Consider the following 144,179-nt stretch of genomic DNA (forward strand, 5'->3'; position numbering starts at 1 on the left):
TTCTTGGACAACCTCCAATATGAATGAACGCCTAAAGCTGGTACGAGTACAAAATAGTCCACATGAAGTGGCATACAAACGGAATGCAATGGTTCTCAGTTTTCTACGAGTTATCGTATTGGACCCACTTACAGATCGACCACTTATTGGATCCCATGCATATTTTCAAGAATGTGGGCAGCTTACTATGGGACCACATCACAAGAAAGAGAGATACTGCAGGGGCACGAATTGATTTAGACTCCAATCGTTGTTCATAATGCTTCCTCATTTATGGCAGTTTATACTACCGATCGTGATCGCAGGATGCCTTACTCTAGAAATACACGGGGCAATTTAAAGGTTGAAAAATTTAGTGCAATGGATCTCTCAAAAGGAGATCAAGGCATCCTCTATTGAATCCGCAAGGCAGGGTGCAATGGGGAGACGGTCTATCTCTTTGAGAAGTATCCACCTACCAACATGCTGACGATACAAATCCACCTCCTGGTGCATCTTGTAGATGAATTGGAGATTGCTAGACCTATCCATATGCGATGGATGTTCTTCTTAGAGTGCTTCATGAAAACCCTGAAAGGCTTTATGCGACAATGAGCTCAGTCAAAAGGTAGCATGGCTAAAGGTTGGTTGGTGTCTGAGGCATTAGTGCATATTTCATAGTGGCTACCAATGGTGGATTCAGACAACAGTATACTATGGTCACTGAAGGACGATGATAGACTGGCCGAAGATGTAATGGTTGAAAATGGGGTAGGAAAAAGGATGGATACTGCAATGGAGAAGAAAGTAAATCAGTTTTATATGTTGGACCATGCATCCATGGAGACATGGCTCACTAGGTACAAGCAAGCCAAGAAAATTTAGAAAGAAGCGCAATACGAATTTTGACATAGTACACGCTATCGACTATTTCGATATCCCAAGGTCATGGAGGAGATGTCGTGGTTTATGTCTATCCAATGGTTACATGGAGCTTTGATCACAGCCTCTCCCGAAGGGGTGGAGGTCTCTACTAGGGAGTAGGAATTCTCGAGGGGATGTAGTCCAAAGGTGACCACATGTTTTATAAGTTGTTGTATCTAGATTTTTATGTGACAACTAATCTAACCATTTCAATGTACACTACAAAATATGCAGTGTGGTCTAGTCGCGTGGGCAACATTTTTGCGTGGAGCGTATCGACAAAATACGCTCCACAACGGATTGTTGTGTCATAGCAAAGTTCAAGCAAGAGAGGCAACGGCAAGCCAAGGATCCAAACACCGTTATAGATGAGATTGAGTATTTTGGAAACTTCTAAAGTATTATCGCGGTGGATTACCATAGCTTCTCCATGATCATATTCGATGTGCAGTGGTTCAAAGTGGTACTGAAATGAGTCGAGGCAACCATTCAAGGTCCATCTGGATTTCTCGAAATAGATTCCGAAAAAAGATGGATGGATTTACGCGACATGTTTGTCTTGCCGGCCCATTGTGAACCAGTGCATGAATTTTTTAAAAAAAATGTATAATGACATGGTATATGTCACAAATGTTAAATCTCTCTTGTATGTGATTTTGAACATGTAATTTTCTATCCAAACTCTCAACAACCTCGATGGTGGTATGTTGTGTCTTCAGTTCCCCGAAGTGCGAGAGTATATGATGAAAGCAATGTTTCCAATATAGATGACAATAGTATGCAGATGGAGGGGTTGATATTGCAAGGGATGGAGATTGAAGATGGCTTGGAGCATGTAGAGGAGGCAAAATCAGGTAACAATGATGGAAAGAAAGGAGGAGGCCAAGAATTCTTTGAGAACGAGGTAGACTCATCCTTTTGTGGTGAGCTTTCTATCAACCTTCTAGTGTATGCAGAGTTGTGTTAGGAGATTGGCATGGGACAATAGGCTACGTCATACTTGCAGCATACGCATACTCAATTCATTGATGACTCGCTTATAAGGATACTCTAGAATATGCATTTTAAGTAATATCATTTTTCTCAGAGTTATATTAGCGTGCTTTGCTTGAATCTTTTTATTTATTATGCTTACATCAATTTTTGTATGTGCAGGTGACCTTTGGCGATATTTGGAGAGCGCGATGAGTTGAGGGATGAGTGACGAGGAGCTGCAGGAGATATTCACACGTATGTCTCCAAATCAGATGGCTCAATTCAGAGATATGGAGGACCAGCAGCTGTCTCAGACACCATCAGTCCGTTCCGTTAGATCTACTTCGGCACACTCTGATGCTTTAGTTTCCAGGAGACGAGGTCAACACTCCAAAGGCCAGATGGAGAGAGTGGTTCTGAGGGATGCTACGAAGACGTGGATGCGGTGAGTCTGCAGTCAGCTCGAGATACATGTGCTACTCCTCGCTCTCATACAAGTTTGAGAGAGAATGGCTCAGGTGGTTGTTGTGGAGGTACCGACATATTGTCTCTGTCTCGTCATTCTGGTGGAGTTGTGTCACCTATAGGATTTCTAACACCTATGGGGATGTCTACTCTAATGACTTGTAGCCATCCGCAGGTGTCAAGGTGCTACTCCGAGAGATACCACCCCCGTGGGTACACCAGATGTACAGAGCTCTCCTCGATATGCCTAGGAGTGTTAGAAGAGGAGAGAGAGACAGGGTTGAGCACTAACTGAACCATTCAGGTTCCACACATCTTCTTCTCATTATTCCATAATAGAGTAAAACACACATACAAGAGTAACATAGAGTAAGTGACCCGCTGACTAGACAGACTAACCATAGTCAGGTCACCGACTAGCTAACCAACTTATTTAATGTAGTCGCAAGCAGGAGACAGCTATACACTAGCTGTCATGTCGGTAGTACATAAAGACAGTCACACACTACACGGGGAGCTTGACTTCTAACACGCCCCCTCAAGCTCAAGACAGCATCTGCACACCAAGTAGCTGTCTAAAACTACAAAACTTATCTTTACCCAGAGACTTGGTAAAGATATCTGCTACCTGCTCATCAGTCCTCACATGCATAAGATCAACCTTTCCTGCAAGGACCATCTCACGAATAAAGTGGTAGTGTACCTCTATGTGTTTTGTCCTGGCATGGTAAACTGGATTCATGGCCAGGAGTACACTACTCAGATTATCACATAACAATTTCACTGGAGCATCAACCTGGATATCCAAGTCAGCCATAAGCTTGAGCAACCAAGCAATCTCACATGCTGCCAATGCAGCCCCCCTGTACTCTGCCTCAGTACTAGATAAAGCAACCGTAGGCTGCTTCTTACTGCTCCAACTGATCATGCCGCTACCAAAGCCAAAGGCATAGCCACTCGTAGATCGTCTGTCAGTTGAGCATCCTGCCCAATCTGCATCTGTGTACCCAATCAGTGTCAAGGGCTTATCTCTGACATAGAACAGCCCATAGTCTACAGTGGACTTAACATACCTCATGATGCGTCTAACTGCATCCAAGTGTGGCTTTCTCGGCTTCTGCATAAACTGACTTATCAGCCCTACTGCATAGCTCAAGTCAGGCCTAGTGATGGTCAAGTAAATCAAACTGCCGACCATCTGCCTGTACATAGTCACATCTTCTACTTCAGCCCCAGTGTTCATGTCTAGCTTTACATTCTGGTCTAGAGGTGTATCCAGTGGTTTGCATTCAGCCATACCATACTTCTTAAGCATTTCCATGGCATAGTGCTTCTGCATCAGCCATAAACCATTTTCAGCTGGTACAACCTCAATACCCAAGAAATACTTCAGATCTCCCAGATCTTTCATGTCAAATTCAGATTTCAGCATCTTCATAGCATGCTGAATTCCCATGTCATCATCTCCAGTGATTATCAGGTCATCAACATATATGACCAGCACTACCAAGCCACTGTCAGTCTTCTTTGTAAACAGGCTGTGATCAGCCCTGCCAACAACAAATCCAAGACTCTGCAAGTAACTGCTGATCCTAGCATGCCAGGCTCTCGGAGCCTGTTTCAGCCCGTATAATGCCTTTTTCAGCCTGCATACATAATGCTGAAAATCAGGGTGCACATACCCTTCCGGCTGAACCATATAGACATCCTCTGCTAGGTCACCGTTAAGAAATGCATTCTTAACATCCATCTGCTGTAATTTCCAGCCTTTAGCAGCAGCTAAGGCAATAACAGTTCGTATGGTTGCCATTTTTGCAACCGGACTGAATGTTTCATCATAATCCAAGCCATACTGCTGAGCATATCCTTTAGCGACCAGCCTTGCTTTGTACCTTTCCACACTGCCATCAGACTTACATTTGATTTTATAAACCCATTTGCAGCCAACAGGCTTTTTCCCTTCAGGCAGTGGTACCAAATCCCAAGTCTGATTTTCAGCCAAGGCTTTCATTTCTTCGTCCATAGCCATGCACCAATTTTCATCCTTTGATGCTTCAGCATAAGTACCTGGTTCTTTGATCTCCATCACTTTTGTCATGTATGCATAATGCTTTGCAGAATAACCAGAGTACGTCAACCTGTCAACAGGGTATCTTACCCTCTGCGATCGTCTAGGCTGTGGTGCACTACTCGATTCACCTCTCTCATGAGGCGGAATGTACATGTTCTGCCTCGTGCCAGGCGTATAGATAGTCGGAATACCAAGTTCGCTGTCTAAAGTATCACTAGACTCATAGCCCGAAGTCATTCTGCCAGGTGTCATCATACCATCCTCACTAACTTTCTCTTTTCCTTTGCTGTCCAAGACATCATGTCTCCCCCTCACTGACATACCCGTGTCAGTGGACGGTGAGCTCCTCAATCTCCCTGTCCATGGGGATACTGTCTGACTGATAGGTCCTATCATAGCAGTGCTCTGCTGCATATCAACTGTAGAGACATGAGTGGAAGGCAAATCGGATGGCACTGCAACTGGTGAGACATACCAAGAGCCCAGCTCATCAAAGATGACATCCCTGCTTACCAAAGTCTCCCTGGTAGAGGGATCATAACATTTGTATGCCTTCTTCTCCTGCGAGTATCCAATGAACACACTCTTATGCGCTTTGGGATCCAACTTTTTCCTTTTCTCATCTGGAATGTGCACATAAGCAAGGCAGCCAAAGACCTTCATGTGTCTTACATCCGGCTTATAGCCATAGAGCCTCTCAAACGGTGTCATGTCATGAATGCCTGCAGTGGGAGTCCTGTTCAGAATATATGCGGCTGTCACAACAGCCTCTGCCCAATAGTAAAGCGGCATATGCTTCTCATTCATCATGGCCCTAGCAGCTTCCATCAGAACCCTGTTCTTCCTTTCAGCTACTCCGTTTTGCTGCGGAGTGTAGCTGCAGGTTAGCTGCCTACGAATGCCATTTTCAGCCAAAAAATCAGCAAATTCATTGGAGACATACTCCCCACCGCTATCAGATCTCAAGCAAGAGATGTAACACTCAAATTCCTTCTCAACCTGTGCCTTAAATTTCTGAAAAACAGCAAAGACCTCATCTTTTGTTTTCAATATGTAAAGCCAGGTATATCGACTGTAGTCATCAATGAAGGATACATAGTATCTGGAACCCCCCATAGATGCATTATGAGCTGGTCCCCAAACATCAGAGTGCACTAACTGCAGTGGTCGTGTACTCTGTCTTACATGCCTGACAAACGGCAATCGTGACTGCTTACCAAACTGGCAAGCCTCGCAGACATGACCAATATCTGAATATTGGAATCTAGGTAGCCCTGTTACCAGCTGCTTCTTCTGCATGGTCTGCAGCCTCTGCAAATTGACATGCCCCACTCTCTTGTGCCAAATCTCTAAGTCCCTGATAGTGCCAGAACCCTGAGCAAGCATAGCGGAATTCAGCTCTGGCAGTGTAGCATCAAGAGTGAACATTCTTCCATTTATGTGGCCTTTCGCGATCAACTTGCATCCATTGCCAAACTCTTCAATAAAGCAGCCATGCTTATTGAAGCGAACCTGCAAGTTCTGCTCTGTCATTTGGCCCACAGACAATAGGTTCTTCGTAATCGAAGGAACATGCAAAACATCATGAAGATTCTTCTTCCTGCCATCATGTACAACCAGAGGCACTTTGCCTTTATGCTCAATGCTATGTTGCGTGTCATCACCTGTGCATACATAGCCATGCTTTTCAGCCACCATGTCCGTGAACCAATCACCATGAGGGGTCATGTGATTCGACGCCCCCGAGTCAATGTACCACACTACATCATCAGATGATTTTTCAGCAGCCTTATCTTTGACATATTGCATGGCAAACAGTCTATCACCAGAGTCATCTGCTTGACTGGGCGTAGCATAATGTCCATGCTGCTTGCCCTTCTGATTTCCCTGCTTCTTCCAACAATCCTTTGCAATATGCCCATACTTTCCGCAGTAGTGACAATCCTTGTCCTTATTTGGATTGTCTGACTGACGCTGCTGCTGCCATGAGCCTCTGCCACGGGAGTTCGCTCTCCCCCTGCCTCGAAAGTTGCCACTACCTCTTGCATTTGATGACTGCTGATTGCTATTACTATAGGATGCATTCTGCTGGCCTCCTCTGCCAGATCCATAGCCTCTACCATGGCTACCACGACCACGCTGATTCGAATAAAAAATTGCATCCTTATTCTTAGAGCTGCTTGACCCTGTAGCTAAGCCAAGCTTCACCTCTTCATGAATCAATAATGCAACCAGCTCATTAAAATCAGGCATCTCAGCCCGCACAGATACTGAAGTGTCAAAAGACTTATACTCCGGACCCAAGCCATTTAAGGTCACTGCAACCATATCCTCATCTTCTACCTGTGAGCCAACAGATGCGAGCTGATCTGCTAAGGTTTTAATCTCCGTGACATAGTCCTGTATGGATCTGTTCCTCCTCTCTATGTTGTTGAATTTTTGCTTCAGTTGTATCTTCCTGGCACTCGTAGTTGTGCCATAGTACCTGACCAATATGTTCCATGCATCTGCTGGGGATTTACATTTCATGATCTGCATCACCATAGCATCCGAGATACATAATGACAGCCAATGTAAAACTCTGCGAGCTCTTTCCGTCCAAGCTCGATGCGCTCGTCTTTGATCAGCTGTAGGATTCCTATCTGGAACTTCAGGTTCAGCCTCAACACCTATCACTAAGTCCCAGTATCCTTTGCCTATCAGAAAGTTCTCCATGCGGAACTTCCATATTGCATAATTGTTGCTATCAAGCTTTTCTCCCACAATCTGGGTTACATTATCAGTTCTATCAGCATTTGCCATGTTGCAGACCTTGCCTGACTACCTGCAAACCAAGATTTTCTTAACAGTTCAACTTCAGCCCGGAACTGTTTATGACAGTTTTCTGCAATTAATTGCAGGAAAAAAACCAGTAAATTTCAGTCAAATATCAGCCCAAACAACGTCCCAATTGGTTGATCCAACTCATAAGGACAATTGCCAATACATATGCCTGATGTTCGGTTCAGATTTAACTCCTGCAGATCCACTGCCAGGTTCCAAAAGCATGCAGTCCAAACCTGTAAACTGCAATTACAGCAGCCTTTCCAAAGTCAAACTCCACTTGGATACATGTAATGCATGTTCCAAAGCTGCTAAATTGACTCCTGGTACATATGCCACTTCAGACATAAGCATAGAGACATCAGCTAGTGTATTCTTAACAAGTGCCAATGCTAACAGTTTATGTAAAGATTGCAGTCAATAAACCAGCATAACCCGCTTCAACTAGCTCAAAAAAGTCCTTAAATCAGACCATACATTTGTTTCAGTATGTCACCGTCAGTACATGACTATGTAGTGACAATACCCTGTCTATATCTGACAAGCAAGTCAACCAAAAATGTCTGCAATTTATATTCATCCCAAGAAGACAAGATTTCTTTTATTTCAGCTGCAAACTTCCAGTATTCAATGGCTTTTGATGCTCCTCTCAACCCAAGACAATTCTAACATGCATATGACAGTATATATGTCTTTCATATGTCTGCATCTGTCACTCTGTGCTTCAGTAGAAAGCAAAATGCTTACTGCCCACAATCCAAGACAGTTTCCAGCCACAAAAGAAGCTTCAGATCTGTGTATTTCAGCCACCAAACTCAGCTTGCAATTGATCAAGACAAGTACATGTAGCCTCCAGCATGTACCTATACTTCACAGGTGCTTCTAGGCATACTCAAGAGCTTCCAATGCTCTTCAAAGTGTTGTAGACTCCATGTATGCTGTGTATACAGCAGTGCAGACAATTTACACAGTTCTGCCCACTCTGTTTCAGCTCATATTAGAGCTCAACCACAAGTAGTTACTCCATGTACTTCACAAGGACCTTTTTCAATAGCCATACATGCTTCTCATGACCCTTTATGGTCACCAGTGATTGCAGTAGACAGTGCAGGCCTTCAGCCCAAACAGGCGCAATCACGCTGATTGCAGACCTCTGTTTCCAGTTCCTGCTGATGAAGATGATGATGGTGATGTTGATGCCACACCCAAATGCACTCTAACCAGCCTCCTCAGGGCTCTCAAGAAGCCACAAGCTCTGATCTTGACCCTGGAGTGTGTAATGAACAAATGCCTACCTGCAGTCCACAATGGCAGCCTGTCTGCACAAAGGAAAAAATGAGTCTTCACTTCCTGGAAGTAGATCTTCACTCTCTCCAGCTCTCAGAGATCCACCAAGTCCTGCTCTGATACCATGTTAGAAGAGGAGAGAGAGACAGGGTTGAGCACTAACTGAACCATTCAGGTTCCACACATCTTCTTCTCATTATTCCATAATAGAGTAAAACACACATACAAGAGTAACATAGAGTAAGTGACCCGCTGACTAGACAGACTAACCATAGTCAGGTCACCGACTAGCTAACCAACTTATTTAATGTAGTCACAAGCAGGAGACAGCTATACACTAGCTGTCATGTCGGTAGTACATAAAGACAGTCACACACTACACGGGGAGCTTGACTTCTAACAAGGAGTACGGTCGCAAGTGGGAGAGGACACATCTTAAACATACCCCAAAGGGGTATGGATACCTTGTGGATGATAGGACAAGAGCCATGATCATGAATGATGAGGGGAGGAGGGTGATGGCTTGTATGAGAGAGTTGTGTGAACAAGTTTTTCGGCACAACATCTTGCACCATTGGAAGAACATACCCCAAGGGGAACAAGGACTACATAGTAGCATCCTTACATGAAGAGTTTCTGGTATCCACTGCGGCAGATAGGTTTTCCACAAGCTCGATGATGGAGTGCATGCATACGTACATATCACATAGACGATTGGATGCACACAAGGCACTTAAGAGTGGTGCCTCAAAGCCCAAGTGGCTAGATGCAGATGACTGGCACAAACTTAGGGAGGAGGCTACATATTCTCCAAGACATTGGAGACAGTAGCGCGAGGCAGTGAGGGCATGACTGGAGGCAGGGGTGGTCCATCATCTTGGGAGTGGTGGCTACAAGACTTATCTAGAGGAATTTGTAAGTTTTTCTTTTGTTCTTGTCACTTTTTTTTTTTGCAATATTGCTTCTAACACAATATTAGTGAGTTTGGGAACCTCCCAATTCCCATTTTTTGAATACTAAAAAGGTGGCACATGGATAATATGCCCATAAGTTTCTCAAAACCATATGATATAATCTATCATTGGAAAGCGCTTGAAAAATGGAATCTATTGAGCTATAAAGTGCTCGATTTAAAGATATAGTGTTCAAGTTATGACAAATCCAAAGATTTGACCAGGTGTCCCAAACTTATAGGTATGAGACCTCTATCTTGTAGTGGTAAGTCCAGTACGCATTGCATTTGTTGTCTTAGTACATAGAGCTCTCCCTTCCACTTGATTAGTCAATTCTTCATGGGCAAGTACAAGATATCTCATTTGCCAAAGACATGTAGGCATCATGACTAAATCCACCACCCACTTAAAATGAAGAGACGAGGGATATGTGGGCTACAATCCATCCTAATGTCTCACTGATGAATAGATTTGACATGTCGTACATGTTTCCACAAAGTGAGCAACATCCTTATACATGCACTGCCATGTCGTACATGTTTCCACAAAGTGAGCAACATCCTTATACATGCACTGCCACCAATATCTTTCTTTGATCTTTGAAAAAGTACCCCAACCACCTCTATGGCCATGAAATTCTTGCATGACGTTTACTTATGAAGCTCTATCACCAAGAACTTGCAATGGCATACCATGTTTCTTCTTAGCATGTTTTCACAAGTATCCATCTTTTAAGAAAAACCCATACACTTTCCTCTTGATTTTCTTAAACTCCTCATCCAACCACTCATCTCTCTTTGTTAATGTATTGAGGTATTGACCAATTCTTAGCCACTCTCCTGCATATGTTTCTTTGAGAAACACTTCTACACAAGATACATAACATCTAAAGTATCTTCTCTTAGTTATCCGATCTTCTATTAGTGCTATAGTAACTCCTTACATTGCTGAATTCACTCTTACAACATCATTTTAAATTGTAAGAAAGCCATCTTCTTCCTCCTTATCCATCATCCCATCTTCATTCTCATAGCGTGCCCAAGATAACATGTTTGCCATTGGATTATCTCTTCCTGCAATATGTTGAAATTCAAGGTTCAAAGATTTGATGTATGCAATCCACAGAAGCATAGCAATGTCTAGGGTAGCACAACTAGTAATCATACCCAATACCGGTAAACAATCAATCTACACACTTCTGATACATTCGTGTATACATCTTGCATTCTATCAATCCCATCTATTTTTGCTCGTAATGGTCTTCGCTCATAGGGCCCATACATATGCCCAACAATCAAAACCTCTTCAACTCCAAAGACTAACTTTTGTCCAAAAAAGAGTTAAATGCACCTCTTCTAGATGCCTCAAAATCCTTTCACAATCAACAATATGATCTGCAACAAACTATCTACACCCATGAGTATCCATCTCTTCATTCTTTTCATCCACTACACACCCTTTGATTGGAACATCATTCAAGAAGGGCATTGTCAATCGTGGTATAAGATCCATGAGTACCCTATTCATAGCATTTGTCATGTGTGCCATTGAGTTTGTTGCACCTTGTGGGAGAGTACACATCCGTACTAATCCCAAGGGAGTCTTCACGGTTGTATATCCGTGCACTCAATTGCAAGCTAAAACTAATCATACCTTGAGTAAACATCACCCAAAGAATAAATCACTCTACTTGTAAAAGCCTCTGCAAATTCATCAACCACAGGACTTGCACCCACATTTCTTATGGTCACTTTATTGAATGGTTGCATGTCTTAAATAAATCTCAAAGCCCCATTCTTTTTGGATATAGTAAACCAACGATTTGAGTATGGGGCTGAAGAGGGCTCCAAGCTCTTCATGCGAATCGTTTCATTTAACAAATCTATTACCTTTGGCAAGTAAGCTTTAGGCATTGGAATAGGCCTCAATTTCCATTGTACATGTGGCATAGTAAATAATTACCATAGGAGAGACAACATTCGGATCCATACACCCTATTTCAGTTGGTTGAAATGCAAATATTTTTCAATGTCTAGCCAACATTTGCATAAAGCAATCTCTTTCAATACGCAAGAGAAACCCTTCTACACCAACTTTCAATTCTTGTAATATTTCAGATGTAAACTGATGACCTATATCTTTAGAATCTCGTAAGCTTGGCTGCCTTGATAGTTTTTCATATAGCCCCTAACTTTCTGGTGGAAGTGGCAAAGCAACTGATTTCACCTTTTTGTCAATAGTCTTATACTTTGTCTCCACAACTGCTTCAACCCATTGTAATCCTTCCTCTTGAGCAAACAATGTTATAACATCATACATGTCCAAAGAACATACTAACAATACGCTATTTTCAATCTCATTTTCTGCATGTATAGTTCCTGAAATTTCAGCCATAGTATCATTGATATTCAGCCCATAAAAGATGCATGAAATGCCTTCATTTTCAAACAACAACCCCAGTGCTCTCACTTCTTTAGTAGCTTATTTCATAGATATGCATCCATCCTTGCACATAGCTTCAATAGGCTTAAACCAACATGAACTATTTGTTGTAAACTAAAAATAACCAGTAGTAAATACATGCTTCATTCCATCAAGAGGCGAGTACATCCTCTAAGCATCACTACTATAGCCCCACATTACAACAGTGCTCAATTAAAATCCGGATTTTTGAATTCCCTTACATTTCGAGGCAAAGGAGATTCTAAAAGCGTATCCCAATTCCTAGGATGATTAATACAAAAGGTAAGAAAATGGACTACTTTTCTCCCATCCTTGCTTCTGACTCTTGCATAAGCAGAACCATCATCAAGCACTTTTGTTTCCATATGCACTCTTGTAATATAGGACTATCCCAAAATCATTGCATATGAGGAATTATCTTGTACAAATAAGTATTGCTCTTCTTGTACATCATCAATTGTCACTTTTACATTAGGACATGTAGCATAGAGCTCCCCGAAATATTTATTTGCAGCCCTCATACGCCAACCATGATCAATGTCCATAGATCATGCACCATTCTCAAATAATCCATGCTCAATGACATTAATCTCAGACCCGTGGTCAAGCAAAGCAACACAAGGAGTTTCATGCTCCCTATTTTCACTACCGTTTTAGTGGTAGCCTTGGCCCATTGATTTCTTATGTAATGACTTTGAGGAATAAATTCTAGAATCTCTTCTCCATATTGTTGCATCTGCCTTACTCCACCATGTATATTACTACAAGACGATGCGTTTTCAACCACTTTCTTCTTTTTTCCACATGTTGTCCACTAATTAATAGCATCCTGCATAGATAAACCAATACTTACATCGTGCTCATATTGAGCCTAAATACCCAACAAACTAGTTTTCTCTTCAAATCGCAACAATGCACTAGTGGTATCACCAAGAAATCAATGCTTCCTCTTAATTATGTCAATGATTTCATCATGAAATTCCCTCTTGGCAATGCCAAGTATCTCTCCCAGGGTGAATTTCACTCGACTATTTAAAATCATTTCTTCAAGAACCTTCTTAAAATCCATGGCTATCTCAATATCAGACTGCAACTTATATCCTAGCTGCTTGCCCTTCTTTTTGCCCTCTTGTTTGCTATCCTGTTTTTCTTATCACCAACCTCTTCCATAACATGCTCAAGAGGTGGTTGATTTATAGCTTTAGGTTGATCCCCACTTCTTCTTATCACTCTTTTAGATATCCATGCACTATCTTCATCTCTCTTTTGTTTCTCTTCCACAAGTACATCCGTGTTTTGTACCTTTGCTAAATATGCATCTACCGATAATTCCCAACTAGTTATGTCAGGAATGTCTTGCCCTACATGAGACATTTCACTATTAGTAACTTTTCTCTTTTCAACTGCATGTAAAGCATGTGTCCATATTCCAGCCTTTGGACCAACCATCACTTGGTCGGGTATTCTATCCAACTGCTGACCAAAAGTAGAAGCATGTACAACCGCATAAGCATTTTGAATAGCCAAGTCTTCCAACAACTTTTTCATACCTCCCTTTCCAAAATTCAAAGAGGAAATCCCATTTCTTGTGCATGGATCTTGCCATCTTTCCAAAAGATGAGTTGTCGTGCCAAGGCCTCCTGATAAGTAGCATAGTCCTTCCTTTCATCCTGCAAACTATCACATCACATACATCTTTTTCCTGGTTTAGCAGCTATTGCCCATCCCCTTTACTCTTGTCCTTTCTCATCCAATTTTGCAACTTGCAATTGAAGATTCTGCATGCCTTTGACCAATTCATCTAATATATCTTCCTTGATAGTGGAAACAACAAAATGTGTAGCCATAGGGTTAGGCATAGAAGTGGATAGCTTACTAGATACATCAATTACGTGCTATCTTTCTCTTCTTCTATGTTTTTTCACCAGTGCAGTAGCAGCTTCCTTAACATGCCTCCACTCTATTTTAAGACATGTCTCTGTAGTCTGATCCTCTAGCAAATCATCAAGCTTCTCTTGAAGCTCAGGATCTGCTTGTAGAAACAATTCAATTTTATAACTTGCAAGAGCTTGTTATTCGGCAAGATCTAACTGCTCATATTGACTTTCAAATTCTCTTAAAAACTCTATAATCACAAGACCCTTACTGGGTTGTAGAACCCACTCTTGGAAAGTCTTGTGGGTAATCAAATTGGTGTCCTTAATGTAAAATTCTTCCCTGAGTGTCTTGAAAGCTACCCAGTCAACATCGTGCATGTATAATTTGGTAACTCGAGCTTTTAATTCATGTATAGTGATCCGTACAAAATATTGGCTCCATGCAAGTTGAGCCACTCCAAAGAATTCCATCTTTTGAGCATAAATATGCACGTATGCAGATACATTCCTGCCATTGAACAACTTCATCACACGCTCTACTACTTGCAGAACATTCATCACAACAATTTCTATTTAAGCAAAAGCCTACATCACCTATTGTTGGTGTTGTACCTACATAAGTATGTTCATATTCTACACTAACTGCTGCAAAACATCACTAGAAGTTGTGCTTGAATATTCTCCCATCTTGTCTTTCCTTTTGACGACCTTTCACGTCACATTTACCAATGTTGGAGGGGCTTTAGTCGAAAGGTCATATCCACCAGGGATTAGAGATAGAAGAAAGTAGAGAATAGGAGATAGAAGAGAAGAAAAAGAATAGACAAGAGGTACACAAGATAAAGACAAAGCTCAATGAGTCAAAGCACTATGTATTGATAGAACTTGAAATTCCTTGTCTAGCACTATTTAGAAACAATCTCCAAGCATTAAATCTCCTTGAGCTCCCTTGTAGACAAAAAATGTGCATCAAATAGTAGCTTCTTCTCTTCTACTCAGACCGCAAATCTGATGGTTCTGTTAGCACCGAAAGGGACATAATACCTATAGAACACCTACTCAAAAATCTCCCAAATCACTCCTTCTTCTTCCTCTATTTCAATGTGTTATTTTCTGCTTGTAAACTGCAATCGTTATATGCACAATTTTTCCAATTCTTCTTTTTGCATGAAATCTCCAAAACTGGTTTAAAAAGCCACTTGATTTTTGCATGTCACCCTATTTTGAAAGTTTTCATAGCTTTTTAAGATACTTATAAGAAATAATATCCAAAGTATCAAAAATAGGCTAAACTTATCCAAAAATTTAGTATTTTTGAACCATCCATACTATGGGCACTGACACTAATGAATAATATGGCATTGACTCTCTAGATCAATAAGAAAGTCGAATGATAATGCACTCTAGAGTTTTTCACACTGTGTCCGTGAAGTGGCACAACAATGTGGAAAGCATTCCGTAAGAAGGTTCTCACTAATTTTATTCCTGTCCAATTCGAGCTTCGTGTGCAATAACAATGGGATGTATTTATGCAGTGAGAGGAAGAGACCATTCCTTAGTACACCGAAAGATTTTGAAGTACTTTGCTACTACTTCAAATGGTTAAGCTTGTAGTAGTCAAATCAACTTTTAAAAATAATTATATATCAAATCTTCTTCGATTTTTCCAAACTGAAGTCAACATGTTTAAACCCAACACATGGCAAGACTATCTCTTTAGTGCGTAACACTAAAAAGAAACAAACTAAAGATTGGTAATAACTTCCAACCTCCACGAAAATAATATGGATAACAACAAATCTTGTTTTAATTCTTTTCGTGCCTCCAACTTTCAATTTGGAAAAAATCATCCTAATCGCCATCCTTGGATGAGAAATTTTTATAATAAATGTAAGCCTATGTGCTTCAAATTCTAATCTTAAGATTTCTCATCTGCCTTCTAATCTACCTAATTCGACTGAACTTAAAAATGTTGATCAAAGTGTCTCAAATTTCAATTCCAAGAATATAATTTATTATAAATGCAATCGCTCTAGTCATATTGCAAGTCATTGTCCTATGGGCAACACTCATGATTGGAAAAAGCCTACAACACATTTAAATTATCTTCGAGCTAATGAAGCATTTGAAGACCTTGAAGCGATGCCTGATTTTGATAAAGCCACACTTGTGGGAGAAAACTCTAGCGACACTAATAAAATTGCTAGTATATTTTCTATTCATGCTTTTTTGAAAATAAGATGTAAATTCCATAATAATGTAATGACTGCTTGCATGATGATGGCAACATGCATGACTTTGTTTCAAAAAATGTAGTCAAAAAATTACAACTTAAAATTATTCCATCCACTTATAAAATTAAGGCTACATTTCTAGGGTAATGATATGATGAAACTAAAAAAGTACAGAGATTAGAAATTTGCATCTAACCTTATAGAGAAAAATGAAAATTTTTAGTAGCATCGTTACAATCTACCAATGTAATTTTACGTATACCTTGGCGGCATCAATTTATTCCTAATATTAATTATGACACACATTCAATGTATATTTATGAAGGTAAAATTCTTTTTCTTGAAGAATTAGCAGACACTGAGCTATACCCATTAATTAGTCACACTTAGGCGAAGCATGCCATTTGAAAACAATCCAGAGCTTTTCTCATATTAATTAAGGAAGTCTAAGCTACTAAATCTAAGTTAACCATAAGATAGGAAAATTTATTAATAAACTTTTTGCTTGTTTATCTTCTAACTTGCCTCTTTAACTTTCTCCATCATGACCCAAGGATCATGAAATTGACCTTCCACCTAGCAATTAACCTCCCTGTAAAGCTTCTTGTCACCATAATCAAGTAAAACAAAAAGAAATCCTAAAACACGTTGAAGAACTATTAGATAGAAAATTAATCCAACCTAGGAGTTCACCTTTTGGAGCTCTCATTCTTTTAGTTAAGAAAAAGAAACAAACCCATCGTGATTGATATCATTAATCCTCAAGAAATGAACTGATTATGCAACTTAAATGGATCAAATTAGGGCTAGAAAATAGTACCCTAGTGTAAGAGAGTGGGTAGGGGCATATAAAAAGGGTAAAGAACATATGTACATGATATCATTTTTTACACAATAATACAATTTTGTCCTTCATCTCTCTAGCTCCACCTACCCTTTCGTGGCTACTAGTCATCTCTCTTCTTCTTTCTTGTCTTTCTCTATATGTTTCTAGTCTTTCTCTCTCCTCCTCTAGAATTTCTCTATCCTCTCACATCCCTTCATGACAAGTGGTATCAAAGCTATGTCTTTGATCCATTTTTAATTCCTTTTGAAGTCTATTTTCTCCATTTCTCAAATAGAAATCCCATGGAACCTCAAGTATACCAAGTACATGCATGTAATGAAACATTTGACATATTAGTGGTCTCACAAGTCAGGAGGACATCAGACCTGGAAGCATTAATGGAGCCTTGGACAAAATTTGGAGGCTATCCACTAAAAATAGTAGCATGTCTTTCAATTCCAAGCCAATTTTGAGGGTATTTTTACAAAAGAGAGGTAAGAGGAGTTAGGGGGAACTTAAGCCAAGGTTAATTTTGAAGGCAAACTTTTCCTTTACTCTTTCCAAGTTCTCTTTCAAGATTTCATGGTAGGGCTTTGCCTCTAACTTTGTTTTTTTTCTCAAGATGCTTTTCTTCTTGGGCAATGGCTTGTGTAGAGAGGTTTTAAACATCATACATAGAGCACCATTGTTGTTGGCTCTGAAGAGGATTTTAGGAGTAGACCTTTCTTTCTTCTTCTTCTTCAAATTCTATTTCCATCATCTATGGTGCTTTCAGCAATCCTTCATGAGGTGCAAATGGAAGGTTTAATGGCAAGATGCAATATCCACTAATGCATTTGTGAGGATAGCAAGGATCCCAGCCCTTAGTTCTATCATTCAGGGAGTAGCAAGTGTAGAGTCAGGCTTGAAGAATGAAGAGAGTGATCAATGAACAAATGCTAGCTATGTGCTTGAGGATTGAAGGGTCAAACTTGCAGGATAAATGGCATGTTGTCATTGTCTTGAAAGACATGGTAGCATCTCTACATTCCATTTTTTAACTTAGTGCTCTAAAATGTCTGCACAGTCTTTTGCAATGTATAGCAACAATAGAGGGTGAGTTGATTTCAAAGTTAATGTCTACATACCATTGTGCCTGGAGTTCCTCCTGTATGCGATTATTTTCTTTCTATGGTGTGCCAACATGTGTGGCTGCAAGATGTTCAAAAAAGGGAGCCATCTATTTATCCAAGAAGTAGGGTAGAGGGTTCTCTTTGTCGGAGCCTTGTTGTTGTAGAAGCACCTTGAATGCATCCTTGACATGCTCCAAGAACACGAATGCTTTGATCTTGCTAAGGGTCTCACCAATAATTACACAATAGATGAAGAGGCCTTCAAATAGGTAGATAAACATGCAATTACATGTCATATAATTGAACCTACTATGCATAGGAGGCAAATGTCGTAAGCATTTTAAAGCCTTTCATGATGATTCAGGTTTTCCATTTGCATACTCTGGCATTTGCATTGCTACTAGCAACAACAACATAAGAAACCAAACGTTACTACAAATCTGCAACCATGAACAGGTTCTTGTCATTGCTCAAGAGGTTGTAGTGCCTTTCTCTTGGTTAACCTTCTCTCTAACACATTTGGTATTTACCTCTTACGTGGTTAAACTTCTCTTCAGCAAAATTGAATATTCTGTCACAACTTTCATAATCCATTGGCCTTTGCTCCCAAGATTGTACAAGGAACTGAATATTCTATCATTGCTCTCGTAATTCATTGTCCAATGCTTCTCTTTCTAGGATCTATGGCTGTATAACTAGTTTTGGTGGTTGCTAGAGTGTCAAATCCTATTCTAGCTAGCTCAAGACACTACACATGGCAATCATGTCTAGATAATTGTGAGAGTTGCATGATAGCCAAATTAGAAGAGTTCATAGTTGGCATGAATATGCTAGAGTGATAAGCTTGGACCAATCTAGCTTCTATGAGCTTTAGATGGCTTTGCATATTGTAGTGATGCTGATTCTTTACTGGTAGTTGAGAACATATGAGGTTGGATTTCACATGTAATTGCTCCTACACCAATGACTAGAAAGTTGGTATTCCTTATTGGTATTCAAGAGCATATGAGGTCGCATGTCACATGTAATTGCTCTTGCACCAATGATTGGAAAGTTGTTGTCTGCTTGATCCCCTACATGTGAGGCCTTCAATAAATTGCAACAGAGTATTGGTATAAAGGACCACCATAAAGAACTGGCAAGAAAAATACATAGTCAAGAGAAAGCATCTCCATGATGTTGTGATAGAGTTCATCATATCCAAGATCTACAAGAAATTTCTACAGTTGTCTGTTAGAGGTGCAACCTAAATTTGTGAGCAATTTAGACAAATCATTTTAAGAAATTTCTTTAGAGTCAAATATGAATCACTCACAATTGGATGTCCTAGATTTTCAATATCTAATTGTAGAATAACCAATAAAATAACTAGATCTACAAACCCCTTGGATGCATAAACACTGCTACATGTGTATTGCAAACTATGCTTTACAAAGGAACAAAGGAAGCTCTTTTGGGCTTTCTCTAAAAAAGAAATAGGAAATTTTAGACATACACATAGTACAGTACTACATGAAACATGCTCGAGATCAGACTAATCATACACCAGACGAGGAGGACTTTTTACTATTTTTGTTGCTCACTAAAGCCCTGGTGAACAATTCAACTATCTGTTTCTATGAACTTAGGACCATCTCAATCCTTTGCCTTTTGGTGAATATGTTTGTTGTTCTATTTTGGATGCCATGGTTCATTACAACAATTAGAATTGCTTAGATTGACTTTTTTTTAATACAGCTCCATGGAGTCGTATGAGGAGCAAGCAATATGGATCCTTACACTATGACACATATGATTATAAACACTACTATCTCGTATATCAGTTAGTAACATTTGAGGTTTCATACTTCTATGAAGTGATTGAAAGGCCTAATCTATGAGTTGTGGATTGGAGGGCAGCTGGACAAAGAATTGTATGCAAAATTGATTACTGTGACATCAAGTCATCAAAGATTCTACTAATTAAAGAGTTTGATGCTAATGTTCTATTGGTTAAAGAATTTGATACTAGAGTCCCTGATTGCAAGGGGTTTTGAGTAGTTTTGTGATGAGAGGGGTATTGAGTGTTAGCTAACTACCTCATATATCCCACCCCAAAATGGTTAGCACTATGGTAGGAGAAGAGAGTTGGTTTTAATGAAATATTCTCTCATGTGGTCAATATGACTATCCATAGTACTTTTGGGCTAAAGGGGTTATAACTACCATTTGTTCAATTAATAGATTCCCATGCACTACTCTTGGTGGTACACTTGCAGAGGAGATGTGGTGTACTAAACCTTCCTAGTATGTACACTTGCATATCTTTGGGTGTGAGAATTTCTACAATATTCCCAAAGACAAAGGCAATAGCTTAGCTCTAAATTTTGTCAAATGCATCTTTCTTGAATGCAATAATGTAGGTGAGATGGGCTATCACCTTTAGGGTCCACAAACTCGATCATGATGTTGTATTTCATGAGGAAAAGATATATATCAGATTAAATTAGCAAGTTGAGATACATAGAGTGATCTTTCAAGAGGCATATTCCATGAGGAAAATATGTATATGAGGCTAGAGTAGATAGTTAGGATATGCAAGGTAATCCTCCAGGAGGTGCCTCATGTTACAATATAGCTAGTCCCAATTAGATATTTTGCTCCAGCTACTAATGATGTAGTAGCCCACAATCCACTTATTGTGTAGGATCATGATGTTGGACTAAGAGAAGAGGCCACACAAGTTCCATATCTAGTCTTAAGATGCTCCATTAGAGCCTCACATTCTATTGAATGTTTTGAGTCCCCCTATGTATTATGCCATTGGTGGCAGATTCTGGTGAGCCCCTTACTTATGAGGAGGCTATGCATAGAGGTGATAGTCACTGTTAGGGGAGAGCAATGTAACCTAAGTATGATTCATTGCAAAAAATCCATACATGGGATTTGGTTTCCTTTCCTGATGGGAAACATACATTGCTATGCAAGTGGATATACAAGTTGAAGAGTACCCTTGGCTACCCTAAGACAATATAAAAGGCCAAATTAAATTTTAAGGATTTTAAGCAAGAGAAGGGAGTTGGTTTAATGAAATATTCTCTCATGTGGTCAAGACGACTATCGTATGCTTAGTATTGGTCTTAGTTCCACAGATGGATCTCTACTTATACCAAATGGATGTGAAAATGGCTTTCCTTCATAGAGACTTGTATGAAGACATTTATATGTAATCGCTTCAGAGCTTTAAGAAAAAGGGTAGGGAACACCTAGTATGCAAGTTAAGAAAGAGTTTTTATGGACTTAAGCAGACACCAAGAGAATGGTATCCTAAGTTTGGTGTTTTTGTGCATTCATAGGGTTACTCTTGTAGTAATATGAATTTATGTCTTTACACAAAGAAGGCCCATGATGCTAACCTTATCATTTTGGTACTATATATTGATGATGACATGCTCATTGGTGGGAGTACTCATAATGAGTTGGATACTTTAAAGATTTAGCTCAAAAAGAGATTTGAGATGAAGGACATGGAGCATGCCTTTCACACACTTAGTATGTGTATTACTTGTAATCATTATAAGGGCCTCCTCTACTTATCATAGGAGTACATTTATAAAGTCCTTGAGCAATTCCATATGTAGGGTTGCAAGCCTAGTGATTGCCCATTACCTTCTCATGTGAAGGTCAATTCAAACAAGTTTTTCCCAATCAAATGATGAGAGCCAAGATGGCTAAGATCTTGAATGCATCCATGGTGGGTAGCTTGAATTATGACATGATAGCCACTCAACCTAACATAGCATTTGTAGTGTGAGTTGTGGCTTGTTATATGGCAATACTTGGCAATGAAATTGGAGTGCCATTAAGCATATCATGAGATACCTTAAGGGCACTACAAATTTGTGCATTTCCTATGGTGGCCAGGATAGTGGAGTCATGGGCTACACAGACTTTGATTATGCAAGACATGCAGGTAGTAGGAAGTCCACCTTTAGATATGTATTTGCCTTTGTTGGAGGTGCTTTTTCTTGGATGTCTAGGGTGTAGAAATGCATGGTCTTATCTACTACTAAGACTAAGTACAATGTAGCCGCGCTGAGACTTGCAAGGAGACCTTATGGTTAGGCCATGTGGTTGTCAATCTTAGTATGGCTATGAATCCTATATTGCATTTAAATGCAATGAGTGTCATTTAGTTGATACATAATCTGATCTTTCATGGAAGACCAATCACATTGAGATATGTTATCACTTCATCAGAGTAGTGATTTAGGACAAGCAGATAGAGCATGTCAAGATCTCAACTAATGAGAATCCTATAGATCTACTCATTGAAAGTCTCCTGGTGGAATATAGAAAGAGATGATGTCTATCCTCATCCTATGGTACTTATATGTGCACATTGTACTTTATCACTTTTTTATTATTTGCTCCACACTCATGCACATTTTTCTTTAAGTGAGAGGTTATTGGGGTTTAAAGACCGCATGTGCTTAGCCCCCTATATTTACTTACACTTACTACTTGCACACCTATATATCGCAAGTGGCAATTGCTCATCATACTATCACTTCATTCTTTATTCTTTACATGACAATAGAATAAGGAAATGTGACTGTTGCTGTTTCCACACATCCATCTCTCTCTTCTTTACATGGACCTCCATAGTGCTTATTCTTTCTCTTGCTTCCGCTCATGCTTTCACTTGTGTTCCACCTTTCAATGAATACTATGAAAAAATATATTACAAGATTATTCAAACATACCCATGTCTAAGTTCCTTCAAGATGGATAGTCTTTGGTAGTCGTCTAGGAATAAATCCTAGTCATTACCATCCATGCTAAAAACTTTTAACGTTTGGATTTAAATGGCTAGGAAATTCCTAAGTCTACCTCACATACGAAGTGTCTGGCCTCATCCCATGAGGATTAACCTATAGATTCCTAATACATAACTAAGGTCACACATTAGTTGTCTAATATCAAACTTAAGATAAACACGTTTTGTAAATCACCCAAGTTTGAGGTAAGCAATTGACCAAGCTATTTATAACATATAAAAACAACTTTCTTAGTCAATATTTGCACTTGGTTCCTTGTCATGTCCTTAGTTTACATACACTGAGCAATCCATTGAAAAAGCAACTACTCATTCATTTTTTATTGTCCATATATACAATCGCTCCAACAGCAAGTTAGCCCATAAGCTGGGTTCCACTCTTACCTTGTTCTCCTTGAGCCTTCTAATGCTAACCCACATTGGGCTCATACAAGTTTCCAACCATATCTTAAGACCAAGACAGAGATTATAACTCATACTAAAGTCCCACTGGTTCTCGCTTGCCATAAGGGCAAACCTTCCAATTCGAAGCATCAAAACATACCTAGCAGTGGTCATACATTAGGTCTTGGGGAGGGAGGGGGAGTTGTCTTTTTATGAGCTTATGAAAGAATATGCCTATTTTTATTTTATTATAAAAGGATTCCCTTTTTTTTAATGAAAATAAAATTTTGGAATAGTTTAGTGGCAAATATTTTTACTTATTTTTTTCTCTCTTATTATTTTAGAGAAAGTCTTTTGATTTTCCTATTTTCTTTTGATGGGGGTGGAGAGAGAAGGAAATGAGATTTTTCCAAAAGAAAAAGGGAGATGGGAGGGGGGGACTCCCTTATCCCCTTAATCTTGTTGAAACACGGATCTAGAGCAATGGCAGGAGTTATGGAGGATGAAATATGAAGTTAAGACTCATGTTAACATAAACAAAAAGAGACCAACTGTTGCACAAGTGAGTTAGGTTCCAATATAGATTAGCTTGGACTCATAAAGACAATCTTGTGCAATGAATTGACACTTACAAGGCACTAAGTGAAAGTACAAAGCATTATGATATTTCATCATTCCTTTGTCAAGTACAATGCTTTAAAGAAGTTGGGTTGTTCCACCCTTCTCATTGTGCATATCGGATTCAAGACATCTCTTCTTGGAGCATACATCATTTGTTATTTCTCAACACCCCCCTCAAATGATGAGTCCCTTCAGTTTGCTGGCTTTTGCCCCCCCTACATGATAACATGGCCCAGGAGACTAGCTCATAGGCAGCCTAGTCAAGTGGTGAGCAGATCGGTCGCAGAATGCTCACATAGTGAATCCCGGAAGGTCCCTAAGAACAATGAACTCTACCTTTTTGCACAAAAAACAATGTAAAAGCATGAACGACAAGAGGCAAGAGACCAATTGGGTTCAATCTCCCCCCATGCCTTATGTGACCGCTTCACAAAGCATGTATTTTATGTATATTTCCATCTTCATGCTCAATAATAGCCCAATTTACAAAAATATGACAAGCTTTTAGCTTTTGAGTTTGCTTTCTACAAAAATAGGAAATAAAGCTAATGGACGGTGCCCATAGAGTCTGGCACGCCCAATCTCAATGTCCAAATAGAAATAACATATCCGTGCGCATAAGCGCATACAAAATAATAATCAATAATCGATGTCTCAATAGACATAACAAAATATAGGCGTGACGCCTATCAAAATATAATCCAAAGGTCGAATACTCGCTAGACTCCAATGCTTTCCTCCGCCACTGCTGCTATCTCTACACATCAACTGAAGCATTCACAATCGTTAGTAAAATAATACAATTAAACCGACAAAAGTGAATACCTAGTAGTCTTCAACTACATAAATAAATCAACTGGTTAGAAATAAATCCTAACCTTAATTTATTACAAGTGCGCACTCTAAACTCATAAACGTTTATTAATTTAATATGCATTTTGCGGAATCACCCGCTATGGAATCACCCATGTACACACTAAATTAATGAAACGCCCGAAAAGGACAGGCGTCCCCATCAACTTCTCGCACAAAGAATCCACTTTGTGTATGAGCCCCGGTCATCTAAGTTTACGGAATCCACCGTAAAACCTCACGAAATCCACCGTGGCACAGAATCCACCGTGGAATATGCCTCCTGGCATCATACCCCCGGGGTGGGATAGCAATTGACCTCAATTGCTATTAGCTCAATGTGGAGCTAACAGAGTGGGGAAAGCATTTAAGTCTCTAGCGTGCATCCATTGTGCTTCCTCTACAGGATGGTTCTTAAATTTTACTAGATATCTAGAATACCTTCGGCCAGTTCTAGTGGTCATATAGTCAGTGTCTATGATGGCTTCTGGTTCAAGTATTTCAGTCTGTTCCTCTAATAAAGGTGGGTTTTCATAAACAGGGTGGATAGGTAATTGGCCTCTAAATGGTCTCAATAAACTAATATGAAATGTATTGTGAATTTTCCAATGAGATGGTAATTCTAACTTGAATGCATTATCATTAATCTTATGAATGATTCTAAATGGTCCATAAAATCTAGGAGCTAATTTGACAACTGGATGTCTATCTACACTTTACAGTCTACGCTTTTCTATTCTAAGCCAAACATAATCATCAACTTTGAAATTCATGGCTTTTCTTTTCTTGTTGGCTTGTTTGGTATATGATTGTTGGGCTTTAGCAATCATATCCTTAACCTCATCAAAAATACTGTTATGCATACTAGCAATATCATCAGCACTCTGAATTCTATTAGACAAAGATGCAACAGGTGTAGATAACCTATATCCATAAATGACTTCAAAAGGTGCTTTCTTTGTAGATGTGTGCGGTGTATTGTTGTATGCAAACTGTAATAAATGCAAATGAGTATCCCATGTCTGAGATTTGGAGATAGTATATGCACGTAAAAGATCTAGAATGGTGTTATTTGTGGCTTCTGTTTGTCCATTTGTTTCTAGATGAAATGCAGATGAGAAATCAATCTTTGTGCCTAGATTTGCAAACAGTGTAATCCAAAAATTATTACAAAATCTAGAATCACGATCTGAAATAATCACTTTTGGCAATCCATGGTTAGTAAAAATAATTTTCAAAAATAACTGTGCTGCTTGTGATGCTGTTAAAGTTTTCTTACATGGAATGAAATATGCTTGCTTACTAAATCTATCTACAATTGTCCAAATCATGTCATGGTTAGATTTAGTATTTGGTAAACCAGTAATGAAATCCATAGAAATATGTTCCCAAGGTTTAGATGGAATAGACAAAGGCATTAGTAATCCATACTGTTTACCATGATGTCTCTTTATTCTTTGACAAATCAAACATTCAGAAACGAAATTAGATACATCTACATCCATATGCGGCCAATAAAAATCTTCAGTTAACATGCGTAATGTAGATATGATACCTCTATGACCTTGATATGGGGGACAATGAATTTCATTCAAAACAAAAGATCGGAATGGAATAGTAACACACAGTCTCTTTTCATAAAACATAAATCCATCATTATATGACAATGAATCAACAGGAATGAAATTATTTTGAACTAATTTTTGCCAATCAGAATGAAAAGTAATATCCTGGTGATATGTATCTTTCATAGCAATCAAAGAATCAAAAGATATGACAGAAATATTATGAATTGCAGGTCTTCTACTCAATGCATCAGCAACTACATTTTCTTTTCGAGGTTGGTATTGAATGATAGGATGAAAACTTTGAATGAAGGAAGCCCATTTGATATGACGGTCAGAAATTTGGGGTTGGCTAAGTAGATGTCTAATGCTTTGCTGGTCGGTCTTTATCATGAATTCTGAATCCATTAAATAGTGTTTCCACTGTTTTAATGCTTGTACAACTGCTAATAGTTCTTTGTCATAAGTGGAATATTTGAGCTTAGAGGGTTTCAACTTAGAACTAGAATATGCTATTGGATGATTGTCTTGCATTAGTACGGCTCCTATTCTTGATCCGCTAGCATCGGTCACAACTAAAAAGAATGGTCTATTAAAGTCAGGCAATTGTAGAACAGGGGCATTGGTTAATGCACGTTTCAGTAAGTCAAAGGATTTCTGCTGAGTTTCAGTCCATTGATAAACAATTCCTTTCTTAAGAAGTTTGGTTAATGGTAAAGCAAGTAATGAAAAATTGCGTACAAACTTCCTATAGAAACTAGCAAGACCAAAAAATGAGCGTAACTCATGCACGTTTTTAGGAACAGGCCAATGCAATATTGCATCAATTTTCTTAGGATCAACTTTAATTCCTTCTTTTGATACAATATGACCTAAATACTCAATTTTCGTCTTAAAGAATTCACTCTTTTCAAGATTTGCAAACAATTGATTTTCTTTCAGTAATTGAAAAACTAATGATAAATGCTCATAATGCTCTTTTTCACTTTGACTAAACACCAAAATATCATCAAAGAAAACAATCACACAATACTGATATTTCAGAAAGATACGGTTCATCATTCTACTGAAAGTAGCAGGTGCATTAGTCAATCCGAATGGCATGACTAAGAATTCGTAATGGCCAAACTATGTTCTGAATGCAGTCTTAAATATGTCATATCTATCTAGCCTCACGTGATGATATCCAGACTTAAGGTCAATTTTACTAAATATAGAAGATCCTTGCAGTTTGTCCATAAGGTCATCAACTCTAGGTATAGGATACCTATTCTTTACAGTGATCTTATTTAATGCTCGGTAGTCAATACACATACGATAGGTATTATTCTTTTTCTTGACTAAAAGTACAGGTGCACCGAATGGAGAACTGCTAGGTCGAATTAAGCCTCTATTTAGTAATTCTTCAACTTGACTCTGGATTTCTTTTTGCTCTATTTGATTGTGCCTATATGGTGCTTTGCAAGGTGGTTGTGTGCCAGGGATTAAATCAATCTTATGGTCTTCTGGTCGTGAAGGTGGTAAACCTGGTGGTAGATCTTCTGCAAAACAGTCCTTAAAATATGCAAGAAATTCCTTATGCCTAGGGTGCATATGATTTTCCTTTGCGTGCAATTCATTCACCCAAATGAGATATGATTTAGTATTCTTGTGTAGTGCACGTTTTGCTTGAGTATGCGAAAGCAGTGGAAAAATATTAGATGCATGCATACCATATAATGTAATAGATTTTCCTTGAAAATTAATATTCATTGTGTGCGTGGAATAATCTATATTTGGATTATGCTGGTGTCTCCAAGGCATTCCTAAGATAATGTCGCTTGACTGTAATGGAACAACTAAGAAATTTCTTCTTTCAATGTATGAACCAATTTGAATCTCTAAATTTTGTACTTCTTGTGTGCCATTGTACCTAGTACCTAAAAATGCAGCTTTTATGCGATAATGCATAGGTACAGTCTGTAATTTCAATTCCTTTACCATCTTTGCTGAAATAAAGTCATGAGTACTACCGTCATCATGCAAGATAGTTCTTTCCTTTCCATGCACCAAACATTTCATAGTTAATAATGAATGTGGAGTAGGCATACCTGGTAAAGTGTCGGAAGTAGTAGTAGTATCATCCTCATCTTCAGTGAAATCTGGCATATCCTCATGCTCGTCTTCGTCCATGGCTCCAAGATAGTTGATATGTGCTGGTGGTTTCTTTGAATGACAATTTGCTGCGAGATGCCGCGGCTGGTGACATTTATAGCATACTATTGGCTTGGCTTTGGTTACATTATTTGCAATGGCTGGAAGTCTGGGTACATTTGGATTTGCTTGTGGAATAGGCTTAGGATTTGGATTGACATTGGACGGTAATGCAGGTGGTTTAGCCCAATTCTTGCGGAAAGATGGTGATGAGAAACGACCTGGATTAAACCTTCTAAAATTGGAATTGAATTGTTTAGATCCATAATTACCATTGGCTTGGAATTGCTGTGGTCGTCTGTCTCTTCCGCATAACTTATCTTCAGTGTCGAGAGCTAGTGAGATGGCGTCTTCAAGGGTAGCAGGCTTGAATATGTTCACTTCAGCGTAGTAATGTCCAAGAAGTCCAGACATATACTTCCGCTTATGTGTTGTCTCTGGTACGTCTTCAAGCATGCGTAACTGTAGGAGTGCATTCCAAAAACGCTCTGTATACTATGGAATAGGCTCACGATCCTGTTGTTGAAGTAAATCCCATTGCTTGATAACCTTCTCATGAAATTGCGGTAGAAGGAAATTCTGCATGAACTTCTTCTTGAAATCTTCCCAAGTAGCAAGACATTCTATGCTCTTGCGTACTACAGTCCACCAAAGTGATGCTCTGTCTACCAAATGATTAGTAACACACTTGATTTTATCTTTTTCTAGATAAGTTTCCTCATGGAAATAGTCATCAAACTGGCTAATGAATGATAAAACTGTCTTTCCTTCTCGTATGCCATTGAAAGTGCGAAATTTGAAACTTCGTTTACTTATCTTAGATTCCTTGCGAATGGTTTGTGCTTCAAGAGTGGCGTCAATGGTACGTCGAATCAAATCTTCAGCTTGTGGTTCTTCTTTATCGGTGGACACTCTTTGTAATTTTGTCAATTGCGCTTGCAATGCTTGCCTAGCCCTTCGCTCTTCTTCCAATTGCAGCATGATTAGATCCATCTTTTGTTCCATGGTAGGCTCAGCTAAGTCGTCTTCAGCCATAGGATCATCCATATGTGGAGTCGTCATCCTGTAAAACTCAATAAACCTTTCTCACTCAAAATCGGGTTAGCGGGATGAGCGTAGCTCAAATTTGGGGTTATAAGGCTATGTATTTTTGGGTATTTCTTTCTCAATTTTCAAAAAATCTGTAATATTTCCTTCTTCGTTTGCTGAAAATACTTCAGTGAACCTACGGATAGGTAGAATACTTTGCCACGAACAACTTTGCAGTTCAGAGTTTCTGCGCAGGAACAACCCTTCTAGGAGTTTTGAGCACTAGTCAGTTCTAACTCCAGTTGACTAGTCTGACTTGCAGAGTTGCAGACTTAGCCGACTTGCAAAGTTGCAGACTTACAGAACTTAGGCCGACTTGATGAACTTGCAAGACTTGATTCCAGTTGACTTGCAGAACTTGACTTCTGGTGCGCAGGACCCGGAGTTTGGTGACTTTGTTGCCCTGTATGACTTGATGAAAGCTTAGTGATTTAAGCTTAATAATAGCTTAAGCTTAATAGGGGGAAATTAATTGTGGAAAAACGGCGCAGGATATGAGGACGTGGGCAGCCGTTTCATGCCGTCGCGGATTTCTCGGACATACTCAGATACCTCGATGACAAGTTTTGTGAGACTCCTTCAATTCCTTAAGCCTTTAAGCTTGAAGACTAAGCTTTTTGAAGAAAAGAGATATGAGCTTCTTACTATATATCCACGACTTGTTTATGGAGATGAGGGAGTGGTCCTTCGCCTGTACAGCCTGGTCCTTCGCGATCTGACAGTAGAAACAGGGGTTCTTGATCGCCAGAAGTCTGCCTGTATCGACGGTTTGCGATGAGATTGACTGTAGAGCCCGATCATTCCTGGAGCTCCGCCTTCGCTCGAGATGGGTAGAGATTGGAAGCTCTTGATCTCAGCTCCGCTCTGATACCACTGGTGCGCAGATCGGTCGCAGAATGCTCACGTAGTGAATCCCGGAAGGTCCCTAAGAACAATGAACTCTACCTTTTTGCACAAAAAACAATGTAAAAGCATGAACGACAAGAGGCAAGAGACCAATTGGGTTCAATCTCCCCCCATGCCTTGTGTGACCGCTTCACAAAGCATGTATTTTATGTATATTTCCATCTTCATGCTCAATAATAGCCCAATTTACAAAAATATGACAAGCTTTTAGCTTTTGAGTTTGCTTTCTACAAAAATAGGAAATAAAGCTAATGGACGGTGCCCATAGAGTCTGGCACGCCCAATCTCAATGTCCAAATAGAAATAACATATCCGTGCGCATACGCGCATACAAAATAATAATCAATAATCGATGTCTCAATAGACATAACAAAATATAGGCGTGACGCCTATCAAAATATAATCCAAAGGTCGAATACTCGCTAGACTCCAATGCTTTCCTCCGCCACTGCTGCTATCTCTACACATCAACTGAAGCATTCACAATCGTTAGTAAAATAATACAATTAAACCGACAAAAGTGAATACCTAGCAGTCTTCAACTACATAAATAAATCAACTGGTTAAAAATAAATCCTAACCTTAATTTATTACGAGTGCGCACTCTAAATTCATAAATGTTTATTAATTTAATATGCATTTTGCGGAATCACTCGCTATGGAATCACCCATGTACACAATAAATTAATGAAACGCCCGAAAAGGACAGGCGTCCCCATCAACTTCTCGCACAAAGAATCCACTTTTGTGTATGAGCCCCGGTCATCTAAGTTTACGGAATCCACCGTAGCACGAAATCCACCGTGGAATATGCCTCCTAGCATCATCAAGTTAAAGCTTGAGACTTTACATCTTTGGCAAGGGTTTTTACAAAGCAAATCCACTAATAAGGGAAACATAGAGATCCACTATGGGAACAAACTCCTCAAAACAATCTGTTAGAGTTGTTGATGGTAGTGGAAGCATCTTCTTCTTCTTCTTCTTCATTCGTGAATTGGATTTGGTGGTGGTCATTCTGCATATGTTGTGCTCTTTTATTGTGAAAACATTCACTGGCAATATGGCCAGTCTTACCACAATAATGACACATCATCTGACTTTTTTTGTCGGTGTTGAACCCTCAACCTCTTTCTTTGGGTCCATCAGCTTCTTTGTTGTATAAGAGATTTTCCCTAGATGATGGAATACCATCTTTTGCATTCTTGTTCTTCAGTTTGTTCTCTTCATCAAGAAGAGAGTGCTCAACATCTTTAAGTGAGAGACTGGGAACATTACTTAGTGTTGAAGCAAGGTTCTCATATAGCTTGTGATTACCATTGGCAAGTAGCACTGCTATTGCCTCATCCTCATCAATGTTCTTTTTAGAGTCACTAGCTGAGTTTTAAGGCTCTTGAACTTATTGATGTGTACATTCATAGATGAACTATCTTTTACATCCAACTTATAAAGCTGCATAAGTAATTTTACCTTCGAGTTCTTTGCTTGTGTACCAAAGATCTTGTCAAGTTCTTCCCATGCCTTCTTTACATCCTTGATGCTTGAGATGTGGTGTAATACATCATCTAATAGACCCCAAGCAATAATACCTGGAGCTTTGTTGTTCATCTTCTTCCATGCCTTTGTTTTAGGTTGGTCTTTTGTAGCATCTTCTTTCTTGTCCTTTGCATCTTCTTCCTCATCTTCAAACAAGTCCCACAAGTCTTTTCGCATAAGGTGGTAAATGGTCTTCACCTTCTAGGCATAAAATCCTTCCCCATTAAACTTTGTCATTTGCTCAAGCTCTACCATTTTGACTAGCAGCAATCAACTTTAAATAACCAACAAAGAAATTGTATCTCAATGTGTCAAGAGACACAGGATGATTAGTGTTTAACAACACTGCATGAGTATCAAGGAGATACTATCTTGGAGCTCAATGTTGGGCATTGATGATTAATCTTCTTCTTGAAGCTTTTTCTTGCTAGTTTAGAGAGGAAATATTGTTGGAATCTGAGTAGGTTTGAGTGGCAGAGGCTTTAGTGAGGAGGAACATTGAGAAAAAATCAAGCTTTAAAGCTTTAGCTATGGTTGCCAGTTAGGGTTCCAGGACAAGGGCCTGGTTCTTCACTCTATGTGGGTTGTATAGACCATTATTTTCAAAGTTTTTTTGATGAAAAGAAAGCTTAGGTACTGGGCTTTGATTACCCTATGATGGTTTCCTAGATTGCACCTCTCTCTATGCGCACAGATGTATGGACTGTTGCAGTATTTTGAACTGCATTGTTTCCTGTAAACACACAATGTCATGTTCTATAGGGCGTAATGTTGTCGTCTAATGTAAAACAAGGAAGTGCCTTAAGCTGATAAGCAACTTTATTGAAGAAAGTAAGAGCTAAAATGGCATGTATGATGAGATCTAAGTGCTCAATTGAAGATAGGTGTAGTCTAGCTATGGCTGCCAAGCAGGACAGTGAGAAGAAAGAGTAGGAAATGGGGTTCTGAGCTAGTCTAATGAGCTAGATAAGAGTGAAAGGAAGCTGGAGGAGTAGTGCCATGCTCAATTGAGCTCTGATACCATGTTGAAACACGAATATAGAGCATGGCAGGAGTTATGGAGGATGAAAGATGAAGTTAAGACTCATGTTAACATAAACAAAGAGAGACCAACTGTTGCACAAGTGAATTAGGCTCCAAGATAGATTAGCTTGGACTCATAAAGACAATCTTGTGCAATGAACTTACATTAGCAAGGCACTAAGTGAAAGTACAAATCATCATGATATTTCATCATTCCTTTGTCAAGTATAATGCTTTATAAAATTTGGGTTGTTCCACCCTCCTCATTGTGTATATGGGATTCATGACATCTCTTCCTAGAGCATACATCATTTGTTATTTCTCAACAAATCTTCCTCTTCCAAGGTAACTATGTCTTTTTTTGTTTTTTGAATTAATAGTATATTAAATTAATACTTAATGAATGAATAAATTAATAATTATAATAATTATTACTATTTTATATTTATGTATATGAGTTATTTTTTAAAAAATCTCAAAAAATTTAGACCCTTTTGAAGAAAATTTATGAAAATTCTTTATACAAAGAAAATTGAAAATATATATATATAATTGATTACATTTTCTAGAATATGTGTGTTTGTGTGTATGTGTATGTGTGATTTTTTAAGACAATTAGACTCTTTTAAAAGAAATATATGAAAATTCTTGATTTAAAGATAATTGAAAGAGAAATATATATAATTGATTAAACTTCTTAGAATTACTTAAAATTTCAAAATAATTTTAATAAATTGTGAAAGTTCCTTAGTTTTCAAAATAAATTTGAACTTTAGTTTTTGATATATAAAATTTCAACAATAAATCCCTAAAAATAAAAATAAAATTTTTAAATTAAGAAAAATTTGGAAAAAACCTACTTTTTAAAAAAAAATTAATATAAAAATTATGAATTATCTTAATTTAATCAATTTTGGAACGATAACTAAGTATATTCCCTTGAAATTTTTTTGAGTATGTAATATTTTCTTTCCCTTAGAGAAATTGAGATGTCCTCATCTTAAGAGAAACTCATGGTGTTCTTTTAGAAGAATGGATTTTTCCATCCTAGTTGCACCTTCTTTGAGGAAGTCCTTCCATTGGATTACATATTATCGTAGAGTACGATTCCTTAAGGGCTTTTCCTTAATTTCTAGGATTCTCTCAAGCTAGAATTTCAAGAATCTTTGGGTTGAAATTACAACTCGTTCATCATCAATTATATGTTCGAGATTAGAAACATAAGATTTGAGTAGACTAATATGAAATATGTTATGAATCTCAAGATGAGGAGATAAGCCTAGTTTATATGCATGACTTTCCACACACTTTATGATCTTATAAGGCCCACAATATCTTGGACTTAACTTTTTGAATTTTCCAAGAGATAGGGAGGGAGTGGACCCTTAAGAAAACCATGTTGCCTTCCTTAAAGGTTTGTCTAATCCTTTTTAGATTAGTGTAGGCCTTTTTTTTATTTTGTGCAACTATTATGTCCTGCCAAATTGCCTTGGCTTGTTCTTGCATGTCATCTAGCACCCTTTTTTAAGCTTGGATTTTTATGGATGACATCGTAGAAGTTTAGAGGTGATAAGCACTCTTGCCCATATAAAGCTTAAAAGTGAGTCATTCCAATGCTTTGTTGGAAGAGATCATTGTAGGCATATTTTACCAATGATAAGTGCTCAATCCATCTCTTTGGCTCTTTGCTACAATAAGCTCTTAGAATATCCTCTAAGACTTGGTTTTCCCTTTCAATTTGCCCATCCTTTTATGGGTGATAGACTATGGTAAAACATAAGTGAGTTTTGATGGCTTGGAAAAGTCCAGAACTTGAAGATGAAGAGAGTATCATAATCGTTGATAATCCTTTTTAGGAGTCCATGAAGATAGAATATATCCTTAATGAAGATTCTTGCAACATCAATGGCTCTATGAATTTTATCTATAGGAATAGCATGAGCTACTTCGGTAAGCATATCTACTATTACTAGGATAGAATAATAGCCTTTTTGAATAATGAATAAGCTGACTATAAAATCCATACTAATGTATTCCCATTTCATTTGTGGATTATCAAGAGAATATAGTTTACCAAGAAGCTTGATCCACCCAAACACACTATTAGTGAATAACTTTCTTTGCTACAACTCTCACACCATTGCTCCAAATTTACTTTTCAATAGCTCAATAAATTTCATTTTTCATAAGGTTTCCAATGATGTGTCACGTGATAACTTTGGAAAACTCAAATATGTCTTTTTGTAGTCCTAATATCTTAAATAATGAAGAATGGGACTTGAAAGATTCCCAAATCTACTAAAATTGTGTTCCTGGCCTTTATGACTTGAAGAATGGGACTTGAAAGATTCCCAAATTTACTAAAATTGAGCGACACATTATTGGGTGCAAATTTTTCCTATACATGGAGTGGGCAGAATCTCTTCCATGCCATATTTATAATATTAAAATGAATCTTACTTTGCCCAAAGATAGGCCCTTTACAATCACTCTTTTGATAAAAGAGTTTGAGTTAATTGAATAAATGGTCAAAAAATCAGTTGCACGACTTACAATTGATGAGAGCCATAAAATATTTCTAAAATATCTTCAATATATCTAAAATCTTAAGTATCAATAAATATTCACAAGAGTGAGTTATTAAAAAGCAAGCTTTCTTCCTTTCCAAAACCAAGGTACTTGTGTGAAAGTAGACTCACAAACAGACCTTAAACCTTTAGTGGTAAGTGTGCCTATGAGAGTGAAGTGCGGATGAGAGTGTCTATTGTGAGGAAGACCTAGATGCAAAGAAACTTTGATGTGAATGATTTTAGGTGCAAAGGATCTTTATTGCCTAAATGTGAAGGAACTAGGTGCAATGAAACTAAGATGTGAGTGATTGAAGGTGCGAATGAACTTTATGACCAAGGTGCAAATGAGCTTTGTGGAGCTAGGTCGAACGACCTAATGTGAATGATCTAAGGTATGAATGATCTTGAATGACCTAGATATGAATAAAATTTATGACGTAGGTGCAAATGAAATCTATGCAAATGATCTAAGCATGAGTTAATTAACTTGCAAAGTAACTATGTGCAAGTGAACTAGTGAGTGTGAGTGCATGGATGTGTGCATATGTGTGATAATAAAGGGTGTTAATCAAGATCAAAGAAAATAATAAGATCCAAAAGAAACCAACCGACTCAACATATTGAAACAACCAACAACCAACAAAACAATGGCAATGAATTTGATTTTTGCATGTTGAGTTTTTGTGTTTTTTGAGTTTTGATCACTTCCCTTCAATCCACATACAACCAAATAATTATAACAAGCATAATGTATTTTCCATAATAGTATCATGAAAATTAGTTAAGACGATTTTGAGTTTTTTGTTTTGTATTTTTGTATTTTGAGTTTTGTATTTTTCAAGTTTTTCTCAATTTTCATCCTTCAATACACATATAAGCAATCATCCATAACAAGCAAGGTGCATCTACAATATTTATGTATGGATTGTTTAAGTAAGAAGTGTTGAGTTTTGACTTTTGACTCTTGCATTTTGCATTTGGCATTTGGCATTTTTGTGTTGTTTTCACCTCAATGTATTTACCAAATAACCACGACAAGATTAATATATCTATAGTGCACAATAATGTCATATGGCTTGTTTAAGCAATAATAGTTTGGAGTTTTGTGTTTTACATTTTGCGTTTTGCATTTTGTGTTTTTTTTGTTCTTTTTAATTGAGTTTTCTTATTTTTTTAGTTTGACTTTTGTGTTTTTGTGTACTCTAACAAATCCAATCTTTCCAATAAGGTATATGCAAAGGCCTCCATAAAAGGATGAGTCAATTTCGCTCTCAAAGAATTATTATATGTCTATCTTCTCTATTGGATTACCATGCTTGTTTCCTTCACGTGCTGCAAGCCCTCATCATCTTTCACTTCCTACAAGTTGTTCTCCCCTACATCCAAGCTCTCCTCATCCACACTAGGGATATTGCTTTTGTCATACACTTGAGGCGTCTGAGATGTCACATGCACAATATACAACCAATGAGGTTGTTGTGGGTTAGGATAGAAGATTATTTGTATGAAACCAATCAAGACATTATTGCAAAACAAAGGTATTTGTGGCCTTTCATTTGCTAAAATAAAAGAAAAAAAATGACATGGACTAGTTCGCAATGACTCATCAAGATAGACGTGTCTTGGAAATCATTCCACTTTTTCTTGAAATCTATCTCTAAGAATCCATATATAGCCCTTGTTCAAAAAATTTCCTTTCTCCTTCAAATACTACTTTAAACCAATGCACATCAATATATGATAATGGAAAAGCTATGATAATCTACTAAAATCACACTTTGCAAGTTTCGAACCCTAGAGAACTCCTACTCTTCTCTTGTGATTATCTCCTCTTAACCATATATTAAGTAACCACCTTGATTGGATCCAAAAGATGATTGATCTACAAATAAGTCCAAAATGAAAACTCATAAAGAATTCAAAATTGTCACATTCTACTTGGGAGTGACTCTTCATAGACTATCTTCCACTCTTGCCAGTTTTGGACATTCATCCTTGCAAGAGGTTATCCAAGAAATCTTCATCTTAAATCATGGATCTCTCGCAAGAATGCTAAGTGCCCTTGATAAACTATCTTCTTCATCATCCAAGACTGTCAAGAGTCAAAACTTTGGTCCATATACAGGATATGCATGGTAACCTAAGGTGACCAACCCTACTAAAACCACTGTATGTAGTCAACATGAGCATGAAAGTATGATATTAAAGAAAGTAATGAGAATGGAGACTCATTTACATAAGCACTCCAAATACCTAGAGAGTCATGTGTGAATACTTGCTTAAATCACTCATTATAATTTCCTCCTCCCACAACATCTTAAGCTCATCAACCCATTGATAAAGATAGACACCTATATTCTTGACTTTATAGCATCTAGGTATGACCAAGATAAGCATCATGTATCCTTTCTTTGTAGAAAACCATGGTAGAATATTGTAGTTAACTACTCGCCACACACTATAAGAGGTTGAGTGCAATCTAAATGCATTCATGCCATCCATAGCAAGACCAAATTGAAGATTCCTTGCCTCTCTTACAAAGTCCAAAAACATAGAATTAACATGATACCGTGATTGCATGGTATACACTAGATACCATCTGTTGTCGGAAGGAAGAGCATAAGAGGCTCAAAAGGATGCAAGGTCTAGAGAAAAAAGTATGGCAAGGCAGGTGCTAGTACCTATATAACTAAAGAAGGAAAGCTAGAAACACTCTGAATTTTATCCTCTATTAAATCCTCTATGGAGCTATAATAGAAGAGATACATTAAGGATTTCACACCAAAGAGAGGAATTGTGTGATGTAAGACAAGTTGAAGAAGGCAATGGATATCCTTAGATAGGCCAATGTCCTAAACTTTTTGCATTCCATCAAGCTATACATTTCAATCATGGTAAAGCAAGCCCATGAGAAACTCCTACTACATGTAATCCTTTGCATCCAACCTTCTAAGCTGAGAGTTGAGGTATGTTAAAGTTTGATAAATTGAACATTGTTAGTGAAACTTCCCAAGGTTCATCTTCAAGATCCAAATGGCAAAGCAAGGCTAGCTCGATTATTTGTCAAAAGGGACATCCAAAAAAGTAGTTATTACATCTAATATTAAACATCACTGCCAAAGATTCTAACATCCAACCACCCGAATCCCATGTGACAATGTAGTTATTCCAACCCAAGTCTCATGTAGTTAGCCTCAACCCTTCATGCAAGATCAGTAATCATCATGAAACATTGAACACACTCAATCTAGTAGTAGCAGTGTATCTTACTCCTCCATGTTTTCTTTCTAACATGTAAGATGGTAATACGTTATGCAGCAAAGCACATTGCAGTCGCTAGGCTAAGCACAATTACTCCAGTTCAAGCTAAAATTTTCTCCTTCCTTGATTGCATCTTTTTTGTTGCTCGAGTCCTTTGACCACACATCAATTGCTTTAGGCCTATACCATTAGCGAATAGTTGCAACTATCGTGATTTAGGTCAAATTGCAGTTAGCACAATTGAAGTCAATATCTTCAATGCCTCCTTATCTCTACATTAGCACTAGTCACAATGAATCTATACTATTCCCCTGACCATACATTAATTTCCATAGGCCTCCTAAGTCACAACCACTTTTAAGCCTTTACAAACCTCTAGTACCTGTACCTTGCACAATCCTAGCAAGCTTACTTCCTTAGCTGCAAATGTGGCAAACTTCTTCAGCTGTAGTCATCCTTCCATTAGAGTATTTCATGCTAGGTTTGGAGTACAACATCCTTAGCCATCTCCCTTCTCTCAAACCTTCACCTCTTTAAGCACACCTACATCGAGGATTCTCAGTCCTCACCAACAATATATGTCATGCAATGATTGAAGCCACCCTCCAAAGTCCTCCTAACACTGAGCAAAGAATGCTTATAGATACAACTATCGAAAACCCAAAGCATAAGCTCTCTCCTCCTCTATCCAACATATGAAAGGGAGCGACGGATCAAAGGTTGGACTTGAGAGCTATGGCAGGAGAGCAAAAGCAAGAAAGGGAGAGACTAGAAATGGGAACTCCAACAGTCACAATGTGTGACCGGGCCTTCCTTTATTCAAACTGTCACTAAAAGAATAAAGAATAAAGTGACGGTGATGGGCGCCCGCCACTTGTAGTGTGCAGTGGTGGTGACTGTTAGTGTAGTAATACACGAGCGGCTAAGCAGAGGCACCTTTACCCCCAACAACCTCCCACTTAAAGGTGAATCTACCCTAGTGAGGAGTGAAAAGAAAAAAAAAAGGCAGTACAACATGTAAACATGTACAACAGGATGAGGAAAGACATCATCTCATCCCACGCCCATCAACCTCCTAAGAAAGGCAAAGCGCCCTGTAGAGAGGCTTTTCGTGAGCAGATCTGTAGGATTCTGGTCAATCAAGATCTTGACAAGATCAACAGACTTGTCCTCAACGACCCCACGTATGAAGTGATACCTCATCTCAATGTGTTTTGTCTTCGCATGGAAGACCCGATTCTTGGCGGATTCTTGGAACTGAATAGCACTCATAGAATCCGAATGTAGTATAGGGATAGCATCAATACCAAGTTCAGCAACTAAACGACCCAACCAAATGGCCTCCTTGCAAGCCTCAGTGGCTGCAACATACTCGGCCTCTGTAGTAGAAAGGGCCGTGCATTTTTGCACCCTGGACATCCAAGAAAGAGCACCTCCAGCATAGGTGAATACATAGCCGGAAGTGGACTTCCTACTATCTGCATGTCCTGCATAATCAGAGTCAGTGTACCCCACGACTCTTGTATCCTAGCTGCCATAGCATATGCACATATCTGCAGTGCCCTTCAGGTACCTCATGATACCCTTCACGGCATCCCAATGCTTCTTGCCAGGTATAGCCATATAGCGTGCCACAACACCAACTGCAAAGGCAATATCTGGACGAGTAGCTATCATGGCATACATAAGATTGCCCACTGCGGATGCATAGGGAATCTTGGCCATCTCGGCCCTCTGCTCGTCTGTTTGTGAGCAATTAGCCTGTGATACATTCACATAAGAAGGCAATGGACAACCAATAGGCTTTACGTCCTGCATGCGGAAGCGCTCAAGGACTTTATGAATGTGCTTCCTATATGACAAGTAGAGGAGTCCCTGATGCCTGTCGCGTCTAATGCGCATACCAAGTATGTGAGCGGCCTGTCCCAGATCTTTCATCTCAAAGCTCTTCTTGAGCTGAGCCTTAAGAGCATCTAACTCATCATGAGCTTTCCCGGCTAATCAACATATCATCCACATAGAGTACTAAAATCAATAAAGAACCATCACGGGCTTTCTTCGTGTAAAGACACAGATCCATAGCACTCCTACTGTAGCCCTGTGACTGCATAAAGGCATCAAACTCATGATACCACTCCCTAGGTGCCTGTTTCAAGCCATAAAGACTTTTCTTCAATTTGCACACTAGGTGCTACATGCCAGGTTCTGCAAAGCCCTTAGGCTGCTCCATATAAATCTCATCATGCAAGTCCCCATGTAAGAAAGCCGTCTTGACATCCATCTGGTATAAATCCAAGTCAAGATGAGCAACCAAAGCCAAGACTAAGCGCAGGGTGGTCATCTTAACCATAGGAGAAAAGACCTCGTCAAAGTCCACACCATGCTCCTGCTTAAAACCCTTTGCTACCAATCTAGCCTTATATGCCAGCTTGGGGTGTCCAGGGGTACTTTTTAGCTTGTACACCCACTTGCATGGCAAAGCCTTCTTGCCCGTAGGCAAGGAAACCAAATCCCAAGTGTCATTCTTATGCAAGGAGTCTATCTCAGGCTGCATAGCCCTCTCCCAGGAGTGACTGTCACCCCTGCGCATAGCCTCATCATAAGTGAAAGGTTCTCCTACAACTGTAACCAAGACATAATGCATCAAGGGCTGAAATCTATATGGTGGATGTCTCTCTCTAGTAGACTGTCTCACGGCAGGCTCTGCTGCCTGCCCAAGTGCCTGTCCAACACCCTGACCATGAGCATCTACTACAGCTGTAGGCTATCCAACTGGCTGTGCGGAAGCTATCGGCTCCTCCTGAAATATGACCCTGCGGATCTCAACAACTCTCTCAGGCTGCCGATGCATCTTGTCTTCATGGAAGACAACATCATGACTGGGATGACTTTCCGCGCCTGCGGATCCCAGAGATGGTAACCCATCTCGCATGCATCCCCATAACCAAGGAAAATCCATTTGACACTCTTAGGATTTAGCTTACTTCTCTTGTCCCTGGGCACATGGCAAAATGCCTCACATCCAAAGACACGGAGATGCGCATAAGAGGGGGGTTTTCCAGTCCATACCTCCTCTGCAACCTGGAAATCCAAACCACTAGAATGTGATATGTTTATGACATGCACAGCTGTACTAACTGCCTCAACCCAAAAACTTTGTGGTAGGCCTGCATGACTAAGCATACTGCGTACACGCTCCTGGATGGCTCTATTCATCCGCTCAGCCAAACCATTCTGGGGGGGTGTAGGAGGCGGTCAACTAATGCTTAATACCCCTCTCATCACATAACTGCTCAAAAGCACGTGAGACATACTCACCCCCATTATCTATCCTTAGGCATTTTAGCCTATACCCAGACTGATTCTCAACCAATGCAAGCCATCTCTGAAATACAGCCAAGACATCGGATTTCAACTTAATGGGATAAGCCCAAACTTTCCGTGAAAAATCATCTATGAATGTAACAAAGTACTTTGCACCACCCATAGATTGACAAGGCACGGGCCCACAGACATCCGAATGTACTAATGCTAAGGGCTCACTCATGCATGGCCTACCAGACTTCTTATGTGTAGACCTAGTCTGCTTGCCATAAAGACAATGCTCACATGAATCAAAACATGCATAATCAAGGGGCGGTAAGTACTGCAAACCAGAAAGCATTTTCGTTCCCTTCAAAGACATATGGCCCAAACGGGCATGCCAAAGAGATACATGTGGGATAGAACCCACAGACAAATCATGATCAAGGGAAGAAGCTTATACAATCAAGGCGTAGAGACTTCCAGTCTTGGCACCTCTCGCAATCACAAGTCTGCCACGAGTGATCTTCCATGCAGAGTCTCCAAAACATACATGATATCCTACGTCATCAAGCTGTCCAGCTGCCATGAGACTGCATGTCAAAGCAGGTATATGACGTACATCCTGCATAACAAAATTGCTGCCAGAAGGAAACTGCAGCCTAACATCACCAATGCCCACAATATCAAGAGAGCTATCATCACCCAAGCGCACAGAACCCGAAATAGTACGGTATGAATGAAACCACTCTCGGCAAGGTGTCACATGAAAGGATGCACCTGAGTCCAAGAGCCAACATTGTGCATACATAGAGTGTATCTCGGTCATCTACGAAGCACTAGAATAAGCTGCTAGGATATAATCATCATCATCAACATTCTCAGGCTACATAACATTGATCTCTTCAATTTTAACACTAGACTTTGTAGGTACTATGCTGAGATCAAAAGACTTATCATGCACTTTGTTTTTCCCCTTATCTTTGCGCCTTTCATTGCGCAATTCATGGCATTGTGGCCTAATATGGCCCTTTTTCCCACAATGGTGATAAGTAACATCTGCATTCCTGCCACGAGATTTGCTACATAACTTCCCATGAGACTTGGACCGAGATTTCTGAGAATCCCGTCCACGGCCACTACCACTACCATGCTTTCCATATCCATCATTCCTGCCTCTAACTGTCATAGCATGAGACACACGAGAGGAATCCAAATTCTTATGGTTAACCTCTTCTTGCAGAAGAGCACTCTCAACATCAGATAATTTCAAGGTAGCAATAGAGGCACATAATGCAGCGCAGAATACATCCCATGACTCATTAAGAGTACCAAGCAAGAAAAGAGGAGTGACATCCTCTGCAAAAGTGATGCCTTGTGAAGTCAAGTTCTTGAGTATAGCATGGAACTGGCTCAGGTGAGCAGACATAGTCACACTCTCCTTTGCACAGATCCATAAGCTACTTCAGCCAATACATTTGACTCGCTGGACTTTTCTTATTATCGATATTTTTGATCTTTTTCCACAACTACCATGCACTCTGTTCTTCCTCAAAGACATTATAGTGAACCTGTTCTATGAGAGACAATACGAAGTGGACTTACATAACTCATCAAGCTCAAGCCATTCCTCATCTGGCATAGTTGCAGACGGATGCCTGCTTAACCTCAAAGGTTTGATTTGTGATTTCGGCACCAATACCTGCCAAATCTGGCTCTTCCAATAAGAGTAATTCATACCATCAAGCTTAGTGATGTTGAAAATAGCATGATCAGTGGACGAACTCGCCATAATGCAGGCAGGAAGACTGTAGACAGTTCAAAACTACTTGTTGTTTACTATAGAAAATGACCAAAAAATCACCAAAATCGAGGAATAATGGAAAAGAAAGTGGAACCAAAGCTGCTACCCACCAAATACTAGTGAAAGTACATCATTTCAGAGTGTTCCACCATGAAAAATCCATGTCAATCCATACATATATGCTTGCTGTAATAAATTTCAGATTTCAGTAAAAGAGAGCTAACAATGCCAAAATCGGATTCCAAGGCAATCAAATACTACCAAGACCAAAGCCGGCATCATGCGGGCATAGCATAAGCATATGATGGTTGATAAGCATGAATCCAACACCCAAGTATGTCATACAAACATCTGCCAATGAGTAGGCACACCCTGCAGGCAACGGGGCAAAGTGTTCCTGCCACTACCAAAACTTGATACAAGTAGGTGTCAGTTCCCAAAGATACGGATCCAAAACTGAGACTTAGCTCATAAACATACAGTGAACCAAGACATATGATGTATCATCCCAAAAGGTAAGAAGTCCCAAAGTCTCAAGTGTCTGTAACTGCTCAATAGCATGTAACGACTCAATGCATAAAAGTACCACATGCTCAATGTCTGATAAGCATTCAAGAATGCTCCCACTAGCACAAAATCCATATGTACGAGCTCAAGAGCTCAAGCCAAGGCAAGACACAATGCCAATGACATAAGTCCAAGACAATACATCAATAGTACATCCCGAACATGTAGTCAGTAGAGCATCCGTATGTAGCATCCATAAGCATGGAAGACATCAAGTACATCCCAAGATACAACTATGGTAAGCCAATAAATAGCTCAAGTAAGCTCTAAGAATCCAAGGTCAAGCCAAGACTGAGCTCCAGTAGCAATAGGCTCCAAACAATGTAACTAGCATGTAGTAATGGCATAGGCTAAGCATGTCAAGACCGGTCAGACATAAGCAACATACATGCCATAAGTACATCCAAGACAGAGCATCCAAATGCTTTGCAAAGCAAGCTCAAGCTCAACCAATGATCCCTAATCAAAACCAAGCTCTATGTCGAGCCCCAAGTGTCAATACATCACCATATATGTCCGAAACATAGCCTGAAAAGCATAGGCATAAGTATACATGAGTAAAATGACTTCAGCCCAACTGTGTACAGCAATGATTTACTGTTCAAAACTAAGAATTTCAGAACCAAAATCAGCTCCAAATGTTTTCCAAACAATAGGCATACATTCCCCTAACATCCGGGCATCAAACAAGACCAACCGAGCATCAAATGACAGTGCCAAACAAGCTATAGTATCAAATGTCAGTGTAACACTATCATAAACTGCTTGTGGACTGTTCTGATAGTCCCAAAACAGTGTTAAATCAGTCCAAATGCTATTCCAACACATCAACCATCAAAACCAAGCACCAAAGCATGTTCATATGCCCAAAATTGAGCCTTTCCAAGTGCCAATGGAGGGGGAGAGCTGATGTTGTGACTGTCAATGCTGAAGCCACACATGGGAGGGCTGTGTGATTCCGCCAACTGTAAATGCTGGTCCTGGGGCTACAAAAAATGGTGGCCAAGCTTCGAAGGGTTCTGGTTAAAGCCAAGAAAGATCTCAAACAAGCTCCGGCAAGTCTTGTTCAAAGGCAAGATAGATATGAAGCAAGGGAGCTTCAATGGTGGCTGCCCCAATCTTGTTTACAGCCTGTGAGACCTGAGAACTGAAGTAAACCCTGAAGAAAATGATCAAATAAATCTAATGTAATGCTGTGAAGGTTCCCAACAATGCCAGGAAGGTTCTCGGGAAGCCGAGGAGGGACAGGAGCTCGAAGGAGTCGGTCGGATATGCATGCCAGGAAGGAGACCCAATGCAAGTAGGGAGTCGATGGGATGCTGAGATTGCTACGAACCAAGCTCAAGAGTTGAAAAGAAAAGCTCTGATACAAGTTGAAAGGGAGCGACGGATCGAAGGTTTTGGACTTGAGAGCTATGGCAGGAGAGCAAGAGCAAGAAAGGGAGAGATTAGAAATGGGAACTCCAACAGTCACAATGTATGACCGGGCCTTCCTTTATTCAAATTGTCACTAAAAGAATAAAGAATAAAGTGACGGTGACGGGCACCCGCCACCTGCAGTGTGCAATGGTGGTGATTGTCAATGTAGTAATACACGGGTGGCTAGGTAGAGGCACCTTTACCCCCAATAGCACATGCTCCTCTCCCCTCTTAACCATGCCAAATCCTCCTCAAAAAGATGGCATTGGTTCACATTCATGTAAGCATACAGCATGCCTCAAAGGCTAACTTAAAGTCGACCTTTAGGTAGCTTTTCCTATGTGTCTCTATCCCTTTCAATCCACTCTTAGCCTATGATCCCCATTACTTCTATCCCCACAAATAAGAATTCCACTCCTCACACTCCAAGACCCTTTGCAAAGGATAGTCCACACCCTATGATCACCATTACTTCTATCCCCACAAATAAGAACTCCACTACTCACACACACAAGACCCTTTGTAAGCTTTGAGACAATTGCATCCAAGTATATGTATATGAAGCCAAGCATGTTTGATTCCAAGTATATTATATGAAGGAAAGCACTTAATAGTGCATTAGTGATTGTAGTGCATTATTTGTCAAGGGCTTTGTGATGATTCCACACTTCAAACTTGATCATCTTGCCTCTTCATCCACAAACTTAGACTACCCCCAAATGTGCTATGGTTGGAGGATTTTGACACTAAACAAAAATCCTCATGACACCCACCCCCTCCAAACCTACACACCCCTCAGATGTGCCACACTAGGTAACTGCCCAAATCAAAAACCCAAAATAATCAACTCTTCTTTGATCATCCACATAATCAATCATCCATTTAGGTTGTATACCAAAATGACAAGCATCTACTTAATTGTATATCTAGCCCTAGCACCCCCTCCTAGATCATAAGGCCTCGGGTGGGGATTCATGCACCTGAGGCTTTGTTGTCTCCATACACATGCACTCAATGTGTCCATGAACAAAGACATAGAACCATCCTTGTTCTCTTTTAATCCAGCACACTGGAAACTACTCTTGTTGACACTTTCTCTCCACATCCAACATAAGTAGAGTATCACTAAAACCATCTCGATAATCAGCATCATGAAGCACCTCTAGATTCCTTGTCAATGCATAAGAAGAGACCATACATACATCTGTCAAAGTATGTGAAGCATTCTCAAAATGTGTAGCATCAGATTCACCATCTCCTACATGCATATTCTCTAGCTCATGGATCTCCTCATAGGTAACAAGTGTGTCATGCATAACATGTGCATGCATTAACTCTTCAATCTCTATTTGATTCACTGCATCAAGTAATACATGAGCATCATAGGATTCCTCATAAGCACTCACAAAGTCTCCATTTATAATGCTTGCCTCATCAACTTTAGGCTTCATGAACATCGTTACTGAAGATTCTGACTTCCAACCACCCAAATCCCAAGTGACAATATAGTTATTCTAGTCTAAGTTGCATGCAATTAGCCTCATCCCTTCTTGCAAGATTAGCATTCATCATGAAATATTGATCACACTCAATCCAATAGCAAAAACACATATTGCTCCTTCACATTGTCTTTCTAGCATGTAAGCTGGTAATATTTTATGCAACAAAACACATTGTAGTTGCTAGGGTGACCACAATTACTCTAGTTCAAGCCAATTTTTCTCTCCTTCCATTCGGTAGTTGCAGTTATGGTGAATTAGGTCAAATTGCACTTAGTGCAATTGAAGTTAGTATCTTTGATGCCTCCTTACCTCTATGTTAGCACTAGTCACTATGGATTTAATGCAATTCCTCTGACCAAACATCAATTGCCACAAGTCTCCTAAGTCACAAATACTTTTAAGCTCTCATAAACCTCCAATATCGGTGCCCTGCAATCATGGCAAGCTTGCTTCCTTAGCTATAGACGTGGCAAACTTCTTCAGTTGTAGTCATTCTTCTATCAGCATTTTTCATGTTGGGTTTGGAGTATAGTACCCTTAGGTGTCTTCCTTTTCCCAAAGCTTCACCTCCTCAAACACATCTACATCAAGGAATCTCAATCCTTCATCACTAATACATGACATGCAATGATTGAGTCTACCCTCCAAAGTCCTCATGACACTGAGTAGAGCATGCTCATAAATACAACTATTAACAACCCAAAATGTAAGCTCTCTCCTCTTGTTCAATACACGGTCCTCTCCCCTCCTTAACCATGCCAAAGCATGAATTAGAGGCTAGCTTAAAGCTAAGCCTTTAGTAGCTTTTCCTGCCTGTCTCTATCCCTCTCAACCCACTCTCAACCCTAAGGATTACAAAGATAATCCACACCTTGTGATCACCATTACTTTTATCCCCACAAATAACAATTGCACTCCTCACACTCTAAGACCCTTTGCAAGCTTTGAGACAGTTGCATCCAACTATTTATATAGTTTGATTCCAAGTATATATGAAGGCAAGCACTTAATAGGGCATTAGTAATCATAGTGCATTATTTGCCTAGCACTTTGTAATGATTCCACACTTAGAACTTGATCATCTTGCCTCTTCATCCATAAATTTAGACCACCTCAAAATGTGCCATGGTTGGAGGATTCCGACACGAAACAAAAATCCTTACAACACCTTGGATCTATTTTGTGTATGGCATGTTTTCAAGCTAGCCATACATGACATTCAAAACATGTGACGAACATGCGGTATGAGTGAAAAGTGTCTCAAAAACTCTAGAGTGCCTGTTTGACCCTACAAGTCTTGTCAATACCTATAACCACCACACTTTGGACATGTAGCCATGGACTCAAATTCTCTTTAAGACGTAGCACAATCATCATGTATGCTATTGTAATCCATGCCTAGCTTCTACAACACTTATCTTCCATTATCTCATGAGACTTTGGCATCATGTTTCAGGATAGCAATATGTGACATTTTCATATTTTGAAAAATCTCAAAATCATTGAAAATTTTAGAATACTCTTTTATATAAAATTTTTAAAACATATGAAATGTACTTGAAGAGCTTGGTGACACTTGCATTGCTCCATTTGTACTTTGCTCATATACTTAGGAGCACATGAAGCATCTTTAAGCCGATACCTAGCATCCATCATATAATGTTATGGATGCCTCCTCTTTAAAAGCATTAGATGACTCACTATCCATGGGTAGTAAGGCCTCGATCATCACTTCCATCTTAGGCTCCAATGTTTGAGGAAGATTCGATTGGTCCGCAGTCTCTTCTTCAATGGAGGGTGCACTAGACAAATTGCCTTCTTCTAGTAGAGGATTTATCTACTCAGGTGCTCGTTGTATAGTATGCCCAAAAAATCTTCTTATTGAATGCAAAACATCCATTGCTTACGAAATACTAACATACCCATGTGAATATTTTCATAGACAAACAAAATTATTGAAAAATATGTTAATTAAAACTTGGTTATACAATATAATTAGTGCACGCTTTGCTCACTGTTGACTCGTACTCCAAGATCACTTGATCAATGATATCTAGCAAAAACATGCCGTAGCATTGCCCATGGTCTATGGACAAATGACATTTTTAGTGAATTGCAAACTTGCACTAAGTACAAGGACATGGGACGTTGATTGAAATATGCCTCTCGATCTCGAACATCAAGGTCATCATCATTGGTTATTTTTACTATAATACGAGTAATACATCATTTAAATGATCAGGTCACTTTGTACTCTCAATTTAAACCCATAGATATTCACTTTATACTCTAGTAGAAAAAGAGTACTTTCACCTAGCCTAATATTACATCTAGCAAATCATCAATGATACTATCCATCTAGACACTCAACACCCTTATAATCCAATGTGGAATAGAATGCATGTTTATAGTCAATGTTATAGATTGGTTTAATGAGTTACTCGTATTAAGCAATTGGCTAACAAATATAAGATGTCCATGCTTACATACTATTATTAGCCATAACTATGGATTCCTTTTGGACTTAAGGGAGTAAAACATATTGAGAAATTGTCCTATATCCCTCTCTTTTCCCCTCTATCTTCCCTTTCCCTATCTTTATTTTCTAACATTTTTCATTCATTCTTCTTCTTCTCTACCTTTCCCATTCTTTCCCTCTCCCTGTTTTCCTATCTTTATCTCTACTCTCTTTTCTCTCATGATCTCTCCTCTTCCCCTTTCTTATTTTTCAATATTTTTTTGTTTTTTTTCTAAACATCTCTAGCTCTCTCCCTCTTTCCCTAAAATTTTTATATCCCTCTTTATCTTTCTCTTTTCCCTCTTCATCTCCACTCTCCCTTTCTCTTTTGTCCAATATTTTTTTACTTTTTTCTAAATCTCTCTTTCCCTCTCTCTCTTTTCCTATATTTCATCTCTACTCTATTTCCCCTCTTCATCTCTACTCTCCCTCTCTCTTTTTTCCAATATTGTTAATTCTTTCCTAAACCTCTCTACCCCTCCCTCTCTTTCCCTATTATTTTTACATCTCTCTATATCTCTTTAGTTTCCTCCACCTTTTATTCTCTCTCTCTCTCTCTCTCTCTCTCTCTCTCTCTCTCTCTCTCTCTCTCTCTCTCTCTCTCTCTCTCTCTCTCTCTCTCTCTCTCTCTCTCTCTCTCTCTCTCTCTCTCTCTCTCTCTATTAACAAAAAATTAATAATTTTCTCTCATCATCTCCCCTTCCATCTCCCTCTTCCTTTTTTGTCTTTCCTTCCCCCTCCCCCTCTTTCACTACTTCCAAAATCCTCTCTCTCTCTCTCTCTCTCTCTCTCTCTCTCTCTCTCTCTCTCTCTCTCTCTCTACTCTTCATATCTTTTTTTCTAATATTCTTTTTATTTATTCCTAAATCTCTTTGCCCCTCCCTCTCTTTTCATATTATTTTTATATCTCTCTCTATCTCTTTCTCTCCCCTCCAAGTTTCATTATCTTTCCCTCTCTCTCTTTTTACTAACAAAAATAGATATTTTTCTCTCCCCCTCTCCCCCCCTCTCATAAGCACAATGCACGAAAAAAAATGAGGAAAGAAGAATATAAATGGGTTACCTCTCCCTCTCTCTCTTTTACTACTTGCATACTATCTTTCTCTCTCCATCTCCATCTTCTTTTTCCTTTTTCTTTCTCTTCCTCTCTCTCAAGCACAATACATAAAGAAAAATTAAAAAATAAGGAAAAAGGGCTTACCTCAATAGTGGAAGAAGAAAGAATCCTCCATGGTCTTTGTAACAAAAATAGATAATTTTCTCTCACCCTCTCCCCTTTCGTCTCCCTCTTCCCCCTCTCTCTCATAAGCAGAATGCACGAAAAAAATGAGGAAAGAAGAAAAGAAATGGGTTAACTCTCCCTCTCTCTCTTTTATTACTTGCATAACTATCTTTCTCTCTCCATCTCCGTCTTCTTTTCCCTTTTTCTTTCTCTTCCTGTCTCTCTTAAGCAAATACTTAAAGAAAATTTAAAAAATAAGAAAAAAAGGTATTACCTCAATAGTGAAAGAAGCAAGAATCCTACGTGGTCTTTGTCCTCCTTTAGCCTCCTTCTCTCCCTAGTCTCATTGTCATCATCATCATCATCATCATCTTCTTATTCTTGTTCTTCTTCTTGTTGTTGTTCTTCTCTCTCTCTCTCTCTCTCTCTCTCTCTCTCTCTCTCTCTCTCTCTCGTTGCTTGTCGGAAAATGTTACGGACTATTTTTCTGGCACTTTTTTTCTCTACACTAATGTGTCTCTATGTGATGACACCAAAAAAAAGTATTGCTAGCATTGGTTTTGCTATGCTTCCAATCTTTTGTAGTGAATTTGCATCTTGGAACAATACTTGCATGTGGGAAACTCAAGAGAATGGGCTTTCTAATGTTGATAATCTTAGGCCTGCAAGAAAGGTGGGAGGCTAGAAAGTGGCTTATTTTTTATGGAGTTAGAGTGCTGGGGGTAAAGGTTCCTCTGCCTAGCCGCCCATGTATTACTACACTGACAGTACCTGCCACTCAGTCGCCACTGCACACTGCAAGTGCCCAGTGCCCATCACTGTCACTTTATTATTTATTCTTTTAGTGACAGTATGAATAAAGGAAGGCCCGGTCACACATTGTGACTATTGGAGTTTCCATTTGTGTCTCTCTCTTCTTACTCTTGCTCTCGCCATAGCTCGCTTCCAAGCAAGCTTTGATCCTTCTCACCTTTCAATTGGTATTAGAGGTTTGGATCAAAGCTTGGTCATGGAGCTTGGCCCGGCATTACTTCAACCCGAATTGAAGACCTAGAGCTTGGAGCTTCAATGCCAGCCATGGCTTCTTTCCCCCGAGGTAAGATTTCATCTTTCGCCTCTCCCTGGCCCTCATAAGCTCTTTGCAAGTGTTCATTGGCTTCATTGGGCACCTTGTATGCCCCCAGTTTCCCCCTTATCCTCAGCATAATGAGCAGGACCCATAATAGCAGCTCACATTTCTTTGCGTCTGTTTCAAAATCCGGCTCAAAAATCCCATTTTTTCTCATATCTCGGGCATTCGAAACCGATATAGGCAAGGTAAAAGTCTAACTTGGGGTTTTGGCACACTCTGGACGCGATGGCGATATCAAATTTTCCAAATTTTGATCACAAATTTTTTTGCAATAGATCTGAGTTGATTTACAATAAGAAAATGCCATTCTCTTAGCTTATGTGATGCTCTCGAGGCTTGGTATTTGATGCCCACATGCTTTGGGGATGTTTGCCCAATGTTTTGAGATGCTTTGGTGCTTGGTTTTAGCTTCCATAGCTCGATTTATGTAGGGATTTACTACTATACATTGTTTGGGCAGCAAGGTTTTATCATGGACGGCTTATGCATAATGCTCTTTGTTGACATTCGAGTGTCTTGTTGGATGTCTTGATGCTTGGTCATCATGGTTTATGCCTAGATATGCTATTTGGGAGCTATTGAGCCTTAACTTGGTGATGCCAGGAGGCATATTACACGGTGGATTCCGTGCCACGGTGGATTTCGTAAGATTTTACAGTGGATTCCGTAAACTTTGATTATCGGGACTCATACAAAAAGTGGATTCTTTGTACAAGAAGTTGGTGGGGATGCCTATCCTTTTCGAGCGTCTCGTTAATTTAGTGTATACATGGGTGATTCCATAGCGGGTGATTCCGCAAAATACATATTAAATTAATAAACGTTTATGAGTTTAGAGTGCGCACTCGTGATAAATTAAGGTTAGGATTGATTTCTAACCAATTGATTTATTTATGTAGTTGAAGACTGCTAGGTATTCACTTTTGGCGGTTTAATTGTATTATTTTGCTAACAATTGTGAATGCTTTAGTTGATGTGTAGTGGCGATGGAAAGCATTGGAGGATAGCGTGTATTCGAGTTATCATCTATATTTTGATGGGCACATACCTTAGGCATGGCGCCTATATTTTGTCACGCCTATTTATTAAGGCGTTGGATATTTATTTATTATTTTTGTATGCGTATGGGTGCACGATTATGATATTTGTATTTGGACATTGTATTGGGTATGCCTAACTTCTTGGGCACCCGCCCATTAGCTTTATTTCTATTTGGCACTAAACCAAACTCAAAAGCCAAAAGCGTGCTATTTTGTAATTTGGGCTATTATTTGAGCTTGAAGATGATTAATACATAAAATACATGCTTTGTGGAGCGCTCACACAAGGCATGGGGGGAGATTGCACCTAATTGGTCTCTTGTTCATGTCGTGCATGCTTTCTACATTGAGTTTTGTGCAAAAAGTAGAGTTCTTTTGTTCTTGGGGACCTTCTGACGCTCACTACGTGCGCTTACGGCATCCGATTTGTGCACCACTTGGATGCGGACACTTCGTTGTTGATTGGGATTTATGCTACCTTGGTTGACATGTTATTTTACCTCCACTTTGGTTATGCCTATTGGTTTTGAGCTATGTCTTTGGGATATGCAATGAAGTATTGACCTTCGAGGTACGATATCGAGCTTGTCTTTGGTTCTGGATCTTCATTTGAGATTGAGCTCGGGTTTGGAATGCATTTGATGCTCCGTCTTGGATATACATATGGCATGTATGTTACATATGTCTAACCAGTCTTAACATGCTTGGCCTATGCCACTACTACATGTTAGTTACATTGTTTGGAGTCGATTGCTACTAGTGCCTTGACTTGGGTTGCATCTGGCTTCCCAGAACTTACTTGGGATATTTCTTGGCTTGTGAGAGTTGTATTTGGAATACAGCTGATGTCTATGGATGCTCTAACTGGAGGCTACAGAGTCTATATGCTCATGATGTCTTATTGATGTTTGGTCTTGGATCTTTCATCATCGGTGCTCTTGTATGCCTTTCTTGAGCTTCTTGACTTAATTCATATGACTTTTGTGCCAGTGGGAACATTATTGGATGTTTGAAAGACATTGAGTAGGTGGTTTATGCTATTCAGCTTTAAGTCTTCTGAGACTGGGATCTTCTTCACTTGGATGTTGCATGATTGATATGTTGTGGTTTGCATACATGTACTTGGGCTGATTTGAGTTTCTCACTCTTTGAGCGTACACCTCTTTGTGTCAAGTCTTGCTAGTGTTGTGTACACTTTGCCCTATTACACAAGGGATGTGCCGGCTTACTGATAGATTCGTTTGACATGCTTGGGTGTTTGCTCGATGTCCGTATGACTGTTACATGCTAATTTATGCCCACTTGATGCTGGTTATGCTTTGACAGTTAGTGGTTGACTTGGTATATTGATTTTGCCTATAGTTTGCTCTCATTATACATGGCTGTAATTTATTACAGCAAGCAATTATGTATGGACTGATGTGGAATTTTCATGCTGAATCATCCTGATTTTATGTATTTTTTATGGTACTTGGTGGGCAACATCATTAGCTATCAGTTCGTGGTCATTTTGCCTTGGTTTTGATAGTATTTTGGTTTTGGTGGTATTTTTGCTGTTTACAACAGAAAATAGCGAGCAGTTTTGAAGTGTTTGCATTGTTTTGGACTACATTATGGGTTCTTCTTCCATTGACAGTGCTATCTTCAATATCATTAAGCTTGATGGTACGAATTATGCCTATTGGAAGAGCCAAGTTGGGCAGGTATTGGTGCAGAAATCACAGATAAAGCCACTAAGGATGCATGGCAAGCAGCCTAAAACTATGACTAATGACGAATGGGATGAGCTTGATGAGTTATGCAAGTCCACCCTCATCTTGTCTCTCACTGAACAGGTGCATTACAATGTGGTTGAGGATGCATAGAGTGCTTGGCAGCTTTGGGATAAAATTAAGAACCTTTATGAAAAGAAAAGTCCAGTAAGTCATATGTATTGGTTGAAGCAGCTTATGGACTTATGGACTTGCGCACAAAGGAGAATATGATTATTCTGTTCATTTGAGCCAGTTCCATACTATTCTCAAGAACTTGACTTTGCATGGTATTACCATTAATGATGAGGTTACTCCATTGTTTTTGCTTTGGACTCTAAGTGAGATATGGGATGTATTCTGCACTGCCTTATGTGCTCCTGCTACTATTTTGAACTTGGCTGATGTAGAGAGTGCTCTTCTGTAGGAAGAGGTCAACCATAAGAACTTGGATGCCTCTCGTGTGTTACATGCTTTGACTATTAGAGGCAGAGATGGTAATGGCAAGAATGATCATGGGAATGGCCTTGGCAGAGACTCGTAGAAGTTTAGGTCTAAGTCACATGGTAAGTCACGCAACAAGTCTCATGGGAGAAATGCTAATGTGATATGTCATCATTGCGGTAAGAAGGGTCATATATGCCCACAGTGTCATGAGTTGCGCAATAAGAAGTGCAAAGAGAAGGGGAAAGACAAAGTACAAGAAAAGTCCTCCGATCGCAGCATTATGCCTACGAAATCTAGTGTGAAAATCGAGGAGATAAATGTCATGCACATTGATGACTCCGATGGGGAGTACATACTTGCAACTCGTTCTTGTGATGCTATGTTGTTGACCGATGTTCACTCTATGTATGCGTAGTGCTGGCTTTTGGATTCTGGTGCTTCATTTCATGTTACACCATGCCGTGAGTGGTTTCACTCCTACCGCATTATCTCTGGTTCAGCTCGCTTGGGTGATGACATGTAACTTGCTATTGTTGGCATTGGGGATGTACTGCTACAATTCTCTTTGGCATGCCCACATGTATCTCTTTGGCATGCCCGTTTGGGCCATATGTCCTTGAAGGGAATGAAAATGCTTTCTAGTTTGCAGTACTTACCGCCCCTTGACTACGCATGTTTTGATTCATGTGAGCATTGTCTTTATGGTAAACTGACTAGGAATACGCATAAGAAGTCTGGTAGGACACGCATGAGTGAGCCCTTGGCATTGGTACATTCAGATGTCTGTGGACCCATGCCCTGTCAGTCTATGGGTAGTGTAGAATACTTTGTGACATTCATTGACGATTTTTCGTGTAAAGTTTGGGCTTACCCCATTAAGCTTAAGTCAGAAGTATTGGCTGTGTTTTAGAGATGGCTTGCATTGGTCGAGAACCAAACTGGACATAGGCTAAAATACCTTAGGATTGACAATGGGGGAGAATATATGCCACGTGCCTTTGAGAAGCTATGTGACAAGAGGGGTATTAAGCGTCAGCTGACCACCCCTTATACCCCACCCCACAATGGTTTGGCTTAGTGGATGAATAGAACCATTCAGGAGTGTGTACCCAGTATCTCTCTACTGTCTTTCCCTCTTCATCTCTACTCTCCTTGCCTCTTTTTTCCAATATTTTTTAAAGTTTTTCCTAAATCTCTTTGCCTCTTCCTCTCTTTCCCTATTATTTTTATAGCTCTCTATATCTCTTTCTATGCCCTCCACCTTTCATTCTCTTTTTCTCCCCCTCTCTTTATTAACAAAAAAATAACAATTATCTATCATCCTCTTCCCTTCCATCTCCCTCTCCTCCCTTTTCTCTACTTCCCTCTCCCACCCCCTCTTTCACTACTTTCAAAATCATCTTTGACTCTCTCTTTTTCTCTCTCCAGCTTCATCTCCTTTCTCCTTTGTTTTTCTTTTCCTCTCTCTTTTATAAGCACAATATTCAACCTCTCATCCTTTTTCTCTCTTTTCCTATGTTTCATCTCTACTTTCTTACCCCTCTTAATCTCTAGTCTTCCTCTTTACTTTTTCCAATATTTTATTTATTTTTCCCTAAAACTCTCCACCCCTCATTCTCTTTTCCTATTATTATTATATATATCTCTTTCTCTCCCCTCCTCCTTTCATTCTCATTCTCTCTCTCTCTCTCTCTCTATTAATAGACAATAGACAATTCTCTTTCACCCTCTCCCCTTCCATCTCCCTTCCCTCCTCCCCCCCTCTCTCTCTCTCTCTCTCTCTCTCTCTCTCTCTCTCTCTCTCTCTCTCTCTCTCTCTCCCATTGCTTCCAAGACCCTCTCTCTTTCTCTTTCAATCCCCCTCTCTCTCTCACTCTCATAAGCACAATGCACAAAGAAAAACGAGGAAAGAAGAACAGAAATGGCTTACCTTTTCCACTCTTTGTTTTATTTTTTCCAAAACTGTCTTTCTGTCTCCATGTCCATCTTTTTTCCCTTTCTCTTTCTCTCTCCTTTTCTTTTTCTTCTCCTTCGTGGTCTTCCTCCTCCTTTAGTCATCTCTCCGTATATCTCACTATCATCATCATCATCATCATCATCATCTTCTTCTTCTTCTTCTTCTTCTTCTTCTTCTTCTCTCTCTCTCTCTCTCTCTCTCTCTCTCTCTCTCTCTCTCTCTCTCTCTCTCTCTCTCTCTCTCTCATTGATTGTTGGAAAATGCTATGGATTGGTTTCATCACTTTTTCTCTTCACAATAATGTGTCCCTATATAATGACACCAATAAAAAGTGTCACTAGTGTTCATTGTTATAATCCAAATCTTTTGTAGTGAAATTGCATCTTGGAAAAATACTTGCACGTGGGAAACTCAAGAGGATGGGCCTTCTAATGTTGAGAATCCTAGGCCTTCAAGAAGAGTGGGAGGCTAGAAAGTAGCTTATTTTTAATGGAGTCAGAGTAGAAGTAAAGTTGAGTAAAATAGCCTATAGCGTAAGGGGGTTGATTAAATGACAGCCCCCTATTTTCTCGCACCCATTGTGGCACATAGGCACTAATTTGATCGACATGTGACAAAAAGGGCCAATGAATAATTGCCAACACAATATCATTAAATTGGGGTGGTCCATGCCACAAAATTGTGGGTTGTTTGCACTTCTAAATTTACATTAGAGCTCCAAAATGCCTTTCCCATGGCTTCACTATAGCTAATGTTTTGTTTATAGTTAGGTGATCTGAATAACATTATTTGAGAGTCATTTTGAACAATTCCCCCATGACAAGCTATTCAGCCTAAGGGGATGGTAAACGTTAGTATATCAGCCCCCTTATCGTAAAGCACGTTGATAATGGAGTATGGCTTGTACAATGGGTTAGGTACTTGTTTTTAAGATAAGTTACACTAGGGTGGATCTAGAATTTGTTTGTAAGTGATAGTTATCATTATTAGAGCCTCTATCAACTTCCGTTTGTTGAAATGTCAAGCATAGGTATTCTAAACACGTAAGTCTACAACTTAAGCCCAATGAAGAGAGAGAAGCTAAATTAAGAGTTGAGTAGCTAAATCGAGGAGTGAGAAGAGACAATTGATAGTCACAAAACCGAGAGAGAAGCCTGACTATTGCCAACTAGCAAGCGCCACGCCTATTTGATACTAACATTGCCTCTATTTTTGGAGGTACTCCATCGACTAGGCACAATCCCATCAATCGTGCTAGTATCGGGCCGTGGAAGTCCTCCAAATGGAAGTTATCACAAACTGAATATAAAACTCTAGTGAGGGGACTTGCCCGAGTCAATAGACTTAGGTGTATCATGGCTCTTTGGACAATATGATTTTGTGCCCAAGATTAACAAGGGAAACATCTTTCAAATTGGATCCACATAAGATGTTAAAAATCTAGAATGCAAAGAGATCATCGCTGATCCTTTACCCCGCGGGATAATGAGAGAGAGATAGAGGAAGAGAGGAGAGCTTCTGAACAATTTCCGAGAGAGCGTCCGTCCACCTAAATGATCAGTTGCAGACTTATAAGACTAGCAGGACTTCCGTTGTCCCCTGGGTGCGAATCGAGAACTGCTAGCTTTCAGTGATATAAGCAAGCAGTCCACACCTGTCGTAACAGTACCCACTAGTACAACTTGCATAAGACATGTTTATATTGAGTCCAAACTCTCATGATATGCGCTGCAACGACGCTTGCAGGCGGTCGTCTCCAATCAGAGTGACCTGTACGCTTGGTTCGTGAGAAATCAGGTCTCCCCTGCGATACCATAAACCTCCCAAACACTTCACGTACACCAGTGGCCTGAGAGAAGGAATCACCGGGAATGAGCAAGCTGCCAGAGGAACGTCCAGCTGTGGTGGGGGGTGGTACTGCCCACTTACTCATTACCTTGCCTTCATCATCCATCATCCTTATGCTAACCTTTTCTGTATGCTGCGAGTGTCAATTAGCACTCTCTTTGTACTATACTTATCGATATTCTAACGCCAGGTTTAATTCGTGCTCCACAACCAACTAGAAAAACTAGCGTGTGGCCTGCCGTCTTAACTTCTAGGCAATCGGTGCTGATGCCACCACAGTTAATTTATCTCACAAAGCTTATGATGTGTTGTGTAAATCCACATCCATCGAGTTAAATAGGACACTCCGTAAGGCTGTTGTGAGAGATCCATGAAATCTGCAATACGACCTACTTGGTCACAATCATAGACACCATGTTGAACGTTCCTGATCATGGCTGTTTAAGGCTCACGTTGAACCTTAAAAAATGATGGCACCCCCAATATACGATATACTGATGGTGCAACCTTAAAGACATGATAGCTCCGTCCAATATACGCTGCTCGTCTTGATCTTTCGGGTACTCGGGGTTTCTTTCGTTGATTCAAGGATTGGACCCTTCGTTTGCACCATAGTAGTAGACTATTAAATGGGGAGAGGCGCGTCCTAGCGTTCAACATCAACAAGACTAGGCGAATATGTGACGGTTCCTTAACTTCATCTAATGAGGTACCATATTGAAGCGAGTAAACTGTGACCAACCACACTGTTAAACTATGTCAATCGAGTTGTTATCACTATTGGCAATGCACCCATTTTCTGTCTTAATTACAGCGATTGATCGGGCTTGAATTGTGCTTCCACTTCCTCCTTGATTGCGTAGTTCCGTAGCCTCTTCATATCATAATATAATGAATTAGGGCTCGGTGAACAACTGGCTATTTTTGTGACAGGCCTTGCCTGAGACTTTTAGCTTGAATAATTCTCAAGTTAACTGTTCAATCAATTTACGAAACGGAAGAGAGTAAATGCAAATCTGCAAAACCTTGTCAGCTCATAAGAATAGTTGACGCAGGCCTATCTCATCTAAAGGCGCTGACTTGGTACCTTGTGTGTTAGGCCAGCTGCCAATACCCCAGTCGTCTGTCTCCCCTGGGTGACTGGGTCCCCACCCTTCTTCTCTCTCTCTCTCTCAGAGTCTCTCTCTCTCTCTCTCTCTCTCTGCGTGTGTGATGTGAGACACAGATGTCACATACTGCCTCATTCTCGATACAAATATACAAAATTTGGGCTTATTTTATTCCCGTTAATGCTTCCAATCATGGAGCTCCTTTTAAAGATTGTGTCTGCTGCCAGCTCTAGGTGGTAGTCGCACAAGCCTGCAGGCTGCAAGGGAGGAAGAGCGCTTGTGCAAACTTCTCCCGTATCAGCATCTCCTGCAAATTTTGCGCTGCTATTTATTTATTTTCTGGTTCAGAAATCCCATACCCAGAAACCATAATACTATAAAATAGCAGTATGCACAAAAGTGGATCCTTGGCATGGAGGAAAGAGAACATTGGATTGCGGATGCTTTTAGTATTTAGATTTCGATAATATAGGATATGGGATGGGATATAAAGTATTAGAGATGGCAGGCAGGCTGACAGCAGTGCGCGAGGAAAAGGGTGTCAAAGGATCTAGTATCGATGCGATGTTTTGTATTTCTATTATATCCATGTTGTCATCATTACTATTGTGAATAGAGCCTTGCTGATGGCAACTCTAATGTCAAACTCTGGACTCTGGAAGGGTCACATTTATCATATAAACCTTTAGAGGTCTCTCTGTGTGTCGAAGCCTAGATAAGAGAGACGTCCATGGTCTCGGACTCCCAACCAACTAACCAACCAACGAACCCATTTATGATTAGTATAACATATACAGCATATACAGCATGTATATAATGGGAGGCAACATTGGGTTTAGGACTGCCAGTCCTTCCCCAGGAAAAGCAAAGCAGGTCAGGGCCTTTCCTCTCAGAATTCTTCTGTGCTTCTCGTTTCATGATGATGGTAATCTATCTCTAACGGTATCAAAAGCTCCCGCCATGCAGAATGATAGAATCTATGGAAGTTGCAGCTGCCCCTTTGCAAATTAGTGGAGACAGTCAGACAGATGAGCGTTTTAACCCGGTAGTGTGCGTGTGTCTTTGGGTTTGTCGTTTTGATTAGTGCGAAAACCCCATCTTATATGATATATGGCAACGGCTTTTTTAAAGCATTGACTCGGTGGCGGCCGCCGGTAGCGATCACGCTGAGCTCATGTGAGTCAGGGCGGGCGCAGTGAGAGTGAATGTATGAATGTTTTTGTATAAACTTATAACTCAAATACGAATTATAATGCAAATTTAGGTTTGTAGGGAGAGAGCCTACGGCCAGCTACAAGAGCGAGTCAGGGAGGGTGATGAACGCTTTTTTTTTTTTCCCCTGAAATGTCCATGTCAAGGCCTCGACCTTAGCGTTGCCCCACTACACACACACACACACTCTCTCTCTCTCTCTCATTCTCTCTCTATGTCTCGATCTCTATAGGTATGACCCGATGAGAATTTGTGCTTGAGCTAGAAGCGGCTAAAATGGATTAGGTTTTCCAAAGCAAAGTTCTTGTGACGCTGGAAGAGACTGGATTATCAGGTTTCTTTCTGCTGGGAGAGACTAGATCGCTACAGTCTGGTTGGAAGCAATCGATCGGTAGCGGGATATCACTGAACTGTAGCTGAAAGATGGAGGAAGATGTTCATGAGTCGTCCGAGTATGAGGACCCTTCCCCTCACCACTCGGTCCAGGTCATCTCATCCCACCACAACACTAGTGCCGCTGCCGCTTTAACCGCCACTGCCATCCACCATCAGTCGCCGTTCCTCACCGACTCTCCATCAGCCTTGGATCATGCTCACCACCATCATCATCAGCATCAGCAGCACCATCATCATCAGCATCATCATCCAGGGGCGCCGACAGCACTGGGCGGTCAGGCAGGCCGGCAGGCGTCGATAGGGGCTGCTGCAGCTGCTGTCTTCGCTCGCGAGCAACAGCAGGCCAGTATCGTGGACTCTCCGTCTGCGAAGAGAGGGAAGTACGTCGCGTCGTCGTCCACGTGGGGTGCGGCCTCTGCAGGCCAGCAGCAGCAGCAGCTTCTGGTGTCGGCCGCTGCAGCAGCGACCATGGGCGTGCAGCAGCAGCAGCCGCCGCCAGGGGGCCCCAGCATCCCTGCGTCGTCCCGGCCATCTTCGGCATCGTCCATGCTTCTGCCCCCGCAGCATCACCTCCACCAACCTCCATCCCTCAACCCTGCTAGCTCGTTCGCCCAGCTTCCCCTCTCACCCTCCTCCATGCCCAGCTCCCCCAGCGCTGGCTCTTACTCCCAATCCTCCTCCCCCGGTTCCTCAGCTCAGCCTTCTGGCTCTCAGCAGCAGCAGCAGCAAGGTCAACCTCTCGCCATAATTCCATCGCAAGTCCTCATATCTGGCTCCCCTTCTTCCCCATCCAGGCATCACGATTCTCCTTCCCATTCCCGCATCCCCTCGAGTACACTTCCACCTCATCGACGTCTTCTGCCACCTGTCAGCTCCAGCATGCAGGATCCATCTGCAGCCGGTGCGGCACCTGACACCAGCACCGGCCTACAGCAACATCCCATAAGGAAAGGTAAGTTTGTGTCTCCGGTTTGGAAGCCGCTGGAGATGCTGGTTCTCGCCAGGGCCTGGCGCATCCAGTACTGCGGAGCCCCGTCGAAGCAGGATTCTGCATCGGGCGAGCAGGCGCCATCTGGTAGTGGCGATCAAGCTGCGAGTGCTGTCGTCCACAAGGCGAAGACGCGAGCAGAGAAAGATTGGGAGGTGGCGGAGTACCTAAAGCAGCATGGGGTGCAGCGCGATGTGAAAACCGCAGCGACGAAGTGGGACAACATGCTAGGCGATTTCCGGCGAGTTCACGAATGGGAGAAAGGGCCTGAGAGGGATGAGGTTGGAAAGAGTTACTTCCGGCTCTCGCCTCACGAGAGGAAGCTGTATCGCCTGCCAGCGTCGTTTGACGAGGATGTGTATGAGGAGATGGTACAGTATATAGGGCAGAGGCCTAGATCGCAGCCAGCGCCGAGAGGTAGCCGAGCATCAGGAGCCGGAGGAGGGGCTAGTAGCGGGGGAATCGAGCCCGACACCGCCGGTCGCGGGGTCTTTCGAGAGACAGCACTGATCAGAGCTCACTCCCCGAAGGCGGATATTGCCCGGGAGATATCCGGAGGTCCATCCTGCCTCTTTGATTCCGAGTCTGTCTATCTTTAAGTAGGCACTGCAATTGCGTGTGGTGTTTATTCGTTTCTTTTAAAGAAGGTCGCGCAACAATTCTGTGGTGTATGGTGTGTTAATCGTCGTTTTCTGGAATACATCAGGATGAGAAAAGATATAATCCTTCTGACCGTGATATAAATCGTATTCTGAATCCTGATCGTGATATAAATTTTCTTCTGATTGTGATATAAATCTTCTTTTGATTGTGATATAGATCCTCTACGTATGTTTTCCGCAACCGGGGCAATCTTCTAAAATGATCACGTCTGTCTGTATGTGCAGCGTTAGTACAGTACGCCCCAGCTGGGTCAGGAGAAGCAATATTGATGAGCGGAGTCGCAGCAGGGCGAGGCAATGTGGGTGGTGGGAGTGGCAGTACCGGATTGATGAGGCCATCAAATATAGCAGGTGCGACGTTACAGCAGGCACCTACAATGGCAGCCACGGCGGCAGGAGGGGGAGGTGCGCCTAGTAATGTGGTCCCGGCAGCAGGGATACGAAGCGGGGGTGGAGGCGGCGGCGGCACCGGACGCATGCAGCGCGTGGGGCGCATCAAGATGGTGTGGGAGGAGAGCGTGCACCTGTGGGCTGACGAGGAGGACATTCTGAATATCAATAGCGCCGGCGCATCAGCCGCACTCCTTCCTGCCGGCCGCCTGAAGCTCGACAGCCTCAATTTTCTGCATGCCGACCAGCTCGTCTTCCTGGACGACAACTTAAGCGCCAACGCCATCGAAGCTTACGAGACCGGGGCTCTCCAGGACTTCTCCACCGATACCTTCGCACCCGGCCAGCAGCTCAAAGTCTTCGGCCGTCGCCTGACTGCTGCAGGTATGCCTCTTACCATCGCCTGCCATGCATTGCCGTTCTGAGATAGTGTTGTCAGCATAAGCTTCTCTATTATCATTGCCATTCACAGTAATGTCAGCAGTTTCATCGTGTTCATATAAGCTCATGTATTAAACGCAGCGCCATTCATTGCAATGTCAATAGCGTCATCGTATTCAGATAAGCTCCTTCTATATCATCGCCATCTTCCCATGGTTTCATGCATTGTAGACACCCTGTTTGGGCATCGATATCCAACAGACGACCTAGGTGGCTAGCGACTTAAATTACGTCGTCGCAATTTGTTAGCCAACCCTTCAGCTTCTGAAGTAGTCGTTTCACTGCCTCTGCAAATTAGGGGCTTCCTATATCACTCCTGATTACACCTTATTCACACAATTAAAAGACGCTTGTAGCTACACAGGATCATTTGATATTCTAGCGAGGGTTGAGAGCTAACAATTCCCGCGGGCTCGCAGTAAAACGCTTTAAAAAACCAGGGACCTTGGTCTCACTTTGGAACCAATAAGGGAGCTCTTCATAATAGGACACAATCTACTCAATGTCGGATCAACGTGTACATAATATCATGTATCTTAGCTGTATGGGTTACACTGTTGTCTGCAAAATAGTCATTTCTATCGAGCTGCATGGGTGTATTCTTTGGATAGTTCCTCTATGATGTTTATCCGTACATATCCTTCGATATCTTTCATATATTACCTTGGAAGTCAGTAGATGGCAACCAGATGCTAGGTGGCGCCGTTCCGTGGCACTATATGAGTCATCTCTTAGTCCTTAATTATGCCTTATGTGACCAATCTCAAAAAATATACTTGATCCCATATTCAATATCTCATTGCTCCATGAACTTTGACATGTAATAAAAAGGTGGAATTTGATCTTTACAACCATAGGAGGAAATATACCCACTAAACTTGTGAAATTTGTAGCTTCTTTTGTACTATTCGTACTCAGTTTGAATGCAATTGTACCATACATTAGGTGTTTGCTTTTTGAGATGTAGAGATGACAAACTTTGAGGTGCAATGGTGCCAACTTGTGTTATAAACATAAGAGTAAGATTCAATTTAGGGCTTTGAGAGGCTAGTATCATCTATGCACCTCAAAACTTGGGTGGTGACAAAAAGAGCAGATAACTAATTCGAGAGAATGAAATGCAATGAATATACAGATTTATTGATGACAACTAAGAGCTCCGTAATAATAAGCAATGTGTGTAAATACACACTCTTGCTAACTTGTCATAGTTACCATTGAGAGGATTCAAGCTAATTTATGAATATTTTAGTTGACCTCTTATGTGGTGTAGTGAGGATAAACAAACAAACACAAGTTGCTTGCACATGATTTTTTAATAAAAATATTGATAGGTTGTGTTTATTAAGGAAGATGTTTTTTATAAAACGGCTTCAAGACTTAATACTATTATCTAGTCATTGAGAATGAACATCTTCTTGTGTAACAAGTACCTTCCAAACAAGATGTGACCTTATATAAGGTCAATTTTCCAAGTTTTAAAACCAGCTATGGTAGATATTATGAAGGTTGCAAATGATAGTACTAGGATATCATTTTAGCTAGGAGTATAGTGTTGAATATAATGTTACAATACTTGTATATTATAGTGAAAATTCACAAGGTTCATGATTAATATATCATTAGCAATTGTTGGGTAATTATGAAGCAAATTTTCAAGTTTTTAGTGGAGTCATAAGATCTTTGAGATGCTCTACTAGTATGTGCAAGGAGTGTGTGTGATGGAGATAGCTCAACACCACTTAAGAAATCATATGTTTTAAAAGGCTCCCAAGCATTCTCAAGGTGAACAAGGACATGTAATACCTTCTTCATACATGATTTGGAGGAAGACCAATGTTTCTCATGATAGGGGTTTTGTTAAAGTTATAGAATCATGTGATGTTTCTCATTTCTTAAATATTTCTAAACCTAGATGTATAAGTTATGGCGGTGAAAAAACTCTTAAAATTGAATATTCATGGCTTCACAACAATTAGCCTCACAAAAATGTGAGGATTTGAAAATCAAAGCACTTGGTATTGTTCCTTGGTTGTCCTACAATGTGGAAGACTATGCATAAAGAGAAGTTAACATGCCTATTTATCCCTAAGAAATAGGATTCTAATCAAGTTGAAAGGCAAGTGACCATGGTGGCATTTCATCCTGAAGTCTTAAGATAGCTATCTCATGATGATAAAACTTTTTACATAGTCACAAGTGATAAAGAATGGAAATAGTGATATGGATTATGAGGTGATAGGGGATAGCCAAAACCAAGCCTGGATGGGGATGACAATTCAAAAATGCTTATTATGCTAAATGATAAAAATTTCAAAAAATTACAAGACATTGGAAATGTTAAACACTACACCGTCAAAAACATGTATATTTATATGTTTATCCTTGTCTTCATTCTTACACTATAATGTGACAAATGTGAGTGTGTGTGTGTGTGTACATTTGAGATGGGCTATTTGAAATTAAATTTCATGGAGTTTGTGTGAAGGTGTATGTGAAAAAGGAGGCAAATTGTATATTAGACCTATCTTAAAAATATTGAAAAAATGTCATTTTGAAGAAAAAAATAATTCTATTTTTCTAAACAAGGAGAGGGCATAAGGATGTTAGTAAGGGACAAGATATTGGATGGCCCCTTATTTTTGGATCCCCTTTTCATCATCATCCCTTAGAGAAATAATGTTTTTATGTCCCAAGGACTCCCATGTATTTCTTGTGAGTAGTCTTAATTGTTGCTTGTGATTATGGCTTTTTATCGGTTTGATATCAATCTTTCTCTTTGTGATCAATGTTTCTCCTCTTGTCATGTTTATACGATACAAGATGTGGCTTCTTTGGCATCTCCACATTTCAACTCATCGAAATCTCAACTCCAACTCTTGGGCCACTTGCACCATTTATTGGTAGGGATCCCCAATTGTCTTATTACCTATTAATGCTTTTTGAATCATAGTTATTTTGGTTGTACAAGCCCTAACTCCATGATTATGATGGTGCGATTGGCCAGAAAATGACATCCTCTAATTTTAAGTGCCCCAATACTTTTTCAATTAATTAGAATGCTTAGCACTAAATCTAGCAAAAACAGACAATGTTGAGCTACCATACATCGTAAAGAACATGCTACATGAGGAAATTTATAGATTGTCTACATCTATGAATTGTGTTTCACTAGGGTTGAAAATTGAAAATATTTCACTATTGGAATGTTTAACGTAGGAGGTGAATCATTTTAGTCATCTCTCTTGAGAAATATGGAAGTTATATATTCATGTTATAAGTTAATTTCTCAATCATTTCATTGATGTTTCATTTAGGACCTATCCAAGCATAAAACTTTTTTGAGTCCTACAATGAAATCCGTAAGGGCCAAGTATAGGGTTGAAACTTTTCATGGTTACTCTAATTATGTGTTTAGCCATCATTGCCAATTTAAACCATGAATGAAAAACCGTAAGTATTTGTGGGGATCTTGTAGCTTAATTACATTAATAAAGCTTAGCTTATGGAACCTCTAGTTCTTCAAAGGTCTCTATACAAAATAAGAGCTAAAGCTTTGATATGCTATACCATGTTTTGAGATTATAAAGAAGAGTTATGGCCCTAATGATATGAGGAGTAAAAAGTAATACATAACCATATAGGAAAACTTTAGTAAAAAATAATCGAATGAAAAATCAAGTGACCAACAAGATAATATAAGGCATTTATTTAAGAATTAAATTATACGGTTGTTGTATAACGTTGATGCTTTTATAAAATATTTAAAAAAATAAAAATAAAAGTAAAACTTGTTGCAAATCAATATACATGGTGAACCTCACATATGAAAACTCCATAGTATGTTACCTCATAAACAATATAAGTAATTATATAAGTTATAAGATAAAGGAAGAATAGAAAAGAAAACACATAATAGGGCCCAATCTTCCCCATTATGAAAGTCATGGTTTGCCATTCTCTATTATGGAAGTATTGAATTACATAGATACATATATGTTTATACCTCATACTTAGATACAAAGGTGATACTAAACTTCATTGAAGATGAGGTTTAGTGTATGAGGAGGTCTCTTAAAGGTTAGTGCAATACTTGCAAAGGTTGTTGTGCATTGAATCTTGATGTTTTGATATTGTGATTATATTCGATGGATCTAAATCCCCCAAACAAATCTTAAAGCATTGGATTTTGCTTTCGTATGAGTGAGGTATGCCAAAGTTGTATTTTGCTCTATTCTACAATTTGGTGTAAATCCTATTGCATTTATACTCAAAATGGTACTATGTATCCTTTTTGGGCTTTTACTTTTCTTGAGTTGAATACCTTACTTTCTTTAGTTGTTGTGAAGATTTATTTGATAAATTTCACATTACAAACATAACTGTCTTGCCCTCAGATTGTAGTATAAATATCACAACAATGTAAAGATTACAAATCTAGAAAATAGTGTCCAAAATGATAATGATAATTATAAAAATAATTGTATTTGTAGAATCAAGTCTAATAGTTTGCTCACCAAAATCACAAAACACAGTAAGTCCTTGTCATCTATTTGTTTGGCACGATGTAACTGATACACTACTTGTGTGTATATGTGCGACAAGTCACTATCAATATTTTCTTTTCAAGAACCTCTCTTAAGAAATTGATTGTGATCTAACAATCAAATCCTCAAGTTGAGAGTTACCTTATCACATATTGCTATATACTTTCATATGGATATCTATAGATACCAATATTTTTTTTCTCTATAAAAACAACTATTTGAGGTGATCAAAACTCAAATTCTATGCAGAAGTTTTAATATTATGTAATCATCATGATTTTGGGGGCTCAAAAGTGACCTTATTTTTCATTTGATTTGTCCAAAAGCTCATTTTTAAAAGCTAAAAAAGAAAAAAATTACCTAAAAGAAAAATTGGTTGCTATAACGAGGCCAAATAATAGAAATTACGACGAAACCCATAAGATAGGTATATGATATCTCATTTTCATAGATTTTTTTAAATCTTGCATGCATATAGTAGACCAGTATTATGTGGCGAATGGAAAAATAATAATGAAAATCCATAATACGATAAGTTTTTATTTTTAAGAAAATAAAATAAATATCATAATAAAACCCTCGGGGTGTTCACTATATGTATATCATCTACATCATGTGCATTCAAGGTTTATTTATAAATATCCTTATCTGGGAATTTTTCTTAACTAAAACATGACCATTTCTATTCAATCTATAAATAATCCCTTTATATTACACCCTTTCGTAGATTAAAAAGTATAAAATTGTATTTTGAAAGCACCTTATTTTGAACCCACGGGTTGCATACATATATTTATGAGGGACCTCCTTGAGATAAAACCCACAAGATAAGGATTTCAAAATTCCTTGGAAGTTGGTAGGTTTTCCTCCCAAATTGCTAAATATTGCTATGTAAGTATGCAAAGGTTAATCTTTCTGAGCATAATGTTTTTGGCCAAATAAGGGGTATATAGAGCCTATATCTTGCCTTTATAAAGCTATCATCCTTAGCGTATTGCTTCTTGTTTGGCCATGTCACATCACAGTGATATAGAGACCAACCTTTTCAGTGCGAGTATAGTAACTACATTTAGTTGTCTAAGATAGCTTATTGTTATCCTCTTCAAATGATGTAACCAAAGGAAAAGCTAGCGAGTCTCTCTCCACCTGGACCATGAACAAAAGGTGTTCGATGAATCCATACAAACCAAAGTCATGGGTTTCATGCATTTTCTTAAACACTAATAAGGGGTATATATGGCCTATATCTTGCCTCTATAAAGCTATCATCCTTGGCTTCTATGCTTCTTGTTTGGCCTAATAAGGGATATATAGAGCTTATAACTTGCCTCTACGGAAGGACTATAGTACAATAGCTACAATCTTAACTTTTATAAAGCTATCATCCTTGGCTTATATGCTTCTTGTTTGGCCGAGTCACATCACAGTGATATAGAAACCAACCTTTTCAATGCAAGCATAATAACTATATTTAGTTGTCTAAGATAGCTTATTGTTATCCTCTTCAAATGATGTAACCAAAGGGAGAGCTAGTGAGCCTCTCTACAACTAGACCATGAACAAAAGGCCTTCGATGAATCCATACAAACCAAAGTCATGGGTTTCATGCATTTTTTAAAACACTAATAACGAGCTATCATCCTTGGTGTGACATGCTTCTTGTTTGTATCAATTCCATCATAATAATTTGAAAAGAATTATTTTCAATGGGATGGCAATAACCACCCTTTGGCATCCAAGGTAACTTATTATCATCCTCTTTGGATGACGTAACCAAAGGGAGAGCTAGTGAGCATCTCTACAACTCAATCATGAACAAAGGCATTCAAGGAATCTCTACAACCCAAAATTATGGCTATAAAGTTATCATCCTTGCCTTGATATGCTTCTTCTTTGCACCAGCGGCATAGTAACATAGAAAGTAACCTTTTCAATGGAAGGGCAGCAACCATATTTGAATATCTAAGCTACCTTTTGGTGATTGTCTTCAAGTGTTGTGGCTAGAAGAAAAGCTAGAATGGACAAAGGCATGCAAGTGATATATACAACCAAAGTCATGGTTTTCAAGCATCTATTTTTTCCATTGGAAGTTGAACATGGATTAACCGACATGCATATGATAATGTGAATAGCTAGTATAAAGGCACACATGTTAAAGATTAAGCAATAGAGTTGTCATTTGAGTTCTTTTCCTATATGATACTCCTAATTAGTAATTATTTGTGATTGGATAGGTATGTGGAGTCCATCTTTGTGAGGATGTAGGAATATAGCTAGATTTGTATCCCTACTTTTGAAAGGACTAGCAGTTGATGATAAATAGAAAATCAACTTTAGCTCTTGGTTCAACAAGTACATAGTATGTAATCTTGATTAAGTTTGTAACAAGTTGTATCTCTTGCTCTTTCATCTATACTAAAAATTTTGGAAAAATCAAAATTCACAAGGTAGGAACTATGAAAAAAATTCTTTTCTATAGGGTCCATTGATTTTATTATATAAATATGTCACAAATTTGTGTTATGATTGATTTAGTAAGAAGCATTCTACTAGTGCGTCAACACATATTACACCACTTACAAAACATTTGCAAACGAGGAAGTTAGGTTTTTGAAAAGACCAACAAATTCTCATGCATCGTTGATATTTTTTTCTAGCACCTAGATTGTATTTTGGCGAATCCCATTTCTTTTTTAAATTTTTATTAGTAGTCCGAATGGATTGATGTAAATACCTTTTCTTTATGATTATTGTCATGCTCCTTATTAATGTGAAGGTGGTAAGTCATTGTTGCCTTTCTAGTTTCTTTACCACTTTCCTCGATCTAATCCTAAATTATTGTAGTGTTTGTATGATGTGTGATTCTTCTATTATCGTCACATGACACACATGGTGTTTTGTTGGATCTTACTATCCATTAGCTCTCTCAATCTTGGTTTATACTAGTATAAGAATACTTTGTGTCAGTATCATCCCAAGTTTCAACCATGGATTCTTTTATTTCCAAGACCTCGTATCTTTGAATCTTACTTGATTTGGGATGTACACAATGGTTTTTCTAGGTATTTCCCTCTTCGGCCTTTTAATAGGATGTACACAATGGTTTTTCTAGGTATTTCCCTCTTCGGCCTTTTAATAGGTTCCTTTTAAGATCTATCTTAAAGCTTTTCATGCTAGCAGTTTGACCTATCGAGCATCAAATGGATTACAAGCTTAATTGACAAAGAATTGTAGATAGCATGCAAATCACATTGGGAAATGGGTTTTCTCATGATAGATGCCTTTAACACATGAGGCCAATTTTAACACATGACCTATCTAGTTGGAGAGGATTCAGGTGGTAAGCCTCATGTGTTAAAGGAAAGGATTTAGGTTCTCTAAAGGGGGTTACCACCTAAATCTTCTCCAATGCATGGCCTATATAGGCTTCTTGTCACTCCCACTCATGCATTTTACATTCATTGCTTGAATTTGTACTCATACTATTGGTGTTCTTTGTCTTCATACCTACTTATCATGCATTTCTAAATGATCACAGCTCATTTTGGTGCAAGTCATCCCATCTTGTTGCTATTACTTGTCTTATGTCCTCATTTCTCTACTAATGGTTCATCGTTGCCTTGTAGACTTGTGACTACATGCTCTTGTGGTACTTTTGAACACTCACATACATGTGTGTATGCACATGCCTACACACACACACACTCTCTCTCTCTCTCTCCCTCCCCCCCCCAAGTTTACATTAAGTGGCCTAATGTAGCTTAATGACCCACATTTTACTTGCAAAAATAATAAATGTAGCTTAATGACAAAAAACACAAATGTACGCATGTTTGGTTAGAGTGTAATCATCCAGTTTCTAGATGAGAGTTTCTTTCCATGGCTACAAAACATTTCATTTTGAATGCTTAAACTTCAAGGGTTCATTTATACATGCTTGCAATTTTCTGTTTGGTATTTTGCTTAGCTCACAAGCGTTGTGGTCATCTTTCAATCAACGGTAGCACGGGGTAGCGTTTCCTCCTAACAACCTCCTAGTAACCCCTTGGTAAAGAGCTTCACAATTGAGGCTAGTATAGAGTTAATAGGAAAACCAATACAATATGCACACTCACATACCTTCAAAATAGTTGATACTTTTCCTACACCTTTTGGTTACTCAATGAAATTGAAGCTATCAATAACTTCAATGTTTTGGAACGACTTTGGAAATCCTAAGTCTATAATACATAAGGTCATCGAAAAAGGGTAGAGATATCCAATTTACTTGTCCAACTTCCTTAGCAAGAGGTTTTAGATGACTCAAGGTTCTACCACTTGGAAAAGAGGCTTTGATAATTGTATAATGTCATAGCATAAGAGATCCTCATCCACCATTGATGATGACATGAAAAGCTCTTACATTTGCTTGAGTCATCACTTGAATGTAGTCATGTAGGTTGTGCACTACTTTACAACAACTGTTATGCATTGTGAATGTAAGTTGTATGTCAAACTTAGACATCCAAAGATCATTGCAAGGCTCGAGTATTCACCAACGTTGCAAAGGTCGACTTCTTCTTTTCTCAATGGCAATGCACCTTATAGGACCTTTGTGTAGTTGTGTAAACAAAAGTGGTCAACTTAGTGCGCCGGCCATACATTTTAGGATAAACCACCCAACTAAATGTCTGATTAGGTTTATAAAAGACTCACCATCGTTAAACATGTGATTTGCAAGCCCTAGAAGACAAGCTACACTTCTTGCCAATTGCTCCATGACTCATTAATGTAGTAGTTGTTGAAGGCTCACCATGGCTTAGGACATCGAATGGGCATAGCAAAAGCACAAAAAGGAAACACCTAACTCCTTCTTGGTTTGACCTAAGGCACTACATGCTGTAGTCATGTTGGCAAGGAGCCAAGGACACTTTGGCTGACCTTTCTCTTCCTCCCCAAATGCCACATTAATTAAAAGCAGGAAGATGTCTTGCCACAAAGGCACAATAAGCTGTTGTAGAGTCTTGATTATGAGAGTTAATTTCTTCCTTTGCAAGCTTCAAAGGTTTCAGTAATTTAAACTACATCTTCTGTTTTTGTTACAGGCCAAAGCTCTCAGCCACTTCCTTACCCACCTTACGGTAAGTCAGATGCAGCTACGTTATTGCTTTCTCGAAGGTTGGCCCTTAGCTTGTTGAGGCGTTTTGTGTTCTTGGTGGGTGCGACCTTCTCTACCTCTACTGGCTGTTAATGTAAGGCTTGTCAAATGCCTAAAAAGGGCGCCTTCAACCTTCTTATTTTTTTTTAGCGCATTAAGAATAAAAAAAGGCCAGTTGTAGGCATCGTTCCTTTCTTCGATCCGCAAATAAGGGAGCATGCCAACCAGAACGAGACGTGCATATCTGGCGACGCCCAAGGCACACAGACAGCGGCCGAAACTACAAACTTGTCTAAGGGTGCGTGGGAGTGGATAGATTGCAAGAGAGAAGAAGCATCCGCTTCAAGGAGAACACGTGAACGTTGTATCTATCTCCTACGGGAAGATCATTGCGCTATTAGTCAACGAACACGTGTCCTAGTATAGTATTGACGGGACTCGGAAAGCAGTCCGTCCTCAATGCTTGGTTTTTGAGTAACGTCCATCGGTTTCGCATTCCAACAAAAAGAATTTGAAGCCCTTGTTCCCAAGTAACCTTATGGAAAGACTACACAAAACAATACCACCTCATATCTAGCGCAAAACCCATAGAAAATGTCTGCAGGGCCTTTGTTGTAGGTGCCTTGCGAATGTCAAATCAAAACCAATGCGAAAGAGACTTGCAGGAGCACACTTGGTTCCACTCGTCTCCCCTTGTCTAGTAGTTCAAGTCCCTTCTGTTGACATTCGTTTGTGATGCGCCTTGTTGGCTAGGACGATTTTAATCAGTGCTCCTTGCCCAAAGGAACGCATACTTTTGGTGGTTGGTAGGCATAGTTTCTGGCGGCTAGTTCCAACCAACAAAATCAAGGGGGATCAATCCATGGTGATTGCATAACTGGTCACCCCCTAAGAAAAGTGCCACATAATCATCCACATGTCCAATCAAACATTGTATACTGAAGTGCATTTGGGAAATCTTTTCATAATTTACTTCATGTGATTTATTTCTCACAATTTTCATGAGTATGCAAGGCACCCACTAAGCACAAAACCCTTGAACAATCAGGATTTAGTATTCTTAGACGTATCATCAAGCGTCATTAATCCAAAGTTGTGATATGCTTGGATTGTATCATTAGGGGTTGTGAAACCAAAGTTGTGACATCTTAGATTGTGTGAAATCTTGCTTACTCTCAACAAGAATATAATATATGTGCAAGAAGGTTGACATTGCATGGTGTGGTGCTGGACATTGAAGTAATTTGACTATAGAACCATTGCTAGTTGAGTTATGAGACACACATTAGTAGGTTATCGCTAGAGGCTTAGGCTAACTCAAAAACGATTAATCATAAATGATATAATGATTATAATGTATGTATAATAGTTTAGGTGGGTCTATGAAAGGTGGATTTAGTTATCCCTTCTTTTCGATAGTAAGCACTGTTGAGTCATAGATAGAATGGTGATCGTTCTCTTTTGGACATAACATCTCTCAATGCATGATAACGCATCAAAACAACAAGAGCAAGTGTAATGACTTGTCTAAGTGGGCATTGAGAACATGGTAACCATGAAACATGTTTCATCAGGTATGAAATGCGAAATGCTTTCTACTAAAGAAAAGTTTCAATGTACAATGTTCCATCTACCTATTTTAGAAAAATAAATTTCTACTAAAGTACTGTTGAAAGTATGTCAATGCAAGTTGTTATTCTTTCATATCGTGTTTCAATTAGGGCTTACCCAAGGTTGAGAATGTTTCATGATGAAACATGATGCTTTGAGGATGGAATGTTTTCAGGGTGAGACACTTAGTGGTTTTACCTTGATTGAAAAAGAACAATAAAAAGTCTAAGATTCATCCAGTTGGGCTTTGTAAATAGGTCTAATTGGGTTGTTTCTAATGTAGTTTTTGGAAATAGCTGTAGACACCCTCTGTCCATAACAACATGAACTTTATGAAAAGCCAAGCATTTGGTGCTTCGATTCTAATTTGCCAAATCAATCTAAGCCTTGCGTAGAAACATTTGTGCCAATCTTGGAGAGCTAAGAAACTCCTAAGAGTCCCTTCTCATGGGTCAATTCCAAACATGTGAGAGAGTTTTATGCTCTAAAATTGGAGGTCTATCAACATTTATGAGGCTTGTTTGGGCATTTTACAACTTTTGCAATTTAGCAAAAGGTACAAAATTTCATTGATAGTTTGCCATATAGATACACACATCCACACACAAATATATACATGTACTTATACATGCAATGCATATACATGTGCATACCCATACACAATATGCACACATATGAGATGAAAAAAGATGAGGGATAAAAATGATGAGAGGGAGAGAGAGGACACACATTTATGAGACCGCACGAATAGATATACATATCAAATACACGCACACACATACACACACGCATGCATATGCAGAGAGAGAGAGAGAGAGAGAAGAAAAAATGTGTGTGTGTGTCACACCTTCCATTGGGGGTTCAAAAGCATGATTCATGTGGCAAGAGAGTTCACACACAAACACAACATATAAATGTATGTTGCTAAAAAGATTTGGAAGTCTATGTTCCTCATATCAACCTCCCATGAATCCTCTTGTCACATGAAACATGCTTTTGGATCCCCGATGTTTACATCAGGGTCTCTTAGATAGCCTTGCAAGTAAAGTAATCCATTTTGATGGTAGTTAATAACTGAACTCTTCTAAAGCCTTGTAAGTAATGTTACCCCCTTTTTTAGTGAGTAGGAGGGTTTGGAGAAGGTGCCATGGGCGTCCTTCCAGAGAGGATGGCATGCCCTTTATTACGTAGCTCTTACGTAGTTTCTGGCGGACGCGGGCATGGATGTCTGCTTTTCACAGGATTCATTTCAAGACATGGAGCAGTCTTTGGTCCCGTTCCAGGTCGGCCATATACATTGATTGAACTTTTTGGTCCTCTTTCAAGCGGGCCATATTCACTAGCAGAAACTCAAACTGTTTGGGTTCTCTTTCAAGTGTTCAATTTGCAGCGGATCGACCAACGTTCATAGTCACTGTCTATGTATAGGTATCCCACACATCCATACTTTGTCTTCCTGTGTGTAAGATCACAGGCAACACATGAATGTGTAGATGAAAGGAATGGCTACAGGTCTCAGGTGACGGGCAGACACGTTGGACTAGCTCGGGAGGTAACACAATTGTTTTTGGTGGCGCATGGGCTACAGGGAAACTGGGGATTAACCACGTAGCTGAAGAGCATTGCCATCTTTGTTAGAGACGCTGATGTCTTACATTCAAAAGGCAGATACAGCAGGCTCCCACATCAGCAGATTTCTTCAATCTCATGGAGAGTGCTGCAATTTGACACGGAAAACAGCAATGTGGCAAGCATTATAGTTGGAGCCAAGGGCAGCTTGTTTATTGAGGTGGACAGTTTGATGGCATAGGAACAGAAAAAAGTGCTAATGTAGACATCAACTAGAGGAGTGTCAGGGAGGCTAGACAACTACTTTTGGGCAGCCACCAAGTCCAGTGCAGTAGGGTGATGAAAATGATAGACAGCAGGGGTAAGTGTGGAGCTGAAATTAGGAGCTGAACTCTAGGATGTGTGGGTGAGGAGTGGCTTTCCCAAGATCCCCTGTACAGAACGTTTTTAACTAGCTGTCCAACTTTCTCAACTAGTTATCCTAAGAATACTTAAGGTTTTGGTGAAAATGATATACAAGGAGTTGTGATTTTATTTTTGGGTTGTATGAGAATCGGATAATCAGTCATTGGAATGTGATGAATTTGTGGCTTAATTTTATATAGCTTCTTTTAGGTACAAAAAAGGAGTCAAAGGGGAGTGAGAAAGAAGCAAGACTCTTTGTCTCTTGATAGAAAGTGGACCATAATGTACGTCCATCCTTCAAGGGTGTGGGCAACGAGTTTGCTACCATGAGTTAGCTAGTGACTTGGGATTATGATCTTGGCAATTGCTCATAAAAGGGGAGGATGCTTTAAACTTGGAAGGGTCTCACTTGAAAGGTTGATCTAGTTTGAGTTTTTAAACAATCAAAGTGCCCAATTAGAAAACACGATGTTATGTAAATAGGGTCATGCAATGCAACCTACAAATGGTTTTCATAGTAGTACACTCATTAGGGTTTTCACTTACTTAATTGAGTGGTGTGGCTATCTTTGAGTAATCCTTGATAAATATCTTGTAGAAGTCGACAAAGCTAAGGAAACATTGGACATCGTAGATACATGTGGATGTTTGCCAATCAAGAATAGTATTTATCTTCTTGGGGTCCATGAAGATTCCTCTTTGGGAAACATTATATCCCTAGAATTCCACTTTTGTCTGATGGAAAAAACACTTCTCAAGTTTTGCATATAGTACTTTTTCTTTGAGTTTTTTTCAAAACTAATTTTACATAGTGCTCATGCTTCTTTGGATCTTTTGAGAATATTAAGATATCATCCAAGTATTTAACTACAAAATCATCTAGATGATCTCAGAAGATATAATTCATTATTGGTTGAAACACTGCAGGAGCATTGGTGAGACCGAATGGCATATCAATATACTCGAAGTGACTATACCTACCTTGTACGGAAGGTTGCATTTCATTCATCTTCTTCTCTGATCCGTATAAGATTGTAAGCTCCTTGCAAATCAATCTTTGTGAAGAACTTGCCTTTTCCAAGGTATTCCAAGAGCTTTGGTATCAACGGTAAAGGGTATTGATTGTTAACTGTTATCTTGTTGAGTCCTCGATAATCCTCACATTTAAAGTGACCTATCTTTTTTCTTCACGAACATAATTGGGCTTCAATAGGAGCCTTCAAGTGCCTAATGAATCCCTTGGCTAAGTTCTCTTCAATGTTCTTGTGTAGTTCAGCTAGTTCATTAAGGGATAGCTTGTAGATGGGTCCAAAAGGTGGTTGAGGCCCCTCATGGAGTTTTATAGCACCATCATATGGTTTGTGTTCGGGCAAGAGATCTGCATTATTTTTTTCAAAGACATCTTGGAATTCTTGATACTGGCTTGATAGCTTTATTGACTCATCCTTGCTAGATTCTTGAGCTGGTATATGATATATCATGTAAGTTGGTTCCTGCCTTGCTATGTGCATAAAGGCTTTGGCTCCTAGATATACCAACTTTCCTTTATTTTTAAGACGTGTAATCTTTTGCTTAACCCAATCAATTTTTGGGTTGTATTTCTTTAGCTAAGGCATCCCAAGGATGATTGGATTTGTGGGATTGGATATGACATTAAAGTATACACAAGATTTATGATCGCCAAGAGTTAGCATGAGTGGTCGAGTTTCCTTGATAATGTCTCCAGATGCAAGAGGTCTTCCATCCACAACTTCAACTGGTGCAAGATTGGTATTTTGGAGTATTGGAATTTGGTATCTATTCCAAAGCCATCATTTGAAATACATGGAAGCCCCGGAGACGACCAGGGCTTTGAGGGAAAGAGTCTTTCTCGGCAACATTATTTGGATTGTGACTAGGAAAGTTTCCATAGGTGTAGTTGGGATCAAGAGATCCTTTCTTGTATCAAGGTCCGGTTGTACAATCTCGTTTACAATTGAACATACTTGTTTTCATGCTCGAGGATGGTTGTAGCAACTCTTGGGGTTCTTGCTCTCTTATTTGGGCAATTTAGCTCGATGTGTCTAGGGTTTCCACAATATAGGCATAGATGATTTTCTCTTGATCTTTGCTTTTCTTGTGGGGTCAAGGGGTGGAATTTGGTATTATCTATTTGTCATGGTTCGGGCTTGGTTTCTTCTCTAATTGGGTCTTTGATTGGGGTTTAGATTTCATTGGCGAAGCCTTAATTCTTCTCGCTTTTCTTGCTTCCTCTCGATCAATCTATATCACAATGGATGGCTTGTATGATATAATCGTTGAACGTTTTTGCCTTAGGTATAGTGAGCATAAGGTCCTTGATGTCATCTCGAAGATCCCATCTAAACTGGCTGATAAAATACTTCTCATGCCAAGTGAGGTCACATATTAATTGCCTAAATTCAGATGCATAATCAAAGGCAGGGCGGTTACCTTGTCGTAGCTTTCAAAGTTTTGTTTCTACTACTCGACCAGTGTTTGCTTCTCCAAATGTGGAAGTGAGATCGCAAAGAAATGCCTCATAGTTATGAAGTACTAGCTTATTCTTTTTCAAGATTGGGATGAACCATGATAAAGCTTGACCACAAAGCAAAATCCCAATGAATCCCACCTTGGAAGCATCAGTTGGATACCTACCCGGTTGCATGCGAATATAGAGCTTTACTTGTTGCAGGAACGGTCACCATTGAACTTCTCTGGCATGCTGATTTTGGGTTCTCTTGTTGGGGGTTGATAAACATGTGGAATCATGTGATCACTTCCTCTCTTGTTTTGCAAGTCTTGGATATGGTCTTGCATCTCTTGAAAGCGCAGGGCCTAGATGCATAGGGTGTTCTATTTGAAGTTGGGCTTGTCATTCATTCAAATTGTTGAATTTGTTGTTGGAGGTTTAGAAGGGAGGCCATGATTCTTTCAAGGGTCGCCTCCATGGTACTCAATAGGGCTAGAGAGTAGTCTTGCCAAATTGTTATGAGAGCACTAGATTGTGCTCAAGAGACTAGATTAGATGCAAGGTTTGTTACAAGAAAATCCCATATAGGGGCACAAGGTACAATGATAACTTAACAAGATACAAAAAATCTCATAGTTCGGGACCATAGGTATAGAGAACATGACTCGATAGGATACGAAGGATCCCACAATTGGGGATCATAGGTCTAGATACATGATATTAGAATTATAAGATCTCCCTTGACGAGGATGAATAAGATACAGGACAATATTGGACTAGATCTCGTACTATGAGATTACAAGGTGTCATGACAATAGGAGTATAATGGAAGACAAGACAATACTAGATACCATGGCTAGACAAAACTAGAAATGAAACTTGAAGTTACTTACTTGGAAGTCTCGACTCCTTCAGCTCCCAAGATTGGCATTGGCAAGATTGAGGAGCTCTATGGCGAGCCCCTCCTTTTATAGGTGTTGATGATGACATGGCAAGGATGGGTTCGCATGGTTGGCTCGAGGATATCCTATTAAGGTTGCGTTTGCATGGGGTGTGGATTTATATGGCATGAGCAAGAATTAATCCGTACACTTTATCATGGCATGTCCGTGATAGTCAACATCTCTTGCCTAGTTTGAATCCGTCCAATTGTGTAGAACAAAGGCTGAATCTTCTTTGCTTGTTGTGGATAGTAAGTACTTAGAGGGGGGGTTGTCCTCAAGAACTCTAAAATCCTCATTGTATACAACCTTCTAATGAACTATTGGATTCACTCATGAACCTTGTAAGCAATCTTATAAGAAGACACAAATCGATTTGAGTATTGAGAAGCATATCAATGAACTAATCAATTACTCCAAGAGATAGCACTTACACCCAAAGTGAAGCAATATCTTGTTGTTCGCCTATGGCCAACATCTCTTGCCTAGTTTGAATCCGTCCACTCGTGTAGAACAAAGGTTGAATATTCTCTACTTGTTGTGGATAATAAGTATCTAGATTGGGGCCTCCCCTTAGGAATTGCAAAATCCTCATTATAGCCTTTCAATGAACTAGTTTGGGTTCACTCATGAACCTTGCAAGCAAGCCTATAATAAGACAAATCAATTTGAGTATTGAGAAGCCATATCAATGGCCTAATCAATTACTTGTAACTTGTAGCATCTACCATTGGTGAATCTACATGGCAATAGTTTTCTAGCTTAGATCTTTGGGAGTAGGAATAGCCTTACAGTTCTTCTCAGAAGTAGTCAAAAGCTCTTGCATATACTATTGTTGGGAGATGAAAATCCCCTTTTGGAGTTTGCCAAATCTCATGACATGGAAAGAAGTGGAGAACATCTACATCCATCATTTGGAACATCTCGTATAGCATATCTTTTGTTAGCTTGAACTTTTGGACATAGTCACTTGTCAAAATGAGATTATCCACATAAAGCATGAATAATGTATGCCCTTTGGTCGATGTGTGGATATACAATTGGAAATCAACAAAAGAACACCGATATCCTAATTTCCCTTGGAAAAATGAGTCTATCTTCTCATTCGAAGCACATGGAGTATGTTTGAGGTTGTAAATTGGTGAAGCAATTTCCTTCTCTACTAATGGGGAAGCCTCAAGAGGCATAGGCTCCAAAGGCATTGGCTTAGGTACCTTTGTCATGCAAATCTTCAAGTATGGGATGGTCAATGCTTCCCTTTGCAGTTGGAAACTCCATGAACTGAACATCTCGACTCAAGTATGCCTCTCATGAAAATGAGATAATAAAGCTTGTATGTGTGTTACTACAAGCTATAACTCCATGAACACCTGTCTTTCGAAAGCCGACTCAAACTTGTCCCTCTGTTTCTTTGGGATCTGAACGTAGACATCATACTCAGACATGCTTAAATGTGAGACATTCAGCTTTTGGTAAAAATATGCCTCAAAAGGTATCATTCCAACCACGACCGATATAGGGGATTGATTAAGGATGTGGACGGTAGTGGCCATTGCCTCGGCCCATAGACATTAGGGGTCTGTTGATGCTCGAGCATAGTATGTGCCACTCGTTTGTGTTGGCAAACTCCTAGTGAATGCTATATGTGCACAAAACTTGGCTAGCTCGTTGGAGATAAATCCCCCTTCTTTGCCGAGACATAGGGTCTTGTGTCTCTTACCAAACCTATTCTCCTCCAAGATTGACCAATCTTGAAAGTTCCAGAATGCTTTAGACTTCAGCTCCAAGAAGTACGCCCATGTTATCCTGCTAAAATCATCAACAATGAGCATAAGGTATAAACTCCCCTTAAGGGACTTCCTCCTGATAGCATCTCAATGTTGCTTGCCATGAATGCAAGACACACATGGTGGGTGGCTTAATCCAATCTCTTGCAATCCATGCATAAGCTAACTACGAGTTGCCTTTCAAAGGTACTAGTAGTTGAGATGGCTAAACGAACCATGTCATGGCTCCATCTAAGTCTATGAAAAGTGAAGAAGATAAGTAAAGGTTGATGAAGTCTACATCTCGTAGACTTCATTCTCCTCGTGACCTGCACAAAGAGTTGAGAATCCCTATCAAGAACTTGGAAAGAGTCCTTATCAAACTTAACCATAATGCCAATCTTGCTCTTTGAAAGAAGATAATAACCTAAACCTGGCACATAGAGTACTTCTGATATGTAAGCACCATCTTGCCCATCTAGAGTTAGTTGCATATCACCTTTGCCTTTGATAGTCATGTGGTGGGAAGTACCACTGTCCACAATCCACTTGTTGCAAGGTTGTGGGGCCATCGTGGTTGCAATAGAGATTGTTGGAGGAGCATACTTGAGCACCTCCAAATGGAGAAGGTGGCCGATAAAAGGAGCAGCCAACTCTTTTGGAGTCCTTAGTAGTTTTCTCCTTCCTGGTGTCCTTGTCCCTGTCACAGGGCAATCCTTCTTGTTGTTGTTCTTCTTTTGTTGAGAAGATTGTCTTGTCAAGGCCTTTGACTTGGGAGCATTATGACCTTTGTGTTGTTTCTCTTGATCCGAGACCATCGAAACCAAGCCCTCCAAGCTAAGGGTCTCTATTTGGCATGAAGCAATCAAGGCAGAATAAAATACACTAAATCAGGGTGGTAATTGCGAGAGAAGAGTTATTGCCATGTCCTTTGAGGTAATTTCCCTCCTTGCATTCTAGACTTGCATCTACAACAATGGCCAAAGCTTATTGACATGATCCCGCATGGAAGAGGACTTGCATGGCTTCAATGCCCACATTTGTACCTCTAGAGACACTTGCTTCATCACAGTCATCCGATTGTACAATTAATTCAATTCTAGACATATCTTCGGAGCAATAATCAAATGCTTGATATGAGCTATCATGGCTGGAGTGCAAGAGAGAAATAGGAATGCTCAGATGCAAGCATTCAATTTGTCCCAATGTATTTGAGTGCAAGAGAGAAATAGGAATCATCAGATGCAAGCATTCAATTTGTCCCTATGTGTTTATATCTTCTCCAACTTAGCTCTCTCATTAGCAGAAAGCTTGGAGACATTGTGGGTTGTAGGACGGTCTATGGCTTTAGTCACAAGCTTTGCCAAATCATAGCACTCCAAGATTGCAAACATCATTCCTTTCTAAATGTGAGTTTTTGATTTGAAGGGAGAGCTAGTAACACACTGACCTTCTCGTCCATAATAGCTTGGAACTCTACGTCAAGCTTGGAAGGCACTATCACGTGAATAACCTACATAAAAACAATGGCAGCCCCTTGATTTTTGAAATGGAAGAAGTACGCAGGGTATTTCTTGAGCAAGCGTATTCCGTTCCGAATTGATGAGGATATGAATGCCTGGTCCAAAGTGCACGTGACTCCAAAAAGGCAACTTGCTAGGGCTTTCTCCACTCATCTCAAACCTGTTTCAACCGCCAAAGGGGATAAAAATGTAAAATCTGCACTAAAAGAATGAAAATGCAGCCTTCTTCCTGAACAGAAAAAGTGCATAAAACAGCAACTTTGCTCCTTTCTCGTGCTTCACTTGTTCATCTTAGCCTTGTGCTGAAGTGCACACACACCCTTGAATGCTGAAAATGCTAACTTTAGTTGTGCTGAAATTTCTCCTTCAGGTCTGCCCACGATCAATCAGCCCTTCAATGCTGCTTTAATACCATGTCAGAGGGCAGTGAATGTGGAAGTGTAATGACCAGATTGAAACAAAATGAACACAAAGGAGAGAGAGAGAGAGAGAGAGAGAGAGAGAGAGAGAGAGTAGAATGTAGAAATTTGCAGTGAATGAACAATGAAATGAATAAGGTAGATATGTAAATAGTTTGTTGAGTATCTTTGGTAGATTAGAGAATCTCTCTCTCTCTCTCTTTCCACCTTCAAAAAGTGAGAATGACTAGGAGCTGGCCAATCTATAAATAGGTCAAAAAATAGGGAAAAAACTCTCTCTCTCTCTCTCTCTTTCCACCTTCAAAAAGTGAGAATGACTAGGAGCTGGTCAATCTATAAATAGGTCAAAAAATAGGGAAAAAACTCTCTCTCTCTCTCTCTCTTTCCACCTTCAAAAAGTGAGAATGACTAGGAGCTGGTCAATCTATAAATAGGTCAAAAAATAGGGAAAAAACTGATCAGGTTGGCCAATTAAAAACTGGTCTACTACTGTATAAATCAAATCGTAGTAATAAAGTAATGATAGAAAATGTTGTGCAATAAATGCACATGCCATGTGGCATTTTATACAAGAAGTGTGGCTTGCTTGACTACTTGGAAATGTTGGAAACCAACTGACAATTGCATCGATTTGTTCGACTTGTATCCAAGAAATGTGTAACTATGCTTGAGAGTAGTAACTATACAATAGTGCATTGCATATGCCTTGTCCAGGGGATTAGGGAATCTCTAACAAGGCCTTGGGGGTCTCAAAGGAGGGATGTTGGAGCTAGAAGCTCTAGGGAACTCCAAAGAAGAAGTGTTGCTGATAGCAGTAGGTTCAAATGACAAAGATGGGTGAATAATTGGAGATAGATGGTCTTGGAAGCCCCAAAGAGTTAAGGAAAACAAAACTTGAAGGTGTTGGGAGCCCTAAAGAAACACTTCTAATTGAGGAGGCAAGCCTCCTTGAGGGTAAATAAAATTGAGTACATTGGGAGATGGAATCCCATGTGCTCTATGAACATTTTCTCTAGGGGGTGCTAGCACAAAGCGTCAAGAGTGGGGCATTATAAGCACTTGTCTGTAACACAGGGCGGGTCATTGTAGGCACGTGTGCCATAACACAAGGTGGGCCAAGAATTTGTAACTAACTCAATTGAGTAACCATCTATGAGATTCGTAGTGTGCTAGGGGCAAGAATGGAATGTCCACGACTTTGACTACCTAGAGGCATGTATGGACTCTAATTCAAAGGAAATCCCATGACAAGACTCTCGGATTATCTTGGCACAAATGTAAAAATCTTGAAATTGAAACACCTAGTAGTGGACCATGAGTCACATCCACAAAGGTTGAGGGTCCACTTCGTGAAACACTATAAATCTAGCTTCTAGTCATGCCCATGGAAATTGAATGGCCAATAGAGGCAAAGTGGAGGACATGGCTAGGAGCATAGTATAATGGAATTGAAGTCTTTGTTTGTGTCACATTGATAGTCTCGGTAGGGTATCCCAAGCTAGTGTGATGGGAGGGAGGGATAGGAAGATTTGTGTATGTGTATGCAAAGGCATTTGTGAGTTCTACATGATGTATCATTCAATAGGAAATCATTAGAAGTAGGAACTTGCTCTTCGATGTGCTCCCTTGTTGTAGTTCATGTAGTTCTATACCTCAAAATTTTCACAATACCTTATATTTGTTGAAATGCATGGATCTAGAGTATGGCAGCTATGGAGGTTGCAAGATGAAGACTAAGTTTATAGTGACATGGATAATGACCAGACCAAATGTTACACAAGTGAATTAGGTTCCAAGATAGATTAGCTTAGACTCATAAACACAATCTTGTGTAAGAGATTGAAAATGACAATGGGACTATTTGAAAGTACACAGCATCACGATATTGCATTTATCATTGTGTGAAAGTGATATCAAGTACAATGTTTTATAGAAGTTGGGTTGTTCCACTCTCCTCACTGTGCATATGGGATTCAGGACATCTCTTCTTGGAGCATACATCATTTGTCTATTTCTCAACAACCCTCAAATGATGAGTTTCTACACTTGTTGGCTTTTGCTCCCCCCTACATGGTGACATGGCTCAGGAGACTTTACATCTTTGGTAAGGGCTTGAAACTTTACATCTTTGATAAGGGCTTTTATAAAGCAAATTCGCTAAGGGAAAGATACAAACAATTCTTTAGAAAAATCTATTAGAGCTGTTGATGGTAGGAGAAGCATATTCTTTTTCTTCTTCATTCATGAACTAGTCCTGATGGCGATCATTCTGCATCTGCTATGCTCTTTTTTTATGGAAACATTCGCTGTTTGTATGGCTAGTCTTGCCAGAGTAATGATATATAATTCGATCCTTTCTGTTGTCGATGTTGAGTTCTCGACCACAGCCTTTTACTCCAAAAGTGGCCTTGGTGTATAAAAGACTGTTGTTGGTGGTGTGTTCCTTTGCATCCTTGCTTTCAACTTTGCTTTCTCTATCAAGTAGTAAGTGCTCAATATCTTTAAGTGAGAGACTTGGAAGATTACTCAGGGTGGACACAATATTTTCATATGGGTCCTTATTTATACTTGCAAGTAGTACGACTATTGCTTCATCTTCATCAATATTCTTCTTAAGGGTTGCAAGCTGGGTTTTCAAGCTCTTGAACTTGTTAATGTGTATAGTCATGGAAATACTATCTTTTATATCCAGTTTATAAAATTGTATAAGTAATTTTACCTTTGAATTCTTTGCTTGGATACCAAAGATCCTATCAAGTTTCTCCCAAGCAATTCTATCATCTCTGATGCCAGAGATATGATGTAGCACATCATCACTTAGTCCCTAGGCAATGATATCTAGTGCCTTGCTATTCATTTTCTTCCATTCTTTGGTTTTTGGTGGAGCTATTGCAAGGATCCCGCTTTCAGAATCTTCTTTCCGCCATCACTTTTATCATCTTCAAAGAGATCTTAGAGGTCTTTCCTTATGATGTGGTACATGGTCTTTTCCTTCTAGGCATGGAAGCCTTCTCCATTGAACTTTGCTATTTTTTCGAGCTCTGCCATTTTTGATCGGCAGCCAATCAGCCAACAAGAGAGTTGTAGTTTAATGTGTCAAGAGACACACAAAGATCAGTGTCAAATTGACACTAGTTGAGTATCAATGGGGAATATTATTCTTTGAGCTTAGTGTTGGATGTCGATGCTTGAGGTTTTCTAATCTTTCAAGGTCTCCTTTCCTTGGGTGAATCTTGTTGTGGACTTTAGTGCTTGTAGCTCAGTGATTAAAATCACTGTTGATAGCTTCAGTGAGAAGAATCAATGATAAATATCAAGCTTTTGAGGTTTTGGCTATGGAGTCTTTAGGGTTTTTGACAGACCTGACTGAATTTTTTATCACAGCAGCTTGTAGAGGCAACCAATTGATGAGTCCTTTGATGGGGAGTAAGCTCATTAGCCTACCTTTGATTGCCCTATGTTCGCAGGGAGAATTGTGGCTTGTGCGCGCAACAGTAATAGTACGACCAGAGGAGGTGCAGTTTTGGGCAGCGAGGATGAATTTCCGCAATGTTGACTTATAGAGGGGCTAATGTTGAGTTGTGACGTGGTACAGAGAAGCATCCTGAGGTTTAGAGGATGTGTCTAGAAGAAAGTTTCAGTAGATATTGCCTGGTTTGGAAGATCCAGAGGCTCCAAGGTAGGTAGGTACTGCTTTGGCTATGGTTGTCACAAGGTCAAGTGGAGATGGAAGTGAGAAATGAGACCATGAGTTGGATTTAAGCTGACTTCAGGTTAAAAGGACCTGAGAGAGCAGAGAAGTGAGTTATGCCATGCTCAATTGAGTTGTGATACCATGTTGAAATGCATGGATCTAGAGCATGGTTGCTATGGAGGTTGGAAGATAAAGACTAAGTTCATAGTGACATGGATAATGATCAGACCAAATGCTACACAAGTGAATTAGGTTCCAAGATAGATTAGCTTGGATTCATAAACACAATCTTGTGTAAGAGACTGAAAATGACAATGAGAGTAATTGAAAGTACACAGCATCATGATATTGCATTCATCATTGTGTGAAAGTGATAGTCAAGTACAATGCTTATAGAAGTTAGATACTATCAATTTGAGTCACTCAAGATTGTGTTTATGAGTCCAAGTTAATCTATCTTGAAACCTAATTCACTTGAGTTATAATTTTTCATTTTGATAATATATCCTGTGTTTGACTTACGTCCACTATAGCCAATCTAGTTCTAGGTCCGTGTTTTTCAACAAGCACCTCTATACTCAACCTTTATGCTCGATAAAACAATTGTAGGTTGCTTTTTGTTGCTGCATGTAACTGTTACACTACCAATGGAAAATATGAATCCACTGGTAGATCTTTTGTCTGACATGTTACATGTCCAATTTGTATCTATGTATCCAAATACTTGCACATCCTTACATGCCTCATAAAAAAGTCAATAATGTAAAGTGAACTTCGCATTTTCTAATATGCATCTAACTACATTCAAATGAGGCTTTCTAAGCATCTGCATAAATTGACTGACAAGGCCAATTATATAGCTTAGGTTTAGCCTTGTGATAGTCATGCACATCAAACTATCTACTATCCTCCTGAATATAGTAGGGTTTTCTATCTCATTCCTAACGTTAACACTTAACTTTTCCAATAGTATTGAAAGAAGCTTATATGTTATTATACCATACTTGGATAATATATCTAAGCTATACTGTCTTTGGGATAGCCATATATCATCATCACATCTTAACAAGAAAGTATCTCAGCTTACACAAATCCTTTATCTCAAATTTCTTTTTCAAAAAGTCCTTAACTTTAGCAATTCTATTATCATTGTCACCTGTAATAATCAAGTTATTTACACAGAAGACTATGATGATCAAATCTACATCTCTCTTTCTCGTATAAAGTGAGTGATTAACATCATATATATAAAAGTAAATATTGACAATATATTCTCCAATCTTGTTTGACCATGCTCTAATTGCTTGTTTCAGTCCATAGAGCATCTTTTTTAACTTCCACACATGTGTGGGATGCTTTAAATCCTCATAGCTTGTTGGTTGCTCCATATATATCTCTTCTTGCAATTCACTATGCAAGAAGGTATTCTTAACATCCACTTGCTCCAAACTTCAACCTTTGGTTGCTCCATGTACACCTCTTTTTGCAATTCACTATGTAAGAATGCAATGTAAGAATATATTGTTAACATGTTGCAAACTTCCACCTTTGGCTATTGCCAAAGCAATCATGCATTTAACAGTTGCTATCTTAGCAACTGGATTAAATGTCTCTTCATAATCTATGCCATATGTTTGAGCATAGCATTTTGCTAGCCTAGTCTTATACTTGCTAACCGCACCATCTGCATTATGCTTGATTTTGTAAATCCACTTACAGCTAATAGTTTTCTTGTCCTTAGACAAGGGTACCAAATTAGAAGTCTTATTAGCTTCTAATGCAACTATCTTCTCATCCATTGCTAACAACATTCTCAAAATAAGTGGGCTCAATATCCTTAACTATCTTTACAATAGAACTATAATGATGAGATATATAATCTACAAAACTAAATCTTTTAACAGGGTATTTGACCTTGCTAGAATTATGTATCATTGGATCACTAAGTGAAGCCTTCACTTATACTTGGTATCCTGATTGAAGAAATACCAAGCTCATCATCCAAACTCTCTGAACCACTAGAATCTCCATCAAATCCCAAATGACTAGTAGATGCATCATTACCATCCAACACTTTTTTCTTTCCTTTGCTTTTACCTACAATACTTGTAGATCCACGTGAAGATGTGGGGCTATTTCTTAGTCTCCTAGACCAAGGGCTAATTGTAGGTGTAGTATCAAATGATACTTTTGTTCCACTAAGGCTTTGTGATTTTTGCTTTTCTTTTTGCACATAGTTGTTAAAATCATTATGATAGGCTAATACATTACTAGTAGATGCATACCAATTGCTTATCTCATAAAAGCTAACGTCCTTGTACACTTCGAACTCACCTATGATAGGATAATAACAATGATATCCTTTCTATTTTAAAGTGTATTCAATAAAAATTGAACTTTTAAATCTTTGGATCAAGCTTTTTTCGCAGCTCATGTGGCACATAAACATATGCAATATAGCCAAATACTTTCAAGTGTGACATATTGAGCTTTTTGTTTGTAAAGCATTTTTCAGGGGTCATTTCATAATCTATAGCTATGGGAGTTCTGTTCATAATATAGACAACAATATGAATAGCCTCAGATAAAAAATATTTTGACATATCTTTTTCAGCCATAAATTTCCATGCAACTTTTGCAACATGTCTACATTTTTCTTTTTGCAACTCCATTTTACTGTGGAACTATCTGATCTAAAGCACTTAAAACTTTCAAGTTTTTTTTTAAATTTCAACACTTGCCTTGAAAGATTTGAAGTGCTCAAAAATATATCACTTTTCTTCTTCATGAAGTATGCTCATAGCGTCCTTGAACAATCATCAATAAACATGACAAAGTATTTATTGCCACCAAGAGATATAGTCTGTGTTGGCTTTTAAATATCTCTATGCATAATATTGAGTATATTTTTGCTCACATCTCTATTATGTGAAAAGAATTGTCTTGACTCCTTACCAAATTGATATACACATAGCTTCCGTGAATAATCATCAATAAACGCGATAAAGTATTTGTTGCTACCAAGAGATACAGTCTGTGTAGGCTCTCAAATATCTGTATGCATCATATCTCTATCATGTGAAAATGATTGCCTTGCTTGCTTATCAAATTGACATGCTTTATACACTTTATAAAATTTTGCAACTCTAAAATCAAGCAATCTTGTAACCAATCCTTTGTACTACATTAATTTCAGCCATTGCATATTTTATATCTAATATATTTATGTTATATTTTAATGTCTAGAACCATTTCCTTTTCTTTAGCATACATAGCAACATTCATTGTAGGAATTCCAACATCTAAAGTGAACATGTGACCAACTCTACTTCCTTTTGCAACGTGGACTTAAAGTCTTCTAGAAAACAACCTTTTGCATTAAATTGAACTTGTAATCTTGCTTTACCGTTTGGTCAACAGACACTAAATTCTTTGTGATTGATGGCATATGTAATACATTTAATAAACTCATTCTCTTGTCATAATGCAATGACAAGGAAACTTTTCAATGTGTGAAATTGGATGATATGAATCATTGCTCATTTGCACATAACATGGATTTTGTAAGTCTTGTATCTCTCCAAACCATTCAACATGACTGGTCATTTACTATCGGAGATATCATCCTTTTTAACATATCAATGGACTATAATTTGACTTATTTTGCCATAATAATAGCATTTTCAAAATCTTTGTTTTGCTATCCATCTCTTTCTCTAGAGCTTTCCTTGTCTCTAAAGTTTCCATGGTCTCTTTTGAAACCTTCATTTCACAAAATTATTGATTTAACATGTTTTGCTAGTTATTACCATCACGGCCCATATCATGGTCTCTCGAAGAGGATTTGCCACGTCTTCTTATTGAACTTCAGTAGAATGCTTGGATCTATTCACCATTTCTTTCAGATTAGTCACCTTGCATATTGATCTTGTCGGTAATCATGAGAGAGACCAACTCATTAAAATCTAGAAATGGCTTTTGTATATATATAGAAAGGACAAATGATTTTCAAGTCTTCTCATTATTAAGGCCACCCGAAGTAGATGAAATCAAATTATCATTATCAAACATTACATTAATCACTGCTAAAGTATTTGCAATGCTTTTCACCTTTAAAACATGCTCATTGATATACATTCTTGCTTTTTTCAAGATATTAAACTCTTGCTTGATTTGAATCATTCGTGTCTTTGTATTTATTGAAAACATGTTCTTAAAAATTATCCAAGTTGTGTGTGAAGTTTTTGCATTTTTTATAAATTTCAACATAGTATTATCAATGGCTGCAAATAGCCAATACATCATATTTTTGTCTTTTGCATTCCATTCTTTTCATATTTTTAATTCATTTATAGTCACAGGGATACTCATCTCTGGCTCCTTTTCTTCATCTCAAATGAACTCATAAAGGTCTTTTTGAATGAAGTTCGTCACACTGAATTTTCATAAAGAGCAGTTATTCTTGTCCAGTTTTCCAATGATGGGATTTTCACTGTTTTTTTGCCATTATCACAAAAATGATACAAAGCAGCAAGCAAGTCTTTTGAAACCTTTCATAATCTGATTGCTCAACAATACATGTGATTTGCAACTTGTTTGCAGATATAATTCATGTTTGCTTCTTTGAAAACACCTCTAAAATTACATATTTGAAATTTGCAACATGTGCACCGACGTTTGGTCGATATAGTTGAAATCGCAGTATACCTTGAAATTGTTGTATGCAACCTTGCGACTCTAAAACGCATCTCGAAATGGCCTTCGATGTTCAAAAAAGCAGTGGAAAAGCCGTAAAGGGCTTATGTGCAAAATATAGAGTTTTTCAATTGCACACCCAATCTCACAATAATCTGAAATTTTCACTATCCCCAGCTTTTGGGGTCTCCACAGGCACTATCCAAGAAAAAGAATGGAAGAATGGGAGACTTTGTTACCCGTTGCTTGCTTGCTCGAATCCTTGCTTTTTTTCCTTCACTTCAACCTTCAAAACCTGTCTTTCTCAATGGTGCCACTTGATATCATATTAAGAATCACGTGGTGGGGGGACTTGCTAGAGCTATTGCACCAAACACACATCATACAGATAAAAGGAAACTCACTCAATGAATGACACACGAAGAGAGGTAAAGGTCATAAAGGTTTTCTTGTTGGTTTTTTCTTCTTCTTCCACACAGAATACAATGTATATAAAGTATAGATAAGATATATCACAAAGGAAAGTGGCCTACTAAGTCAAACAGTGCATACTTGACTATACTAATTGGCTCGCACTATAACTATGCCAATTGTAGATAGGTGCAACAAACTAAATATAATAAATGATAAGTCACTGGCCATGTGAGGACCATAAAGACCATCGAGGTGCTAAGGTAGACATGCGGGCCCATCTAGCTAGGTGGTCCATCATCAATGTCCGCATGTGTTGAGCTTGCCATCTCAACAAGGTAAAGATGCAAGGTGTAGAATTTTCATAATATCGAGAATCTTGAAATTTGTCAGAGAACAACGATGCGGAAGCATGGGACCAAGACTGAGAGAGAGAGAGTGAACACAGAGAGAAGAGAGACCATGCTTCCAAGACCGAGAGAGAGAGTGAACATAGAGAGAAGAGAGAGAGAAAGAGATTTACGAAAAAAAGAAAGAGAGAGAAAGAGATAGTGGAAGATGAAGATCTGCTGTATAAGGTGTACTGTATACAAAGATATGCAGATATATACACGGGCGCAGTGCGCGGGACTGCGTGTCTCCACCTTGACGATGCAACCTGTTGTTCACCTCAAAGTTCGCTGGAGTCTGCACGAATCTCCAGTCTGAAATCTGCAAACACAAGTGGGGAACAATGTGCAGGTTGCCGGCTATAAATAGCTAGGAATAAAGCAAAAAAATATGGCAGGTCGGTTGCATTAAATGCAGCCGACTGGTACAGATCTGTCCGACCTTTACCAGACTGCCACGTGTCAGCTGACGTGGCAATGGTGACGTGGCTGCTTGCTCCATACTGTCGAGCTGTCTGCTCCGCGACGTGGCTGCCTGCTCCGTACTGTCTAGGGGATGACAATCGCTAACACCCCCTCTCAGAGCTTGGACAGGGCAAAAGCCTGAGGGATCTGGCATGTCTCCGAAGTAAAGCATGGGGAAGCGCCTTTGTAAACAAATCTGCAAGATTATCCTCCATCTTGTAGTACTCCACAGCTATGGTCTCATCCAGAAGCTTCTCCTGGATGAAGTGGTACTGGATCTCTATGTGCTTCGTCCGGGCATGGAAAACAGGATTCCGTGCCAAGGCAATGCAACTCTCATTGTCCTATCGCAGAAAAGTAGGACGAGTTTGGGGGCATCCAAGCTCCTCCAACAATCTCCGAAGCCACACGGCCTCACATGTGGTGGAAGACGCGGCCAAATACTCTGCCTCAGTAGACGAAAGGGCACACAACCAGCCTCGGAAGTGTGTACATAAAGCTGCGGATCGGCCTTGGAGTGCCGATATCCCAACGGTGACTGAAGGAACGAGTCAATCTTCTCGTTCCATGCACGCGGAGCTTGCTTGAGGCCATACAAGGCCTTCTTTAACCTGTAGACTTGCCCATCTGAAGATCCAAAGCCAAGAGGCTGCTCTACATAGATCTACTTCTTCAAATCACCATTGAGGAAGGCCGACTTCACATCCAATTGGTAGACATGCCATCTCCTATGGCCAACCAAGGCAAGAACAACTTGAATAGTCACCATACGAGCACTGGGGGCAAAAGTATCATGACAGTCAATCCTAGGGCGCTGTGTAAAACCTTTAGCAACAAGGCTAGCCTTGTGCTTGTCCAAAGAACCATCGCTAAGGTACTTGGTCTTGAAGACCCATTTGACGCCAATCACCTTCTTATGAGAGGGGCGAGGCACGAGGTACCAAGTGCCATTCCTCTCAATAGCCTCCAATTCGGCTTTCATAGCTTTCTTCCATGGTGCGGACTGTAAAGTCTCCTTCACGGAGGTGGTCTCTCGATCCTGTATAACACGGGTCATCAAAGAATAGTTAGAGCAAACAAGCTCCGTAGAATGTGCCTGGTGCCTCCGTGACCGCCGTGGACCATCCTGCGGTCTCCACTTCTTAGAGACCCCCTCGATCCCTGAATCTCGGAGTGTGTCACGGGCCCAATGAGGAGGAGGCCGGACCTCTCTTCCTCGCTTTCCATCAGCTGAAGACTATGGGATATCCACCGGTGGTAACTCCTCGGGGGTGACTGGTGGAACACTAGACTCTGTATCGGAAACAGAATTGGAATCAAAAGGCGCTGGCTCCAAAGGAACTGTCTCGGGAGCCCAACTCTCCCCTAGATCTCCAAGAACAGGATGCTCCTCACCCGCTACTATGGCCGGAACCTCCACGAACCGCACATCTTGATTGGTGTACACATCCCGCTTTACGGGATCATACAAACGATAGCCTTGGGACTGAGAGCTGTAGCCAACGAACACCTGTCTTCAGGAAGCCGCTTCAAATTTATCACGACGAGTCTTGGGAATGTGAACATAGGCATCACACCCAAAAACCCTAAAATAAGAAACATCGAGCTTAGTCCCAAAGTAAGCCTCAAAAGGTGTCATCCCATCAACAGCCGAAGTGGGGGATCGGTTGAGGATGTGAACTGTAGTAGCCACAACCTCGGCCCACAGAAACTGAGGTGTCTGTCGGTGCTCCATCATGGTGCGCACCATCTCGATCACACTTCGGTTCTTCCGTTCAAGAATGCCATTTTCTTGAGAAGTGTTGGTGTTAGCAAACTCTTGGTGAATGCCTTTATCTGCACAAAAACAAGCAAACTCATTAGAAACAAATTCACCACCCTTGTCGGAGCGCAAGGTCTTCAATCACCGGCCCGATCGGTTCTAATCAAAGAGAAGCCAATCCTTGAAGTGGGAGAAAGCCTTCGACTTCAACGCCAAGAAGTAGGCCCAAGTCATCTTGCTGTAGTCATCTACGATCAACATGAAGTACGAGCTCCCTCTCAAGGACTCATTCTGCATAGGGCCACAAAGATCCGTAGATACAAGCTCCATCGGGAAAGTAGACCGCCGCGAAGCTTTGTTGGGAATCGCATCCCTATGCTGCTTCCCATGAATGCAGGAGACACATGGCTGCTGGCTCACCACTATGTCCGGCAACCCTCGAACAAGCTGTCCACATGATGCCCTCCGAAGATAATCATAGTTTAGGTGACCAAACCGAGCATGCCATAGCTCTGATTGTGTCTGAGAGGTAAGAAGAAGAGTAGAGAGAGCAGTAGAGGACGTCAATTTGTAGATGCTGTTCTCCTCATATCCTGATGAGAGAACCTTCCGTGATCCACGATCAAGGACTCGTACCGAATCACTGTCAAACTCCACCAAAAGTCCAAGTGAACAAATCTTATGATCCGATAGTAGATGATATCCTAAACCTGGCACATGCAACACCTCTAAGGTATGGGTACCACCACGTCCATCTGGAATAAGCTGCATCTCACCCCGTCCTGCAATAGACACCGAAGAGCTATCTCCGATGAGAATCTGCCTACGCGAAGGGCGCAACTGGGCAACACCAACTGATGAAGGAGTCATGTGCCGGGAGGCACCACTGTCTACGATCCACTCCTGAGTCAGGGGAGCCGGCATCGCAGCATCAGAAGCCTTCGGTCTAGAGTCCTCGATGACTGCTAGATAAAGAAACGCAGCTGATGAGGGTGCAGCCACCGCTCCAGAATCCTTGGAGTCCTTGTTGGTGTCCTTCTTGTCTTTGTTGGGGCAATCCTTCTTCCAATGGCCGATCTTACCACAAATATGGCATGTGGATTTTTTTTCCTTGTGCTTTTTTGACTTGTTGTCCTCCTTCTTCTTCTTTTGGTCCTTCTCCTTCTTCTGAGAGGCTTGACCTGTCAAAGCTTCTGACTTGGAAGCATGCTGTCCCTTCAGTTGTTCCTCTTGGTCCAAGACCATAGGAACCAGCTCTTCCCACCGAAGTGTAGACTCACGCCCCGAAGCAATAAGGGCGGAGTAGAAAGCACCGAATCGTGGCGGCAACTGAGACAAGAGTGTGATCGCCATGTCTTCGGAGGAAATCGGCTTCCCCGCATTCTGAACGTGCATGTGAAGCTGTCTAAGCTTGTTGATGTGCTCCCGCAACGAAGAAGACTTGTTTACGGGCAAGGTCCGCATCTGCACCTCCAAAGAAACCCTCTTCATAAGGGTCATCCGGCTATACATCTGGTCAAGCTCAGCTCATCCGGCTATACATCTGGTCAAGCTCCAGCCATATCTCCCGAGCCACTGTCAAGTGCTCGATGTGGGCTATCACGGCTGTAGTACAAGACAGAAAAAGAAAGGAACGAATCCGGGCATTCAGTTTGTCCCAGTGAGACTGTGCCTTGGCCAACTCTGCACGAGCATCGGAAGAGAGTTTGGACTCATCTCTCACTGAGGGCCGGTCGATCTCCTCCTGTATAAGCTCTGCCAAATCGTAAGACTCAAGGATGGCCAACATCATCACGTGCCAAATGCGGTAATTGTCGCCATCGAGCTTTTCATCTAAGGGAAGAGCCGGTAAGACAGGCACCTTCCGATCCATGATCGTCTGGAACTTCAAGTCAATCTCTGTAGACATCTTCACTTGTAATGCTTGCACAAACGCAAAAGCAGCCCCCTCTGACTATGAAAACGCAGCCTGCTAGGGCTCTTTCTTCTGCGTCCCGAACCTTCTTCACCCGCCGAAGGCGATGAAAAAGTAAAACCTGCACTTGAAAGTTGAAAACACAGCCTTCCTCCTCTTCAAACAGCAGTAAACAGCAGCAAATCCACCAACTGGACTCCTTTCCCGCACGCCCACGCTCGCTTCAGCCTTGTTCCGATGCACAGCCCTCCCGCTCGCCCTCGAATGCTGGAAACGCAGCCTTGTGTCGCGATGGAATCTCTTCTTCATATAGGTTCTTGACTCAGTCAGCCCTTCTTCACTGCTCTGATACCATGTCAGAGTGCAATGATGTGGAAGCGTGGGACCAAGACTGAGAGAGTGAACACAAAGAGAAGAGAGAGAGAGAAAGAGATAGTGGAAGATGAAGATCTGCTGTATAAGGTGTGCTGTATACAAAGATATGCATATATATACATGGGCGCAGTGTGCAGGACTGTGTGTCTCCACCTCGACGATGCAACCTGTTGTTCACCTCGAAGTACGCTGCAGTCTGCACGAATCTCCAGCCTGAAATTTGCAAACACAAGTGGGGAACAATGTGCAGGCTGCCGGCTATAAATAGCCAGGAATAAAGCGAAAAAATATGGCAGGTCGGCTGCATTAAATGCAGCCAACTGGTACAGATCTGTCCAACCTGTACCAGACTGCCATGTGGCAGCTGATGTGGCAGTGGTGTCGTGGCTGCCTGCTCCGTACTGTCCAGCTGCCTGCTCCGCGACGTGGCTGCCTGCTCCGTATTGTCCAGGGGATGACAATCGCTAACAAAATTATCTAGTCTTGCAGTTGTTATCAAGATAGTTGGGCTTTTGACATTGGGCACAAAACAAGTTGTTTATGAAGGGGTCTTGATTTGGAAGACTTTAAACACATTAGGGATACCATTGCGTTAGGCAATTAACCCATAGGTCTAAATTGTATCCCTAAGCAATAGGTGGTAGTTCAACAATGGTTGGAGATCCATTCGTAAACCAAGAATCAATGGGAACCTACACGAAAAGGTATCCAATCCTTACATAATCAAGCCTCTCCTATCCCTCCAATTTGTAAGTTGGCTACGCAATTTGCCAACATATCGATGCCTAGTGGGCCATCATACAGCTTTTTGGCATATGCATCTCATTGCGATCAAAGACCTTTGAAGCAAACACCTAGTATCACCATGCCATGCACTTTTCTGCCACCGCTCTATTTAATGCCACCCTCCTATAGCTATCCAACTTCTTATAGAACCTTTCATTTTTCTACTATAGCTAGTCATGCCTTTATGGGCAAGACTAAGCTATTTGTATTGATCATTCAAATAATTATTTGATAACACCAATTTTCTACCTTTTAAGAATTTGAATGCCAACTCTTGCGTTTTGCAAGGTTGTTTAATTAGGTTTACAAGAAAACCCCTTTGCCACTTCTAGACGGAGTCCTTGTTTTGACCCCTCAAAAGGGAAAGCAAAGGGGTGGGAAGAACAATAAGATCTACTCACCTGTGGGAAGCAAAGTCACTCCCCCCAATATTGAAATCAGGTTGGCAAAACGTCTCAAAAAGCTACATAGTACTTGCATTTCCAAAAGTCTTAGCACTGATGGTAAATGTTATTCTAGGAACAAAGTACCTTAATCACACTAGGAGAGGGAAATGTTGCCTCTCAATACCTCAGAGTTGATCATGCTCCAATCCTTGTGGGAAATGAACCAGTTTGCAACGTGATTGCAATGATCATGCCCAATTCCTTTGTGATCATGGTAGGCCCTTGGGCAGCCCATCAAGGCATCCTCCATTTGATTCCTTGGTTTCTTTGGGTTGGGACCTTTTAGGTATAAAATATTATATAAAAGAGGGTGGAAAAATGCTACTTACTATCTTACGGACACAATCGTTTCAGGTCCAAGAAGAGATAATGACATACTAATAATAGTGTTGGCACTAATTCTAAAATTACAAAGCATTAATTTCTGTTGTGGTCATATTTGACCCTTGGGCAGCCCATCGAGGCACACTTGGTCTGATGCCTCGGTAAACATGATATAAAAGAGTGGAGACATGACTTACTGTCTTGGGCACATAATTGTTTTGGGTTTGAGAGGGGGTGTTGAGACACTAATAATATGGTTTTGTGTTTGAGAGGGGGTGTTGAGATACAAAAGATTGATGTGAGACTTGAGTAGTGACGTGATCTTCAATATGAGGTTGCAATCTCTAATGATCGGATTAATGGTGTTGATTTTGTAGGTGGTTCTTCATCATCGACTAACCCCTCCCCCTTTCCCCAATTAACCCTTGCACTTCCTTCTAGGTTACTTATTGCCGCCCTCCTTGGTCTTAAATTCCCCTCCCTCCTTCCCCTCCCCCTTTAGCTCCTCTTCCACCTGATTGTTGCTCCCATTCCTTTTTTCATCAAGTATTTCTACTTCCCCATCCCTTAGTTGTCGTTTGGGAGACCTAAGTTGTGTGAGGTCTATTCTTCTAATGGGGTGATGTACCTTTACTCAATGAGATGCGTCTTTATCGAGTGAGGGGGAGTCTCTTTTGCATATAGGTGCATAGCTGTTATGGGAGACCTCTCGATCTCCTCGCAACAAGATGAGCCTATCACCCTTGGTAGTATTGATAGCTCATGGGGGATGCATTGTGCAGGTGTTACTTTCTTGTGACCCCTTCCAGCCCACGCAAATCAGCTAGAGGCTATAGGCCCGAAGGGATAGTTTACATCATAATGTGTATGGCTATAGCTCATTGATGTTGTTGCATCATAATGTGTATGGATGAATTGCTTGCCAGTGTAAACACATTGATTGGAGCAGTGAGGAATCATGTGGACAGTGCAAAGTGACTTTTGGAGACCCAGATGCAGCCACAGTTGTGCCTGAAATGCAAGTTGTGTACAAAGGGCAATAGCTGTCAAGGTTGAGGAAGGGGGTGGCACATGTTGGGGAACTTGAGATTTAGGGATTGCCACACAGTGACTCCCTTTTCATAGAGCTTGATGATCTTTTTCTGATCAGAATTCTTGTGTTTTGGCTCTTCTACTACATTCACAGCTCCTTGACATCGTTGCCTCATTATTCGACTCGATCATTGGTGGTGGCTCTCCTAAGGTTGTCTATCTGACGGACAGGTCAATCCATCTGATCCATCTAGTCTCATCCGACTATAGTAACATGGGACGGGGATGGGAATGGGGACGGCTAGGAATTGCCATCCCTTGTTACTATGAGAGGGGGGCTCTAACATGGGAACATGTTTGAGACGGTATGGGGACAGGATGGGATTGGGACGAGAAGCTAGAAAATGGCCATCCCTTGTTACTATGAGTCTAACACGTTCAACCACATACAAACCCATCTCATGGCACCCAGGTCTCCATTGCACAGGTCATACTGCTCAAGTATGAGCATTTTTAACCCCTTTGTAGGTCCCTTTTTCCCAATGGCTCCTCCAACAACACACACACACACACACACACACACTCTCTCTCTCTCTCTCTCTCTCTCTCTCTCAAAAAGTCACTTTTACACAATGCAGCCCTCCCATTTTCTCTCTCTCTCTCTCTCTCTCACACACACACACACACACACAACAGCCATCTTCTCTCTCTAGGGTGTCTTGCATGTTTTGTGGAACTTGATCTTTGACCAAGGTACAAAAGATTGCATGGGCGTGAGTAACTTGAGCATTTGCGAACCCAAGAGATTCACAAAGTAATCCTAACACATATATACAATAGATCAGGGGTCCGTGAGCATGGGATCATTTGCATTTTGTAATCTCACCATATTCTCCTGCGGAGGGGATGTATGCAAAGTTTGATAAACTTTATGAGTTTGACAAGAACTATCAAGAGCCTTGGTCAGATCTTGGAGCTTAGCCCCTTAATAAGACTGCAGCTGAAAGCATTGAATAACTTGAGTCAGCTTTGTCGATAAAGAGACCAGAGAAGCATCATGTGGGGAGTCAAGCAAAGAGTAAATGGACGAAGGCTAGGATATTCTCCTCAACATGCAAACAACATGACTTACAAAGGAAGAGTTAAACAATACAGATAACCTGTCCAAGAGACCCGTGAAAGCATCCACGTGCTGTTTGTAGAGGATAATGGTCTAACAAGACATATTGTTGCAACACCTGCATTTCCAAAAATTTTGGTGAAAAGAATCCTCATGCATAGCATAGATACTGTCCAATCAAGACCACGTGGCCAAAGTATTGGGTCCAGTGAAATGTAAACCCTGAAGCCAATGGAGAAAGCCATGATCTATGATGAAGTCAATTCCACAAGGCTTGATAATGTAACAAATCATTAGGTGCATAAAGGCCAACTAGCCATAAAACCTGACCTTCAAAAATAATTTCAATCACTAGAAAGCGCCCATGGACATGATTCTTAATAAATACTGGCTGAAATTTTTCATACACTATCATAAGGACACTCGAGTAACACATTGCCTTGCTACCTTGTACCTACATTCTAAACTAAAATCTCTCTTTCTCTCTCTCTCACTCTCATACACAACAGCAAACCAACAACCCCCAACACCCTCCCCCCCACCCCAAAAGAGAGAGAGAGAGAGAGAGAGAGAGAGAGAGAGAAACCCTAAAACACTCCCCCTTAAAAATCTTCTCTCCATCTCATGCATCCTTCCAATTTCCTACTCACTTGAACTAAGCATCTCGGGCTTCAAATATTTAAACAATTTGTATTTTAAGTCGAAACATTAAGGATAGACTTTAAATGGTGTGTATTTAAAAAAAAGATCAGATATAGAACTCTCCTATTGCGTCTACAGATGCTCAACATTGTTCTCTCATTAGTTGAGATTGAGCATTGGTGGTTTTTGGCACCTGCGATCTATCACAATACATCACACTACATCCCTTGGCTTGCTCCCATTAGAGACATTGGCTGTTGAATAGGTCATTGCTCCTTGACTATCGATCATAACAATAATCACATCTCGCATACCCCATTTGTTCATTGAGTCTCCTTTCAGCATTCATCATTCACTTCTCCATAGTTGCATTCGTACTACGTACGGACTAGTTCGTACGGTACGGTTCCTACCGTACCATACGGTATGTATCCGTACCATTTCATACAAAAAAACGGGCTATTTTTGGCCTTTGAAGACTAGAGCATATAATATCTTCCAACTCCTAAGCCTTATGTTTATTATCATAATTCCAAGTCTCTCTCACACACACACACACACACACGCACACACACTCCCAACTTCCAAGATGAGTATGCAATTCCAAGAGCATCTCTCCCCTCTCTCTCTCTCTCTCTCTCTCTCTCACACACACACGCACACACACACACACACACACACACATACACACACAAAAGAATGAAGAGCTTGTTTGTCCATCCACCCTAAACTTTGCTTTGTTCTTTGATGTATTACAGATACACTCCCATTTGTCTTCTAGTAGCGCATTGCGCATGTTCTGTGTGAGGTTTTTCCTTGTTATCCTCATGTATTCATCCTATTAACTCAAGTGACATTGCTATTTTAGCTCTAAAAATGTGTTCTATTATCTACAATTCAAAATAACCAAGTTTTTGTTTTTTTTTTCGTACTAATATCGTACCATATCTTATAAAATCATGAGGTACCAATTAGTACCGTATTTTATCGTACTATACCGTACCGCACCTTTCATACCTGACAACCCTGTAGTTCTCTTACTTCTTCAGTTGAATTTTTGTTTGAGTTCATTTTGTTAGTTGTGTCAAACACTGTTTGCATTTTCTTTGCAAGCCCTAGGGTATCCTCAAAATTGGAATATGCTTGTAACCCCAAAGAAGTCTTTTCGAGTTGCCATTCTTATTTCGGACACATGCGTATTCTAGATGTTTCAAAGTTTTTCTTATTGCTCTTCAAGAAGAATTAGTATGGGATAAGCTAATGCCTTTCATTTGATTATCTAAAGTTTTCCACTCTTCTAGTGAGTTTTGTTTTGAATGAAGCAATGGTAACAAACATAGTCTCCAAAGTGATGGCCTAGTGGTAAAGCTTGTGCTTCATAACCTAGAAGAAGTGGATTGAAGCCCTAAAGAGGTACGTCATGGGTAAGGACACCTTATGTACATGGAGTATTTGTGTAGTCATGACTCTTATCCCTTAAACACTTGGGTGAACCCTCCTTGGCAGGTGGCACGAGGAGGATCCCAGCTTGCAATCAATCTTTGTCATTTACTTGGCTCATGGATTATCCTTGTTGTTCATAGGAGATGCCTTTGATGGCTAATATTTAGAGGGAAGGTACACTTGGGAATAAAAAGAGGGTAATGGACAGAAAATACTCTCCAGGAACTTTGAAGATTTCTTTGAAGTTGATCTTCAAGAGTAATTGCAGGTTATACATGGTTGTCAGCTTGTAGATTTGATTACTTAGCCCAAGTCTTTAGTGCAGAAAAGAGGGGGTAACGGACAGAAAATACTCTCCAGGAACTTTGAAGGTTTCTTTGAAGTTGATCTTCAAGAGCAATTGTAGGTTATACATGGTTGTCAACTTGAGAAGTTTCAGAAGAAGAATCAGAATAAGGTAAGAGAAGCAAGAAGTATTCATCCTCTAGGTCCTTCAGACTCACTAACACTCTCTAACATATACACAAGTTTTGGCTATGGTGGAAGCTAGAACAAAGAGATACAAGCAAGAGATCAAAAGTTTGCATACATGGTTGTCAGCTTGTAGATTTGATTACTTAGCCCAAGTCTTTAGTGCAGAAAAGAGGGGGTAACGGACAGAAAATACTCTCCAGGAACTTTGAAGGTTTCTTTGAAGTTGATCTTCAAGAGCAATTGTAGGTTATACATGGTTGTCAACTTGAGAAGTTTCAGAAGAAGAATCAGAATAAGGTAAGAGAAGCAAGAAGTATTCATCCTCTAGGTCCTTCAGACTCACTAACACTCTCTAACATATACACAAGTTTTGGCTATGGTGGAAGCTAGAACAAAGAGATACAAGTAAGAGATCAAAAGTTTGCATACACAAGAATGAGAGGCTCTATTTTTCAAGGGTAAGAAACTGTCAAAGGCAATGTCTGGCTACGGGATACGAGAGTTTCTACTGATATTGCTGCTTTGATCAAACTTATTTAAGTCGTTTTGACGTTTCTCTCTGAGATTTTGATCGCTCGAGTATCGAATTTCATTTTATTTTCCCTTATTTTCTGGTATGAAATACTCATTATTAATACAAGGCCCTGTTAAGTGTCGTAAGCCGTCTTAACTGCGCTCAAAATACGGATGTATATTCTCAAGAATGTTTTCCTCGTACTAAACAACTGCAGTCTTTAGCGTATTTCTTATGATACGAGGCATGGTTTTTGTTTCTTTTCTACTTTACGAGGCATTCATTTGTTTCTTTCTGGCGTTGGTTTGCAGCAGCAGCATCACCAGCGGAGCCGCGGTCACTGTGGGATCGGAGCAGCTACTATCTGAGTTGCCTCAAGATATGCGCAGCGCCGAGCGCTCTGCCGAGTCTGGCAGAGCTACCTCTGCGGTTGAAACAGCCGCCACCTCGAGAGCTGCGGTTTCCCGTGCGCTCGGACGTGTTTAGAGACTTCCCGGCCGGCCGAGAGGCCTTCTTCGTGGCATCCTGCGGCGAGGTGGACTGCCGCCAGATCGTGTATGAGCTGGTGGCCCCTCTCATCCGCTCTTGCATGAGCACGGGGAATGAGGATCTCAGCCTCCTGGGCCTGTGGGACGACTGCATCAACCGCGTCGTGAAGGTCTTCTGTGCAGAGGAGCTGGAGCTCATTCGGAACAACGTCATCCGCGTCAATGCCGGCGGCGGCCGATTTGGCGGCGGCGCCTCTGCGTCGTGCGAGGAGGAGCTGGAGGCCGAGAGGCCGGACGTGTGCGGGTTGATTCGTCAGCTCTGCCTCTGGAGGGGCGAGGAGCAAGCCCCCGCCGCGATAGCTACCGAAGCTGCTCACGAGCGCCTCGCAAGCAAGGTGCTCTGGACCTACGGCGACCTGCCATACATATTAGGATACTACGCCGTCGGAATGAAAGTTACCTTCTGTGCGCTGAGCCCATCCTCTGATCATCATCATCATCATGCCCATCATGAGGAGGAGAAGCTCGTTTGCACGGAGCTCGCGACGATAAGCCTATCCAACCCGGCGGAGAGGCTGAGCGCGCTGACGCCGTGCTGGCACGTGGCGCAGATCTTGACGCTACTGGCGGACGAGGCTGCGAAGCAGCGGGGGGTGATCCACAGCGACTATGCGAAGATACAAGGGCGGAACGGGAAGGTGGTGGAGGTGATGGCGACGCAGGTGCGAAAGACGTACCCGAGCAGGAGGCGGTGGCAGGCGGCGAAGGAGGTGTACGGGGTGCTGGCGGCGCACATGGTGCCGTACGTGGAGGGAGTGTGCGAGGCGGACGAGCGGGGGTTGGCATTGGTGTGCCGGCCGCGGGGCCACCCGGTGCGGCCGCGGACACTGGAGGAGCTGCTCAAGGCACTCAAGTGCGTATGCACAGCCCTGGTGGCTATCCACCGGCTGGCCTACATGCACCGGGACGTGCGGTGGGAGAATGTGATGAAGCGGCGGGACATGGACGAGTGGTTCCTTATCGACTTCGACGATGCGGCACGGGACCCGCAGCAGCAGCACCATCACCACAGTCTCCTTAACCACGCTTCGACGCAGCAGCAGCCGCAGCCGCCTCCGCCGCCGCCATCTTCTTCGGTAGTAGTACAGCAGCAACAAGCAGCTTCGTCGTCCACAGTGGGTGTAGTACAACCGAGCGTGCAGCTGCCGCTACCGCTACCGCTGCCTCTGGCTCTGCCTTACCCGCCCCCCCACCTCATGACCCCTGCCTCCCACGCCCCGGAGCTGCGTCGCGGCGGGCCTCACGGCCTCAAGGTAGATGTCTTCGGCCTCGGCTATCTCATCAAGTCCTGTGGCCTCCCCCTCGACCTCCTCCCTGACCACCTCAAGGACCTCCAGCGCCGCTTCATGCTCGACGACCCCGACCAGCGCCCCGCTATCGAGGAGTGCTTCTTCCTCATCGTTCAACTGCACTCTTCTCTGCAGCACTTCTCAGCTTGATTGCCATACCCTACATGGCAGAGCAAACCCATTAATTTTAGATGGTCCTGTGGACAACTAATCATTTGCAAAGTCAGCCAGATCACTACATACTCAAAGGCCGAGGCCGAGGCTGAGGCCGAGGCATTGCCTCGCCAATTTTTGAGAGAGAGAGAGAGCCCGCGGCGCAAATTTTGTAAACAATATATACTTGCAGTCGCTTGTATCGATATGTAATCCAACATATTCCCGAGCTGGTTTGATGACCATAGCGATGACGAATGTGGTGACATGAGCTGATGTGTAAGCTCTAGATTTTCACTAAATGCATTTATTTGAGCGTGCTGTAGATCACTAGTGAGTTTGGGCCATCGATGTTTCGAACGTAGACAATATATATGCCTGGCGGGTGAAGGATGGAAGGAACTCCTGTATCTGTATAAACTAGGCGCACTGTGCCTAGACTTGCCCTGGCGTTTCACGCCCGGGCGGGTGTGATTTTCGCGGCGAGGGCGGGTGTTGGACGCGTGGCACCCGCCCCCAACCTCCCCTTAACTAATAGTAAAGATGCGTGCTAATTGATATCTATATCTTATGCATATTTCGTATATATGTGTACCAATTAATATTATTTATACCTCAAACATTCTCTCGTAATATTTTGTAATGCACTATGTATTTTGCATAAATACATTGTGCCTCTATGTATGCACAAGTATAATAAGTCTGCTGTTGCCATCGCCGAAAGCCGCCAGATGAGCCATAGGCTTCCACGCCACCACATAACTGACAAAAGCTCTTAGAAGCTTCCAAGAGGGGTATGCTTTAATAAGTTATACGCAAGTTGTAAGCCTATACTTTTAGCTAAGACAAACAGAAATGATAATATCAAATAAAATCCAAGTAAGAAGCTTAGGTTGTCTTATGACTACCTCAAATTAAAGTACAGCTTTAGCTTTTGGCCTAGTGACTCCTATCAAAATGTGCAAAAGAGGTGACTTTTGTCTTCCTCTCAAAACCACCTAGTGCCACGTGACAAGGTGTGGAAGAGAGGGGGGAAAGCCTTAGTGGGATAGAATGTTCATTGAGTAGTGCCAGCGTATGGAAGAGGGGGGAAATCATCATGGGAGACGATTTGGTAGCACTATTGTTGTGCTACCTTAAATGCTAGGGCTTTCACTGTAGACTTAATGTATATTCGGCTCTACAATACATACTACACAACTAATATGTGGTCTTAGCTGACCTAAAATATTGGAAGAATGCTTAATGTCACTAATGTTTCTTCCCTTAAAGTTCATGCCTTATTATTCAAAAAAATTGAGAGAATATAATCACAAAGTGAATTTTAGGGTTCAAAATGGTGTGGCGTACACAGTCTCACGTAAGCTCGCTTCCAAAGATCAAAAGAAATGTCAGCTTCTCCAAAGCAAGGTTGATGATGAGAGAATCTTCAGGTACTAATGTTGAAAAGTCCAAAAGTCTTATTAGGCCCAAACAACATGAGACTTATCATCCATGGGCATGTGAAGAGGAAATAAACTTGCCATATAAATTAAGGGATGATTAACTTTTGAGATTAAGCATGCCTTCTCTTAGCAAATTTGTTGGTCAAATGAGAATTTTGTTCTAGGTCCACTTTTTCCTTTTGTGAAGAGAGATGAATTTTTGGCTTTAATTTAGATATTTTTAGTACTAGTCATTGTTTAATATGCTAATCAATTTGAAACATTTAATGCTTGTGCTTCTTTTCAAAGAACTTGTTTCTAGGCATGTCAAATTTTGTAATTGCTTATATTTTTAGCTAACTATGGTTGAGCTGATGAATTTGCAAATTGACTTTAGGGAACAATGGTAGACTATAAGCTAACGGAGCTCTCTTATCTTTCCTTTTCACATGCTTCTCTTTGTAATTATTGCACTCCAAATTTTTGACAGTACGAAGAAGGTGCAACTTAGCGTAAAAATAGTAGTGAGGCATGTGTCTCTTGTAATATATGATTCCGAGATAGTGTGGTGAAACTTTGGGTGATAGGTTTGTTGAGCGAACCAAGTGGTATCTTTACTTGAATTGGATGTGAAGGGTTGTGTTGGGGATTTCAATATGGGGCAAATCAAACAAGGCCATCAACGTCTCTAACTTGAAGTCCCATAGGTCCTTGGATCATGTGTGCACCTAAACTAGGTTGGACAATTTCCTTTTTCTTTTTCTCCTTTTTGTGGAGATCTTTTAATACCTTAGGGAGTTCACTTAATGTTTGAGAGATGCAAGTCTCATGAATAATGTTTTTTGCTAGTGTGAATTGCATCTTAATGCAAGAAGGCCAAAGAGAAGTGTGCTAGAAACATGTAAATTGACTATTGGCCATGTTCTCTAGAAGGCGTACTACGTAGGAACTATGTAGGAGATACTATCAAAAGTATAACATAGAGTATGAACTAGGTTAATTTTTTTGCTTGACTCTAGTTGGAGAGAGAGAGAGAGAGAGAGAGAGAGAGAGAGAGGTGTTAATTTATTTGAATATAGAGATATTAATCGGAGTTTCTATATGTACAATTACTTTTTATGTATTTGGAGATATTATTAAAGGTATTGGAGCACATGGGCATCTCAATTGGAGTTCAAAAGCATCCACAAACTTATGCTAGGCAACTCTCTTGCAACTTTTCTCTCTTTTATATGACTAAATCAAAGCACTAATTTCAAGTGCAAAGAGTAAATATCGTTAGTATGTTGGTTGATTGAGCATGTGCATTAATTAATACTAGTTGTAGTGTTGATATTATTAACTATAAAAACAAACTTCTAACTCTTATGTTTAATTCAAGTTTGTACAGCTTTGTATGTGTGATTCAAAGATAGGGAGGCAAGTGATAGTAAGGCAAATGATAACCTTGATTAACTAGCATGTACGTGCTAATAGGCTAGTGTTCTTTAGTAAGATAGAGTAAGCTACAACAAATGATATAAGTTATTCTTTAGTCTAGGTTAGATTAGTAGGCTCTTAGACATGTGGGTAAAGAGAGACTACTAGGTTTGTATAGGTTTAGGGTAGGATATTTGATTAATTTATGTACTTATAAGCACAATAATCCCTTTAAGTTTTGAAAGGTCCTAGGCTCTTGAGATCCACTAACCATCCCATTACGGTGCAAAATACCATTCGCACAACCTAGAGCTGTACAATACATGTCGAGACCTATGTTTAAGTGTAGGTTATGGGAAGAATATGCTTGGGTGTAAGATGGACTAAGATTACACATGTTTTAGTGTAGCCTAGGCGAAGTGTTATTCATGATGTAGCTAGACATTCATGATGATGCAACTCAAAAAATAATTTTGTAAAATTTAAAAAATGGCTAGGCTCTTTGGAAGAAAGGTTGTGATAGCTCTCTTCACGCACCTTGTTACATACATACAACTATGTTGCACTTAGATCATATTCAGTAAAAGTATATTTTATACATTTAATGTACTATATAATCTGCATGATACCCTAATTGTCATATAATCACTAACCTTTTATACAAAAGATTATTAATAATTATTTTAAATTATATATGATTAATTTTAATAATAAGAAGGATTATAAGTTAGAAATATATTCAATGTATTAATTTTTAGAGACTTTCTTAAGACTTATTCGAATGTGAAATTTTTTACCTCATCTTATAAAATACATTTCAAAAGTGTTATAAATTTATTAATTATAAAAATACAATTTCTATGATTAAATATTTAAATATCAATTTATTATAATAAATTTATTATAAATGATTAAGTTTTTAAATTATCATTATAAATTATTAAGTTAGTATTATAAATATTAAGTTTTTAAATTTATTATAAATTTTCACGATTATAAATTATTTAAAAATAAAATTATTATTATTGTTATAAATATATCATTTATTTTTCGGCTTCGATTTTGATTTGACTAACTCAAATCCCTCGAGATTTGGCCAAATGCACAATTTAAACTTTTTATTATGTTATGGCTCATTTGAATGCACTTGATATACTTTTTATTTTCATGCTAAACAAGTTCTCATATGACAATATCTTTTGTATGAAAGAACTTTTCTCACTAATCCTTTTTTAAAGCCAATATGGTTATCCAAGTATTTGTTGATATAGCTCTATATTATAATTTATATTTTTTAGAGTGATCATATACTAGTCTTGTACTTTTCATATTATATGAATCTCATATTTATATTAATGTAAGTAGGTGCACACACACACACACACACACACACACACACACACACACACACACACGTGTGGATGAGTCTTTTGCTATTGTCTTCTGATAGAATAGGCATAGAAGGCCAAGCTAGGCTAGGCTTTGTTAAGCCTAGGATAAGCATAGGTGTAGACTAAGCATAGACTACATTATGTTAGGCTAGGCGAGGCTTCACTATGCTAAGGATCGATGAAGAGGCTTGCTTGCAGGCCATTGAATATTCTTCATAATCAATTGGTTGGTATATGGGTGAAAATAAGAGGCCTTTATTATTTAGGTTCGTAAATAAGCAGGAAAATGTGTAATTGATCAAAGCTAAAAAGTTTAGATGATTAGACGGATGTTATGAGAAAACCTTATTTTGAGCTTTTTTTGGGTGAGTTTTAGGCCAAAATATTTAAACTTTTTTATATTATATGAGTTATTTCTTGAGTTTTGAACCCTAAAAATCTAGCATGATGACTAAGAAAACCTCCTAAAAATAGGCTTTGGGCTAAAATTTGCCCTTAATTTTTACCTTGTAGCCATATCTATCCCTTACATGGTGTAAGATGAAGTGTAATATTTTCCTCAAAGGCACTTGAATAATCCTGACAATAATACTCTAGCATATGGAATTATTGTCTAGATCACCTCGAACACTCATAACATCACCAAAATGCAATCAAGGACTTGTGAAGGCTCCTTCATTACAATTTTCAACTTATACCTGATAGAAGAACTTATTGCCAACTATAAAAGGAAAATATTACAGTTAATCTTATATTACTTGAGAAGAGCTTGATATGGTAGGAAGTTCATCTTCCATTACAGTTAGCATATGCCTACACTTAGCCTAGGCTTAGTGAATCCTAGTCTTGCTTACTCCTAGCCTACCTTAGCTTGATCTAGTTATAGGGTGAAATGAGAGAGAGAGAGAGAGAGAGAGAGAGAGAGAGAGAGAGAGAGAGAGAGAGAGAGAGAGAGAGAGAGAGAGAGAGAGAGAGAGAGAGAGAGAGAGAGAGAGAGAGAGAGAGAGATAATGGGGTCTATCAAGAGAGCTATCCTCATCGTACGGATTGTGATGTCCCACAATATAGGCTAATTCCAAGCAACCAATAATTCGTGAGATCTAATTGCTCAATGCCAACTAACATTTCTCAGCTTCGTTACGCATACGCGCGTGCGCACACACACACACACACAAAGTTGGGGGCTATGAGCCACCTATGCCTAGTCACCTATATTTATCTTGCACTTAGTGTCCACAAACCTGTACATTGCAAGTGGCGACTACTCATCATGGTCATGTTTATTCTTTCTTCTTTACTATGGAATAATAAATGAAAAGTAGATCACACATTGTGATTGTTGGAGTTTTCATGTACCAATCTTGCTCTCTTGAGTTCAGGCCTCCATAGCCATTGCTCTCTTGCTTTTGCTTGTGGTTCTCTCTCACTCCACTCATGCTCACCGTTTCAATTGGTATTGGAATGGGCATTTGAGGAGCTTGAATCATTGTACTTCAACTCGAGAAAGAAAGCTTCAATCGAGCTTCCATGGCAACCATTTCTTCTTCCATTTGAGTTATGCAATGCCTTCACCTTCCTAGCTTGTTTCCTAGCCTCAAGAGGATCTCCATTTAGTAGCAAGTAACATAGGGAGGTCACACATAGCAGATACAAACCTTAGGAAACATGTCGCAAATTGTGGTATATTTTTAGGGGTTGTCCCTATATTGATTATATCACCCATTGGCTCCTAGTACTTCTTGCCCAGCTTTTGGGGATTGATTCCATCTTCTTGGACTCCATTTTGGACATCATGATGGATTGAGATGATCAGCCATTCACTCATTGTTATGGATAGGATGTGATGTTTAATGTATAGGGAACCAAACTCTTAATAGTTTATGCTTCTTTGATGCTTATGTACTAAGTGTTTAATGATGGGATGATGTATTAATGCTTAGAAAGGCTCTATGGATTGATTCAAGCTTGTTTTTCTCAGCCATTGAAAGATTCATTATTGTGATAAATAGTAGACAGCAAGCGTATGTTTTAAATATAAGTGACATACATACTTTTATGCTACTCGGGAATGCTCTTGGATCATATGCATGACTACCATTTTTCCTTATATTGGATATGCTCTTGTTGGAGCATTGAGGTTTGCTTTCAAGGTCCTTTACACTCACATTCAAGAGAGGTTGCATTGGTCATTGCTTCACAATTTAGAGGCTTGGATATGTAGTCATCTATATGCTCTTGGATATATGATTTAGTATTATTAGGCTTCTGGATATTATGACGAATATGCATTGAGATTTCTTTCCTCTTTGACACTTTGGTTTGCTTTGAGTGGTAATACTTTTACTTTTATATTATAGAGCTTGCCCTTTGGATCAGGTGGGATCTCTCTTTATACTCACTAGTTTATGCAAAGCTTATCCTTGAGTCATTGATTCAGTATAAACTGATCTCTATTTGATACTCAATTCTCAAATACTTCTTCCTATCAGACAGGTTGTCAATGATGGATACATGCTTCATTGTATGCTAAGCTTCATTGTTCATGAGTATTGAGTTGGTTATAGTGTGGTAGATGTCACACTTGTTTAGGGATCCCTTATGCATAGTTAACTATGATTACCCTGTGATAGGGATGCATTTGTCTCTAATGCTTTTGGATTCTTTGACAGTATTTGGTACTTGGAGTTGCATGTTCTTTCTCAAACATTGTTGGTTGCATTGTAAATCTTGCTGCTATCTAAACTTCCCTGGCAGTGAAACCATTCTATTTTTGAATATTTTCTCATAGTTGTCTCATTATCTATTGCAGTTTTATGGACAACATTGTTGAATTTTAGTGTTGAGCTTCTCTACTCAGAGTAGACACTTGTATTAGACACTATAGTACTTTTACTTTATGAACAACAATACCTTGTATTGTTCTTGCCAAGGTATGTCATTCATTTTTGGCTTAGTTGTGGAGCTGATTTATTGTTGTTACAGTAATTGATTCTCTTTTTTTAAAAAGTCATAATGGCAGATGCTTCTAGTGCCTCTAGGGATAGTGCCATCTTTAAAAATGATAAGTTTTAATGTCATTGAGACTAAGGTTGGTGCATAGCACTTATGGGAGAAAATATGTTAACTTTAAGATGAGAAAATTCCTTCTTAATAGTTTTAATAACTAAGGAAACTTGTGGACCTTTGTATGAAGGAAACCACACATTTATCTACTCCTTTGAATGGGTTTCACTCTATTTACAGTCAACTTACTTCACAAAAAGATCATCTTAACACAAAGTTCATGTTTTTGCTTGTTACTCTTTCAAAGACTTGGGATACCTTTTGTGTTGCTATGAGAACTAATGTTCTTGAGGATGGTTTTAGAGGGAGCTTTTCTTTACTAAGGAAGTAAATATGATAAATATTGATGAAGCTTGTTCCTTTCATGCTCTTAGAGTTATAGGCAAGAACGATACTATAGGCAAATATGACCGCCATGCTAGAGATCCATAGTAGAATATGTTTAAGTCTAAACCTCATGTGTAGGGTCACAATAAATTTTCTAGTCCCAAGTTGTGGAGAGTAAGGATATATACAACCAAAGTGCCATAAAATGCCCAAGATAGGAATAAGAAAAGGCAAATGGAAAGTGCATAATAATACTAAGACATTTGATGATAACATGCCATTAGTGAATTTGGGAATTTTCCACAAGTTTAGGACTCATGGTCAAAACTTTGTCTTTGCTATGACTCTCGCATCATTGCTCCGAATTTGGTGTTCAATAGCTTAATAGATTCCATTTTTCATAAAGTTTCCAGTTATGTATTAGATGGTAGATTTGGGTGACTTGAAGGCATATTTTTTTGAGTCCCAATGTTCTAAATAATAAAAAATGGGACTTGAAAGTTTTTCAAATTCACCAAAATTGTGTTTGATTAGCATATTATGAAGTTCACTATTAAGATTGGGGAGAAAAATGCATTGAAGTATAATTTAGATGATTATATTTTGGTTGCTTCTTTACTTGGGGCCCCATAGTTGATTGATTGTTAGTCTTCATTCTCCATTGGAGAAGATTTGAGGTTACTTTTTGGCGCTATAAGAAATTGAGGAGAGAGAAAGTGTGATATAATTTATAAAAAAATATTATTAAAAAATTCTTAATCTTAGGAAATGTTTATCCTTTTGTATCTTAGTACTTTCATTTTTTATCATTCATTGATGGTGAATCTTGAAGGCGTTACATGCAATTGTTACCTTCAATGCCTCATCACCACTTAAAAACTTTTTTTAAGGCTTTGATGACTCTCAAAATAATCCCTCTTTGTTCTTCTTATTTTTAAATTTTTGTTTCGGGGGATTATAAACCACATCTAATCGCAAGCCTGTATCACTTCTTGCTAACTCAATTGCAAGCATGGAGAATCATAAATGTCTATACAACCTCCATATTAATCTGGATTATGAGTATGTGTCTATTTGCAAAAGAAATAAGGTGTTTGGTAACACACTTAGTATATTGAAAGCAATGAAATAGGGAGGTACAAAGAATATCAATTTATGGACCCCTCCATTCTATGGATCAAATGGTTGCATCTTGTGGATCCTACGATAAGAAGTACTCCTCTATTCTCTTCATATTCCTCATTGCTAAGGTTTCTTAGAGATGGTTGTTAATGGCTTCTAGCTTACACTTAATCGAGTAGGCCATTTAAATATTTTGATGTTGGAGGACCAATGGCTATGCTTGAAAATAGATATAGTGAGGAAACAATTGAAGGAGAGCCAATGAAAAATAAGAAGTCTCAAAACCCAACTATGTGCAACCAGATGGAAGAAAATGATGCTCTAGTTGCATGAAAGGCAGAGGGGACTAAACAATATCGAGATACTCAAGTTTGTAAGTGGAGGTTATAAGAGAAGAATATCAACAATATGGTAACAATTGGTCATTTACCCTAAACTAGTTGTATTCTTGTATTGTGTTTTGAGAGCATCAAGTCCAAAGTAAGTGCTCATTCAGTGAATGCATTCCTAATCTATGCTCATATATGTGTCATTATTTTTGTTATAATAATTGACAAAGCCATTCTTTATTTGGACAAAGCAATGAGAAACGTGGAGAGAGCATCATAAGCTTACAACAATATTATTTTTCCTAAAGCTATAGGGAACCTGTTGGTTGAGAATAGGTCTAGGAAAGCCAATGAACAATGCATCAAAAAGTTATTGCAAAGGTCTTGCTTGGATAAAAGAGGACATTCAAAACACCTTGGAAAAAGTGGGGATTAGTAGACAAAACTATACTCAACTCTTCAAAGTTATATAAGAAACATTGAAGAAGAAAAGGCTCAAGGGGTCTTGGCTTCTAAAGCTATCCTTAGTTCAACAAACAAGACTTACATCAACTAGAGAGTCTTGAAAGTCCTTGTGAGCCCTTTCATATAATAAAAATGCTATTCTGAAAAAAAGAGAGTGCTAAAATATGACACTTGTAACAATATGTTTTTTAACTTGAGGATTTTATAGAGAACTATGATCAAGTTTTATAGGCTAGAGTAGACAATAGCAAATGGGATTGCCATTTTTTGTTATCAAGATGGATGAAATGAAGATTATAAAGGGTAAGAAGATGGAGAGAGTTCAGCTAGGTAGCCAGGGCAATGAAGACACTGAGGGCTCCAAGCACTTTAGCATGCAATCAAAGTAAGATATTTGGTTGTTAGAAGCATTCTAGATTGACATGGAAGATTTTGATGTATTGCATTAGGTGTTTTGACAAGCTTCTATACTTGAGGTGATAAGTGCTCAACAAGCAAGGGTAAAACTAAGTGTTGAAGAGTTTGGACAATATAAAGTGGAGGGAGAGATGGCCACAGAATTAAACACACTTACATACATGTATAACATGTTAAGAGATGCTACTTCTAAGAGTCTTTGTATTTACTATATGGCTATGGGCAAGGAGTGTAATAGTACTAGTTAGAATAAGATGCCTAATAGATATATAAAAGATCCAAACAACTTTTAAGTTGTTTTAGATATCCCTTTAACAAGCATTCACATGTGCACATTGCATATATTGTGTAGAATAGTAGAGAAAATTGTACATCTCTACATTAAATTTGCATGGAAATTGCAATCCCAATAGGCAAAGGATGATTCTCTCAGGGCTATTGAGAAGGTTTTGTCAGAATTGGTCTCCAAGGGGGCAATGCTATGATCAATGCAATTTCTCAAAGATCCAAAAATGGAAACAATGTTCGTAGGAAACCCTTAATAGGTGGAGTTAAGGAGAGGAGGTGTTTTAGCTTCGATGGCAAGCATGGAAAAAGAAACTCCACAATAGGTTTTTTGATGGCAAGTAAGGAGTAGGAATGCCAAATTTTGAGAGACATTCAACATAGTGTTCATGTTTTGTGATAAAACACATTGGACCAAGGAGGATCTCTCGGACTTCAAGAAGCTCCTTGATAAATTCAGAACCTCCATGAAGGATACCTAGGGGGTAGATAATCTCATGCATTAAATAGTAAAAATATTCATATTTTTTTCTATGCCTTGAATTTATTGCTTAGCTCTTAACTAACCCCATGTTTCTTTTTTTATATAAATCATATTATTTATAGTCATGGTAGTATTTGGCACATATAACAAGAGTAGAAGAAGCAAAGAGGATGTGCCAAAAACTCGAACATATGCCTTACATTATGAATGGTAAAATCAAAGAGCTAAAAAGATGACAATAATTCATTTGTAAGATCTTAACTAATCCTGTCTTTCTTTTCTTATATATATCATATTATTTATAGTCACAGTCCCTAGTATTTGGCACATATAATAAGAGTAGAAGAAGTAAAGAGGATGTGCCAAAAACTTGGACATAGCCCTTGCATTATAAATGGTAAAATGAAAGAGCTAAAAATCTTACAGTACTTCATTTGTGAATGAGGAGTTTTTACAATGGATGGATTTTAGGGAGAGGTAATGAAAAAATGGGGCTTAAAGAGTGGATAATATAAGATTTTATTCCTCGCAATGTGGACTCAAAGAGGATGCTTTCATCTCCTTGGCTGGCACTGCATCATTTTCATCATCCTCAACCACTGAGGTTGGCAGGTCTATACATGGTGTTGGCACTATTGAAGATAGTGTCTCCATAGGAATCTTGACTTTCATCCACTTAAAAAATTCTTTTTGAGCAAGGATGCAAATTTTTCACTTTCTCGACCCCCATTGTAATGGCATGCCATTAGTAGCATGTGATATGTAGCAAGGGGACCTTAAAGAGTGGCATCCATACTTGATGCCAAACACACGTAATGCAAATTTCTTTTTGACTAAAATTATATTCTCTATTATAGAGCTAGAAGGGGATAGCCTCGACAAAACCTCATCAACACCTTTAGTGTGAAAAGGGGGAGACATCCATTATTAGGGAAATACTCATTGTGAAAAATTATAATATGCAATAACAAAAATAATATTCATAATTATTGAAATCAATACAATCTTTCTCTACAATAAATCACATGACATAGTATTTACGTGTATGCATGCCATGTATCTTTGTATGATCCAATTTGCCAATATATTGTGAAAGTGCTGTATCTTTTTTTTGCCCTATTGACCTAGAGCTGCTAGTGATCGATGTCCTTGAGCCCTTGCTCGAGCAATAAAGTGATCGTTGTACATCCATGACTTGGTTGCAAGGATGCATTTTTAAGAAAGAAAACCGAGCACTATCATTGACCAAGGGCAAGGAGAGCATCAACTAAATATGATTTGATTTTCATCACTTTTAAGCAAACGTGGTGTCCATAACGAGATTGTGCCACTCCCATTCTTGTGCATAGCTGAAGCCTCATAGTTTCCCCATGTTGATTAGGGTGAGATTTTCAGTTGCTGCAACTCTTTTTTCTTAAGTAGGCAATTGCCACCACTCATAATCCTTGGCCTTCACTTCAATGCTTTCGAGGATTTGCTCATGTGTAACAAACTTTGCACCTTTGACCCCACAAAATCATCTTAGAGATGCATATCCATCTCATCTAGTCTCCATCCTGAGTCAACCTTACAAAACTACACTAAGGCAATGAGACTATAATCCTCACCGATGTCTAGTGGATTCATTATATTGGCCAACAACAGATGCACATACTTTCTTTCTCACATTCATTGACAAATTGCACATTCTCTAGGTCCTCTCAAGAGTATCTAAGGCTTGATTAAAGCTCCACAGAGCCACCTCTACTCTCTCATCCTCTACAACAAAGGATATCATCTCATTTGCCTCTTGAACCTCTCTCATGGTAATGGCAAGCTGTCTTCTGTCCTTAGTATGTGATCCTTGTGAAGTCTCTTCAGAGTCATTTCCATCCCCTAAGGGATGCAAATAGAAAAGGAATGTAAGGGAGGATTCTAGAAGATGACACTCTTTGAGTGTATTGGCTAGTTCTTTGTGTTCTTATGTGCATTGCTAGGTATTTATTCAATGTACTAGCTAGCTTTCTCTAGTGACTTTATTGGTCGCAAAGTCATGACTGTGAACATATTCTTGTGCCTCTATGGTTATTGCACCACTTGAAGTTATTCTTTAGTATTGCTCCATGTGGACACTCAGTACATTTGTATAGGAATGCAATAGATTCTCAATACGAAGCAACAAAGTAAACATATGTGATAATTCATAAGCACATGAATGAAAGTACACACTATGGAGGAACATAAAAAGATTTTTATCTAGGGTTTTCTCCATGTCATCCTCAAACTCCAAATCTTACGTATTCATCATGTTTCTTGCTCATAAAAGAGAGAAAAAATAGAAAGGTTCAAAGAAAATTTCTAATCCAAACAAACTACTTGAATAAATTCTCATCTACACCATAAACAAGGATCACTATCAAGTGATAACGTATGCCTTTGTAGGTGAGAGGGTCCTCCCTCACTTGGGGTGTTTTCCATGGGGATTCACTACACACGAGGGTCACCACCAAGTGATATGGATTCTCTCTCCAAACTGGAAGGGGTCTCTCTCGCTTGATGGTGACCCGTGCGAACTTCATCACACATAAGGGTCACTACCAAAGCGATATCGGTCTCTTCACATGGGAGAGTCTCTCTTACTTAATGGTTACCCATGCAAGCTTCATCACAGATGAGGGCCACTACCAAGCAATATGGGTCTATCCACAAGTGCAAGGGGTCTCCCTCACTTGGTGGTGATCCATGTGGGCTTCACCGCACATGATGGTCATGACCAAGTGGTAGGATTCTCCCTAGTAGTGATCCATGTGGAAAGTAGAGCCCAAGTAGAAGCACACAAGCAGAAGCAGGTGCAAGGAAAGAGCCATGGTGAATGGATTGAGAGAGCAAGAGAGAGATACACTATATGTGGGAACTCCAATTGGCACAATGTGTATCCAACCTTCTTTTGTTCAATATTCATTGAAAAATAAATAATAAAGTGATAGTGATGTGTGCTCGCTACTTGTAGTGTATAGGCATGAAAAAACAATGTGCAATTAGAAAATGTGGATGGCTAGGCATAAATGTTTCATGATATCGTTCACAATGTTCCAATGTCACATGGCTAGTGTAGCTATACAACGTGCTATAACTCCTACTACAAATGCTATGTCAGAATGAGTGGCTATCATAGCATACATGAAATTATCCAAACTATGCATATGATAGCTTGGCCATCTTGTCCCTCTCATCACTTGATTGCACATAATCATCTTAACTAACCTTTACATGAGAAAGTAAAGGACAATGAATAGGCTTAGCATCTTGTATATGAAATTACTCAAGTACCATGTGTATATACTCCTTATGGAAAAAGTAGAGAAGTCCGTGAGAGTGATTGCACATAATGCACATATCAAGTATGTGTGAGGCCTACTCCATGTCCTTCATTTCAAAGCCCTTCTTGAGTTGAGTCTTTTAGAGCATTCAGCTTAGCATGAGCACTCCTAGCTATAAGCATATCATCAACATAAAGCACCAAAATAATAAGTCTACCATCATAGGCTTTGTTCAATGCAAATCCATATTACTATGGGAATATCCCTATGAATGCATGAAATCATCAAACTTATGGTACCCACTTTCTTCTTCAATTTTCACACTAGTTTTTCTTTGCATTTCTCTCAAAGTTCTTAGACTATTGTATATACATCTCATCATGCAAGTTTTCATATAAGAAAGTTATCATAATATCTATTTGATAAATATCTAGATTTATGGAGCCCTAAGAGGAACACCAAGGAAAAGGAAATTCTCTTGCAAGAAAATATATCTTGTAACATCAACAAGCTTTTTTATTAGGGTTTATATGATCACAATGAAGAAAAGAACACCAGGCACAATAAATCTTCATGCAACATCATGTAGATCTCCCACGGATTTGATAGAATCAACCATATTCTTCAACATCTTCACAAAATCCATCAATAGAACAAAGAAAACAAAGGAATACACCATCTTTAAATGGAAATACATCACATAGTATTCATCTTCAATATCTTCATAGTCTTCTCTCTCAATCTCTCATATACAATCACACTATTTTCATAGAATTGGCTATCTCTGACTCTCTCTCTCCATCAATAGTACATCATATCCTCACTACAATCACTCAATAATAACCCTCAATAATTCTTCTTAGGTCGTGGATGCACGTCCCAAGAGGTATGTCTGATATGAAGAGACACCGGAGCCACTATAGTGTCTTTTCATAGCTCACCTCTGTCACTTCACTCCAGTCTTTACTTCAGTCTTCAGCAGCTACTTCTTTGACTTCTTTTAGCTCTTTTGCACTTGTATTCACCTCTTTCCAAGGCTAGAAAACTTTCCCAAGCTACACTCTCATCCAACAGAACACATACAAAAGGTCTACAGAGGCTAACCAGAAGCTCATCAGAGAGTTACAGAGCTCACCACTGTCACTTCACTCCAATCTTTACTTCAGTCTTCAGCAGCTACTTCTTTGACTTCTTTGAGCTCTTTTGCACTTGTATTCACCTCTTTCCAAGGCTAGAAAGCTTTTCCAAGCTAGACACAACAGAACACATACAGAAGCATACAGAAGGTCTACAGAGGCTCACCAGAAGCTCATCAAAGAGTTACAGAAGGTCAACAGAAAGCATCAGAACCACATAACTCATTCCAAACCATAAAAAATCACTCAATAAGCTTTCAAAAAATCTCAAACCCTATCAATCAATACTCTATCCCTCCTTACAGAGAGAAAACAGAACAAAATAGAAGCTCAACAGAAGCTATCAAGACCAAACAGAACATATCAAAATATCATCAGAACTTCACACCTCTACTAATAAACATCATGAGCTTAATAAAACCATTCCAACCTATCCAAAACACTCTCAAACTACTTCCAAACCAATCAATCATATCATAAAATCAACCTTTCAACTCTCAAAAACAACAAAAATCAATCAAAAAAATAGGTCATTTCAACACTCAACAATTTAACCGAGTAAGCAAGGTTAAGACCATGTGTAGCATAGTCATCATGACTACATGAGAAAAGACTTCATCAAATTCAATACCATGCTCCTGCTTAAAACTCTTTGGAACCAATCTAGCATTATATACTAGCTTAGTATGACTAGAGGTGCTTTTCAACTTGTACACCCACTTGCATGGCAATGCACATTTTTCATTAGGCAAGAAAATAAGTCCTATGTATGGTTCTTCTATAAGTGAATCAAATTTAAACTACATAGCCCTCTCTTAGGAATGAGAATCAGCTCTGTGCATAGCCTCCTTATAGGTAAGTAACTCAATAGGGTTTATCACCATGACATAATCCATAGAGGGCTCATAACTATCAGGAGGATGTGAAGATCTAGCAAAGTGCCTTAAAGCTAGCTGTCAGGCCTGAACAGCATGTCCTGTTTATCTAAGGTCATGATCCTATACATTAAGTGGACTAAGGTCATGATCCTAGACATTAAGTGGATTGTGGGACATGACATCATCAATTGTAGCAGATTGTCTCAATGGGATTGGCTCTATAGTAATAATAGGCTTCTCTTAAAAGACAACCGTACGTACCTTAACTATATGCTCCATCTTTCTATATATATTTTTCTCATGGCAAATCACATCATGTTGTCTATGATTAATCTTTTGAGCTTACGGATCCCAAAGATAATAGCCCATCTTGCCTGCATTCCCATATCCAAGAAATATGCATTTGAGAAACTTTAGATCCAAACTATTACGCTTGTTTTTGGGAATATGGCAAGATCCTCATATCCAAAGAACCTCAAATGAGCATATAAGGGAGGTTTTCCAAATAATGTCTCCTTTGCAACATGACAACACAGAGAAGTGCATGCAGATATATTAATGAGATGCACAAAAATAGTGATTGCCTCAGCCCAAAAGTAGTCTTTAAGCTTGCATAACTAAGCATACTACATAATCTTTCTTGAATAGTCTTAGTCATGTGCTCTACAATACCATTCTAGGGTGGGGTGTATAGAGCAGTCAATTGATGCTTAATATCCCATTCATCTCAAAGCTGCTCAAATACCTTAGAGGTATATTCACCCCCATTGTTAGACCTTAGGCTATTCAACCTATACCTAGACTAGTTCTCAATAAGAGCAACAAAGCACTGAAATGTAGCTAGAGTATTTGATTTTTGCTTAATAGGATAAATCAAGGCCTTACATAAATAATCATCAATAAGTGCCACAAAGCACTTCGTGCCATCTAATGATGATTGACAGGGCATGGGACCACATATATTGAAATGCATAAGAGCCAGAAACTCACCCATGTGCATAAAGCTAGAATTCTTATGCAAGTTAGGAGTCTCTCTACCATAAAGATAATGATCACATGAATCAAACTACAAGTAACCATGAGATAGAAGATATTGAAAATGAGTCAAGACTTTTATTGCTTTCAAATACATGTGTTAAAGGCAATCATGCAAAAAGGGATAGAGGCTCCGAGGCTTTGTACCTTGAGCAAAAACAAGGAAACTATGGGTAATCTTCCATGTAGAGTCACCAAAAGAGACATGATAATGTGCATCATCCAATTTTCTAGTAGAGAGTAGGCTTTTGGTCAAAGTTTAGTACATGACATACATTATGCAAAACAAAAGAGTTACTTGAAGAAAACTGCAGTCTAACATCCCTAATATGAATTATACTTAATGCAATATTATTTTCTAGTCTCACAGAACTTGTAATACAATGACATGTATGAAACCAATCTCAATGCAAGGTGACATAGAAATAAGTCCCCGAATGAAGCAATCAACACTACTAAGAGTAAACAGATGAAGCATTGGTCGATTGAGTAGCATTAAGAGAGGAGGTAGCTAAGATATAGTCATCATTAAACTTAGTCTATGCTATATTTATATCTTGAATCTTCACACTAGACTTATTGGGGACAATTCATTAGACTTTGAATTATCATGTGCTTTTCCCTTGCCTTTCTCATTGCACCTACTATTGCCTATTTTATGGCATTGTGATTGAATAGGACCATGTTGGCCATAATAATGACATATCAAAGAGGACTTATGTCCATGGGACTTACTGTGAGATTGCCTACGAGATAGAGACTTGCCCTTGTTGGGCTAAGAGTCTCTACCAAGCTTATTATTGCCATTGCCACTTGTGTTTCTTGTAATAGTTAATCATGAGAAATGCAGGATACATCAATTTTCTTCCTATTCACACCTCTAGTTCATAGAGAACTCTCTACATCACTATATTTAAAACCACCATAAACTAAATGAGCACTCATAGTAGTACAAAAGGTGTCACATGGCTCAGGTAATGTAACAAGTAAGAATAAAAACTTGATATTCTCTTTAAACTGAATACCCTGTGATACAAGCTAGCTCAAAATGGAATGAAATTCAAATGAGGAGACATAGTTGTACCCTCTACGTGAAGGTCCATAAGTTTCTTCAACTAGTATAATTGAGATGTAGGACTTTATTTGTCATAAAGATCACAAATCTTTTTCCATAATGCATAAGCACCACTGTTAATATCAATGATATTAAGATACACATGCTTTGATAATTAAAAAATGATTGTAGATTTTCATAGCTCATCAAGTTTTGTCTAATCCTCTACACCATAATGATCAAACTTTATGACCTCTAACGATGATTTAGCCTGCCTCTTCTATACCAAGACTTGCCATATTTGTTTATTCTAGTATTGGAAGTTATTGACATCAAGCTTTACAATATTTTTGAAAATAATACTATCGGTGATGAACCTGCCATAATAACCTTAAATATTTATAATTGACAAGTATGGGCTACTATAAATTCAGCAAAAAAATCCCAAAATTGATCCAAAAGGGTGCGCAAAAGGACATGAACAAATGAGACTAGAGCTCTCCATAAATTGCAAGCAAAAAAGTGCCAAAATAAACTGTCTACTCTCCAAAAGGATGCTACAAATTGTAATTGTAGCAATGCTGAAATGAAGGCAACAGAATATGTCAAACCAATTATGGGAAAATACCCAAGAAAGCAAGTTTCCACTGCTAGGGATAGCTCCATAACAATCGGGATACAAAGAATGGAACTAGCAGTGAGATTGAGCATACACCATTGATACCAAAGTGTATCATGAACTCAAAGTGTCAATAGACTATACATCCCATAAGCATTACATTATACATGTAGAAGATCTTGAGAGCAATTTTAGAGATCTATCAAATGCACAATTGATTAAGGAAATAGCAATGACACTCAGTACATAACCAATATGTAATGCACACATCACTAATAAATTGTTGGCATAGATAAGTGCTGATGTCCAAAGCATGTAAAATCAAATTAGCCCACTGGGAGGTGTAACTGCATTCAAGAGCATCTAAGAGAGTACGTACAAGAGACAAGAGTCCCATTGTCTCAGTAAACCAAGCTCAATTGCATAGAAGATCCAAAGCTTCACTGCAAAGTATCCAAATAAATACAAATATCACAAAGCACACCCATTGGAGCAGCATATCCAAAGTATAAAAGAGTCATGCAAGGCCTAGTACATCAAGTGCATAGCATCCAAGTGCCTAAAGCCATCAACTAATACATCTTGGAGCATAAAATCCAATAAGTTTTCAAACCCATACGTAACAATCACTAAAGAAACTTAAGCATATAGTCAAAGCTCCAAGACATCAAATATAGCTCAAATCTAGGTGCCAAAGCATTCCATAATCACATTTGGGTCCAAACATCAATTCTAAACTTGAATACATCCAAACGCCATACTCGAATGGCATCAAACCTCAATACATTAGGGAAGTTTTGAGGTCTCAAAAAATGCATTTTAGGAGATAGAAAGAGAGTGCTCTAGACCAATAGGAGTAAAGCCTCTGCAACGAAACTTCTATTTTAAAAAAGATTTTTTTACCAAAAGATACATATATAATAATATTACAAATTTGTATTATCAATATCTATTTTTAGCCTCTCATATTCGTGATTATGACATTTTTGCATTAATGATATATAGTCCTGACCTCTTTTATATAATGATATGTCTGAATTAATGATAATGATAGGTTTACTCTAAATTCAAATGAGTAAAAATCTTGGCACATATTTTTTTTCCTCCTTTCTTTAGTCGCTCTCGTGTTTTTCCTCCATTATGGTAGCCTAGTCCTCTCTCGACTCTCTCTCTCTCTCTCTCTCTCTCTCTCTCTCTCTCTCTCTCTCTCTCTCTATGTGTGTGCGTGTGTGCGTGTGCGTGTGCGTGTGCATGCTATGGATACAAAAATTCGACCTTCAACAAGGCATCCAAACTCCCAAATCACATCCATATCAGTGTTTAACTCATTCCAAAAAGATGAAAGATGGATTCCTACAATCATTAGCAAAGGCACTTGGATCACCATGCAATAGGCAAAACATGGGAAAAGGTGAAGATATGAGAGCTCATTCATCTGTGCTTGGAAGGGTAGAATCTGAGATTTCAAGCTTGGAGTAAATAAGAATATCATAAAAGAGGTTCTGGTGCAACATGTGTTTATGCGTAGAGAGCTATATTTAGAACTTGGAAGTTCAAATCTTCCAATGCGCATGAACCAAATTGTAAGGATTTGATTCTTAAAGTCTTTCTTTTCTTGAACTTGGTTTAAGGTTTTCTATTATAACATTTATTCATTTGTCTTGTAGATGTATATTCCTCTAATCTTGAGGAATGGCAACCGATCGAGTCTATTGTTGATGTGATTAATGTGATGCATGGCTTGATTGGAGAAGAGATGTACAAAGGTAGAAAGAAGACAAAGCTTGTAGAGAATGGAATATTCTTCTATGACCATTCTTATATTGTCCCCATGCAGCATAGCCAATGGGGATCAATATCCCCCCTTTCTTTGCTAGATTTTTCAAGCTTTGAGTGGCCTGTGCCAAGTCCAGCTAGTGAGGGCTATAGATGTAAAATATTTTATGAGATATAGAGAGCATTAAAACCTAGTATCTCAAGTAGGCTAAGAAAAGTTACTTTGTTCATGTCTATTAATATATTTATTGACTTCTTTTCTAATGCTGAGATAAGAAAATCAAAGGCTATGCTTTCGATGAATATACTAACATACGATCAGATTATACAATTTGTTGATGAGGGATGGGACACTAGGACAGAAGGGAAAATTATATGTAAGATAGATCAAGACTCTATAGCTTGTAAATATATGATTGATACTTAAAATTTTATCCTTAGCTTTTATTATAGTAGATGGCGTTATGTTGGTAGTAGTCTGGTCGCTTTTGACCAAAATCTTGATAATTTCAGCAAATATCCTATAGTGGATTATGATGTTTGGTACAATGAGGACATTATTGCAATCTTAAAGGTTAGATCATCATGTACACTACATCAAGTGAGGATGGATTTACAGAATGAAGATATTGGACTACCATACTCATTTGTTTTTTAACTTAATAACAAACGAGTAAGTTTTTATTTCATATTATATCCACTTAGATGTATATCCAATTTCACTTTCTGATTAATAAATATTTATAATATATTTTTTAAAATAGATATCAATGAGGAGAGAGAAGAATATACAATGCAAGGATATTGAAGAAAAGATCTCTTTACTATCAATATAAAATACATGTACAAATTTTTGTCAGCCATCTCCATGAATTATACACAAGGGCTTACAATTTGAGGCAAACTACTTTTTTTGGGAACTTTTCTTAGGAGAAGGGACATTCTTTATGGGAGTCCTTTTGCCTATCTTTGATGCTTTGGTTGCCTTGGGTGTTGAAGGCATAACTTCACCTGCTGTAGTTACATGCACCTCCTCTTCTTCAATGTCCAAGCCCCCACTATTGTCCATTCTTGTTGGTTATATACAATTGGTCATTATGTACTTCATGAGCTTTGGTCTTATATACCAAACGTGCTCACTTGTATAGCGATCCCTTGTAAATTATCATACATTTGTAAGAAAATAATTTTAGTTTATTGTTATTTTTTATAGTGGACTATTTTGCAATAAAATTCTATCTCAAAGTTTAGCATTGTTAACCCCAAGTCGAGATGACAGAAAATAGTGAAAAATGAAGGAAAAAGTAAAAAAAGCATGAAAGAAGAGCAAAGACACGCATGCGACCTCTAAAAGCTAAGCCGAGACCAAAGGCGCAATTTTAAATGAAAGGTGCCTCAAAAAACTTAGAAAACTCTTGTAAAAGAGCGCCATACTCCCTCCTGTGCCAATTGTAAAATATTAGATGGGCATAGGCTAGAGGCGTAAGGCTAGAAGAGGGAAATGGAAAAAAGGCCTTGCCACAATGGCCGGTCATCTAAAAAAGGGAATGGGTGCCCATGGGATTTTAGGGTTTGTATATAAAGTTCAAAAAGTAAATGGAAGCTCATTCTTTGGTGTGTGGCTAACAAGAGCTCTCTTCTTCTTCTCTTATTCCCTTATTCTTGCTTATGTGTACTCTTGAGAGAGGGAGTGTGAGAGTGTGAGGGAGTGAGTGTGTGAGAGTGAGGGACCAAGAGGGTGAAGCTCTTCACCATCTCCTCTTCTCTTCTTCTCTTCTCTTCTCTTCTCTTTTCTCGTGCACGCGGCTATGGAGGATGGAGCTTGGAGATAGAGGAGGCTTGAGGATGCTTGATCTAGCATCAAGAATCGTGGAGCTATAGAGGTGTGCGAGGGAGGAGGCTACTCACATCGACATCAAGGTAAGCTCACTACAGTTGTATGATTGACGGTGTGTTAGCTAGGTGAGAGATAGCCATTAGAGCTTGCTTGAAACGCTTGAAGCAATAAGTGGTCCGTGGGTCTTGGTGGTTGAGCATAAGCTCCCACTCTATTTTGGTTCCGTTTTGCTGGGAGCAATGGATTCAAGCTTGAGCACTTGGTGCCTCATATCAAGCATTGAAGTAGGGGATTCATCCCCGAAACGGAGCTTGAGATAGGTAGGAAGTTTGGGTGTTTTTGATATTTAAAACAAGTAAGTATTTTGGGATATTTTGGTTGTTTGATGATTGGAAAACATGGAGAATTTATTTCAGTTTTTTGCCTTTGTTTGTTGCATTTAGCGTAGGTTAGAATTAAGAAATCTAACCAGAGAAGGGTAGGGTTTACTGTTTCAAAATAGGGAAAAACAGGGCAAAAATCATGTAAAAATGGGTAAAACGCTCGCTAGTGATGCCTAAGATCGGCAAGTGAGTGATTGGGGGCATCAACACCACACTTGGGAAGGGGTATAAGAGCCAGGAGGCCAAGGGAGAGCTCATTTGTGACATTTCAGTATGAGAGAGAGAGAGAGAGAGAGAGAGAGAGAGAGAGAGAGAGAGAGAGAGAGAGAGAGAGAGAGAGAGAGAGAGAGAGAGAGAGCGCTCCAACCCGCATCGATTCGATCGCATCATCGACGTGCTTACCGGCCCGTTCAGGTATATGAATCTCTCCCTCTACTCCCCTAGATAGGATCTGGAAGTGCATGGCCATTGTGCTTGCTTACATCTTGTGAATCGATCAAATTTGTGTTTGCACTGTTTACGCACGCTGCACTCGGCCCGTCCGAGTGGCCTTTTCTAGGCCGAGTCCCAGAATCGGCCCTTGGCCCTTGTCACTCGGCCCACTCGGCCCAAACCCTAGTTGCGGCCCTCGGACCGTCCGAGGCAAACCGTCCGAGTCAACCCATTCGGCCCGTCCGAATCAAAACGTTTGGTCACGTGGCATATTCAGCCTCGTCTTGTCCAAACGACTCGTCCGAGTCTCAAATTCGGCCCTCGGCCACTTTCCACATTCGGCCCTTAGCCCAAGTGCCTCGGCTTGTCGGAGTCACCTTGTCGGAATTTGCCATTTGGCCAGTCCGAATCAAAACCGTCCGAGTCAAACCCTGAAATTCGGCCCTCGGCCCTGTGCCTCGGCCCGTCCCAGTGACCTACTCGGACCCTGTAATTCGGACCAGTTGGTCCGATTGTAAATTTTTATCAAAATTTTCAGAAATTTGACCTGACCTGGCTAAAATGCAGTAACACACACTGTCAAAACCCTTCAGGCGCTCAGAACTTGATTCTGGCACACGTAATAGGAAAAAAATCATAGTGTGCAACTGCTTAGCAGCTAGAAGTAGGTAGTTGCAAGACCCAATGACTTAGACGTGAACTGTTGAGTTGTAAAACCTGACTGACCGAAAACGAACAAGGCGACATACGAGAAAAACCCTAAATCCTAACAAAACGGCCAAAAAATTGATCTACAAGCCTATCAAGCTCGAAACAAGCGAGAGTGCGTAAGACACTAAGGAATTGCTTGCTGCACTCACATTGAATTTTTGTACTTGAAGTACACTTAAGAAAGCTGAAGGCCTGATTGAGCACAAACGCACGAGAAACGACATAGGCACTGAGTGATCATAAATTGAGGTTTGTATTCAATAACTAAAGGAACTCACTCAGATAAACCACTCAAGGAACCCACCAATAAGAGAGGACCCAAGACATAGATAAACCATCAAAGCGCAGATTAGGACCAAGCAAGGGGTGCCAACGATGTGGATTTAACAAGTCTACTAAACCTGATCGATAGCTTGGTGGAGCAAGACAACTCGACAATGGCAGAGGAAAGCTCAGACCGCTGGTCTAATGAGGAACTCAATTTGAACGTCTTCCCAGATGTTATTCAACAGGGTAAGCAGTTACGACACGCACGCCCGGTATGAGCACCGCGATAGGACAACAAACGCTATCATCGCAGATCTAGAAGAGGAGAGAAAGCTAGCCCTCAAAGCATTGCAAAGCATAGCCAAATACAATAGGGACCAGTAGGCTAGAAGCCAAAGGCAAAGTACGGAGTTGCGCGAGGTGCAACGAGTGTTGAACTTAGCAGGTAGGAACCAAACAAATCACGAGAGAGCCCTAGAGGGAGACTTGACATTGAGCGAGCTTCTCATGAAGCGACTGCTAGATAACATGACTGCAGAACAAAGTGCCACGGCATTAGCGACATCGCTGCTCGCAGGACTAGGAGCGAACCATGGCTCAAAGAGGCAGTCCAAAATACCGATCGTTGCCAAGCAACTCGACAAGTACCAACCCCATGACGACCCATACAGCTTTGTTGAGTAGTTTGAGCAAGTCTGCAAAGCAAACGACCTCAATGACCTAACTCAACGCTCGCAAGCATTCGGGCTTTACCTAGGCGACAAGGTAGGACATGGTATACGAGCCTAGATGCTGTAGAGTGAGCCAACTTCAATGGCCTCAAGGATCTCTTCATTAAGAGATTCGCTGAGCCCGGATACTCCGATAACCTACTGGAACACTTGATGAATGTCAAGCAGAAAGAGAAGGAGGACATCCGCGACTACGTAACCCATGTGAGGAGTCTCTTCAAGAGAATCCCTCTGGGGGAGCGACCGACTGAAAGAGCAGTTTCGACTGTATTCATCATCAGAATTCGAGACGAGGAGTTATATAAGGCTTTGGCAGGCAATTCAAGCTTGCAGAGAGACACGGTAGCTAGAGTGTTTGAGGAAGCCATCAGAGTCGATGATTAGCTGAAAGAGTGCAGCTCGAGGAGCTTGAACATAGAGGAGACCAACTCGCGAGGTTCAGGGAGAGTGTCAACCTCTAATGAGCGATTAATACCATCATCCCCAGATAAGGGGAAGGCTGCCAAGACAGACCAAGGCTTGGCTGATGTCAAGATGGAATTAGCCAAGTTTCAAGACATGTTGAGACAACCAACGCGCCCGCATGTCCAATGCGTGTACTGTGGTGAAAACCACTTACCGGCCGAGTGTCAAGACCCTAGGTCAAGACCTTGTGCTAACTGCGGTAGGTTTGGCCATGACGTCGCGCATTGTAGATTACCAAGAAGGCTTCTGTACTCGCAACCCTACGGCCAACCTTACCTAGCGAATAGGCCGCAACCATTCTTTGGAAGGGGAGCCCCATTGGCCCTTCTCGCGCCTAACGATATGAAGCCAGCTGTTCCTAGGATGGAAATAAATCCTATGGGCATCCCTAGACCGCATGGTCCTTACGTGACCCATCCACCGAGCGATGCCCTAGTCCACTACGTGGAAGAGCCAAGTGAGGAAGAAACCTACATATGCCGTTACGTTTCGCATGATGACGAGGACAACGATGTCCTCATGGACTATCGACCCGTGCCGATGATGGTGTTAGGAAGAGGACGAGGTAGAGGCCTAGGAGGGTAGATGCAGGATCCAGTCATCTATTGGACTTGTGGTCACCCCGGTCATGTCTCATCACGCTACCCTGAAAGAGAGCAGCAAAACAGAGATAAGGCTAACCAAAGTTGTGCAGAGTGCGGAATCACCCATCTCTTCGTAGATTGCCCAAAGCGAAAGCCATCTTCTAGCTCAGCCAATGTACCATCTGTCTCGTTGGGGTTGTTTGGTGTCGAAAACCTTGATGGGGAGGCCACACCTATCCCATTGTAGGTCATGACCCGAGCCTAAACGAAGTAGGCTGGCATCTCTCTGCCAGGACTTAGCAATCTTGATACACCCTCGATAGGGAAGAAAAGCCGCATGCGGAAAAAGAAGAGATCGGAAGCTAAAGTCGCGCTAAAAATCGAGAGTGCTATGACTCTGCCTACTAGAAAGAAGGTTTTAGACGCAGAGGCAGAGACTTCAGCCCCTAAGACGGCCGAAAAGGGAAGCGCTAAGGTAGGGGAATACTCACATCCGAAGCGACAGTTAGAGGCCATAGAAAAGGTGAAGGAATGGGTGAAGGAGGCTTAAGAGCATCTCAAGGATGCTGAGCCCATCATAGAGGACGAGATCGATGATCTCTCCAGTGTAAGCACGCCAATATCACCGCCTCAACCTAAGTCGGAAGAAGCAATCGCACCACAAGCAGTGCTGCTAAGACCAAGCCTTGATGCTACAGAGCCGCAGATCAGTCACAGCCATTGGCCAGGACAATCCAGGTTAGGGGAGAGATGAGTATCCAACGATCTCTTGACCACGCTAGTGACTACCCCTGTAACACTTAGCCTGGGAGATCTACTTAGGCAGCATCCTACCCTATGGCAAGATCTTAAGCAATGGGTCGAAGGGTCACGAGAGCAGGTCACGGTAGACCCTTAAGACCATGACGGAGAAACGCAAATACTGAGTTTGACGCTGCACTCTGTGCCTAAATCCTTGCACGTCAATGTCTTCTGGGAAGGTTCTGAGATACGCGTAGTCTTATCGGTCCTAGCCCTAGGCGACACAACAAGAAAGGGAATCGTAGACACGGGAGCGGGGGTTAGTGTGCTTACCCACGCTTCCTAGCCCTAGGCGACACAACAAGAAAGGGAATCGTAGACACGGGAGCGAGGGTTAGTGTGCTTAGCCACGCAGTGCTTCAGACTTGGAAAAACCCGCCTGTCGAAACTGTTAGGTTTAATGTCACACTAGCAAACGGTATGAGAGTAAAGCCATTCGGGATACTTAAGAATTGGCCAGTAAAGATTGTATGCGTCCAGTTCTCTGTTGACTTTATAGTCATGAAGGGAGTGGACTACAATATCCTATTAGGCTGACCCTAGATGCACAATGCTAGAGTCATCGAAGATTGGGGTAACGGCTTGATCTTCCTTGGCAATAGAACGGATGCCGTAAGGATAGAGATGGATACTTGGAAGACCTCACCGATCGACCTAGACACCATCTCTGCTATGCTCAAGGGTAACACTCAGGTGAAGGAGTCCTATGGGCCCTTGACCAAGTATATCCCATGCCCAGAGGATGAGCGGGATTGGATGCACGTTCTTGCTACAATCGACCTGCCATTCTCAGATGTGTGGAGCGCAATTGGAGCTTGACATGTATGTGATGCCAGTGAAGGGGGACGGCTATCCGCTTATTCTCAGGCGACCATGGCTAATGGGAATGAAAGCCAGACAAGATTGGGCGACAGGGGCTTTAGAGCTAAGGCCACAAAAGGGGCTGCATAAAAAATGGAAGAGCACTATCTACAACATGAAGGAGGGCCGATAGGAGGATCTTGTGTTAGAGACCACCGCTGATGAATGGAGTTCCAGCGAGGGTTGGTCATCTATGACAGAGGGAGAGTCTTCTAATGAGGAGGAAGAAAGCTCTCTAGAAGTGATGGGGATTACATTAAAAGGGCCTTCTAGTAGTGAAATTTTGCAGCAGCTTCCAAAGGTCGAGAAGGAGGGGTTAGAAAAAATGTTGGCTAAGGATCTATCAGTTGAGGAGAAGGTAGCCTACATGGTAGTAGTGATAAAACACTCTGCACTTTTTATTTCTGATTATGAACACATTACAGGTGTGACAGCAGTACAACATCACATTAATCTAAAAGAGGGAGCATGGCCAGTGGTGCAGCGACTACGACGATTGGGAGTAGTTCAACAAAACGCTCTACTCACTGAGGTGCAACGACTTTTGAAGGCAAGCTTCATCTATCCAATAGGGGACTCAGAGTGGGTTTCACCTGTGGTGGTGATACCCAAGAAGAATGGAAAATGGAGGATTTGTGTGGATTACAAGCTGCTAAATGCTGCAACTAAGAGAGATCACTTTTCTCTTCCCTTTCAGGATGAAATACTCAAAGAGGTGGCCGAGCATGAGAGATACACTGTTTGTGATGGGTATTCAGGTTATTTCCAGATCCAAATAGCTGGGGAGGATCAACAGAAGACCACCTTCATTACACCTTGGGGTTGTTTTGCTTACAAAGTAATGCCATTTGGATTAACAAATGCCTCAGCTACCTTCCAGCGATTCATGAATTATGTCTTCCAGGCATATTTTGGGAAATCCATTAGGGTCTTTATTGATGATTTTTGTATTTCTAAGACTCTACATGTAGGGAAGGTGGATGAAGCTTTCAACCACCTCGCACAAATGGGGGGGCAGTTAAACCATGAGAAGTGTCGCATTGGTGAAAGCAGTGTAATTTCATTAGGGCATGTCGTAAGTGAGAGGGGCATTGAAGCAGATCCAAACAAAGTTAAGGCCCTATTGGCGGTGCCATCACCATCTTCTGTGAAGCAACTAACCTGTTTCATTCAGAAGGTGCGATATATGGGGCGGTTCATTCATCTCCTCTCCCAATTAATATTTCCACTGCAACAGTTAACCCACTCTGAGGAGCTCCTGTGGAGTGACGAAAGCAAAAGTTGCTTTCACGAGGTGAAGAAGGCTCTTAGCACCCTTCCTATAATTTTACAGCCTTGTTGGGATCAGGAGTTTTTTGTCAATTCGAGTTTTGGGGAAGATGCTCTAGGGGCAGCACTAATACAAAAGGATGCTAAAACTGGCCTAATGAGGCCAGTTTACTTTTCTAGCAGATTAATGATATCATCAGAACGAGGGTACAAGATGGTGGAGGTGATGGTTTTGTCTCTAATGTTTGCTGTAAGAAAGTTTCGTCCTTATCTTCTCCCTAGGCCGTTCACAGTGATCACAATAGAAGAGCATTTTCCCTATGCCTTATAGCACATGGATGTTTCAGACAGAATCGCTAAGTGGGTGATACAACTCCAAGAGTTTGACTACACCTTCAAGGTGGAGGATTCTACTCGAGCTTGCCTAGCTGATTTGTTGACCCATAGATGTTATCAAAAGAAGGAAAAAGAGAAGGAAAAGGTAAAAGAGGAGACACCTCCTTTTGAGGAGCCGCCACGGGTGGAGAATGCCCATTCCCTCTACTTTGATGGGCCATACAAGCATATTAAAGACAGAGCGGCAGCGGGAATAGTGGTGTTCAGTCCCAAAGGTGACAAACTTTATGGAGAATGTATCAGCTTGGAGGATGTCCATTCTAACAATGGGGCAGAATATCAAGTCTTGCTTTTAGGTTTGAGGTGGTGTCTCTCACATGGTATCACTTGACTTAATGTTTTTGGGGATTTTATGTTAATTGTTAAGCAAATGAAAGGAATCTGGGATTGTAAAAATGATAACTTAGTAGTGAAAATGAGAGAAGCTAAAAATCTCATGAGAAAGCTACAGAAAGCCCAAATCTATTTTGTGCCAAGGCGCACAAATGGTGACGCAGATGCTCTAGCAGCTGAAAAATTGAAAGAGGTAATGGTAGGCATCATTGCAGTAAAGCTTCCCTTGTTTCAAGGTAAGTTTCAACTACAGGATGTGCTTTATTTTCTTGAGCATGGTGAGGCACCTACACATATGAGTAAGAGTGAGAAAAGGTGGTTGGCTACAAAGGCCACTAAATACCGCTTGATAAATGATGTGTTGTATTGCAAAGGAAAGGATGCAGTGCTTAGAAGGGTGCCAATAGCAAAGGAGATTACGGATGTGATTAAGAGCTGCCATGAGGGGGCTTGTGGCGGACATTTTGCTCAAGAAATAACCAGCAAGAAGATTCTCCAAGCCGGTTTTGTGTGGCCTAGTCTACATCGAGATGTGCAGCATTGGTGCCGCACTTGTGACGATTGCCAAAAGGCCGGACCAAGGAAGCTAGTACATGAGGAACAAAATCCCATAACTACATATGGCCCATTTGAGAAATGGGGGATTGATGCAATAGGGCCACTCCCACGAACTCAATCTGGCAAGGAATACATCATAATGGGTGTGGACTATATGAGGAGGTGGGCAGAGGCTTCAACAACTAGTAGTATCACAGCCCAAGAAGTGGAAAAATTTGTGTTTGAAAATATTTGTTGCAGGTTTGGCACACATTTGGAAATTATCTCTGATCGGGGTCCTGGTTTTTGGGCGAACCTAGTAGGGGAGCTAATGGAAAGGCTAAAAATCAAGCACATGCATTCTACTCCCTACTACCCATAGTGTAATGGTTTGGTCGAAAAAGTAAATGGATTGATTTGTAAGATAATTACCAAGCAAGTACACATGCACCCCAAGCACTGGGATAAAAAATTGAGTGCAGCTCTTTGGGCCTACAGGACTTCATTCAGAACCTCACTTGGCTATACTCCATTTCACCTCGTCTATGGCCAAGAGGCTTTGCTTCCTATAGAGGTGGAACTGGCTAGGTTGCATGTTTTAGTAGCCAGTCAAGAGAAGAATCAAGATAAGAAGTTAAAGAAAAGGATCTTGGATCTAGAGAGACTGGAGTTAGACAGAGAAGTAGCAGTCCAACACTATTCCATGCAGGCTGAAGAGAGGAGGAAGACATTTAATAAGAAACTGGCTAGCAAACACATAAGGGAAGGATCACTTGTGCTAGGCTATGATAATAGCTTTGATAATAGAAAGGATGCTAAACTTGTGTTCAAGTGGGAAGGGCCATTCATGGTCATAAGAAGATATCCAAATGGTAGCTATAAGCTAGGTGACATGGATGGGAAGGCTCACAAGACAAGGGTAAATGGATGGCGACTGAAGCCTTATTTTCAAAGAAATATGAACACTTTGGAGTAGTCATTCAATGAAGAGCCACAAATGAGGGGTGCAGTCCACCTTGCTCTATTGGACCATCATTAGCAAGCTAAAGGCATGAATGCCTCTAGCCTAAGGGGAGGGCTAATGATCCGGGTTTTGTACAACCTGGATTATTACCACAAAATTTGGCCAAAACCCCTATCAAGAGCTTACCATATCACTTTGGGTTTACTCTTCAAGCACTAGGTATGCTACATTGCTTCTCGATTATGATAACTCTAGCAAATGGGGCGAATAAGTTCTTAGGAGGCACGTCAATGTAAAGGGTAAAAGGGATGGTTATCTTAGTGAAGATGAAAATGGATTACACCTAGGAGTCGAGTGAGTGCATAGATTTTTCAAAGGACTAGCCTCCAACTACACATGGGTTTCGCCTGCATCACTAAGATTTGGAATCTATCACCATCATTAGAGGACACCTCACCCTAGCACACAAGTCAATATCCACATCATGGTGTCACTTGGAACTTGCACAAAAGCTTACAAGCATGGACCCCTTTTGTCACATGCTTATATGTATTTATATATATATGGGAGACTAAAGTCAAAGCAGCTTTTGGAAGCTATTTTTTATAATCTCAATAACTCCCAAGAAAAAGTGAATTTCAAGAAAATTCCCACGTAGCCCAATCGATTTCGACCTGGTCTACAAAGTTGCAAAAGAAACTTTTTTCAGATTCTTCACGGATTTGAAGTTACCAAGGCGCAGACTACTGGCTACATGCAATTTGCTTCTCTCTTTCACCACACCAACTTTTCATTCTATCCTTCTTGTAAATATATTATAATAATGTGCTTTGGGCACCCACCTCTTGTAATCTAGCTCCATTTCTCTATTTTGTCTATCACCATCCTTGGCTTCTTGCATGATGACCAAGGTGGGAACTTGTCCCATCCACTATTCTCCATATTTTCAAAGATGCCATATATCATCTAGGATTATGTTAATCAAGAAGATTAGCTTAATCTAATCCATCATGGATGCTATATAAAGAGCCCATGGAGAATGAAGGGGGGAGGAGGACAATGACAAGCCCATGAGAGCACTCTAGAATACCCTCATGCTAGTCTATCTCTTTGAGGTGAGCTATGAGTGAGTTCTTTTATTATGTAGCATAATGGCAAGCTTCCTCTACCTCTTCTCCTATTATCTCCCTCTCTTCTCATCTTCTCATTCCATGTAGCATAATGGCAAGTTTCCTCTACCTCTTGTCTCCCTCTCCTCTCATCTCTCTCTCTCATATTCTAATATGGTGTCTAGTACATATATTCTCTCTTGTAAATTTGTGTCTTGGTTCTCTTGATTCTCTTTGAGAAAAGGGATGCCCTAGCCCATCCTCCCTTTGGCTAGGTGGTGCCCCTCTTTAGTTCTCTTAGTGAGGATTGGAGGTTGGATGGGTAAGAGGCAACCCGTTCATCATTTCAGCCCTCAATATCTCTAACCCTAAATCTTGAGTAATATCCAACCACGCAGGTTCCTTAGGCTCCTTAAATAGTTTGCGCAATTCAAAATTCGACTCTAAATACTAATCAAAGGATGGTTCAATACTCCCTACTTTAGCATTACCTTCAGTCTCTCTATTTTCTCTACTTTGCCTACTCTTTTCCCTAGTGACACTACTGGTGCCTGAGGCCACTCGATCCCAGTGATATGAGTCTACTTCACTACCCTTTGATGGTGTTCTATTGAATGATATACTAGGCCTAAAAGGTTCTACTTTTGAGTTAGACACATCATCTATCCCCAGATTCAATAATGCATTCACCCTCTCAAGCTTTTCTAATAACCAAGCCTCATGTCGCGCTGTGCGTTCTCTAGCTCGTTGATCTCGAGCTTCATTTTGCTGTCTCCGTCTCTCCTCTGAATTCATCCACTATTAATGAAATAACTATTACTATCATATTCCAAAATTTCACACGTTGTTTGAATTTTTGCTTGCATGCGCGCTTAGAAGGTTTAGAATGGTTGGTAACTCTTGTTCTATTTCTCCATAAGGCAACTTTTCTTCTTGCTTAGGAATTAGGCCTAAAATTTCAACAATCTCTCTAACGTCTTTTAAGTCGAAAGTAACTTGTAAACCCTTGGATACACGTATCCAAGGCAACACATCATCCCATACCACTCTTCCAAAAGTTCGATAAGCATTACAATAATACCAATCAAAGTGGTACGATATACTAGTTGTATTTATTTCCACTGCATCTATTAGCCCAAACTGCATTGCTAATAAAACTATGGTTTGCGCGCAATCATTATAACCCCAACTCCAAGAAGATAATTGTTCTACGTCTATAGTTAATTTTGGGCCAAAATATTTACCCCCCTCTACTAAGTCTGTGTCTCTTGCCAAATTCAATATTCTCCTTTGGCAATTTTGGGGCAATTTCGAAAAATAGTCCCTTAGTAAAGAGACCTCGTATTCACTCATCAATATCCAAGATTTTAATATCCTAGGGAGATCCATCACCCGTTTGAGTGCACTTGACTCCCGACAAACACGCCAAAAAATGACCAACCAGCCACTTTTAACCAGGTTGTCAAGCCAACTCTTAGGAGTTGTTGCACCGAATAGGTGATATTGATAACTAATTTCTATGATTTATCTTAGCCTTCCTCAATAGTTATGACACTCATTTGTAGTAGTCCAACTAATTTAATATCGAAAACTCGATAAGTTTGCTTAATCTTGCTCTTCATCTCTATTTCTATACTGGACACTTAAATACTAACCCTAAGATTTTAATCCCTTCGGGAATTAACTTCAAAGCATAAACCCTATAGTTCTTTCTAATTCCTTTTATTATCAAATAAACAAACATCCATCAATCCCATAAACTCTAATTTTACTTTTTTAAAAATTATTTTTTCAATGCTGGTATAACTTAATACATCGTCAACACTTTAAATTTACATAAAGCTAGACACATCATATTTTATATTAATAATGTTCAAACACATAACATCAAATTAATTTTCTTTTTATCTAACCCTAAGAACTTTTCATAAAACAGCCAAAACTATATTCTTAGGTTTTCTATAGAAGATCCTAATTTTTGGTTGAATTAAAAACATGATTTTTATAAAAAAAAATGTAATCTTCATTCAAAATAACTATTTTTATTTTAAAAATATAGTAAAAATTTTCCAAAAATTTTGTAAAAAAATTCAAATACTTCAAACAATACATAATTCATGAAAAAAATATCACATCTTATAATTGTTTAACCAAATATTTTATAAAAAATTATCTATATCATTTTAAAATAAATTTAAAGTAATTTAACAGTTTTTTATTTTTAAAATGAAAATAGTACCTACATAAGTTCTAAAAACTATCTAGAGTTGAAATTGAGGTTCAAAGACATTTTATAAAAATTTCAAACTAAAGAAATATTTATGTAAAATTACTTTTTTAAATGTCAAACAAGTTAAGGCACTTACGTGAAGTATGAGATTCATAGTTGCATCTTTGGGAGCCGTGTCCTTTGTAGTCCAGCCAAGGAGAGTCTATCCAATCGTTCCTAATAGTGAGCTCATCATTTCCCCTCTCCCAAGAGATCAATTGGCCAATTGCATTGTTGCCATTGGAAATAGCCACTTGTAACTCTTTTAAGACTTAATCTTGATTAGGTCCAAGCTTAGGAGCTTAGCCTTCATGGTTTTATGTAGATGACTAAGAAAGAAGAGAATAGAAAACTCCAAAATGGAGATAGAAGAAGAAGACATGATAATGGCTATGGGATAGACATGGGCTTCGATTCTCTCTTCTTGCTCTCTCCAACTTCAGTTATTTCTTCAAATCCTCTTACTTGGATGGCTTGAATTGATGGCACTTCCTTTAGGATGATAGTGTCCCCTTCTTGATGATGGCACCCTCCTCCCTCTTTAGTTTGCTCTCTCTCTCTCTCTTTACCTCTTTATAGGAGTGTATCATCACATCAGCTTATGATTGAGAGTGGCAGAGCCAGTGGCATCCCGCGTGAGGAGAGGATATGCCCCCTTTGCATATCAGAGGTGGAGAGTGAGGAGCATTTTGTTCTCAGATGCCCGGCATACTCAGAGTTGAGATCTAGATACACATTGAGCAGCTCACTTTAGGGATGTATGACTGATATGGATCAGAGATCATTTGGCCGTTTTCTGGGAGAGGCATGGCACATCAGAGAGGAGAGCACAGAGCGGGTCCCAGTCAGAGAGGGGCCCACCCAGACGACTATTACACAGTTCTTTCAGACAGACAGAGTGAGAGCTACTGTACCAGCCTTCATCCAGACCTTCGGGCTCACACTACAACAGGCTGAGGACCAGCGTACCCGACGCCGCACGAGGATCCGTGGGTTTCGGACCCCACAGCCACACCGACAGGAGATCCGGAGGATTCTTGATCTACATTGATAGTAGACTGAGATCCGACGACACTCGACACATTGGATCTCAGATCTCCAGTTTGCTCTTTCTCCACCGCCGATGTACCACATCCTGCATCCAGGAGGGATCACCTGCTATTAGCGACTTCGACAACTGCTACTACATCCCAGGATAGTATATCTCCCTGCATCTGTTACATATACACATCATACCACTTTATCACAGCCGACAGTTGTTCCCCTATCATAGCCGACATTTGTTCCTCTTTTGTAGCCATTATCTGGAGTACCAGAGCTACATACACACATACATATACACGATACTTATCACACTCACAGCACCGTATTTTCAGTTTCCAATTTTTAGCTTTTCATTCAGCACTTTTATTTTGGATAGCTGGACCTCATCAGTTGTATCACACTTTGTCTCATAGGCCAGTTTTGGTCTTTAGAAGACGTTAATATAACTTACTTTCTTTTCTTTCTTTCTCTTTCTCATGACTCTTCAACTTTCACTAACTCCTCCCCTTCCTCTTCTCCAATTAGATTTTGAACTTCCTCTCCCTTTCCTCTTCCTCTTCCACTTAGTCTTTTCCCCTTCTCCCTCTCTTAATCTCCCACTATGATGTGCCCCCCAGGATGAGGGCGCCCTCTCCTTGGTCATAACCTCTTCAAATCCATATGCAACATTTTTTCTTTTAGTTATAGTTTTTTTAAAAAAACTCATTTCCTAACCTTTAGAACCATAACACATAGAAGAACACCCCCCCTTCTCTTTCAACTAGCATCCTCTCTTACATAATATTTTTTTGTTAATCTAAAATGTTAGCTACTTTTCCACCTTCATTATACGACTACCCTCTCTTGCATTTTTTCCTATGAGGTTGCCATTATCAAAATGTTTCCCCTCCTTTGCTCATATTAACTCAAGTACTCATGGTTCCACTAATTGAAAATTATCCCTTATGATTAGATAAAACTATCGAATTCTACTTGGTATTTTCCTAAGTCCACCCTCTAGCATAAAACTCATTCAAACTAGGATTTTCCACTTGCCAGACTACAGAGACACGTCCTCCAAAGACGAAATTACAATCGCATATGCATTAAATTAATGTGAAAATTTGGTAACAATGTGCCAATTGTATACAATGTTGCTAAAAAGTTTTGCAATGTTAGGCATTGTTTGTAGGTGTTGTCAATCGTTTGAGGCCTATGGTCGCCATGTGAGTGGTGTGATAAAACACACCAAATGGCACAAACATTTACTTTAATGACTTAATGATCAGTGTTCAATGGGTTCTAA

At 39.9% G+C, this 144,179-nt stretch overlaps 1 protein-coding gene across 2 annotated transcripts; it reads left to right on the forward strand.

Annotated features, from left to right (window-relative positions):
* The first annotated feature begins 62,038 nt into the window (after positions 1-62,038).
* Positions 62,039-107,612, forward strand: LOC148034037 (Protein kinase superfamily protein). Of its 2 annotated transcripts, XM_087682418.1 has the most exons (4): positions 62,039-63,578; positions 63,908-64,456; positions 74,145-74,180; positions 105,700-107,612. In XM_087682418.1, the coding sequence occupies exons 1-4, from the start codon at positions 62,060-62,062 to the stop codon at positions 107,373-107,375; spliced, it is 3,780 nt and encodes a 1,259-aa protein (XP_087538544.1). In that variant the 5' UTR covers positions 62,039-62,059; the 3' UTR covers positions 107,376-107,612. The 2 variants fall into 2 exon arrangements, with proteins under 2 accessions (XP_087538544.1, XP_087538545.1); XM_087682419.1 differs by lacking the exon at positions 74,145-74,180.
* The last annotated feature ends 36,567 nt before the right edge of the window (positions 107,613-144,179 follow it).

This window comes from Lygodium microphyllum, chromosome 7, assembly GCF_053477565.2.
Source record: "Lygodium microphyllum isolate KBCC chromosome 7, Lygodium_microphyllum_v1.1.10, whole genome shotgun sequence".
In the NCBI taxonomy this organism is placed as follows: Eukaryota; Viridiplantae; Streptophyta; class Polypodiopsida; order Schizaeales; family Lygodiaceae; genus Lygodium; species Lygodium microphyllum.

Excerpts from the sequence above, each read along its gene's own strand:
- LOC148034037 (XM_087682418.1), top strand. The coding sequence starts at position 62,060 with ATGGAGGAAGATGTTCATGAGTCGTCCGAGTATGAGGACCCTTCCCCT. Across the intron at positions 63,579-63,907 it reads TGCCCGGGAGATATCCGGAG|CGTTAGTACAGTACGCCCCA; the intron begins GTCCATCCTGCC and ends CTGTATGTGCAG. Across the intron at positions 64,457-74,144 it reads CCGTCGCCTGACTGCTGCAG|GCCAAAGCTCTCAGCCACTT; the intron begins GTATGCCTCTTA and ends TTTTTGTTACAG.